The 144,179-nt window shown below is 46.5% G+C and overlaps 2 protein-coding genes and 1 long non-coding RNA gene across 4 annotated transcripts; 2 read left to right on the top strand and 1 right to left on the bottom strand.

Moving 5' to 3' along the window:
• Window positions 1–5,585: 5,585 nt before the first annotated feature.
• On the bottom strand, window positions 5,586–41,757 carry LOC125118550 (uncharacterized). Of its 2 annotated transcripts, none has more exons than XR_007132848.1 (3): window positions 41,697–41,757; window positions 39,447–39,512; window positions 5,586–5,954 (listed from the first exon to the last, which is right to left on the bottom strand). It is a non-coding gene; the product is annotated as an uncharacterized LOC125118550 (long non-coding RNA). The 2 variants fall into 2 exon arrangements; XR_007132847.1 differs by lacking the exon at window positions 41,697–41,757 and adding an exon at window positions 41,285–41,348.
• On the top strand, window positions 41,124–78,333 carry SLC25A43 (solute carrier family 25 member 43). Its single transcript, XM_047765176.1, has 5 exons — window positions 41,124–41,470; window positions 49,732–49,973; window positions 53,633–53,805; window positions 76,645–76,779; window positions 77,669–78,333. Exons 1-5 carry the CDS (start codon window positions 41,196–41,198, stop codon window positions 77,867–77,869), a joined length of 1,026 nt encoding a protein of 341 aa, XP_047621132.1. The 5' UTR covers window positions 41,124–41,195; the 3' UTR covers window positions 77,870–78,333.
• Window positions 78,334–92,144: 13,811 nt separating this feature from the next.
• SLC25A5 (solute carrier family 25 member 5) lies at window positions 92,145–95,078 on the top strand. The gene is made up of 4 exons (XM_047765446.1): window positions 92,145–92,353; window positions 93,397–93,883; window positions 94,165–94,305; window positions 94,661–95,078. Exons 1-4 carry the CDS (start codon window positions 92,243–92,245, stop codon window positions 94,816–94,818), a joined length of 897 nt encoding a protein of 298 aa, XP_047621402.1. The 5' UTR covers window positions 92,145–92,242; the 3' UTR covers window positions 94,819–95,078.
• The last annotated feature ends 49,101 nt before the right edge of the window (window positions 95,079–144,179 follow it).

The raw sequence follows: 144,179 nt of genomic DNA on the forward strand, positions 1-144,179 counted from the left end.
CAATATTGAAAAAGAAAAGCCAAACTAAAGGAATCAGGCTTCCTGATTTCAGACTTTACTACAAAGCTACAGTCATCAAAACAGGATGGTACTGCTACAAAAACAGAAATATAGGTCAATGGAATAGGATAGAACGCCCAGAAATAAACCCAAGCACCTATGGCCAACTAATCTATGACAAAGGAGTCAAGAACATGCAGTGGAAGAAAGACAGTCTCTTCAATAAGTTGTGCTGGGAAAATTGGACAGCTACATATAAAAGAATGAAATTAGAACATTCTCTAGCACCATGCACAAAAATAAATTCAAAATTCATTAAAGACCTAAATGTAAGGTCAGATACTATAAAACTCCCAGAAGAAAACATAGGCAGAATGCTCTTTGACACAAATTGTGGCAATATTTTGTTTGATCCCCCTCCTAGAATAATGACAATATGAACAAAAATAAATCACTAGGATCTAATTAAACTCAAAAGCTTTTGCACAGCAAAGGAAACCATAAAAAAAAAAAGACAACTCACAGAATGGGAGAAAATCTTTGCAAACAATGCAACCAATAAGGGCTTAATCTCCAAAATATACAAACAACCAAAACAACTCAACAACCAAAAAATAAACAACCCAATCAAAAAATGGGCAAAAGACCTAAACAGACATTTCTCCAAAGAAGATATACAGATGGCCGACAAGCAATGAAAAGATGTTCAACATCACTAATTATTAGAGAAATACAAATCAAAACTACAATGCGGTACCACCTCACACTAGTCAGAATGGCTATCATTAATAAGTTTACAAATAACAAATGCTGGAGAGGGTGTGGAGAAAAGGGAACCCTCCTACTGTTGGTGGGAATGTAAATTGGTTCTTCCACTACGGAAAACATGGCAGTTCCTCAGAAAACTAAACATAGAACTACCATATGATCCAGCTCTCCCACTCCTGGGCATATATCCAGACAAAAATATAATTCAAAAAGATACATGTACCCCTATGTTCATCATAGCACTATTCACAATAGCCAATCATGGGAACAACCGAAGTGTCCATCTAGGAGTTCTCATCATGGCTCAGTGGAAATGAATCTGACTAGTAACCTTGAGGACGCAGGTTTGATCCCTGGCCTCGCTCAGTGGATTAAGGATCTGGCGTTGCCATAAGCTGTGTTATAGGTCACAGATGTGGTTCAGATCTGGCGTTGCTGTGGCTGTGGTGTAGGCCAGCAGCTGTAGCTCCGATTAAACCCCTAGCTGGGAACCTCCATGTGCTGCTGGTGCGGCCCTAAAAAAACAAAAGACAAAAAAAAAAATGCCCATTGACAGATGAATGGATTAAGATGATGTGGGAGTTCCTATCATGGCTTAGCGTGTTAAGGACCTGACATAGTGTCCATAAGGATGTGGGTTCGATACTTGGCCCTGCTCAGCGGGTTGAGGATCCAGTGTTGCTGCAAGCTGTGGTGTAGATCATAGAAGATGCTCAGATCTGGTATTGCTGTGGCTGTGGTGTAGGCCTCAGCCACAGCTCCAATTCAACCCCTAGCATGGGAACTTCCATGTGCCACAGGTATGGTGGTAAAAAGGAAAAAAAAAATAAAAAGATGTGGTACATGTATACAATGAAATACTACTCAGCCATAAGAAAGAAAGAATTAACGTCATTTGCAGCAACATGGATGGAGCTAGAGATTCCCATACTGAGTGAAGTAAATCAGAAAGAGAAAGACAAATACCATATGGCACCATATGATATCACTAATACGTGGAATCTAAAATATGGCACAAGCAAATCTAGCCACAAAACAGAAACAGACTCAGGGGCATAGAGAACAAACTTGTGGTTGCCAAGAGGGAGGGGAGGGAGTGGGAGGGAGTGGGATGGACTGGGAGTTTGGGGATAGCAAATGCAAACTATTGCATTTAGAATAGATAAGCAATGAGGGCCTACTGTACAGCACAGGGGACTATATTCAATGTTTTGGAGGTAGAACATGATGAAAGATAATATGAGAAAAATAATGTCTATGTGTGTATGCCTAGGTCACTTTGCCATACAGCAGAAACGCGCACAGCATTGCAAATCAACTATACTTCAATTAAAAAATTAAATTTTTGGGAGTTCCCGTCGTGGCGCAGTGGTTAACGAATCCGACTAGGAACCATGAGGTGGCGGGTTCGGTCACTGCCCTTGCTCAGTGGGTTAACGATCCGGCGTTGCCGTGAGCTGTGGTGTAGGTTGCAGACTCGGCTCGGATCCCGCGTCGCTGTGGCTCTGGCGTAGGCCGGTGGCTACAGCTCCGATTGGACCCCTAGCCTGGGAACCTCCATATGCCGCGGGAGCGGCCCAAAGAAATAGCAAAAAGACAAAAAAAAAATTAAATTTTTTAAAAAAGGAGACTGAGAAAGGGGAGGCTGAGGTCCCAGAAGCCAAGGGGAAAAACTGTTTCCAAATGAGAGGAATGATCAAATATTTCAAGTAATGTGCGGACTGAGAATTGATAGACCAAAGATTGAACCTTACCATTGTGGAGGTCAAAGTAGCAGAAAGTGCCAAGAGAGCTGGTTGGAGTAAGTCAGAGTATGGAAAGAGTAGAGCTAGAGACAGTGGTCATCCTTGGTGTTTATGAAGCAACTTTGCTCAGTAAAAGCTCTTTGTAATTGTTTCCTATTAGCACATACAGATACGTTTCTTTATTTTTAAAAGCTGTTTAGTGTAAGGATTACTATAATTTATTTTATCCAGTTCTCTTTGGAGGGATATTGAGGCTGGCAGCCTTGGTGATTATAAATAATGCCACATACATCCAGAGAAAACCATAATTCAAAGAGATACACGAACCCCAATGTTCATGGCCGCACTATTTACAATAGCCAAGACATGGAAACAACCTAAATGTCCATTAATGGGGGAATGGATAAAGAAGATAATGTACATATATACAATGGAATACTATTCAGCCACAAAAAAAGAATGAAATAATGCCATTTGCAGCAACATGGATGGACCCAGAGATTATCATACTGAGTGAAGTAACTCAAAGACAAATATCATATGATATCACTTATATGTGGAATCTAATAAAAATGATATAAAATACCTTATTTATAAAGCAGAAACAAGGAGTTCCTGCTGTGGGTTAGTGATCTGGCTTGTCTCTGTGTAGGTGCCAGTTAAATCCCCAGCCCAGCACAGTGGATTAAGGATCTGACATTGCTGCAGCTGTGGTGTAGGTAGCAGCTCTGGCTCGGATTCGATCCCTGGCCCAGGAACTTCCATATGCTGCTGGGGTGGCTGGGAGAAAAAAAAAAGAAACAAACACACATTTCAAAACTAATCTTATGATTATCATAGGGGAAACCATAGCAGGGGGAGGAATTAGGAGTTTGGGATTAACATATACCCACTACTATATATAAAATAGTTAATCAATAAGGACCTACTGTATAGCACAGAGAACTCTACTCAATGTTCTGTAATAACCATAGTAAGGAGGAAGAATCTGAAAAAGAATGGATATACGTATAACTGAATCACTTTGCTGTACTCCTGAAACTAACACAATACTATAAATCAACTAAACTCCAATATAAAATAAAAATCATTTAAAAATAAATTTAGGAGCTTCCGTCGTGGCTCCGTTTCCAAATGAGAGGAATGATCACCTATTTCAGCTAATGTGAGAACTGAGAATTGATACACCTAAGATTGAACCTTACCTTCCCGATCATTCCTCTCGTGGAAACAAATCTGACTAGTATCCATGAGGACGCAGGTTCGATCCCTGGCCTCACTCATTGGATCAAGGATCCGGCGTTGTCGTGAGCTGTGGTGTAGGTCGCAGACACAGCTCGGATCTGGCGCTGCTGTGGCTGTGGTGTAGGCCGGCAGCTACAACTCCAACTGGACCCCTACCCTGGGAACCTCCATACGCTGCAGGTGCGGCCCTAAAAAGACAAAATAAATAAATTTTAAAAATAAATAAATGATGCCACAATGAATATCTGAATTCTGAAACTGCTAAATAAAGAGTACAGTCATCTGTTGGTATCCATGAGGGATTGGTTCCAGGACTCTTTCAGATACCAATCCAGAGATGCTCAAATCCCTTAAATAAAATCGTGTCGTATTTATTTACATGTAACCTGCACACATCCTCTCACATACTTTAAATCATCTCTAGATTATCTACTACACCTAACACAATGTAAATGCTATGCAAATAGTTGCCAGAGCACAGCGAATTCAAGTTTAGCTTTTCAGAATTTTCTGGAGTTTTTTTCCAAGTATTTTCCACCTGCAGTTGGTTGAATCTGCAGATGCCGACCCCGAGGATATAGAGGGTTGACTGTATGAACATTTTCAGTTTTTTTTTTGTCTCTTTCTTTTACTTTTTTTTCCTTTTTTCTTTCTTTTTTTTTTTTTTTTTTTTGTTGTTGTTGCTATTTCTTGGGCCGCTCCCTTGGCATATGGAGGTTCCCAGGCTAGGGGTCGAATCGGAGCTGCAGCCACCGGCCTACGCCAGAGCCACAGCAATGCGGGATCCGAGCCGCGTTTGCAACCTACACCACAGCTCACGGCAACGCCGGATCGTTAACCCACTGAGCAAGGGCAGGGACCGAACCCGCCACCTCATGGTTCCTAGTCGGATTCGTTAACCACTGTGCCACGACGGGAACTCCAACATTTTCAGTTTTAACACATACCCTCAATTGACTTTCTCATTAGTAATACAGGAAAACTACTCTTTCCCCACACGTTTAAAGCACTGGATGCTAATAATCTTTTACTCTTCGCCACCCTGATAGGTTTTTAAAACAGCAATGTTATTTTAATTTGCATGTCTTTGATCACCAGTAAAGCAGAACAGCTTTTCATGTTTTTTTTTTCCATTAGTATTCCTTTTTTTGTATTACAACTGGAGCCTTTACTGATTTTTCTTTTTATTCTAATCAATTTGAGCATGTCTTCTTTTTATTCTAATCAATTTGTCGGAAACCTATCATATATGTTGCAAATATTTCCTCCCCCAATTTTGTTTGACTTGCAACTTTATTTATGGTGTTTTTATAGGTTTGGTTTTGTGATGTGTCCTAAGCTTTCATTGTTTTCATTTAGCGGTTTCTGCCTTCAATGTCACATCTGATTGTTTTTTAATAAGAGCCGCAGAAATAGATTTTAAGATTATTAACCCAAAGCTTAGAGAGAACACGTTCTCTTTTCATAGCTAATCAGACATCTGTAATGGGGACAAAATTGCCCCTCCCCACCCCCTACTTTAATCAAGATGTTTCTCTTTATATTATTGGCAAAAACTACTGCCTAATTGAGACTTCTGTGTATTCAATAAATGCTTCTGTGTACTTGGCCTCACAAAACCCAGAGGCTAATGGGACCATGTGCTTTCTCTAACAAAGACGAGAACAAACACAAGTAAGATGACCTATTATGGGCTTTTTCAGCCCTTTTGTAAAACACATATAACATTTTCAGCATGCAAATTGCATAAAATGGTAGCAATTCCATTTTCTAGGTTTGAGTGCATTTCAGTCCACTCCATACATAAAGCAGACTCGAAATAAAGTATTTCAATTACAAAATATTTTTTAATCGTGGGATTTTTTTCTGAGCTCTTTGGGTAAGAGGTTTTGCCTTGCTTGGATTAGAAACCACAACCGGTCCATTAAATCAAGAGGCTTCCACAGTATTTGAATACTGCAAGCTGAACTTTTAAACCTACAAGCTGAAAAAGAATTTCAGTATAAACTGGAGTGTTACAGTAATTTTCTTAATGATTAACAAGTCAACTCAAAAAATTACTGTCAACTGTCCACAGAAGAAAGAGTCCTCAATTTTGTTTCTTTCCCAAAGTGGTGCAGGTGTTTCCGAGGTAAATTTTGAATTCGCTAAGTGTCCAAAATAAGGAAAGCCAAATAAAGCATCCAGACTCAATTACTGCAAAAAAAAAAAAAAAAAGTTTTCAATATCTTTCAGATCACAAGAAACTGTGAAGTTGTTAAAATATAGAATGCAGAAATAGATACTTCAAGCCTTCCTGATAGGGAAGCAAAACTAGGAAAAAGAATATTCTCTATTTAAATTTTTGTCCTCATACTTACTATCCGAGATGGCCAGTTATGAGATTATCATATAAAATCAATAACCAGTTACAACTCACAATAGAAGAAATTATCTCATTCACAATAGTAGTAAAACCATAAAACACCTAGGACTACACAAGAAATGAGCAGGAGGACTTCTACAAAGAAAACTCCGTGGAACATAAACTAAGACTTCAATAAATGGAGACATATTTTATTCTTCTTCCTTTTTTTTTTTTGTCTTTTTGTGGCTGCACCCACGGCGTATGGAGGTTCCTAGGGGTCTAATCAGAGCTATAGCTGCCGGCCTACACCAGAGCAATGCCAGATCCTTAACCCACTGAGCGTGGCCAGGGATCAAGCCCGCAACCTCATGGTTCCTAGTCGGATTCATTTCCACTGTGCCATGATAGGAACTCCATATTTTATTCTTAAATAGGTAGAGTCAACATTATAACAATGTTAGGTCTCCATAAATTGATCTAGAAATCCAGCACACACCCAACCAAAATTTTAGAAAAGAATTTTCTGGAGGTAGAGATGGAGAAGTTGACAAAATCATCATAAAATACATTCAAATCTGGAAAATAAGGGTAACAAGTGGGGATTAATCCTACCAGATAGTGTGAAATGTATTATAAATCCACAGTGATTAAAAGAGTGTGATACAGGAACTGCCAGGAATTGTCAGTTTAATGGATCAGAAAGGGGTACAGAAAAGGACTTAAATATGTGGGAGAACATGGTTATCTTATATGATAGAGTGGGCATTCATTCATTCCACAAATATTTACTGAGCCACATCTGATGTAGCCATGCAACACTCAAAATTTCTTCCTTAAGCGGAGCTTAAATTCTCATGGAGGAAACGAGCAATAAATAAAATATGTAGTAAATCAGACCATGATCAGTGCTATGGAAAAAATCAAGCAGGAAAGAGAGATGGGAGTTGGAGAGACTGCAATTTTAAACAGAGCAGTTGTCTCTGAGAAGGTGATATTTCAGCAAAGACCAGAAAGTGAAGACATGAAGTGATACTCCCCATGGCAACATCTGGGGAAAGAGTAGATGGGATAAGGTGAGGTTTCTTACCCTGGGCACCACTGTCAGTTTGGGTCAAATCATTCTTTCTTGTAGGGGAGGCTGCCGTGTGCATCATAGGATGCTTGGCAGGATCCCTGGCCTCTACTCACTGGACGCCGGCAGCTACCCTCCTCCCACGTGTGACAATCAAAAATGTCTCTAAATGTTGCCAAATGTCATCTGGGGACCAAAATGGCCCAAACTGAGAACCTCTGGTTTGGAAGAACAGGGAGGGCCAATATCCTGAGTGGCTGAGGAGAGTGGTTGTCAGGTTAGAGAAACAACAAAGGAGCAGAGCCTCCTTGCCTGCCCACTCGCATCTCCCACAAGCGTCCTATCTTAATAAATCTATTTCTTGCCTTAGAAAGAAAGAAAGAAGAGAGAGAGAGAGAGAAACAAACAAACAAACAACAAAGGATCCATTGTGACTGGATTTGGGGTGAGCATGGACGAAGGGCTGGGAGGAGAACTAGTAGAATATGACATAATGTTTGGGGGGGGGGTCTGTGGCAGATCATATAGGACCTTGTAAGACACTGTGATGACTTTATCTTTGATGCAGAATGAGACGAAAAGCCATTGGAGGATTCTGAGCAGAGAAGTAGCTTGATGTCTTATATTTTCAAAGAACCCACTGCACCGCAGAGGGAACTCCCTGGAAGTTTTCTCTCTCTCTCTTTTCTTTTTAAGCTTTTACGGCCACACCCTCGGCGTATGGAAGTTCCCAGGCTAGGGGTGGAATGGAAGCTACAGCTGCCGGCCTATACCACAGCCACAGCAACACGAGATGCAAGCCACATCTGTGACCTATACCACAGCTCACGGCAATGCCGGATCCTTAACCCACGGAGCGAAGCCAGGGATCGAACCCTCGTCCTCAGGGATCCTAGTCGGGTCCTTAACCGCTGAGCCATGAAGGGAACTTTTGATTGCGCCTATCTTCTCAGTGAAATAGGAAGCAAATAGAGAAGATGAAAGAGGGGGTGCAGAGGTTTAAAAGAGGACAAAGTGTGTGTGCTGTGAAGCTAATTCCAGTAGGTCTAGAATTAGTCTGACCTATTTTACTAAAGTTCCTGCATGGTACTGACTGCTCACCAAGGCACAGAACATAATGATTCACAGTGTTGCTTCGCAACTATGGGCCTGGGGAGACAGCAAGATGGTTTGTAACAGCTGGTCCACATCATGAATTGATAACAGTGAGATTGATGATTTGCACCTAGTCTCAAGGTGGCACCTGCCCCTTCCTCCCAGGGCTCTGCTGTTGAGGCTGGAAGATGCCTCTATGACTGGTAAAACAAACAAACAAAACAAAAACCCTAACCAAGACTCCATTTGAGACCCTCGATTCTGAAGTGTTCCACGCACATGTCACTGGCTCCCAGTCCGAATGAGAACGTGTCCTGCCACCACCTTTATAGAAGAGGGCACGAGGGCTCCTTTTCCTGCAATAAACTGAACATTTGTAAGCACTGCCATTGGGTCTTGCGAATCTCCCTTGGCAACTGAACCCTGTTCACCTGCCGCTGTGAATGCGGTGTGAAATAGTGACCCAGGAGAGAGGAAGAGATGTTAGTGGGAATAAGGTACATTGTTCAAATAAGGCGCTGGGATAAGTGGCATAGTAGGCATGTCTGCCCAAATCAATTCCCAGTGGTTCCTCCTGGAGAGTGGCTACCTCTACCTTCTCCATTCCAATCCATAGTGTTTCAGGATGGAGTTCACATCAGCCATGTTTATATTAAGTGACCCCGATGCTGATTGGATCAAAGGTGAACCCTGGACCCAAGATGAACCAATCAGAGTCTCTTCCAATCTGAAGGGCTGGCATCTTGAAGGGAGGAGACCTAAAAACCTTAGTCATTGAGCTTTGGTATCGCTGGGCTCCACCATAGGACCAAGTAGCAGAGAAAGGCAATCCACAGAGAGGGATGAACAAAGCCAATGCTCAGAGAGCAGCAGAGAAGAGAGATGGAAAGAAACTAGGGCTCTTTTTATTTATTTTTTTTTTCAGGCCACAGATGAGGCATATGGAAGTTCCTGGGCTAGGGGTCCAATCAGAGCTATAGCTGCCGGCCTACACCACAGCCACAGCAATGCCAGATCCGAGCCTCATCTGCAACCCCCACTGAAGCTCGCAGCAATGCCAGATCCTTAACACACTGAGCGATGCCAGAGATTAAACCCTGGATCCTCATGGATACTGGTCGGGTTCCTTTCCACGGAGCCACGACAAGAACTCCAGAAACTAGTGCTCTTTGCATTCCCGACACCTTTCCCTTCCCAGATTCCAGCCCTTTTGGAAATTAAACTCCCCATCCCAGAACTAGGATTTCAGGGAAATACTCCATATTCTCACAGTAAATTCCCTTTTTTCCCATCTAGTTAAAGTTAATTTCTCACTAGAGGCTAGAGATCCTTAACTCATTAGTCATTTAGAAACATAAAGCTGGATCCCTATCTCACCTCCTACACAAAAATACATTCCAGTTGGAGTTAAGATTTCAATTTTAAAATAAAACAATTCAAGGAGTAAAATAAAATTTAAAAGAATATGGAGTTAAGATTTCAATTTTAAAATAAAAACATGAGGTTTTGGGTTCAATCCCTGGCCTTGCTCAGTGGGTTAAGGATCCGGCGTTGCCGTGAGCTGTGATGTAGGTCACAGACACGGCTCAGATCTGGCGTTGCTGTGGCTGTGGCACAGGCTGGCAGCTACAGCTCTGATTCGACCCCTAGCCTGGGAACCTCCATACGCCACGGGTGCGGCCCTAAAAAAGGACAAAAGACAAAATAAAATAAAATAAAACAATTCAAGGAGTAAAATAAAATTTAAGAGAATATCTTTACAATCTTGGAATCCCAAAACCAAAAAAGGAAAAAGATTTAAACATTTGGCTATGTACAATTTTGAAACACATAAATAGCTAAAACGCATCATCAAAAAAGTAAAGAGGCCTAAAATTGGAGAAAACATTTGCAACAAATGTGAAAAGCAAATTACTAATATTAGTAACACAAAAAGGACTGCTATAAATCAATAAGAGAAAACAAGGCAAAAGTAGACCAGTTGGTAAAGGACAAAAATTGGTAAAGCACAGGCATTTAGAAACATAAAGCTGGATCCCTATCCCTTGTGGCACAGCGGGTTAAGATCTGGCATTGTCACTGTAGTAGCTTGGGTTGCTGCTGTGGCTTGGGTTTAATCCCTGGCCCAGGAATTTCACCACTGTGGGCATGGCCAAAAAAGTAATTGGTAAAGCATAGAAGACCAATTGCAAATGGCCAACAAACATATGAAAAGTTGCTCAACCTGACCCTTAATTCAGAAATAGATGAAAACTATAGATCAGCAAATATTAAAAAGATTAATAACCCTAGTATCGACAAGGTTTTGAAAAAACACGCACCTTTTTTTACCATTGGTTAAAAGCTTTGGGGGTGTAGTTTGGCAACATCGATCAAAATTCTAAATGCACAAAACCTTTCTACACCCGAAATTCCCCTGCTAGGAATTTACCCTACAAAAATATTCACATAATTCATGTAACACTATTTATAAGGATGTTTACTATAAAATGGTTTATAATAGTAAAATTTGGATATACCCAAATACTTGTCACAGGGCACTGCACTTTTTAAAAAACACATGATATATCCACAGAGTGTAATGTGCTGCAGCAATTTTAAAAGATTGAGGCAGGAGTTCCTGCTGTGGTTCAGTGGAAATGACTAGTATCCTTGAGGATGAGGTGGGTTAGGGATCCGGCATTGCCACGAGCTGTGATGTAGGTCGCAGATGCGGCTCGGATCCTGCGTTGCCGTGGCTGTGGTGTAGGCCGGCGGCTACAGCTCCAATTCGACCCCTAGCCTGGGAACCTCCATATGCTGAGGGTGCAGCCCTAAAAATACATACATAAATAAATAATAATAAATAAAAATGAAGAAAAAATTTTAATTAAAGGCATACCATATTTTCAAAGAGGAAGACACAGCATCAAACTATGCCCATTATTTCTAAGTTAACTTATAGATTTAACATGATCCCAATAAAACTGTCTACTTTGGAGGCTTATCTAATGTTCATATGGAAAAATAAGCAAGGAAGAGCAACCAGAAAACTGATGAAAAGGAAGAATAATGGGGCAAGAGAGATTAGTCTTACTAGATATTAAAGCATATATAATGTGTATGAATAGCAAGGGTATTTATTACAGCAATGTTTGTATTAGACACCAACCATAGCCCACTGAAATACCTAACAACATAAGACTAATTAAATAAAATAGGATATGTCTATGTTACAGAGTACTAAGTAGCCATTAAAAATAATGAAGTAGGATGGATTTCCCTTGGGGTTCAGCAGGTAAGGATCTGGCATTGTCACTGCAGTGGCTCCAAACACTGCTGGGGTGCCGGTTCCATCCCTAGCCCAGGAACTTCTGCATGCCGCGGATGTGGCCAAAAAAAAAGGGGGGCGGATAATGAAGTAGATGTGGCCGATGTGGAAAGATGTGCATAATATAATGCTAAATCCAAAAAAATAAGCTGCAAAACAATAAACATAATGGAATCCCATTTATGGAATGGAGGAAAGTCATATGCTCATATGAACACACATACATTACATGTATATAAATGAGTCGAAGGTAAGTGAGAATTATGCTTACTGAAATGATAACAGCGCTCACCTCCAAGGAGAGGACTAGGATTCAGATGGCGGGAGGGAGACAGGGACTTTTGTTCTGTATACTTTTAGAATGTTTGAATCTTTTATGATGAGAATGTATTACCTGTGTAATTTTGTTTGTTTAGGGTTTGTTTTTGGTTTTTTGGTTTTTGGCCACGCCTGTGGCACGTGGAAGTTCCTGGGCCAGGGATCAAACCTACGCCATAGCAGTGACCCGGCCACTGCAGGGACAATGCTGAATCCTTAACCCATGTACCACAAGGGAACTCCACCTGTGAAATTTTTTTAAAAAGCAGCTTTGCTTTGCCTTAGGCATTATTTTGGGAAACTTGTGCTCAGATAATCGTCTTAAGGTCCTCTCTAGCATAATGATCTGCACAGCTCCCTCTGTTTAACATGTTGGCTTTCAGGGAACCCTGCATATTGCTTCTACTATCTGGTCAAACTCTTTCACCATTTCGAACTTCCTTAGTGCATAAGGATTAATGACTTTACTATAAGAGAAGTTACAGCCTGCTTTCTTGTGTAGCTTGTTTGTTTGTTTGTTTGTTTTGGTTTTTTTAGGGCCACACCCTTGGTTTAAGGAGGTTCCCGGGCTAGGGTCCAATCGAAGCTGTAACCACTGGCCTATGCCACAGCCACAGCAACACCAGATCTGAGCAGCCTGAGACCTACACCACAGCTCACGGCAATGCTGGATCCTTAACCCACTGAGCAAGGCCAGAGATCAAACCTGTGTCCTCATGGGTACTAGTCATATTGGTTTCTGTTGAGCCATGACGGGAACTCCCCCCTTGTGTAGCTTTTTCTTTCTTTTTTTTTCTAGGGCTGCTTCCCCTGGCATATGGAGGTTCCCAGGCTAGCGGTCTAATCAGAGCTGTGAGGTTGTGGGTTCAGTCCCTCCCCTTGCTCAGTGGGTTAACGATCTGGCGTTGCCATGAGCTGTGGTGTAGGTTGCAGACGTGGCTCGGATCCCGCGTTGCTGTGGCTCTGGCGTAGGCCAGTGGCTACAGCTCCGATTGGACCCCTAGCCTGGGAACCTCATATGCCATGGGAGCGGCCCAAAGAAATAGCAAAAGACAAAAAAAAAAAAAAAGAATGTCAAAAAGTGAGAGAGACCATGACAGAGAGGCACAAATTGTGGATCTAATGATGCCAAAAGCAAGCAACTTTGAAAAAAATTCCAACATGTTTCTTGTAAAACTTTTGCCTAAATCCTTTCTGGCGCTTGGAACCAACCATGGAATTGAATGTGCCCTTCCCTGTACTTTTTGAACTGCCAAAGTGGAAGCCCACCCATAGAACTCAGCATTTTCTTTCTCGATCACAAATGGATTCAGGGAGTAGAGTGGGGCAGGGTCTTGCCAGGGCAGCTTGGGGTGGGGTGGGGGGAACTTCAGAAACCACAGATTTGTGGCTAAATATCTGAATCCTCCCTTCCTGGGAGCCAGCGCCAGAGTGTGAGGCTTCTAGCAGCAGAGGCTGCCAGGAAACCTGAAGATCAGATCAAGTCGAAGTCCATGGGACAGAGCTGAGATCGAATCACCTGGATGACCTCGCAACAGGCCCAAATCCAAAGAGTCTATCTGAGCCAGGACTTTGGTGCTGAGTCTCCTCTCACTTCGCCAGCCCGATCTTTCTGAGCTGCAGAACTCCCTCCTCGTGTTCCCCTTTTTGTCCCCCCACATCCTTTGGACTCAATTCATGGGGTTGGCTCTCCCGCTAGAAACTTGGCTCTTCCCCACGCATGCCTGGCTCTCTGCCTCAGGCAGCCGAAAAGTCCTGAGACGACCCAGCCCCTGGGACCCTGCTACCAGAAGTCAAGGCTATGCCAGCACTCCCACCCCATTCACCATAGTCCCCTGGGAGGTGGAGGGGGGAACCAGGACCCAGATCGTGGGCATGACAATCTCACCAAAGGATCCCTGGCAAGGCTCTCTCTGAGCAGCTCTCTTGGCAATATTTGCAACACTTGGCAGGCGTATTTCTCGGTGTAAATTCCCACATTGGTATTCTGGATTAGCAATCAACTCCTGGTAAATTTAGGCAGGGGAATTCTGACCCTCAACCCGAACACTCCTGGGGATGCCAACAAGACAGAGTTCCTGAATCTTTGAATTTAAGAAACAGATTCTAGGCCCCTGGAAGCCCTGCTCATACAGTCAGCTGGTCTCTTTCTTTACCACCTCATCACGGCAATAGGCAGAGTCCAAGGGATGATTTTGAAATGGAGGACCCTCTCTGGGAAGGTGGGCTTAAGGAGACCTCCGGGAGGGTCCTCGGGTAAAGTCTAAAGGATGTGCAAGCATATGGTGGTGCGGAGGTCAGTGACCAGAAGGAAGGTGCAGAGCATCAAAGTAGTTAGGAACGTGAGGAGTTCGTCGTGGCGCAGTGGTTAACGAACCCGACTAGGAGCCGTGAGGTTGCGGTGTTCGATCCCTGGCCTTGATCAGTGGGTCAAGGATCCGGCATTGCTGTGAGCTGTGGTGACGGACGGTCGCAGACGCAGCTCGGATCCTGTGATGCTGTGGCTCTGGCGCAGGCCAGAGGCTACAGCTCCGATTGGACCCCTAGCCTAGGCACCTCCATATGCCGAGGGTGTGGCTGTCAGCCTGGCCACTTGCAAGCTGTGAGACTCTGGATAAGTTAATTAACCTCTCTGAGGCTCAGTTTCCTCATCTGTAAAGTGTGATCACCATAGCACTTACCACTATGTTATGAAAATTAAATGAAATGATACCACAGAAGACTTAACACAATGCCTAGCACATAGGAAGCACTCAGTAAATAGCACCTTTTTCTGGAGACGAGAGTATGGCTAAGGAGTTTCCAACAGGGTGCACAAGGGGAATGAGGGAGGCATGAGAGAGACTCAGATAAACTTTGCCTAATTCCCACTCTTTTCCTAGGGCCAACCTTGAATATTTCAGGTGCTTACCCAGAAACATATTTGCACACTTTGTACACTTGCCTGTCCCAAATCAGTAATCCGATTTCCAGTCCCAACTCTCTCCTTGTCTAGCTGTGTGACCTTGGGCAAGTCTCTTCATCTCTCTATGCCTCAGTTTCTCCAAATGTAAAACTAGGTGATTATTGTAGAAAAATGTTAAGATCATTCCTATTCTAACCTTCTGGTTCTATCTTACAGCCTTGTCTTTTTCTTTGGGAAAGTGTAATGAGTTGAATTTTTTCCTGCAAAAAGATAGGCTGAAGTCCTAACCCTTGGTACCTGTGTGACTTTGGGGGAAATACTTACAGATGTAATCAAGTTAAGATAAGGTCATTAGAGTGGGTCCTGATCCAATATGACTGATGTCCTTATAAGAAGAATAGAAGATATGCAGAAACACACATGAAGAGAGTTCCCATCGTGGCTCAGCAGACAACCCGACTAGTATCCATGAGGACGTGGGTTTGATCCCTGGCCTTGCTCAGTGGGTTAAGGATCCGGCACGGCCGTGAGCTGTGGTGTAGGTCGCAGAGACAGCTCATACCCTGAGTTGCTGTGGCTGTGGCGTAGGCCGGCAGCTGCATCTCCTATTCGACCCCTAGCCTGGGAACTTCCGTATGCCGCAAGTGCAGCCCTAAAAAGACACACACACACCAAAAAAAAAAAAAAAGAAAGAAAGAAAAGAAACATCTGGCTTTGGGAAAATAAGTCAACAGGCACATAAAATAAGTGATATATTGCATTTTTACACTCCTAATTGTGCTTTTAGAGATATCTTTCTCTTTTTTTTTGCCTTTTTCTAGAGCTGCTCCCGCAGCATACAGAGGTTCCCAGGCTAGGGGTCTAATCAGAGCTGTAGCTGCCGGCCTACGCCAGAGCCACAGCAACGCGGGATCTGAGCCACATCTGCAAGCTACAGCTCATGACAACGCTGGATTCTTAACCCACTGAGCAAGGCCAGGGATTGAACCTGCGACCTTATGGTTCCTAGTCAGATTCGCTAACCACTGAGCCATGACGGGAACTCCAGAGACATCTTTCTTAAGCATCAAAGTTAACATGCAGATCAATGTGATCTGAAAATACTTTTAAAAAATCATCAACTTGATATCACTTTTAAACTCTATCTATACTGTGAAGTAACATTTCTACCCTGAAATTTTCAGACTGAGAAAATAACCTTTAACAAGTTCTTTAGGCTTATTTTTCTGACTTCTTGGGCATTTGATAGCAGTTTCAAGCAGTGTAAAGTATTTTATAGCAGCCTGCAAATTTTGACTTCCTAGTTTTTAATCACAAAAGAAAATTTCTAATCGACTTTAATGAACTTTGTATAAGTACAGTAGTACATTTATAAAATCACACTGTTTGCTTTCTCTTGGCCGCACCTGAGACATATGGAAACTCCTCAGCCAGGTATCAAACCGGCACCACAGCAGCAAGCAAGAAAGTCACTGCAGTGACAACACCAGATCCTTAACCCAGGACGACGACGGATCCTTAACCAGCTGAGCCACAAGGGAACTCCTAAAAATCACACTGTTGACTTTAAAAAATGTACAACCTGAAAGTTGAGAGTTAAGTTTTATTTGGGGCAAAATTAGGACTTAGGCCCAGGAGACAGCATCTCAGGTAGCCCTGAGAAACCGCTCTGAGGAGGTGAGGGCGGGCGGGGTGTGGGGGGGTAGGATATATAGGAGTTTTTGCAACAAAGGCCAGGGAGCAGGAACACAAGAGGCCTGAGCTCACTGAAATCATTCCTTTGATTTGCACCTCCGCTATCAGGGCCAGTATCCTGAGTTCTCACAGACTGCAAACTCACCCTTGGAAGTGACCGCATTCACAGATGACATTCTTTGTTTCACCCTTAACCACAGCCTGGGCAGCAGTATTTCAGAGCTGAAGAGGAAAGGGAGGATATCAGGATATGATAAAGGTGAGGGGGAAGTGCAGCCATGCACACATTTGACAAGTTTGTTGCCGGTCTCCTAAAGGTCATTACCAGTCACAAGGAGCAGACCTCACCAGGAAGGAAGGATTTTAGTGGTTTTCTAGATATGAGGAGATGCAAGAATTGGGCACAGAAAATCTTTTCCTAAAAATATCTGACTATCGGAGTTCCTGTCATGGCTCAGTGGTTAACGAATCTGACTAGGAACCATGAGGTTGCAGGTTTGATCCCTGGCCTTGCTCAGTGGGTCAAGGATCCGGTGTTGCCATGAGCTGTGGTGTGGGTTGCAGACGCGGCTTGGATCCCGTGCTGCTGTGGCTCCGGCGTAGGCTGGTGGCTGCTGCTCCGACTGGACCCCTAGCCTGGGAATCTCCATATGCCACGGGAGTGGCCCTAGAAAAGGCAAAAAGACAAAAAAAAAAAAAATCTGACTATCTCAAGACCTGTTCTTCCAGTTTTCCCAGAGCACAGAGGGCCTCACTCCTGGTCTCCACCCTGAGCTCTGCTCAAGGGGGCTGCAGGTCTGCAGCTGCAGTGGCTCATGACAGAGGCTGATGGCAAGTGCCAAACACCAGCTCACAATACCGTTTCTTGAATTTAGGTTGCTGAGTTGAAAGTAGAGCTACCAATTGTTAAATACAGTATTTTTAATCGGGTGCCTGGAAGGTGGTCTTAGTCCATATGCTATTTTTTTCTGAAGTAGTACTAAAAGCTCCTAGGCACACAAGCCTTTCTATGTCCCCCATGTCTCGTTTTTAGGGAATAAGCTTCAGCCTCCACGACCTTCCCTGAGTACTAAAAGCAGCCAAAAATTATAAACTCAAGGAAACCATAGAGTTCAGAGAGCATTAATTTTAAACATTTCCAACAAGATGGGGTTTTGTTTGCTTTTTTAGGGGTTGCACCAGTGGCATACGGAGGTTCCCAGGCTAGGGGTCCAATGGGAGCTGCTGCTGCCGGCCTACACCACAGCCACAGCAATGCCAGATCCGAGCCGCATCTGCAACCTACACCACAGCTCACGGCAACGCCGGATCCTTAACCCACTGAGCGGGGCCAGGGATCGAACCTGAGTCCCCATGGATGCTAGTCAGATTCATTAACCACTGAGCCACGATGGGAACTCCAAGATGGGGTTTTGTTTTTGTTGCTGTTGTGTTTTTGTTGTTTTGGCCACAGCCACGGCATGTGGAAGTTCCTCAGCCAGGGATCAAACCCACACCACAGCAGCAGCCCAACCCAAGCCACTGCAGTGACAGCACCAGATCCTTAACCCACCAGGCCACCAGGGAATTCTGAACAAAATGTTTTAATACATGCTTTTCTTTCATTAAAAAAAAGAAAGAAAGAAAGGTGCTCCTACAGTGACGCAGTGAGTTAAGGATCCGGTGTTGCCACAGCTATGGCATAGGTCAAAGGTGCAACTCAGATTCGATCCCTGGCCCGGGAACTTCCATATGCCATGGGTGCGCTGGGGTGGGGGGAGAAAGAAAGAAAGGAACACACAGGGAGAATACAGCCACGCGGTGACAAAGGCAGAGATTGGAGCAATGCATCTGTAAACCAAGAACACCAACTGAAACTGAGCAGGGCCCCGTGGGGCTCCTGGGCACACAAGCCTTTCTATGTTCCCCATTTCTTGTTTTTAGGGAATAAACTTCAGTCTCCACGACCCTCCCTGAGTTCCAAAGGTAGGCTCAAACAGTTGCTAATCAGGGAAGGGAGAGGATGCAGAGACCAGAGAGGGGCAGTGGAGATACAATAGTGCAGCTTTGGAGCAGGGTCCTGGTCCCTCCTCAAGGAATAGAGATAACCGTATCTTCAAATTCTTCTACAGAACTAAAACCCCCAACAAATTCAAGATGTTAATGAAGCATTTTTTATTCTGGAGAGAAGATCACCAGACCACTGAACACCAGCTTTGAAAACCCTGCAAGCTTGCCTCTACCCCGATCCTTATCTGCAGCCCTATTTTTCACTCCCCAAACTGTAAAACCTCCTCTCAATCTCTCCTAAGCAGTGGGGTGCACAGTCTTTAAGGCATTAGCCTGCTGTGACCCTCCTTTGCCTGGCAAAGCAATAAAGCTATTTTTTTCTCCTTCACCCAAAACTCTGTCTCCGCGTTTCTCTTTGGCACCAGTGAGCAGAGGCCGAGTTCCCGCAACACAACCAGCTGCTGATTGCCAGCAAAAGACAGAAGCTAGAAGAGAAAGAAGGAAGGATCCTTCCTGGAAGGTTCCAGAAGGAGCGTGGCCTCGCTGATGCCTTGATTTCAGACTTCTACCCTCCAGAACTGTAAAAGAATACATTTCCATGGCTTTAAGCTGCTCAGTTTATGGTACTTTGCCGCGGCAGCCCGAGGAAACTAACCCAGAAAGGTTTTCCCAAAGCATGACTATCTTGTGCTCTCAAACTATTGTTGAAGGGCCCTGCCCGCTTTCCTATCTCTATTTCTAATTCCAGAAAGCTTAAGCACAGCATTCTAAATTCCTGATTTAGTAATTTCATTAAACGATAAAAATTAATGCAGGATATACCAGATATTCAGAAAACATAAATCACTAGAAGATTGTTACAGCAACATCCATACTAATTACCATATCTTAAGAAAAGCCATGCATCTTTATCAACTAATTAGAATCACACAACCAGAAGAATAAAGAATGCTTCTTTGGGGACATAAAATAAATAAATAAATACAATATTTTCATTAAATCCTTGGCAATGTTCCTTTGAAACTAGTTGGGTGTTAGAAATTGATGTATAAATGAAATGCTGTTATAGTTCAGAGTTGATATTTAGAAGAGACAGACCATTAGAGAAAATTGTTTTTTATAATGTATCTTTTGTTTGAGAAAAGCTATGATGCTTATGATGCCATGAGAAGAAAATAAGCTGTAACACGTTTCAAATCTTGAAGAATGTTTTTAGAGAGTCACTTTCATATTCTTATGAGATCCGAAAAATTATCAAAAGTTCAGAGGGCTGGACTGAAAAACACACCAATTCTTAGATCAGAGATTGCCAAGTATAACTCACTGGCCAAAATTCATCCCACCACTGGTTTTTTGCATAGCCCATGAGCTAAAAATGGTTTTTATATATTTAAATGGCAGAAAAAAATCAAAAGAAAAATATTTCATGACATATGAAAATTATATGAAATTCAAGTTTTAGTGCTCATAAATAAAGATGTATTGGAACACAGCCTCCCTTGCTCATTCATCTGCACACGGTCAATGGCTACTTGTCATTTTCTATTGTTGTGTAAGAAAGTCTCCCAAACTTAGTGGCTTAAAACAACACCAGGTGATGACCTCACAGTTTCTATAGGTCAGAAGTCTCCACAGGACTCCGTTGGTTCTCTGCTCAGGGTCTCCCCAGGCTGAAATGAAGCTATCAACTAGGGCAGCAGCCTCATCCAAGCCTCAAAGTCATCTGTCAAGCTCACGTGGTTGCTGGCAGATTTCAGTTCCTTAGAGCTGTAAGATTGAAGCCTCCTTTCTCTTACTGGCCATCAGCCCAGGACTGCTCTCAGTTCCTAGAGGTCACCCACCTTCCTTGCCACATGGCCCTCCCATCTTCAAAAGCAGCAAGAGAGGAGTTCCCTTCGTGGCTCAGTGGTAATGAACCCGACTAGTATCCATAAGGACATGGGTTTGATCCCCACTTTGCTCAGTGGTATCCATGAGGATGTGGCTCAGATCCTGTGTTGCTGTTGGCCTCCAGCTCCAATTTGACCCCTAGCCGTGGAACTTCCACATGCTGTGGGTGCTGCCCTAAAAAGACAAAACAAAAACAAAAACGAAGGCAGCAAGAGAGACTCTAGTGAGTCTCTCCTTTTACTGGGAAGAGCTCCATCTCTTTTCAAGCCTCATCCGATTAGGTTAAGCCTACTTAGGACAGTCTTAAGGGCAATTGATTTGGGACCTTAATTACCTTTCTTTCTTTCTTTCTTTCTTTCCTTCCTTCCTTCCTTCTTTCTTCTTTTTATGGCCACACCTGGGGCATATGGAAGTTCCCAGGCTGGGGGTCGAATCAGAACTGTGGCTGCTGACCTATGCCACAGCCAAGGCAACACCAGGTCCAAACCACCTCTTTGACCTACGCTGCAGCTCACGGCAATGCTGGATCCTTAACCCACTGATCGAGGCCAGGATTGAACATGCATCCTCACAGACACTATGTTGGGGTCTTAACCCGCTGAGCCACAACAGGAACTCCTTTAATTACATCTCCAAAAATCCCTTCACAGTAGCACCTGGATTAGTGTTTAACTGAATGACTGGAATAAAGCATGTGTACTTCGGGGGCCAGGAAGCTCGAGGACCATCTTAGAATTCTGCCCACCGCACTGCTTTCCAGCTACCAGGGCAAACTTAAGTAGGTGCTGCAGAGACCATGTGGCCCACAAAGCTGAAAATACCTACTAGCTAGCCCCTTACATAAAAAGCTGGCTGACTCCCATCCCAAATTAAGCTGAGATTCAAGTTCAAGAACTGTATGATCCCTGTTCAGCAAATAGCTCTCAAGCTGGGATAGTATAAACAGAAAGAGGCCATGTGGGTGGGGAAATAGTAGCATTACCAAGCTGGTTAAGCATTTAACTCACACATACCCCCCAAAACAGATGATAGCGAATTAATGGCAATTTCATCTAATAAATCATTTCGAGCACACGCTAAGGGAAAAATAAAATTGTCATGATATTATCACTACCCACTCATCTTTGTTAAATGTTAATATTTGCTTCTTTTTCAAGTAGTTGGAGAATAGACTTGTGGTTGCCAAGGGGGAGGGGGGAGGGAGTGGGATGGACAGGGAGTTTGGGGTTAGCAGAGGCAAACTGTTACATTTAGCATGGATAAGCAATGAGGTCCTACTGTACAGCACAGGGAACTATAGCCAATTTCCTGGTATAGACCATGAAGGAAAATAATACTTTTTTAAAAAAAGAATGTAAAGCAACAAAACACAGACAGTCAAAGCCCCCTGTTGTACCCTCTTTTAATCCCATGCCACTCTCTCCCACTTTAGAGAAAACCACTATCCATCGCTCCATAGACAATATATGGCACTAGCTTACCATGTTTTGAAACTTAACATAAATGGAATTATATAACATGTATTCTGCAATTTGCTTCTTTTGCTCTGGGTGTTTATAACATTCATCCACAATGATGTGTATAGTTATACAGTCATTCCTTGGTATCCACAGGGGACTGGTTCCAGGACCCCCTCCTCCATAGACACCAAAATCCATCAAGCCCCTTACATAAAATGGTGTAGTATTGTAACCTACGCCCATCCTCCCATATACTTCAAATCATACAGGTATATAATACCTAATGCAATGTAAATCTGTGTAAATAACTATAAATACGATGTAAGGGCTAAGCAAATGGTCGCTAATGTGTACCAAATTCAAGTTTTGCTTTCTGGAACTTTCTGAAATCTTGTTTGGAATATTTTCAACCTGAGGTTGGTTGAATCCACGGATGCAGAACCCATGGTTATGGAGGACCGGTTGTAATTTGTTAATTTTTACTGCTGTATAGTATCCCATTTTATGAATGTACTATGGTTTGTCTATTCTACTGGTGATTTACATTTGGTTTATATCCAGTTGTTTGCTATTAAAGCAATGCTGCTATAAACATTCTCATAGTCACTTGACTCAAATATGGAAAAGCATCTCTGGTGAATTTACCTAGAACTTCTGGGTCTTATGGTAAATACATGTTTATCTTTATTAGATATTTCCAAATTCTTCTCCAGAACAGTTGTGCCAATTTATACTCCAACTAACAGTGAAGAGAGTTCCTCTCTCCTTAAGTCCTTCCTGACAATCGGCATTTTCAGACTTAATTTTTGCCAATCTCTTGAATGTGAAATTATTGTTTAACTTTTTATTTTCCTGATTGCAAGTTATATGAAACATCTTTCCATATTTTTATTGGCCCTTCAGGTGTGCTCTTCGGTGAATTGCCTATTTATAGCTCTTAACAATTTTCCTACTGAGCCATTTGTTCAAAGTTCTTGAGCTGATCTGTAGTTCTTTATATGGCCTGAATACTAATCCTTTATCATTTATATTCATTTATTATCCACTCAAAAAGTACATGTTAGTATATTCCATGTACTAAACATTGTTTGAGGCTGAGACGTATGACAGTAAGCAAAAAAAAAAAAAAAAAATCTCCTGTTCTCAAGGAATGGAGAGATGGCTGATAAATAAGTGAGCAAATAGATAAAGAATGCCAGGTAGCAATAAGTGCTATGAAGAGAAAACAGGAAGAAGATGAAGTGACAGAGGTGTTATTTTCAACAGGGAGTCAGGCCTCTCTGAGGAGGTAACTTTTGAACAGAGGCATTAATGAATTGGAGAGAGTGAAACATATATTTGGATGAAGATTGTTTCAGGCAGAAGGTCAGGTGCCAAGGGTCTGTGGTAGCAGCCTGTTGCAAATATCTTTTCCTAGTCTGTGGCTTGCTTTTTTTTAAATGTTGTTCATGATTTATTTCTTTATAAACAAATTTTTAAATTTTAATGTAGGAAAATTTATCAAGCTTTTACTTAAGCTTATCTATTTGCACTTTAAGAAATTCTTCTCTACCACAAGGTCATAAATGCATTTGCCTGGGAGTTCTCTCGTGGGGCAGCGGGTTAAGGATCCAGCGTTGTCACTGCTGTGGCACAGGTTCGAGCCGAGCCTTGAACTTCCACATGCTACGGGCGAGGGCAAAAGAGAAAGAGAGAGAGCAAGATTTGCCTGTGTTATCTTCCAAGAGTTTTCAAGTACTTATCCCATTTAGGTCATAAAACCACTTTGCATTTGTTTTTGTATACAATGTGCAGTCAGGATATAATTAAACTTTTTTTCCACATGGATAACCAATGGTTCCAGCAATATCTGTTAAATAATTCCTCGTTTCCACACTGTCATGTGTCAAGTTTCCATTTATGTGTGGGTCTGTATCTGGGCTCTCTCTAGTGTTCCACTGATCTATTTCTTTCTCTCTGCACCATCTTAATTACTATAGCTTATACGAAGCATTAACATCTGGTGGGTATATTGTGCTGCTTAATGCTGCTTTTGCCATTCTTGTTCCTATTTACAATTTTAATTAGAATTTAATTAAATCTCTAAATGAATGTAGGGAGACTTGACACCACTACTTACTAAGTTTTCCTATACATGAACATTTTTTTGTCCCTCCATTAACTTAGGTTTTTTTTTTCTTAAGGTCATTCAATAAGGGTTTCTACTTTCCTGCATATAGATCTTTCATATATTTTATTAGATTTCTTTCCGAGTGTCTTTTAGTTTTTGTTAGTTCTGTAAGCTCTAATCGCTGCACTATTGATTTTTTTATATTGCTCTTATATCCTTAAATCTTGCTAACCATTCTTATTTATTTCAATAGTTTGTATATTCTCTTGTGTTTTCTATGTAGACAATCAGGTCACCTTGTTAATAATATTTGTTTCATCTTTGATACTTTTTATTTTCTTTTTCTTGCTATACAGGCTGGGACCCACAGAACAAGGTTAACTAGAAATGCTAGTTTTACTCCTTTATTATATCATTGTGATTTAATAGATTTTTCTTATCTTAAAACATTCATACCACCAAGATAAATGCAACTTGGCCACAATGTATTTTTAGTATATTGTTTCTGATTGCTAATACTTTATCTTGGATTTTTTGCATGTATACTCATAAATGAAGTTAGCCTGTAAATTTTCCTCTCATAATAGCCTTTCCTGGTATGGCACTGAGGTTATGCTAGCCTTATAAAATGAGTCGGAGGGGATTTACTGCAACAGTTTATATAGCATAGAGATGATCCGCTCCTTGAATGTTTGTTGGAACTCACCCATACAACCAACAATCTATGGGTGTGTGGTGAGTTGTTGTGTATTGTCCTTGTTGGCTGTTTGGATGATTGGTTGATTGGTAGATTTTAAGGACAGTTTCAATGCTATTAATAATTATGATGGAAAAAATTAAAATCATTTTAAAAAATCGTGTCTGCTCAGTTTTCCCACTTCTTCCTGAGTCAATTATGACAAATTGTAGTTTTATATGAAATTATCCATTTCATTTAAGTTTTCAAATATATTGGCATAAGACATTCATAAAGATCTCTTGTTAGTTTCAATATCCTACCTACTATATCAGTTGCTTTACACATTTTTCATTTGTATTATTTGTGCCTTCTCTCCTTTTGTCCAGAGAGCTGTCTGATTTATTCATCTAGCTAGAGTAGTGTGTTTTATTCATCTTTTTCAAACAACCAGGTGCTCATTTATTTTCTGATTTGTAAATGCATTTGTGGGATAGATTTACAAAGGCTAAGTCACATTTAATTCTCTAATCAATAACATTTACTAGAATAAAATTACATGAGAAGAAACAAGAACTTTAACAAGAATAATTATCTATAATGGTTAAGAATATGAGGTCAAGCATATCCTGGCATATTTGGCAAGTATATTTGTCATCTTCATATTCATATAAAAAACTAGTGTTCTATTTTGTTGTTCCTCTTTATTTGGCTTGGTGTTCTATTTCATTTCTTTTTTTCTTTCTTTCTTTTTGTCTTTTTAGGGCTGCACCTGCGTCATATGTAAGTTCCTGGGCTAGGGGTTGAATCAGAGCTGCAGCTGCCAGCCTATGTCATAGCCACAGCAACTTGGGATCCAAGCTGCACCTGCAACCTACACCACATCTACGACCTACACCACAGTTCACCGAAACACTGGATCCTTAACCCACTGAACGAGGCCACGGATCGAACCTGCGTCCTCATGGATACTAGCCGGGTTCATTACCACTGAGCCTCGATGGGAACTCCTTCATTAATTCCCGCTCTTACCTTTTTGAAATTCTTTCCTTCTACTTTCTTGTTGTTTCATTTCTAACTTCTTAAGTTACTTTTTAGCCTTTCACCTTTTCTAATATGAGAACTTTTTCCATTGTCATCCAATTCTAAATATTTTCTAGTTTCCAGTACAATTTCTTCTTTGACCCATGTGATACGTGATTATAAATACCCAAGTATGTGTGGCTTTAAAATTATCCTCTTGGAGTTCCAGTTGTGGCTCAGTGGTTAACAAATCCCACTAGGAACCATGAGGTTGCGGGTTCGATCCCTGGCCTCGCTCAGTGGGTTAAGGATCCGGAGTTGCCGTGAGCTGTGGTGTAGGTTGCAGACGCGGCTCATATCCCACGTTGCTGTGACTGTGGTGTAGGCCAGCAGCTACAGCTCCGATTTGACCCCTAGCCTGGGAACCTCCATATGCTGAGGGTGCGGCCCTAGAAAAGACAAAAAGACAAAATAAAATAAAATAAAATAATACAATTTGTCTAAGCTCCTGTTGTGGCTCAGCAGGTTAAGAACCCAACATAGTATCCATGAGGATGTGGGTTCAATTCCCGGCTTTGCTCAGAAGGTTAAGAATCCGGCGTTTCCACAAGCTGCTGCACAGGTTGCAGATGTGGCTCAGATCCTGCATTGCTGTGGCTGTGGCGTAGGCTGGCAGCTGCAGCTCCGATTCAACCCCTAGCCTGGGAACTTCCATATGCTGCGGGTTTGGCCCTAAAAAGCAAGTAAATAAATAAACAAGGGGAAATTTGGACACAGAAACAGAGGGAAAATGCCATAAAGGATGAAGGCAGGGATTGGAGTGATGCACCTCTAAGCCAAGGAATGCCAAAGACTGCCTGCAAACCACCAGAAGCTAAGAAAGAGGCATGGAAAACATCCTCTCTCACAGCCTTCAGGAGAAACCCACCCTGCTAATACCTTGATCTCAGACTAGCCCCTAGGACTCTAAGACAGTAAATGTCTGCATCCAGTCTGTGGTACTTTATTATTGCTGCTGTGTTAGTGACATAAATATTAATATTACTAATGTAGTTCGGAAGCACTAACCATGTCCACCATGTACCGGAATGGATGTCCTGGGGACACTTCTTTATTTCCCTAATCCACAATTTTTTTAATGATTTTATTCAGTGATAGAAGACAGTCAATTGCTAGGAATATTTTTTTCTTTTCTCTTTCTTTCTTCCTTTTTTTATTTTTATTTTTTTTTATTTTTGCTTTTTAGGGCTGAACCCACAGCATATGGAAGTTCCCAGGCCAGGGGTTGAATGAGAAGTACAGCTGCTGGTCTACGCCACAGCCACAGCAACACAGGATCCAAGCTGCATCTACAACCTACACCACAGCTCACGGCAACACCAGATCCTTAACCCACTGAGCAAGGCCAGAGGTCGAACCCATGTCCTCATGAATGCTAGCCAGGTTCGTTACCACTGAGCCATGACGGAAACTCCCAGAGTATGATATTATTTGAAGGCAGACTTAGATTAGTTAAAAATGTATATTATAAATGTATATGTGTGTATAACTGAATCATTTTGCTGTACAGAAGAAATTGACACAACATTGTAAATCAACTATACTTCAATTTAAAAATTTTGTAATGTATATTATAAACTTTAGGGCCGCTTTGCAAATGAATCCACTGACAAGGGATTAATCTCCAAAATTTATAAACACCTCCTGCCGATCCATACCCAAAAAACAAACCACCCCATCAAAAAACGGGCAGAAGATCTAAACAGACAGTTCTCCAAAGAAGACATGCAGATGGACAAAAAACACAGGAAAAGATGTTCACCGTCACTCATTATTAGAGACATGCAAATCGAAACCCCTCTGAGGTACCACCTTCCACCGGCCAGAATGGCCGTCACCCAAAAGTCTACAAACAAGAAGTGCTGGAGAGGGGGTGGAGAAAAAGGAACCCTAGTACACTCTTGGTGGGTTTGTAAATTGGTGCAACCACTGTGATTCCTCAGGAAACTAAAAACAGAATTACCATTTGATCCAGCAATCCCACTCCTGGGCATCTATCCAGAGAAAACCAACGACTCACAAAGACACATGTACTCCAATGTTCATTGCAGCACTCTTTGCAATAGCCAAGACATGGAAACAACCTAAATGTCCATTGACAGAGGAGTGGATCCAGAAGATGTGGTACATATACACAATGGAATATGACTCAGCCATTAAAAGGAACGAAATACTGGCATTTTTAGCAACATGGATGGACCTAGAAATTATCAATGCTAAGTAAAGTCAGCCATACAATGAGACGCCAACATCAAAAGCTTTCACTGGCATGTGGAATCTAAAAAAGGACAGACTGACCTTCTTTGCAGAACAGATGCTGACTCACAGACATTGAAAAACTTATGGTCTCCAGAGGAGACAGTTTGGGGGGTGGGGGGATGTGCTTGGGCTGTGGGATGGAAATCCTGTGAAATTAGATTGTTATGATCACTAAAAAAATTTTTTTTAAAAAGTAAATAAACTTTAGGGTCAAAATAACCGTTACTATACTAAGAGAGGGAAAGAAAGGTAAAGAAATACACCCAAAAAAGAAAAAAAATTGATATACTAAGATAAAATAAAATGGAATCAAATTTTTAAAACTCAGTTAAAACCATAGAAGTCAGAAGTTCCCTGGTGGCTCAGCAGGTTAAGAATCCAGCACTGTCACTGCTGTGGCTTGGGTTCGATCCCTGACCCAGGAATTTCCACATGCCACGAGAGAAAGAAAGAAAGAAAGAAAGAAAGAAAGAAAGAAAGAAAGAAAGAAAGAAAGAAAGAAAGAAAGAGAAAGAAAGAGAAAGAAAGAAACAATAGAAGTCAGAAAAAGAGGGTGAGGAGGAAACAGAAAAAAAATGCAACAGTTACAGAGTTCCTGCTGTGGCATAGTGGGTTAAGAATCTGACTGCAGCAATCAGGTCCCTGCAGTGGTGCGGGTTCAATCCCCAGCCTGGTGTAGCAGGTTAAAGGGCCTGGCATTGCTGCAGCTGTGGCGTCAGTCACACCTGGAGTTCAGATTCAATCCCTGTCCCAAGAACTTCTATATCTTGTGAGTGCAGCCATTAAAAGAAAAAAAAAAGCATTTACAAAGATGGTAGATATCACTCTATCATCAATAATCACTTTAAATTTGAATGGTCTGTGTGCACCAATTAAAAGAGAAATTGTTAAAGTAGACTAAAAAAAAAGACCCAACTATATGTTGCCTATAAGAAATCCACTTTAAATATAAAGATGCAGGTAGATTAAAAATGAAAACAATAGGGAGCTCCCATCATGGCTCTGGGGTAACAAACCTGACTAGTACCCATGAAGATGTGGGTTCAATCCCTGGACTTGCTCAGTGGGTTAAGGATCTGGTGTTGCCATGAACAGTGGTGTAGGTCACAGACACGGCTCCAATTCCGCTTTGCTGTGGCTGTGGCATAGACTGGCGGCTGCATCTCCGATTTGACCCCTAGCCTGGCAACTTGCATATGCCACGGGTGCGGCCCTGAAAAGCAAAATAAATAAATAAATAAAAAGAATAGACACAAATATACCAATAGTATAGTAAGAAAACACTCACCAGAAGAAAGCATTTCTACCACACAAAATAGACTTCAGAACAAGGAATACCATCAAGAATAAAGAGAAGCATTACATAATGACAAAGTGGTCAATTTTCAAGAAGACGTAACAATCTCAAATGTACGTATATGCACCTAATAGAGCAGCAAAATAAGTGAGGCTAAAACTAAAAGAAGAAATAGATACACTCACTATCAGAGTAGGAGACTTCAACATCTTTTGTTAGTAGTAATTGACAGATCAAGCAGGCAGAAAATCAATATGAATAGAGAATGGATATTGGAGAAGGAAAAAGATGAGAATCAGTGGAAGCCCTGAGCCCCACTGCAGCAAAGTGTAGTTTTCACTAACCTCCTCTTCTATATTTCCCCTCAGAAAGAGAGGCTCATAGGAACATGCACAAGTTTAGAGAAGTGAATCCATGTAACACAAAGGGAAGACTGGGCAGGCATGGAGGTGCATGGCTTGGATCACCCTTCAATAAAGAATTTCCCTGCTGTATAGCACAGGAACCTATATCCAATCCCTTGTGATGGAACACGATGTGAGAAAAAGAATGTATACATGTGTATAACTGGGTCACTTTGCTGTACAGCAGAAATTGACAGAACATTGTAAATCAACTATCATTTTAAAAAAAAAAAGACTTTGCCATACATCTGTAAGGAGTGCAATTAGCTGACAGTCTCCAGCTGCAGCACCTTCCAAGATCAGCGGCAGCATTCTTGACAAGACCATGCTTTCCCTTGGAAGATTATAGCCAATAAGCAAGCATAGTAGCAATACTAGGACCTGGCCATGTATACCTAACTTTTTTTTTTTCTCTTTTTGCCATTTCTTGGGCTGCTCCCGCAGCATATGGAGGTTCCCAGGCTAGGGGTCGAATCGGAGCTGTAGCCGCTGGCCTACACCACAGCCACGGCAACGTGGGATTCGAGCCGGGTCTGCAACCTACACCACAGCTCACGGCAATGCCGGATCCTTAACCCACTGGGCAAGGCCAGGGATCGAACCCGCAACCTCATGGTTTCCAGTCGGATTCGTTAACCACTGAGCCACGACGGGAACTCCATGTATGCCTAACTTTGGATTCTTGTAACAGGCAATCTTTCCTCCAGAACTCTCCACTGGGTTGACCAAAACTTTGTCACATCTGTCTTGCAGCCTAAGGCATCTCTGCCCAATTCCCCTTCCTCCCCTCATCCTTTCACAGGAGTCAGATCTGCATTATGATCTAAAGGTTTCCCTGTCCTTTTATCTTTCAGAGGCATCATCCCCAATCAACATCTTGCATTCCTAACTCCATATTAGCATCTGCTTCCTGTAGGACCCAAATTAGCACAATTAGCCACTCACCACTGCCATCCACTTTGAGAAATTTTGCAAAAGACACTTAATCAACCATTTCAAGAGTCTCTTCATTATGATCAAAATGTTATCACAGTAAGTTCCTTGGTTGAATTCACAACTAGGTGGTTCAGACAATGAAAAACATTTAATACCCCAAACTCACAATTTCCATTAAAGCATAAGTGTTACAGCTATAGTTTTTGCAATCATTGCATTCAGTTTCTCTTGCATGGTACCACACTGATGAAGCTTGTCATAAAAGCATAAATTTGGGTTGTTCAAAGTCAATCTTTGCCATACTTATGATCATTCAAATCAAAGTTTTTTTCCCCCAGAAAGACACAGATTCTTCTTGAAACTCAAATAGTCAAGTGATGACTTTTCTTTATGAAAATCAGTGACTTTCTTGAGCAAAAGTAGTTATTTATAGTCATTGCCCATCTCTTCATAAAGCTGAGAAAAAAATCCTTAACATAACTAACAAGCATTAAGTGCTTCTCTTGAATCTCCATGTGTAGCTCAGGTGGTGAGGGCTTTCCTGTGTATAACAGTGTGGAGATGTGCCACAGGGTAGATTAGACTCTGCTGTGGTAACAAACCCTGAAATTTCACTGACTTAACACAAAGGTTTATTTCTCATTCACACAAAGTCCTATGAGATGGTTTCTCTGTGAACAACTTTCCTAGATACGTTTCCTTTAAGTAGTGAACTCAGGGATCCAGGTTCCTTGCATCGTGTGCTCTGCCATCTCAAGTCCTTTGCTTCCAGCTGCTCCAACAGCAGAGAGTTTGAGCATAAAAAATTATGAGGGTTATTCTATGGGCCAGGCCTGGAAGTGGCAGTTATCAGTCCCATTCGCATTCCATCGGCCAGAACGAAACCACACTTGGCTAAAAGGAAAGCCAAGGGGAATACAGAGGAGCACATGGATGCTGGTGTACAATTTCTGCCATAATAGACCTTGCTTTTGATACAACAGCTTGAATACCTGAAACAAGCCCTCAAGTTGGATTTACTACAGTTTTAACATCCTTCATGCTTTTTTTTTTTTTTTTTGTCATTTTAGGGCCGCTCCCACGGCATATGGAGGTTCCCAGGCTAGGAGTCCAATCAGAGCTTCAGCTGCCGGCCTACACCACAGCCATAGCAACGCCAGATCCGAGCCGAGTCTGCAACCTACATCACAGCTCACAGCAATGCCAGATCCTTAACCCACTGAACAAGACCAGGATTGAACTTTCCAACCTCATGGATACTAGTCGGGTTTGCTGACCAGTGAGCCATGATGGGAACTCCCCTTCATATTTTTTAGATTAATTTTTATTTTAGATTGATGTATAGTTAATTTACAATGTTGTGTTAGTTTCAGGTGTACAGCAAAGTGATTGAGATATACATATAACCATTCTTTTTCAGATTCTTTTCCATACAGGTTATTACAAGATATTGAGTAGAGTTCGGTGTGCTATTCAGTAGGTCCTTGTTGATTACCTGTTTTATATATAGTAATAACACCCTTCATACTTTATCCTTACACATCACTTCTAATCTAAATTAGTCTCATGATGGCCTTCTCTAGCTCTCTTAATTGCATTTACTCAGGTCCAAAATTTAGAAGTTATCCTTGTTTCCTCTACATGAAAACTAGAAAAAAAAGAGAGCCAAAGAGCCCAAAGCAAGGGTGATTCCAAAGCAGCTTCCATGAATATTAAGGTCTTATAGGAAGGCACAGTTCAACAATAAAGATGGGTTGATAGCATTTACCCACAAAGAATATCCCAATATTTCCCAAATTTCTCATTGTAATAAGCCCATTAAGATTCCTCTAAAGGGAAGAGAGTGCCCTGAATATCCCATGTAGACAGGTCTGCTTAGCATATTTCTCATAGTTAATTAAGAAAGAGATGTCCTGGAGTTCCCACTGTGGCACAGTGAATTAACAATCTGACTGCAGTGGCTTGGTTGCTGAGGAAGCATGGGTTCAATCTCTGGTCCAGCACAGTGGGCTAAAGGATCCAGTGCTGCAACAGCTGTGGTATAGGTTGCAGCTGTGGCTTGGATTCAACCCCTGGCCCAGGAACTTCCATATGTCATGGGGAAGGCCATAAAAAATAATAAATAAAAATAAATAAATAGAGAAGAGGCTCAACGACTGAGTCTGGAGCACTCACAATATTTAAGGGTGGTGGAGTCACCAAAGGAGACTGAGAAGGAGTGACCAGTATTTGTCAAGGGTCAGTCCCCTGAATCAGCTCACCACAGGATACACTAATGACGTTGATTTTCTGGATCAACAAAGCTAAGGAATAGATAGCAGGGACCCCCACCAACGTACTTCTGTCTTCTGAAATCCAGCTGATTAGTCAGTATTTCCCTTTGACATCTTTGAAATGCAACAAACTTTATGCAAATTACATGCAAAATAGCCGTGAGCTGCGGTGTAGGTCACAGTTGTGACTCAGATCCTGCGTTGCTGTGGCTGTGGTGTAGGCCGGTGGCTACAGCTCCAATTAGACCCCTAGCCTGGGAACCTCCGTGTGCTGCAGGTGTGGCCCTAGAAAAGACAAAAAAAAAAATGTTCATAGCAGCTTTATTCATAATAGCCAAAAACTAGAATCAGGCCAAATGTTTGCCAAGGGATGAATGGATAACCAAATTGTGGGACATCCACACAATGCAAAAAGAGTCAGCAATAAAAGAGAAGAGACTATTGATGAACTCAACATGGGTGAATTTCAAAGGCATCATAATGAGTGAAAAAAGCCCATCTTAAAAGGTTACATGCTATATGTTTTCATGTATATGACATTCTCAAAAGGCAAAATTATAAGAACAGAAGACAGATCAATGGTTGCCAGAGCTGGGGGTAGGGGAGTCCTTAACTACAGGGGAACAGCACATGAGAATTCTGGAGACTGATAGAGCAGTTCTGTATCCTGATTATAGCGTTGTCACACAGATCTATACATGCCTGTGCTAAAACATAACTAATTCTGTACCAAAACAAAGTAATTTTACTATACATAAATTGTGAAAAGTATGGAGTTCCCATCATGGCTCAACGGAAACGAATCTGACTATTATTCATGAGGCCCAGAAGAGGGGATTAAGATGGCCGAATAGAAGGACTAGAGCTCAACTTCTCTCATAAAAACCACAAAATTACAACCAAGTGCTGAGCAACCTTCAGCCAAATAGACTGGAAATTTACAAAAAGATATCCTACTCCAGAAGACAAAGAGGAGGTCACATCGAGAGGTAGGAGGGGCAATTACATGATATAAGCAACCCCATACCTCCTGGGTGGGAAGCCCCCACAGGCTGAAAAGTAACTATCACAGAGACTCACCTACAGGAGTGAGAGTTCTGAGCCCAATGTCAAATCCCCACACCTAGGGATCTGGCACTGGGAGAAAGAGCCCCCCTGCCCCTGGAGCATCTGGCATTGAAGGCCAGTGGGGTTTGTGCACAGGAGCTCCACGGGACTGGGGGAAATGGAGACCCCATTCTTGAAAGGCACACACAGACTTTCAAGTGCACTGGGTCACAGGGCAAAGCAAAGCCTCCATAGGAATCTGGGTCGGACCTGACTGCAGTTCTTGGAGGACCTCCTGGGAAAACAGAGGGTGACTGTGGCTTGTTGTGGGGGAAAGGCACTGGAGGCAAAGCTCTTGGGAATATTCATCAGCATGTTTCTCTGGAGGTGGCCGGGTTTTTGGGAAAATCTAGCCCCACCCATCACGCTGAGAAGCTCCAGGCCAAACAATTATCCAGGTGGGATCACAGCCCCACCCATCTGTAAACAGGCTGCCTAAAGACCCCCAAGGCACACAGCTGCTTCTAATCTCACCCAGAGACAAAGCCCCACCCACCAGGGATGGGGGATAGGAATCAGCCCCACCTACAAGTGGGCAGGCACCAGTACCTCCCTTCAGGAAGCCTACAGCAAGTCCCTGTACCATCTTCAGCTGCAAGGGGGGCAGACACCAGAAGTAAGAGAGGCTACAACTCTATTCTCTGCAAAAAGGTCACCGTACCAAAAACCTATAAAAATGAAAAGCCAGAGAACTATAACTCAGATAAGGGAGAAAGGAAAAAACCACAGAAAAACAGCTAAGTGATCAGATTCTCAGCCTCCAGGAAAAAGACTTTAGACTGTTGATGCTGAAGATGATGCAAGACATTGGAAATAAACTGGAGGCAAAGACGGATAATTTATAGCAAACACTAAGCGAAGAAATACATGATATAAAACTTAAGCAAGAAGAGATGCAAAATACAATAACTGAAATAAAAAGTTCATTAGAAGCAACCAACAGCAGAATACAGGAGGCAGAAGAATGAATAAGCAAGGTGGAGGACAGACAAGTGGAAATCACGGATGCGGAACAGAAAAGAGAAAAAAGATTGAAAACAAATGAAGAAAGTCTCAGAGAACTCTGGGACAACATTAAATGCACCAACATCCGTATTATAGGGGTGCTGGAAGGAAGAGAGAGAGAGAAAGGGACAGAAAAAAATATTCAAAGAGGTAACAGCCAAAAACTTCCCTAACATGGGAAAGGAACCATTCACTCAAACCCAGGAAGTGCAACAAGTACCATATAAAATAAACCCAAGGAAGAACACCCCAAGACACATATTAATGAAACTGAACCAAAATTAAAGACAAAGAAAATATTGAAAGCAGCTAGGGAAAAGAAACAGATAACATACAAGGGAACCCCAATAAGGTTATTGGCAGATCTTTCAGCAGAAACTCTGCAGGCCAGAAGGGAGTGGCATGATATACTTAATGTGATGAAAGGAAAAAAACTTCCAACCAAGATTACTTCACGCAGCAAGGCTCTCATTCAGATTTGAAGGAGAAATCAAAAGCTTTATAGATAAGAAAAAGCTAAGAGAATTCAGCAACACGAAACCAGCTTTACAACAAATACTAAAGGAACTCCTCTAGGCAGAAAAGAAACGGCCGCAACCAGAAACAAAAATACCACAAATGACAAGGCTCACCAGTAAAGGCTTATATATAGTGAAGATATGAAATCATCCATACACAATTATGCTACTAAAATCAGAAATCATGAGAAGAGGAGGGTATGAATGCAGGACACTGGGGATGCACTTCAATTAAGAGATCAACAACTTAAAACAATCATATATATATAGAGAGAGAGAGAGAGAGAGACTCCTAGAGTATTCATGAGGCAAAAGGTTCAATCCCTGGCCTCGCTCAGTGGGTTGAGGATTCCGCGTTGCCGTGAGCTGTGGTGTAGGTCACAGACTCAGCTCGGATCTGGCTGTTGCTGTGGCCGTGGTGTAAGCCAGCAGCTGCAGCTCCGATTCGACCTCTAGTCTGGGAACCTCCATATGCCACAGGTACGGCCCTAAAAGAAAAAAAGTTGCGGAAAGTGTAGAGGTGGAGCTGGTGATTAAAGAGGAATGAGTATAGTCCTAGGTCTTCAAATAGATGTTAGGGATGTATCATTCCATCAGATGGACCATCTCTTAGTGTTATAAAATACCAGCAGCAGAGCCAGGACTCCAAGGTGGCGTCAACTGTACCACTGAAGGACAAGAGACTCCTGGATACCAAATTAGGGGAGCTGCCAAACTGGATACTGATGTGAGATTTCACCCCTAAAGGCATTGCTGGAGCATTTCAAAGAGGTCAGAGCATTATGGGCATGTGTATATGAAAGCAAGTGTCTGGGTAAAAATGAAATGAAATGAAATTAGACGAAATGAAATGAAATAAGGCAAAATAAAGTAAAATAAAATAAAATACCAGCGGCAAAGAAACTAAAAGTACTGTGTGACTACCATGAAGAACCACTGAAATTTGGGTTACCATGGCCTGGTAATGAGAGCAAATTCAATTCCATTATGTGAAATATATATCCCCAACATAGCTCCTGATACAAAGTATTCAATAAACATTCGTGGGATGAATAAATGAGTGAGTGAATGAATGAATGAAAAGGCTCACACATTTTGATATGAAACCTTCCTGCATCAACATCGTCACAAATTTCGAAGAAGAATGGAAAAGACAGTCAAGCATCGCTTAGAGTTAAACACAGTGTGCCAAGGGAGAAAACTGCAAAAGCTGTGGAAGCCACACTTCATGGTGTTATATTTGACTGCAAAGGTTAGAGCGACTGAAGTCATTGTTGACACACTTGCCAAAACTGCTGCTAAAGACATGGTGAAAATAATGACTGGGGACAAAGCGTCTCTGTCAAATATCACGGTTCACTTTAGAACTACAGATGTGGCTGGAAATTTAAAATGGCAAACATCCAATTTCTGACAAGGCTGATACTATTCACTGGGAATTAATAAAGCCACCCGTCTTGTGAATCTAGTTAATCTTCTGCTATTTATCACAGATGAGATCTAAATAAACAATTTTGGTATGTTTTGCTAATTTTTTCCAGCTGGTAGAACTGGAGATGTCCTCCACTCCTTCCTTCTTATCTTTCTTCCTTCATCTAAAATAATGATTACTGAGCACTAACTACGTGCCAGCCAGTGTTCCAGGCACAGCTGTGAACAAGAGACAAGATCCCTTCCCTCGCGGATCTTACGTTCTGGTAGCTAGAAACAGATGATAAACCAAAAAAAGAAAAAGAGCAGATAGGGATAAATGCTATACAGAGAACTGTCTATGGTAGAGTGGATGGGAGCTGTGTAGACTGAATAATCAGGTGAGCCCGACAACGGGAGATCATATTTAAGCGGAGCTCGGAGGGATAAGAAGGAACCAGCTATGCAAATACCTAAGGAAAGAACTTTGCAAGTGGAGGAAGCAGCTAGAGCAGTGGTTCTCAAAAGGAATGGCACAGCCTCCTAGAGAGTCTTTTGGAAGCTGGAGGGAGGGGTGCCACCGTGTTTGGGGTACTCAACTGGCATTTAATGGGCAGGGCAGGGATGCTGCTGCAGATCTGTCCCTGGCCCGGACTGTCCTGCATCCTCCATGGCATTCAAAGATCCCACCAGGCATCGGTGTAGGTAGAAAAGCTGTTTCTAATTATCAGAGTTGAAAACTTAACTCTGCTTAAGTCATGAAGACAAAACATTTTTCTCACAGTGTTTATGTTCTTGGAATTTCCCAAGAATGCAATTACCATGTAAGTAGAAAACAGATGGTATTTTTTCATTCAGGACTTCACCAAGAGTGGTTCCACATTTCAAAACCAACATCTCCCGGAAGGCGAGGCAAATGTCACCGAAGACACTACACCTAATGGGAATGCTTCAGGGACATTGATAATGGAGCGGAGATTTTTTTTTTTTTTTTTTTTTTTTTGGCCACAGTCAGGGCATGTGGAAGGTCCGGGTCAGGGGATTAAACCTGCACTGCAATTGATCAAACCGCCACAGCTGAGGCACCACTGGACTCCTTAACCCGCTGCACCACAAGGAGACTTCTGAGGAGAGAGCTTTTTTTTTTTTTTTAATTGATAATACATACCCTTGGTAAGGGGAAATTGCAAACAGTACAAAAGGGCGCATAGTCAAAAGTCAATCTCCCTTCCACCTCTGTTCCCACCTCTACCAGCTTTCTTCCCTAGAGATAATCTGATTATCAGGGTTTTAAAAATATCCTTCCAGGAGTTCCTGTCATAGCTCAGTGGTTAGTGAACCCGACTGGCATCCATGGGGATGCAGGTTCAATCCCAGACCTCGCTCAGTAGGTTAAGGATCCGGTGTTGCCATGATCTGTGGTGTAGGTTGCAGACACGGCTTGGATCCTGCATTGCTGTGGTTGTGACACAGGCTGGTAGCTGTAGCTCCAATTCGGCCACTAGCCTGGGAACCTCCATATGCTGCAGGTGTGGCCCTAAAAAGACAAAAAAATAAAATAAAATAAAAATATCCGTCCAGAGGGATTATCTCTTTTTTGCTTAGAAGGAAAGAAAGCAGGGAGGGAAGAGGAAAATCCCGATAAATAAATATTTGTCTGGGTTTGAAAAAAAAAATATGAGGAAAGATGCACACACACACCCAGCTCTTAACAGTGGTTGCGCTAACGTTACCTCAGAGCATGCGCAGAAAGACTTTTAACTTTAATACACTTCCGTACTGTTTTCCTTGGTACAACAAGTATATTCCACTTCTGAAATTTATAAAATTCCATACGGTTAAATAATAAAATGAAAAATCGAAGAGCAGAGATCAATATTGGCATAAAATAGCAAGATAATTTAGACTCTGAGAAGCATCAGCAAGTTAAACTAAGGTAATGTACTGAGAGATGATTTCACTCAGTGAGAAGAGAAACAAAAAATGAGAATTGGAGAATGAAAAACTGTTAGCATCTCCCAAGGCCTGACTAGGGCAGGAGGCTGCCTATTGGCTTGAATCTGCCAGCCACCCTTTCTCCTCTTGTTACCATATCACTTCCAATATTATTTTACTTACTGCCTACTTTTTTAAGTTATACATTTATTTTTAACACAGCACCCTAGTTTCACATCATGCGCTTTTTCCAAAGGTGGAGATCCTTGCTATGCCCTTCATAGACTTTTCAACAAGTGTGAAAAAGAGGCAGTGAAGTTAGCTTGAGTCTACAAGTCACAATCCAAATAGAGGGCACCCTCAGAGACCGATTTACGTTTAAGATCAATCTACATAATACTCCCAATGCTTAGCAGATGAACTAGACTCTGGCTGAGTAAAATATGAACACACCTTGTCATGTTAGCACATTACCACAAAAAGGCAGAAGGCAGCCAATAAAGACTTTGCTGTTACTCATTTTACTGTTCGACGTCCCTGTTGTGAGAAAGTATACATTTTTACGTTTGAGGTTAAAATAGATCATCAACTCACGATGTCTCCGGGCCCCCAGCTGTGAAGACTAAAATGGCTCTTCTTGCCTGTGGCTCACTGAACACCCTGTTTGTGAAGACAAAAAAGAACAGCAGTGCTAAAGAAAGGGGTATATCTGTTCCCAAGGTGGATGCAGTTGAAACTCTCACACAAACTGCCTTAAAACCAAACCAAACCCAAACAACCCCCTGGAGTTAGTCTCTATACAACGTGGTTATTACATCAACTGTTCCGTTCCCAGGGCAGAGCTCCCTGAAGGAGCTTTAGGATCTAGTCCTGTTGTCCAAGACGGTTTTAGGACAGAACTGGTACCTGAAGGTTGCTTTTCCGTAGTCCCCAAATTCCAATTCAATCCCCCCTTAAAGTCCGGTGTTCTCTGATCTTCAGAATCATAAACCTGCTCTCTCCAACTTCCCACAGCCGTGAAATGAGCTCACAGCAAGATGGGAGAATTCACAAAACAAGAAAAACGAGCATCCCCAGTGTTGAGAGCAGAGCAAGGCTTCTGTAACTGGAAGTCCTCTCAATCTAGACCCCGCAATGCCTTTTAGAAAAGGTTCCTTTATCATCCCGTATGTTAGTAAACACAGAAAATAATGACATACAAACCTAACAGCAACTGTGTATCTGGGATGTCTGATACTAACAGACTGTTGGAGCGCCTTTTCATCATTATTATTGCTATGGCTCTTTTAAAAGAGAAAAGAGGGAGAAATGTGGAATTTTTTTAACTCATCAAAATCCTTCTTGGACTCTGACCAAATCACTCCTAGCCCTTCTTTGCCTCTGTTGTCCTGTTGACTAACAGAACCCCTGAAAATGTCCCCGCTCAAGTTACACTCTGCTGTCACAGAGGAGGACTTGCAGTGTCACTATTAGTAGATGTTGGCCTAGATTTGAATCCTGACTGCCTCTAGCAGCTGTGTGATCTAGAGCAAGTCCATCTCCCTGTCTTGGTTTCCTCTTCTGAAAAATATCTAACCATAGCCAACACATCTATAGTGCTTACCTGAATCACTGTTCATTTAATCCTCACCACAACCCTGACAGGAAGAAGTTATACACAAGCAACTAAGGCACAGAGAGGTTGAGTAACTTCCCCAAGGTCATACAGCTGGTAAACTGCAGAGCCAAGATTCTAACGCAAGTTCAAGTCCAGGTTCTAACCACCACACTGCCTCTCCAGTTGAGAGCAATAAATGAGGACACACCTACTAAGGGCTGTTTTGAGGATTAAGCGAGATAATATATGAAAAGCCTAATACATGTCGTGTCTTATATCACGTGTATGTTATAGGCTTTTTTCCCTTCTGCACTGGGAAATCTGTAAGGCTTTTTCTTGGAGCAGAAAAAAAGAGGTTGGAGGGAAGAGAGCAGAGGCGAGGGGAGGAAGAGGGCGAAGTGGAACGTGGACAGGGAGAAAGGGGGCAAACAAGGCAAGGGGTGGGGGCGCTGAATATTCTAGACCCACGAAATCGAGAGGGCTGGGCCTGGAGAGAATGCGAAGACTCTCTCTCAGCTGTAAACAGAAACCTGCCCGAGAGCAGACCTTAAACCGGTGCGGCCTCAGCCTCGGGCCAGCTCGGCCCAGGCGGGGACCTGCTTCCCGTCCGAGCTGCGGGTCCGCCCCACGCCGGGCGGGGCCTGGCCCGCCCCTTGCGCCTGGAGCCCGGGAGCCCGGGAGCCCGGGAGCCCCAGGCCCGAGCCACGCGATCGGCCGCCGCCCGGGGCTCGGGCCGGGGACGCGCGATGGCGACCTGGCGGCGGGACGGCCGGCTGACCGGCAGCCAACGGCTGCTGTGCGCGGGGCTGGCGGGGGCGCTGAGCCTCAGCCTCACCGCGCCGCTGGAGCTCGCCACCGTGCTGGCCCAGGTCGGCGTCGTGCGCGGCCGCGCCCGGGGGCCGTGGGCCGCGGGGCTGCGCGTGTGGCGGGCCGAGGGCCCCCGCGCGCTCTGGAAGGGGAACGCGGTGGCCTGCCTGCGCCTCTTCCCCTGCAGCGCCGTGCAGCTGGCCGCCTACCGCAAGTAAGAGCCCGGCTGGGGGGGGGCGGGGGCGGGGCCCGGGCCCGGGAGGCCGCCGCCGCGGGGGTGGCGCGGGGGTTCCGCCGCCGGGGTCTCGCGGCCTTGCGCCACCCGGGCGCGGGGATCGGGGCTGGCGGTGCGCCGCAACCGGGTTCCGGGTCGCGTGGGAGCCCCTCCGGCCAGAAGGCGACCTCTCTGGCCCCCAAAGCGCAGTCCCCAAGTCGTTCACCTTCTCTTGCGGTTCCTGCCCCGCCAGGAGCGGTTTGGTGAGGGCGCAGCTCTGGCCCAGAGAGGCCGACTGGGTGGGAGGGGCGAGGAGATGGAAAGGGGCCCATGGAGATTGGGGGGGAAGGAGTGAGGAGATCTCCGGATGGTTAGCTCCTAATCCATCCCACAGTCCACCCATTTGGACATGTTGCCTTGGCTGGCTCAGGAGAGTGACCCTTCTGAAGGTGCGTGTATGGAATTCTGTCTGTGTGACCAAAGCCCCCAGAAGAACGTGCTTAGTATAAGGGGCAGAGAGCCCAATCCATGGCGACAAAAAAAGCCACGGAGTCCTGCCCTCCTCCCAAGAAGCTTGCCTTTAGGGTCCAACAGAGGCTGCAGCTTCCCCTCCCCAAACTGCAGACAGCCCATCCCTCGCTGCCCGCTGGCCTCCTTCTTTGGACTTTTAACACCTTCTCCCGCAACAGCTGCCTCTTAGGAAAACATCTAAAGACGCAACACAACTGGATGAGTTTGTGTTTTTGTTGTTGTTTTGGTTTTTTCCTTTTTTAGGGCTACCCTCGCGGCATATGTAAGTTCCCAGGCTAGGGCTCCTGGAACTGGAGCTACGGGACTACACCACAGCCACAGCAATGTGGGATCCGAGCCACGGCCGACCTACACCGCCACTCCAGGCAACGCCGGATCCTTGACCCACTGAGCAAGGCCAGGGATGGAACCCACGTCCTTATGGACACCAGTGGGGTTCGTCACCCCTGAGCCACGACAGGAACTCCCTGGATGAGTCTTAAAGCTTCCTCAGACCTCAGAGATATTTGCATTTTTAACTGGAAACAAAGCCTTAAAGAATGAGGTGGTAGTGATGGACTTTCAGGTTGAGATGTTTCTGTGTTCCTCATCCGGTGGGCACCGTGCCAACCCCAAAGACTGGCCTGAGCTCAGAATTAGAGAAACAGCCCACCGTCTTGACCAGGTGCATCGGCCTGGGAAGCTAAGCGTCAAAGGCTTTTGCCTTTGGCTCTGGGAGGCCAGAGCTGGATATCTCACCTGGCAGCTGACCAGCCCGATGGAATCTTCCTTATCTCTGAGTCCTCCAGGCCTGCCTTCACCTCTGCCTGGGAATAGAGTTGTCTGCTCTTCTTGGGGAAGGGAGGGTACTGAGATCCTGAGGCATTTCTATCAAGGCTCACGTTCCTGCTCAGCCCCCTTGCCCTCAGCAACATCTGGCCGGCAGTCTGTAAACAGTTCTCTGAGTTTTAACGACTTAATTTTCCCCCACTTCACTCTATTCTCCACCGAGTAGGTTGGAAATCTTTCTTTGGAATGTGTGCCAAGGGGAGGGAGGCAGGACTTCAAAGGCTGGTTCAAGTACTGTGGCTTTGCTGCTAACCATCTAGAATATATACAGTCATCCCTCGGTATGGGGGGCAGGGGGTGGGGAGACTTGGTTCCAGGACACGGTCCCTCCCCCCACCAACACCGGAATCCCCAAATGTTCATGTCTGTCAGATCAAATGCAGTAGGTATTTGCATATAACCTGCGAACATCCTCCTGTATACTTTAAATCAGCTCTGGATTCCTTACATATAGTACCTAGTTACAATGTAAATATTATGCAAAGAATTGTAAATGTAATGTAAATATTATGTAAATCATGGTTGACTGCAGCAAATTCAAGTTTTGCTTTTTGGAACTTTCTCGAATTTTTTTCCTGAGTATTTTCAATCCACGGTTGTGGAACCCACAGATGTGGAGGGCTGACTGCATATCACTGGATTTTTCACAGCTTTATTATCATCGACATATAAAAACTGTACATGTTTGGGAGTTCCCTGGTGGTCTAGTGGTTAAGACTCGGCACTCTCACCACTGTGGCCCAGGTTCAGTCCCGGGTCTGGGAACTGAGATGTCACACCAAGCCGCTGCACGCTGCAGCCAAAAAGAAAATGGTACATGTTTAAGGTGTACAACCTAAAATGTGTTGATATATGTATACACGTGAAATGATCACCCAAATCAAGCTAATTAACATATCACCTCTACTTAGTTACCATTGTGTGTGTGTGTGTGTGTGTGCATCGTTGGATTTTTACAACTCCTGTCCACAGTGCAGGAAGTATTATGCCCATTTTACGGATGCAGAGTTGGCCTCTGATTGGCCACATCACACATCAGGGACAGAGCGGACACCCACCTGGCCTTCTGACCCCAGTTCCCATGCCCTTTCTCTCTGTATTCATTAAATGTCCACTGTGTGCATGATGCTGGGGACAAGGCAAGGGGCATGGTCCCTGTGCCCCAGAGCTTACAGAGCAATAGAATACGACTGGTGTGTCTGTAGCATGCGATTGTCAAGGATAAAGTGCTGTAGAAATTCATGCTTCTCCGGAGGAGGGAGGAGGAGGTTCTTGAAGATGTCACAGGGGAGAAAAATCATCCGATTGGTCTTGGGTGAATGAGTAGGAGTTTGCTGGCAAAGATGGGGAGAAAAATATGGCAGGCAATGCCACGAGCAAAGGCACAGAGGTGGGAAGGCATGCAGCGTGACTGGAGCATAAGGTGTGGCTCTGGCTGTAAATGGGAGCTACAGCCAGAATAGCAGCTCGGAATGTGATCTTGGAGGGCCAGGTGAAGGATTTTAGACTTCACTTAGCATGCAAGGGTAGCTGCGGGGGGTGGAGGGGATATTTGATGGGGGGAGTGCCATGATTGAAGCGACTCAACAGGAATTATTGTCACCTGATAGCAGGGGAGGATGACTAGGGAGGAGGAAGACTGGGGTGACAGGACCAGTTAGGAACCTGTTGCACTAGTCCATGTGGCAGCTCAGGGCACCTGAAATAGGCTGGTGATGGGGGAATGGAGAAGAGGAGATGCGTGGGAGAGGAAGAACAGATAGTTACCCAGGCTAGGTTTGCTAATAATTTTTTCCTGCAAGATTAGTTTCTTTCTGGAAACTAAAAGGGAAATATTTCAGTGATAGGTGGCAAAGTGGTTGATGAATGAATGAATGATGGTGCCACCCTTCCTGCATAAAGACAATATCTTTGGCCCATTATTACACCTATTATCCTCTACTCTCCTGACCATGAATATGCAAAGCGGTTGAGAGGGTAGTGGTACAGCCTGTGATTATGAATTTTGAACAAAGCATAAACATCCGGAATGTTCGAAAATGGAATGGTTCGGCGATTTGTCCACAAACACAATTAATGGCAGAGCTGGAGCTTGAAACCAGATCTTCTGGCTCCTCAATGCAGGGCTCTGCCCACCATTGTGATGCCAAAGTGTCTCCTTACTTGGAATTAAAATTAAAAGAATCTACTCGGTAGAGTCTATTAGGAGCTAGGTCCTTGTAATAAATAAATAAAACCTAACACAATGGATGGCTTTCAAATACATCAAATAAGTAGACCCAACTTTATGCCATAACTGTTTGTCTAGCTGTATAAACATCAGTTTGGGTCCCCAAAATTCTGAAATTGTTCATAACTAACACCATTTCCTTATTGTGAAATCAATTCATGAGCTTGTGTTGGCTGCTAACCTGTGTTAGGTTGAAGTGTTGGCAGTTCTGACTATATATATTCAGGACGTGTGTAATATCTGGGTGCCTGAAAGGAAGTAGTTATTGCTGTTCACCAGCTTATCTAGTCTCACTGGAAAAAGCTTCTGTGCAGTGTGTGGGAGTGGGAGGAAGAGCGGAAAGGGGAACCTGCTGCCCCAGCCAATCAGACAAGCGCTTAAGATGTGGGGACCAGGATGACATCATCAATGGCCTATCAGGGTTGCCTGCCTTGACTCTGATTCTAAGAGGAAGGATATGTAGTCTTTGTCTCTTTATCAGATAGGAAGAATCTGAGAGGAAAGGATTTTCTTTGGTTCTTTTTTAAAAATTTTGTATGTTTGATAGTAAGACCCTACTTTATAGAACAAACTGATAGAAGACAGGGTTCCTCTTCCTAGTTTGTCAAGTCATTCAGCAAACCAAGGGCCTAATTCCCCTCCTATTGTGCCTATCAGTCATCTCTTTGGCAGGGCTGCTGAACTCTGATGCTTTAGGCTGAATGCTAGCGCAGTTGTTTTTTTTATTTTTTAAGGATATCACTGTATTTATTCTCATACAGGCGTTTTTTTCCCTATGGCTTCAAGACTTTCCTCTTAAAAATAGGATAAAAAAAGATTCTCAAAGCTTAGAACTGGATCACTTGGCCCTTTCTCTTCTTATCTCCTCCAAGTTCAAAATGCTTGCATTTCTTTTTTTTTTTTTTTTTTTTGTCTTTTCTAGGGCCACTCCTGTGGCATATGGAAGTTCCCAGGCTAGGGGTCTAATCAGAGCCGTAGCCACCGGGCCTGCACCAGAGCCACAGCAACGCAGGATCCGAGCCGGATCTGCGACCTACACCACAGCTCGTGGCAACACCGGATCCTTAACCCACTGAGCAAAGCCAGGGATCGAACCTGCAACCTCATGATTCCTAGTCAGGTTCATTAACCATTGCGCCACGACGGGAACTCCAAAATGCTTGCATTTCTTAATGGCCAACATCCTCTTGGATCTGCAGTTGAGTTCAACACATTCAAGCCTCGGCACAATCTTCTTTGCGGTTTTGGCCTTCTGGAAAATTGGCTTTGTTTGCCCGACAGAGCCACTCTGCTTCCGCTCATAGCGCCTCTTTCCCTGGGCATACAGGGAATCCTTGCCCTTCTTATACTGGGTCACTCTGCGAGGCTGATGCTTTCCACACTTCTTACAGAAAGTCCTTTGGGTTTTAGGTACGTTGACCATCTTTGCAACAGGGGTGTCTTCACGATGAAAACGGGAAAATCGGTGTCCACATTCTCAGTCTCTGCTCTGCTTGCGCCTCAGTGGAAAGGCAGAATGCCAGCACGGTTTAGATGTTCAGTGACTGGGTGATGAATGCATTAGAGCCCTGGAAATGGCGAGCGGGGTGGGGAATAAGGGTGAGGCGATGAGAAGGAATGGTGTTTCTTTGGGCACTCAAACTCCTCCTTCTTCTAGACTGTTCCAGCTTGCTGCAGACCGCCCCTCCAGCCAAGCGTTGCCACTTCCTCTGTCTCCCCTCCAGCTGCTAAGGCTCCCCTCCAACCTGGCTGGTCCGGGGAGAGAGGAGGGAAGACTAGGAGGTGTGCAGGCAGTAAAACTGAGGCCCACGGCCCCCTGGTGAATGCCAGATTAGCTTTCTGCCTCTTTACAAGGTAGCTATTTCGTGCCAATGACTGTCCCCGTTGGTGCAGTTAAGGTACGTTGACAAAATGAAATCCAGACTTGTCTACAGCTGGAAGGAGACTTTTTTTTTTTATGGTAGCACTTGCAGCATGTGGAAATTCCCAGGCTAGGGGTTGAATGAGAGCTGCAGCTGCTGGTCTACACCACAGCCACGGCAATGCGGGATCCAAGCCACATCTGCAAGCTACACCACAGCTCACCACACCACCAGGTCCTTAGCCCACTGAGCAGGGGCAGGGATCGAACCCGTGTCCTCGTGGATACTAGTCAGGTTCATTTCTGCTGAGCCACAACAGGAACTCCAGAAGGAGACATTTTTAATCAATGAGTGTTTACTTGGGAGCAAAGGAGCCATCCTAGAACCCCTTAGGTGATAGCACCTGAACACCCTCTTGTCTTATTTATCAGGCACGGGGCCCTAGCCTGCTCTCCAAACTGAAAAAGCAGGCAATGCACCTCTTACTGGAGCCCTGAAAGCCAGAGAACCAGAGATGCTCTCATTTTTGAAAAGATGTAACACTTTTATTTCAGCCTGGCTCTCTTCACTTTCCTTTTATTCAAATCCTTACTATCCCTCTCCCTCTCTGCCTATCCCACTCTCTAACAGGATATATTATTTTTTTCCCGGTTTCCAAGCCCCTATTTATTTTATCCTCATCAGCATGAATGAATAAAATTCCCTTGCTTCCTGGCCAGGGAATGAGCACCGCATAAAAAGTCCCCTTCTAACAATTTCTGCCGAGGCAGACTGTAACAGAGCTGCTTTCCAGTTTGCATTTGGAAAAGTCTGCCCAAAGCCATTTTTCACTAAATTATAAAGCTGCAGAGAAACACAAAAGAATAATCTAGCACACACTCATATACCCACCCTGCAGAACTGACAGTATGAAATATAATTGGTATAAAAAATACTTCTATGAGTTCCCATTGTGGCTCAGCGAAAACGAATCTGACTAGTATCCGTGAGGATGCAGGTTTGATCCCTGGCCTCACTCAGTGGGTTAAGGGATCCAGCATTGCTGAGAGCTGTGGTGTAGGTCGCAGAAGCGGCTCAGATCCCAAGTTGTGGTGGCTGTGGTGTAGGCCGGCAGCTGCAGCTCCAATTTGACCCCTAGCCTGGGAACCTCCATGTGCCACGGATGCAGCCCTAAAAAGACCAAAACAAAAAATTAAAAAAATAGAAAATATTTTGAGTGTCTTTTTTTAATACAAGAAATAAAATATAGAGCTGAAGTCCTCTTCATTCTCATTCCCAGTCCCATGCACCCTCCACCTTCCTGAAGTCTATTTTATCCCCTTTATTTTTTGTCTTTTTTGAGGGCCACATCCGCAGCATATAGTGTCCCAGGCTAGGGGTCTAATCAGAGCTGTAGCTGCCAGCCTACACCACAGCCACAGCAACGCCAGATCCGAGCTGAGTCTGTGACCTACACCACAGCTCATGGCAATGCCGGATCCTTAAACCACTGAGCGAGGCCAGGGATCCAACCCCCGTAGATCCTAGTCGGAGTCGTTTCCACTGCAGCACACTGGGAACTCCCGTGGGTGTGTTTCTTGATTTCAATGTAGTCAGCCCTCTGTATCTTCCCGTTCTGCATACATGGATTCATCCAATCACAGACTGAAAATATTTGGGGGGAAGAATCCAGAAAGTTCCAAAAAGCAAAACTTGAATTTGCCATGCTCTAGCACTATTGACCTAGCATTTACACTGTATTAAGTATTATAAATAATCTAAAGATGAGTTAAAGTATATGGGAGAGCAAACAGTACACCATTTTATATGAGGGACATGAGCTTCTGCAGAGTTTGGTCTCCATTGGGGGGGTGGTCCTGAAACCCGTGGATATAGAGGGACAAGTGCACATGGTTCTCTTAACTGTAGGTCACTCCACAACTTGCTCTTTGCACACAAACTTTATGCTTTTATGATTTTTCCATGTAAATACGTAGTTCTAAGCTCATTCATTTTAACTGTAGTATCCATTGTATGGACTCTTCTACGATTTATGCATTCCCAGATCATTGGACATTTAGATTGTTCGACTTCACTTACAAACAGCACTGTATGTGTCTTCACATGTACGCTTGCAAGAGTTTCTCTAGAATCTGCACCTAGAAATGGAATTGCTGGGATGAAAGTAGGCATTCTTTCATTTTACTAGATCCTGCAAAGTGACCTACCAATTTACACTTCTACCAGCAGCGGGTGAGCGTTGCTCTTTCCACCCTTTCTCACCATCACGTGAGATTACCAGGCTTGTTCATCTTTCCCAGTCTGCTGAGTGAGAAATGGGATCTTGTTATTGTTTTTATTCGTTATTTCCCTGACAGTTGGTGGGGTGATGCATCTTCTCTTAGAATTATTGAAGCAATACGTTTTAAAAACGTAATTACCGGGGATGCTCGACATCATCATTTTGAGCAATTTCATTCGAGTTTCAACAGAATCAAAGGCGCGCGTTCTGGTTCGGTATTTAGCAAGTTCATTAACACCCCACGGGCAAGCCGGAGTTGACAGTTATGCGGATAAAAGGGGAAAATGTTTAAGATGAAGTGGGAAGGACTTGGGTAGAGAGACGTAAGAGCATTGGGTATCCCTTCCTTATAGCTGACTAGACTTCTGTAAACACAGTAGGACTGATGAATCCTAATACCTTAGTATGGCAATTCTCGCTTTGTAAGGCACTTCCAAATGCTGGAAAGTGTTGCGGTAAGTACTGTAGAGCACTCTAGCGTAATCCATAGCTGATTCCCTTGGGCTTTTCTCCCAATTTTCTCTGCCAGGTTTGTCGTGCTGTTCACGGATGACCTGGGCCATATTTCCCAGTGGCGCTCGGTCATGGCTGGGAGTCTCGCAGGCATGGTTTCCACCGTTGTGACGTATCCTACAGACCTCATCAAAACCCGGTTAATTGTGCAGAACATGCTGGAACCATCTTACAGGGGGATCTTCCATGCTTTTTCTACTATTTATCAACAGGAAGGGCTCCTGGCCTTTTACCGAGGGGTTTCCCTTACTGTTTTAGGTAAGATGGAACTTCTCATCTTGTTCAAGAAAAGGCTGTGTTCCTTAATATATATATATATATATATACAAGTGACTTGTATAACTTGTTTCATTTGTTGGTAACCACTTAAATCCATTTTACTGAGTTCAAGGGATATATATATGAATGTTTATCTTTGTAACCAGTTAAATCCATTGAACCAAGTTCAAGGTCGTATGGAGTCCACCATATAGCCTCGATTAGCTTCATTCTTTTGTGTGTGGTTTTTTTTTTTTTGGTTTGTTTGTTTTTCGTTTTTGGCCTCGGATGCGGTATGCTGAAGTTCCCAGGGCCAGGGCTCAAACCCTGCACCACAGCAGTTACAACACTGGATCCTTAACCACTAGGCCACCAGGGAACTCCTGGATTAGCTTCATTCTATTCCATAGCCACACACCCCAGTCCAGACTCTGGCCTGTTACATCCCAGGGAGGGAGTAGGACAGAGTGGAGGTGGCTCAGCTTAAATGACTAGGAAGACAGTCCCACACACCCCATCTGACTGCAGGAAGGCACCTCTGTGTGAGTCTGTACACATAGGAGCATGGCCAGGGGAGCAACTGTCACTTCTGTAGTCTTTGGAACCTTTGCCAGGGCGCCACATGCACAGGTCACAGGGATCCCCACTTGCCAATCCAGTAGCCTTTTGCCTTTTATCTGACTTTTGTTGCAGATTTGATGAGATTGATCACCCTTTATTCTGGAAACTTGGCTTCCAGGACCCCAGTGTCTCCTAGATGTCCTTCCCACCTTTCTGCAGCTCTTTCTTATATCTGGCTCATCTGACAGCCCCCTACCTGTCGCTATTCCCCCGGCTCCTTCCTTGGCTTTCTTCTCACCCTCCAGGCCCTCCCTGGTGGCCTCATCTAAGCCAGTGGCTTGAACAAGCATCGTTATACTAATGACTCCCAATCTCATCTCTAGAATAACAAAGACTAACATCTGATGTGTTTGGTGTGTGCCAGGCACTGTGCTAAATGCTTTGCATACAGTTCCTCATTTAAGCCTCATTCTAGAGATGAAATAGATGCTTAGGGAAGCTAAGTCACTTACCCAGGGTCACACAGATTGAAAGTGAAAGAACCCAGCAATATAACCCCAGAGCCCTCTCTCTTAACCACTGTGCCAATGCCCAATGGCTGTACAAATGCCTGCTGTTGGAGCCCCTCACCGGATGCCCTTGGCGCATCAAAGTCAAAACTAAACCTGATGTCCTGTATGTTAGGTCGCACACCTGCTCCCCGCCTGTGGTTCCTAATGAATGAGACCGCCTTTCTTTCACCTAGTGGCCCAAACCAGAAGAAACCTAGAATCACTTCAACTTCAGTTCCTCCTCTCACTCCAGGCACATGTCAGCCACCAAGTACTGTTGATTTCACCTCTTTTAACTCTCAAGTCGCCAACCCCCTCCATCCCTGTCGTCTCTGCTCCGGGTCACACTCTGTCATCATCTTTCCTGCAGACACTTACCAGAGGCCCCTACCTGGTCCCAGTCTTGGGTCTCTTCCGTCCCAGTCCACCCTGCGCCCTGCTGCCAGGGTGTGGTGATCTTTCTGAGTGCAAGTTGATCACTTCGCCAACCTCTTTCCACTCACTGCCCTCCTTAAAAACCTTCACTCGTATGAGCTACAGGGAAAAGCCCAGACTCCTGGTGGCGTACTAGCTCGTCAGACCGGCCCGACCCTCCTACCTCCTGCCACACCTCTACCGGCACTCCTTCATTATCATCCAGAAATACGTGCACCTTTCAGAAATGCCTTTTTTTTTTTTTTCGGTCTTTTTGCCTTTTCTAGGGCAGCTCCCGCGGCATATGGAGATTCCCAGGTTAGGGGTCGAATTGGAGCTGTAGCCGCCGGCCGCCACCACAGCTCACCGCAACGCTGGATACTTAATCCACTGAGCAAGGCCAGGGATGGATCACGCAACCTCATGGTTCCTAGTCGGATTCGTTAACCACTGAGCCACGACGGGAACTCCAGAAATAACCACTTTCTTTGTACATGCCGTTCCCTCTGCTTGCTCTCTCAATGTCTGAAGAACTCCTACTCATTCCTCAAGACCCAGTTGAAGAGTTCTGTCTTCTGTAAAATCCTCAGGCAAAATTAATCCCTCTGATCTGTGTGTGCCTAAAGCACTCTGTCTAGCCCCCCTATTATGGAACAGATCAGCTGTCTGTCTCTCCCACTAGACAGTGAGCATCTCCAGGAATTAGCCTACCTAACACTCCTCTATATATTCCTGGAACCTGGCATAGGGGGTATTAAATAAATATTACAATTTTCGAAAGATGAGCAACCGCACTAGTGTCAGCCCCTCCTTTAAATCTCATTTTGAGGGAGAAATTTAGTCCCTGTGGAAACTTAAGATTGCTCCCGATGTTTCTGGAAGTTTCAAAGTGCCAACTACCATCGTTTCCTAGAAAGGTGAGGCTGTCACACAGTGCAGCGTGCCAGCTGAGCCCTGATATGGCCACTTCATTCCTGGAGGCAAGGTCAAGTGACTTCCCTCAGCACAACTATCTCACTTTTTAGTTATCACAGAATGTTTCCTTCTCAGCTAGAGATCAGTTCCTCCCAGTCTCCAAAATTTAAGTGCTGCCCGCTAACTTTCTTTTTTTAATGGGAACAATTTTTTCTCTGATCCTATTTTCTTAAACTTCAAACACCCAAAAAAGTTACTGGAAATACACGTATTCTCGGCATACAACAGATCCTTCAATTAACGTTTTGCTGTATCACCCAGCTATCCATCCCTCTAGCCATTCATTCGTCATATGTTTTTCGATGATGTCCATGCAAGTTGCAAACATCCATACACCTCCCCCCTCAACCCTTCAACATGCATATCATTAACTAGAGTTCATTAGTTGTTTACGGTTCTTTTAAAAGTAAAATTCCCACAGAGCACACAAACCTTGAGGGAATCATTTGCTGCATTTTGATCACAGACACAATCGCTGTCAAAATATAACATGTTATGATAAGCAATGAGGTCCTGCTGTATAGCACAAGTGGCTATATCTAGTTACTTGTGATGGAGCATAATGTGAAAAAAGAATATTGACAGAACATTGTAAATCAACCGTAATAAAAAAATCTTAAAAAAATAGCATGTGGATAAGTGAAGTCAGTCAGACAGTGAGGCACCAACATCGAATGCTATCACTGACATGTGGAATCTAAAAAAGGACACAATGAACTTCTTTGCAGAACAGATGCTGACTCACAGACATTGAAAAAGTTATGGTTTCCAAAGGAGACAGGCTGGGGGTTAAGGATCCAGCACTGCCGTGAGCTGTGGTGTAGGTCACAGACGTAGTTCGGAACCCGCCTTGCTGTGGCTGTGGTGTAGGCTGGCCGCCGTAGCTCTGATTCGACGCCTAGCCCAGGAATTTCCGTATGGCGCAGGTGCAGTCCTAAAAAGACAATAAATAAATAAATAATTAGAATAACAAAATTATATTTTAAAAAAATAGCATGTTATCATCACCCAAGAAAGGTCCTGCTGCTTCGGTTGGAGCTGACCTTTAACAAAGCCAGAGCTGATCTGTTCACTTCCCCGGGGTTCCCCACGGGCATGTATGTTCTCGAGCCGGCGTTTCCAAAACATCACAGCCTTCCCCTGGCCTTTGTCTTTCAGGTGCTCTGCCTTTCTCTGTTGGCTCGCTTCTAGTTTACATGAACCTGGAGAAAATCTGGAACGGACCCAGAGATCGGTTTTCTCTCCTCCAAAACTTTGCCAACATCTGCCTGGCGGCTGCGGTCACCCAGACTCTCTCCTTTCCCTTCGACACGGTGAAGAGAAAGATGCAGGTGAGGGACTGTGTTGGGGGCGGCAGTTTGCGGGTCTGGGGCGGGGCTGCCTCCAAGTGTTTGTGGGTGGGTAACAACATGGGGCCTGAGCAATGCCAGGTTTCTGGGGCGCTCAGGACCGCTCACACAAAACCTGCAAACCCCGCTCCCTGGCATTTCTGCGGCTCACTCTGCTTTCTTGGGTCTTTTATGAAGCCTCCAGAGGAGGCCCTCTTTTCTGCCACCGCCTGTTACATCAAAACAGCCCCCGACCTCTCCCTGCGGCCTCGCCAGCCAGGGCAGGGCCCTCTTGGCCTCCATAGCTTCTTCTCATCTCAGTCAAATTGGAAAGAACCAAAGTAAGCGGAGAACGGTCCATAACAAGGGGCCAGAAGTCCCCGAGTCCCCCTGCTGAGGAAGTCACTGCATTTGAAACAGGTTGGTGCCTTAGAGGGACTGACCCTGCTTTTTCCTAATTGTTACCTACGAAAACTCACGGTTTCTCTACAGACCATAGAGTCAAAAGCTTGATAGCTGAGGTCTCAAAGGAAGGAACTGGTTTAGCCTAGAATCAACCAATTTTGATCAAAGAAAAATCAGAGTGGGAGTTACCGTTGTGGCTCAGCGGTAATGAACCCAACTAGTATCCATGAGGATGCAGGTTTAATCCCTGGCCTCGCTCAGTTGGTTAAGGATTCGGCGTTGCCGTGAGCTGTGGTGTAGGTTGCAGACACAGCTCAGAGCCTGAGTTGCTGTGTCTGTGGTGTAGGCCGGCAGCTGTAGCTGCGATTCGACCCCTAGCCTGGGGACTTCCACGTGCCACGGGTGCGGCCCTAAAAGGCAAAAAAAAACTTTTTTTAATTAAAAAAAAATAAAAATAAAAATTGTCACATTACGGTATTTGTAGTGTAGATGTAAGTTTAGAGCCTGCTTAGTGCTTGCGTATTTATAAGTAAGCGATTTTATGTTACATTATGTGTGTTTTACCACAATAAGAAAAGGAGTGCAAAGATTACAGAAAATTTCAGAAATATAGAAAAGTATGAAAAAAGAAACCAATAATTACCTCATAGGCCCAACACCTATGCACTATAACAATCAATAGTTTTACTTCTATATACGTCCATATATGTGCGTATATGTGCGTGGGCACAAATATATATAATATGTGTATAAGGAAAATTATTTTTTCATGAAATTGCATTCCTACTGTATGTAAAAAATAGTATCCTATTTTCACCTACTATAAAACCGATATTGTCTCAGGCTATCAAATATTGAGAACATCTTTTCTAATTATCACATTATATTGCACCATATGGATGTGCCATGATTTTAAAAAAAAACAACAGATTTATCTTCTCAAAGTTCTGGAGGCCAGAAGTTTAATATCAAGGTGCTGGCAGGGCTATGCCTCTTTCGAAGGCTCGAGGGGAAGAGTCTTCTTTGTCTCTTCCAGCTTCTGGAAGCCCTAAGCCTTCCTTGGTTAGTGGCAGTATAATTTCCATCTCTGCCTCCATCGTGCCATGAATAGCAATTTCTCTTTTTTTTTATATTTAGGTTGTTTCTAATTCTTTGGTGTGATAACACCGCAGTGAAAACCCTTCTATTTTTCACATCTGTGATGACACCCTTTAGCTGTATTCCTAGAAATACAGGTCACAAGACAAAAATAATGCTAAGGCTGTTAATGAGGTTTGCACCCCAGAAAGGTCGTAAGTTTACACCTGCACCGGCAGCCAGTGAGGGTGGTTCGCCTCCTTGATTCCCATCAACAGTAATTATGCTCACTTTCTAAATCGTTGTAAACCTAATAGCTGACAAATGTTCTCATACTGGTTTTTTGGTTTTTTGGCCACGCCTGTGGCACGTGGAAGTTCCTGGGCCAGAGACTCAACCTGCGCCACAGCAGCAACCTGCTGCAGTAGGAATGCTGGATCCTTAACCTGCTGAGCCACAGGGGGGTGCCCATGGTTTTCATTTCAATTTCATTGATTATAAGCAGACTGCATATTTTTCATCTATCACTTTGTCCTTTGTATTTCTTTGTAAATTTTCTATCTGTGTCCATTGTGTATTTTTCTAGGCTATTCTTTTTTTTTTTTTTTTTACTAATTAGTAAGAAGTCTGTATATGTTAAAGATCCTCTGTCATAGACTACATGCGTTTTTCCCAATTCAGCATCGGCTTCTCATGCTGTTTCTGTTGTACATATTTTTAACTTTTTATGCAATTATATATATATGTATATATATTACTATCTTTTGGTTTCTACCTTCGCTCTGCTGTGTAAAAGGCCTACTCCATCCCACAATCATATGACTATACACTTATATGCTTCTCTAAATATTTTTGTAATAATTTTTACACTTCACACTTTAATATATTTAGAATTTGGAGTTCCTGTTGTGGCTCAGCAGGTTAAGGACTTGACATAGTGTCCGTGAAGATGCAGGTTCAATCCCTGGCCTCACTCAGTGGGTTAAGGATCTGGCATTGCCTCAAGCTGCAGCACAGGTTGCAGATGTGGCTCGGATCTTGCATTGCTGCAGCTGTGGTATAAGCCTGCAGCTACAGCTCCAATTCAACCCCTAGCCTGGGAACTTCCATAATCCTCAGGTTTGACTGTAAAGGGAAAAAAAATTAGAATTTACTTGGGGTGTGACATGAGCTAATCATCTGACTTTAAAAAAATAGATTACCAATTGTTTAAGCACCATTTTTGGAATAATCTCTTTCCCCACTACTTTGTACTGCGATTTTCACCACATCCTGGATGTTTCTGTGTTCTAGGGTCTATCTCAGGGCTGTGTATTCTGAGCTGTAAATTTGTCAGCCTGTCCTCATGCTGGTGACACACCATTCCAATTCCTATAGCTTTATAAAACCTTTTAATGTCTGGCAAGGCATCTACCCCCTCATGCTTCATTCTTCTTTTCAAACATTTCCTTTATTGTTCACAGTCATTTGTTCTTCCTGATGAACTTTAGAATTACCTTGTGATGATGACTGGAATTCTGTTAAACCTAAATCCTGGGAATAATTTACGTAAAATATTCTTTTATTCAGGAATCCAGTCTACCTCTCCTTTAGTTTCAGTCTTCTTTCTGTACATTGAACCATATGAAATTGCCAACAATCCTACCTTTTTGACATACCCAAAGGGTAACCTCATATGGTCAACTTTTAGAAAACTTGATTTCTTCATATGGTAATTATGCTCTTCCTAAAACAGATAACTTCTTAAAGTAAAAATTCAGGGTGAGGTGGAGTGGAAAGGAGATATGATATACTACAAGCTTTTTATTCAGTTTTAAAATCCCAGCCCTGGAGTTCCCATCTTGGTGCAGTGGAAACGAATTCCACCAGGAACCATGAGGTTGCAGGTTTGATCCCTGGCCTCACTCAGTGGGTTAAGGATCTGGCGTTGCTGTGAGCTGGGGTGTAGGTTGAAGACGCAGCTTGGATCCCATGTTGTTGTGGCTGTGGTGTAGGCTGGCAGCTGTAACTCCAATTGGACCCCTAGCCTGGGAACCTCCATATGCCGTGGGTGTGGCCCTAAAAAAAAAAAAAAAAGAAAGAAAGAAAGAAAAAAGAAAATCCCAGCCCTAAGGATTTCTCTTCCTATCAGGAGTGAGAATGGGCTTTTAGCTGGCCATCAGAAGATGGATGAAACAAAGGCTGCTTATATCATTGGCTTCCATGCTTGCAGGATCACTTTCTGAACTAGCAGAGTCAGAGGCATCTCCCCAGCACTTCCTGCCACCTCTTATAATTTAGTGCTCCTTATGCAGAGTTCAAGGTTTGGTGAGCTCACTTCTTCCCCATAGCAAGCCTACCCAAACCCAGGGGCTTGAGCCTGGGGCAGGGTAGTCAGTGAGAAAGGGGAAGATACCGCCGCTGGTTCCATAGGTGTAATGGAGACAGGGGAAGATACTGGGACCAACTCCAGTGTGGGGATTTTTTCCCCACACCAAGCAAGTCTCCCATGCCAGCTGGGTATCTTACGATTCAACTCACTTCTGACTCTGTCTACCCAGAGGCAGCGTCAGATCCCACAGGTGAAGGGCTCAGCCCCGCAAGACTGCCTCCACTTGAGATGCCAATCTCAGGTCCAAGTTGTCACCTACACTTCTGAAATATAAATTAGAGGTTCTCCCCACCCCATCCTTGGATTTGACGAATTTGCTCCCAGAACCCAGGGAACCAGTTCGCTCACTAGATTACTGGCAACCAAAAGTCACTGCCTTGACGTAAACTCGGGTGTGGTTGAAAGGGGTTTGTTATGAATATCAAGACACCTTTATTGCTCTCATCACTTAGGAGAGTTCGAGGAGCCCTGGGCCAGAAATGGGGATGAAGACCAAGTATTTATTTCTTATTCTAAATCACAATATCACAAAGGGTTTCAGATGAAATTCAGTGCCATCTAATGTGGAGGTGGGGGTTTCAGTCTCCTCTGTTAACTTTTAGCTTTCCTTTCTCCATCTGAGAGCTAGAACAATGACAGCTGCTGGGGGAAATCTAGCCACCACTACATTCTATTCTAGAATATATACTTAGCATAGCAATCTACTATACACCAGAAATGGATATTTGGGGGGCAAATTTAATAATCTTTTCCCTTGTACGGAAACCTTTTGCATAATGCCTATACAGAGCTTCAACAAGAAGCTTAAAAAATAAGTGCAAAGTCACAATGGTTGTAAAAAAAAAAAAAACAGAGACAATTGCATGGTTTTCATAAAATAAGATCAGCATCCAGTTATGAATGACAATATCAATGCCATCCGAAGATACAGAAAGTGAGTTCTTAGGGTGACTGCCAAAGTGTCATTTTACAGTCATTAATAAATAATAATACCTTGTCTGCTCTACTTAAAAAAAATTAACCCCCCAAGACAGACTGACTGCTCATGCACTGCTTTCCCTGGCCATTAGATGTCGCTGCAGTAACGGAGCGTATATGAGCCCCACCTGAGGGTATGGGAGCCTTGCAGTTTGCGATCACTGTCCAGTACAACCTCCTAATCCCTGCTCAAAATACATCTTCAGTTTGGAGAATGAGGAGCCTAGAAACAGCAGGCTAACCCCCAATTCCATTGTGGTGGTTGTTTGTTTCTGCAAAGCACTCGATCCAACAGCTCCAAGAGAGAGCGAGCTTTAATAACAGTCTCCCTCCATGGGAGCAGGCAAGGTTTGCCAGCAGAATTTATACGGAGAGAGCTTTGCAGGGCAGCCGGGCTGCTCTGACCTGGGTAACATTTGCTTCGCATTGGCTTTCCTTCTTCCACTGCCCATCAGGAAGCAAATCACTTGCAGGTGTCGGATGGACAACCAGCTGGACAGGCCCCACACTGACTGGCCACTTTGAATGTCTCATTTTCCTATTATGCTCTATCCAGACACACACATACACACACAATCTGTCCGTTTAATGCCACATCAGGTTGGAACGCTCTTGAACACTAACGACAATAATTCGAAGTCTTGTTTAACCAGCTGAGCCTTTCCTTCACCGTGCTTACACTCATTTTATTCCTTTTTCTTTTTCTTACCCTGGCTCCTGGCTGGCATGCTAGAGACTGGAGAGGTAAATAAATTATGCATGTGCATGTTTTCATGGGATGGTTTCTGGTGAGAAGGGGGTGGATCAGCCCTGTGCAGAAATGGGATCAGGTCCCCCCGCCACCTAGTAACATGTTCGTGGCCACCAGGACCACCCTGCCCCAATCCCCATGGCCACACTTCCGCCCATTTCAGCTCAAGCTCTTCCTGGTCCACTCAGCCTTTTCCCCTTTGTCTCTCCCACACCTGACCCAGAGCTTGGGACCAAAGAGGCTGGCAGCATTTACTGTATTGAGAGAACAAGCAGAAAGCTAAAATATCGATGGAGAGCAATTCGTCTGATTAATCTGTGGACCCTTCATGAGGACCTGGTGTCCTGAGCACATGGTTCTCTGGATAGTTCATGTGGTTCGAAGGGAGATACACTGCCCGGAAAACCTAGGGGGCAGCGGAGAAGCTGGAGCTTTGGAAGCTCAAGGGTCTTCTGAGAGGATCAGGAGGGAGGCAGCAGGCACAAGCTTGGTTCCCGCACAACTCTGCCTGAGCCCCCCTCCCTGTGGCCCATATCAGGTCTCCGTTTCATCAAACATAAAACCAAGTGTTAGCCTACTGCATTCTACCCTGGGGACTTTGACCCCATCAGGGCTCACAAAGCAAGTGGGATTAGGCCAGGTCAGCATTTGAACTGAAAAGCACATAAGACGAAGGACAAAGGTAGGATCCAAGTGGCGCAGCTGACTGAGCAGAACCCGCACGGTGCCTGAGTACAAAGAGGCCCCGGCTGTTCAAACAGATGCTGAACCTGCCCGAGATGCGGAACTGGGCCTGTAGCTTCAGCCATTCCCCTCAGGGCGCCCCTCCCCTCTCCTGGTTCCTCCTGCTCAAATCCACACCCTCAGCCCTGAGCCGCACCTCCCGAACCCTGATCCCACACTTCTCACTGCTTTCCGGACACTGCCATTGGCTGGTTACCTGTCCAGCGTCCCCTCTAACTTAGTATCTGTCAAACTGACTTCTTCCCAAAGTGCTCCATTTCAGTGCTGCCATTCCCCCAGGGACCCAGGCTGCAGATCCAGAAGCTGTCTTTGAGTCTTCCTCGCCCCCCTCTCCCAGTCAACCTGGAACCCAGCTGGGTCTTCTTCATTCCTAACACTCCCACGTTGGTCTTTCTTTTTGCCTTTGTCCCTGCCCTAATCTAGCTCATTCCTAGGTGACTGCAGTAATCCTCTAATTGGTCTCAGGATTAATTCTAAAAATGATCACAAGTACCAGGCACTGTGCCAAGTGCTTGATGCTCCTTATCTCATTTAATCCTGGCATCCGCCCTGCCAGGTGGGTACTCTTATCGGGCCCATTTTACAGAGAAGAAAAGCGAGGCACTGAGAGGTTCAGCAGCCTGCCCAGGTCCACCCCGTCAGCAACTGAGTGACTTGACATGTAGCTTATCACCAGGGTCAATACTCATTTTTGTCCCCGCCAACCCAGCCCATTGGCTTCTGCCAGACGATTTTCTTACCATCTGCCTGTGTTGTGTCCTTTATGGCCCTGAGAGAATAAAGGCCGAGCCCCTTGGCCTGGCAGGCTGCCCTTACCAACTCTGCCACCCTCGTTGCACAGAGCCCCCTATATTAGGAGTTGCAAAATCAGATGCCGGCAAGAACTTGGAAGTAATGAGAAAAAGAAAAAGTAGGGAGACCCAGTAGCACAACACTCATCTTCTAAAGAATAAGCTGTGGGAGTTCCTGTTGTGGCTCAGTGGTTTACGAAGCCGACTAGGAACCATGAGGTTGCAGGTTCGATCCCTGGCCTCGCTCAGTGGGTTAAGGATCCGGCATTGCCGCGAGCTGTGGTGTAGGTCGCAGACGTGGCTCAGATCCTGAGTTGCTGTGGCTGTGGTGTAGGTCGGCAGCTGCTGCAGCTCCAATTCGACCCCTAGCCTGGGAACCTCCATATGCCACGGGTGCGGCCCTAGAAAAGGCAAAAAGACAAAGAAAAAAGAATAAGCTGTGGAATGCATTCTGAGCCAACTGCACTGTGCTTACAAAATGTGGTTAGCATCTAAATATGAACTGCAGCGTGGAATAAAGTGGGCCAGGGGAGGCTGCAGCAAGTTCCTCTTCTCAAAGGATAGATGCCATTTAGAAACGTGGGGCCACTTTCAAGGGAACCTGAATTCTAGATTTGTATGTAAAATCCCTCAATTCTTCAACGTTGGCACATAAACATTGTTAGGTCCTACCTGGGCTAAACAAAGCATGCCTTTTTCTGACCTCTGCTCTGTTCCAGCCTCCAGTTCAATCAAAACGATCTGCACCCCCGTCCCCCATCCCCCTAAAGAATAAGTGTATTTCACATTCCTGTCACCTCTGCCCGCAGCATCTGCCGCCCTCTCAGCAGAGATCTGCCTGATTGTGGCTGTCACTTCTGACGTACAACTGCGCGTATCTGTTGCCATTGTTTGATAAAGGAGTTGGCTTTTCGGCCCCCCAAAGAGCTCACCTATCATGATGGATAAGGCAGGTGCTTCGCCTCTGTAGATCCACACATGGGGGTGTTCCGGACCACTCGGGAGGGGGTTCAGGGGTGGGAGAACCGACATTAACTCACAGTGTGCTCTGTCACTCTCACGCCCACCCCAGCCCCAAAGGCATATTTTGTTCCAAGGGCTTTGTGGGTGAAGAACCCCGTCTAAATGATGCTGTGAGCCTGTCCCGGCACTCTGGCCCAGCTGCTTTATTTCCCACAGCATTTCTCCACGTGCCCCCCACTTCTGCCATCTCCACACCACCGCTGTGCATCTCCACCCCGTCAGAGCCCCTCCTGAGGTCTTCTCCCACCTCCTTGAGGAAAAGGAGTGACCCCGTTCTGAACACCCAGGGCTCATTTCTGCTCCTGCTCCCATGCCCATGTCACATGCTTCTCTGTGTGGTACCTCCTAGACTTTGAGCTCTTTGCCTTTGGGACGTGTGTCTTACACATCTGTGTGTCCCCATAGCACGTAGCCTCCTGTAGCAGGCACTTGATACTTGTTCAAAAATGAATGAAGTTCAGGGCCGGCCTCTGAGATCTCACCGCCCTCTGGGTACAGAACTGAACCTTAGCTGCCACTGGGTGAACCCCAAGTCGGTGTGCTCGTCCCTACCCTCTGTTGAAGGTAAGAGCAGCCTGCCCCTCCCTGGCCTGCTGACCTAGAGAAACCTCTGCTTGTCCCCTGTAGAAAACTGCCTGCAATCCTTGCTCTGATAATGCGCTATCTCCCACCTCCTACCTTAGCACTCAGGCTCTGTGTATCTCAGCTCCCACCGTTAGCATTTCAAGATCAGTAAATATGCTAAAAGGACAGGGTAAAAAAAGAGCCTCGAAGCCCTTTTGATGTACCCCCTGCTTCATGGCAACCTCCTGCCGCTCTGTACAGTGCCTGCAAGTGCTTGGCAAATCGGCAACATAGAATTTGTACCCGTTAGTTTGTTGATTGCAGTAAAATGTGATCTAAACGGACGGATCTAAATCTGTGCCCTCCTTTGCTGGGGAGGCTTTTCTCAGGGGTAAGGATGGGGACAAAATACCTCTGGAGGAGGGAACAAAAGGAATAAGAAATTGTAATGCTGTCATAAGGACCACGGATTGGTCACTTAGTGTGGACAAGGCAGTTTATTGTCCCATCCCCTCCTCTTGATCGACCCTATGAAATAAATACCGTTAATATTCCTAGTTTCTAGGTGAGGAAACGAAGCACTGAGAGACTGAGTAACTGGCCCAACGGCTTAGCCGGGGGGCGCGGGGGGGGGGGATTGAGCCCAGGTCTCTCCAGCAGGCCCACGCTTCATCCACCTAGACCACAGGGGCTTGTTCCTAGGTGCCAGGTAAGTGGTGGACAGTTTCCTCCAGTTCCCTCCCGGGGTGTGGGAGCAGAGGATGAGGGACAGGAAAACCAAACCTGGAGACTTGTGAGCTCTCGGCCTCAGCTGAAAAAACCAGCAGCGCGCACGCTCGGAAACAGACACAAAGCTGGCTTTGGCCAGGGAGTGGTTAACTCAAGTTGGAGGAAACAAACAAAAAAAATTCTTTGGGAAACCAGGCTGTCGACAGAGGCGGGGGGCCTCTGGCTTTGGTTACTGGCAGCCTGACAAGGGAAGGCTTGAGGCCAGCAGATTGGAATGAGGAGCAGAGAACATTCAGCAGCCACGGACCTTGGGCCGGCCGCACACAGGCCCCGCCGCCGGGACGGACTGGGAAGAAAGCCCCCCTGGCCCGCTGAGCCCCTGGCAGAGCAGGTGCAGAGCCCGGGGAGAGGAAAGTAAATTGTTCCCATCACACTTGCTAGGAAGCACTAACCGAGTGTCAGGGTTTCTGCCGAGTTCAAGGTTTCTCGGTTGACATCGCATCTATTCTCAGTAGGAACAGAGCCATCTCCCCAGCACAGCCAACTCGCCGGTCCTGAAGTACAGGCCCTGCTGAGTTCTGAGCTCTCGGGGTCATAAGAGAGGATGGACTGTTTAAGTTTGTTGCATTTTCAACTCCTTGCCATCATCTCACTTTGGGGGCTGGCCCCTTTGGGGACCAACGTCTACGTAAGTCAGTAGCACTACCTTGGCATTCTGAAAAAAAAAAAAAAAAAAAGGATGTTTTTCAGACCCAGGTGGATGTCTGGACATCCCTCAGGCCAGCTGGCTGTGCTGGAGCATCGCTGTTAAGGTGGAAGGAAAGGAAAGGTCTCCCCTTTGTTTTTTCCAAAGGTGTAGAGCGCCCTAAATACTTTAGGGATGGCACTTGTTGATCATGGAAACAAGACTGTCCCCTGGAGGGCGGGCAAGGAGAGAGTATAGGGAGGGGCCTTCCTAATTCCACTGCTTGCAAAATCACTGCCCTTTCCTCCTGACCTGAGCTGGCTCACTCCCTCCAAGAGATAAAGTCTGGGGATCAAAATGGTCACCAGACCTCTTTGAGCTCCAGCTAAACAAAAACAGCAGTGATGACAGGACCGCCCCCTCCCTGACATCCAGAGCATTGGGTGGGGGGCGGGTGGAGAGGTAGGGGAAGGGGAAAGAAAAGTCCTGCTGTCAGCCAGGACAGACCTGCAGCCCTCTGCGGCTGCTGCTGTCTGAAGGACGTGAATACTGGCGTTTGCCCATCCCTCCGCTGGCCTCAAGCCGGCTTTACAAATGTAGCACCAGTTTTCACCTTTTTCCCACGTAGCTGGTGTTCATTTGGTTTTGACAGCTGTGTGCCTCTTAAAGCTTTCCCGCACAGCCTAATTCAGTGGTCCAGAGTGTGGACTTTGGGTGCCAGCCTGGGCCTTTATTCTTGCATGAACTTGGGTAAGCCATGTCGCCTCTCTGAGCTTCATCTTCCTCATCTGTGAAACCCAGGGAGAAGCCTAGTGCCTGGCTTGTATTTCCATGGAGAAAAGACCTAATTGGGTTAATGCAGATCCAGAGCTGGGCATGTGATAAATATTCAATAAAACTGAAGTGCTATTTTTATTGTTCTTGGAGCACCTCTTCAAAATCTATGCATGGCCTTGAGGCCTGATTAGAACTGTAACATCTGGTCCGGGTGTTCCTGTGTTTCCTATGCTGGCGATAAACACACAAAGGAGCCAGCAGCCCCAAACCTCAGAAGATCCTCCCTGTCTATAGATAATGGTGAGCAGGGATGGCAGGAGAGTTGACCATTCATTTGTTGGGTTACTTTAACAAGCATTTGCCTAGAGGCCACCATGTGCGGTCCTGAAAATGTCTGTGTATTCCTCTGCCTTCTGAAAACTGGCATCTTCCAAGTCTTTCCCCCTCACCCTTCCTACCCAGTCTCACTCCTCATCAAAGTGACACTAACAGTTGGCTCTGCACCGCTGCTGCTCTGCATGCCCTCCCACGGCCTCCTTCCTGCTCACTTGCATGCATCTCAATTGCTTGCTGAGTCTGGCCTGGCTCTGCTTTGGGGCTCCCCGCCCCCACCCCGGCTCAGCGTACAGGAACTGTTTCCCTTCTCTCTTCCCTAGCAGGATACCAACCTGCCGCATTTATTTGCTTCCCCCATGTCATCGCAGGCTTTCTGAGCAGCTAGTTGATCGAGGCCAGGGTGGGAGGTGGCTTGTAGGCCATGTGGGGTGGGCGGGGGACAGTTGCCTAGAGCCACTCTTGTGGATGTCCCCACCGCAAGGCCAGTTTGCTTCTTAGCTGTATGAGGACAGCTCTTGGGGCCCTGGCTCTGCCAAGGGAAACGGGCCATGTGGCTCACGGGACATAAAGATCCTTTTTCTTCAGTACCATTGGCTGTTTGTTTATTCATTTGACCATTTGGGATTTGCCAAAAGACAGAAGCCTCCATCCACGCATGTACGTCCTGATGCCTCTCGGTCTTCGGGTTATGTCCTCTATGGCTACAGAAGGTCAAAGTTGTTTCCAAGTAACAAGTGAAAGTTTCTGAGCTCTTGTTTGCTCCAACTAGCAGATTCTTTTTCTTTTGTATCTCCTTTTAAATGTTCTTTTTATTTGGTAAAAAAAAAAAATTAGGACTTTGGTTTTTTAGAGCAGTTTCCAGTTCAAAGACTTCCCTTATACCCCCCCGCCCCCACACTTGCACAGCCTCCCCCATTATCAGTTTCCCCCACCAGAGTGGCGCCTTGGTTACAACCATGAACCTCCAATGACGCATCATAACCACCCAAAGCCTGTAGTTTACCTTAGGGCTCACCCTCAGTGTTGTATATTCTATGGGTTTGGACAAATGTATAATGATGTATAGCCATCATTATAGTAGACAGACTATTTTCACTGCCCTCAAAATCCTTCGTGCTCTGCCTATTCATCCTTTCCCCCAAGCCCCTGGAAACTACTGCTCTTTTTCCTTTCTCCGTAGTTTTACCTTTGCCAGAACGTCAAATAGTTGGAATCACACAGTATGTAGCGCTTGCAAATTGGCTTCTTTCACTTAATAACATACATTTAACTTTCTTTTTTGTCTTTTCGTGGCTCGATAGCTCATTTCTTTGTCATGCGTCATAATATTTCTGTATCTGGATCCCACAGTTTATCCATCCACATGCTGAAGGATGCTGCTTCTAAGCTTTGGCAGAGATGAAGACAGCTGTTTTAATCATCTGTGTGCAGGTTTTTGCGTGGACCTAAGTTTTCACCTCCCTTGGGTAAATACTAAAATCTCATCTAATCAGCGCAACTGTGAGCTCCCATGCTAAGAGTATATTAATTCTGTAAGAAACCACCAAACTGTCTTCCAAAGTAACTCTACCAGTTTGCACTCTGACTAGCAGTGAATGTTCCAGCTGCTCCACATCCTCACCAGCATTTGTGGTTATCAGTGTTCTGGGTTTTGGCATTCTGATTGGTGTATAGCAGTATCTCGTTGCTGTTTTAATTCCCATGTCCCTGCTAACATGATGTGGAGCATCTTTTCATATGTCTATTTGCCACTGGTATAGCTTTGGTGAGGTGTCTGTTAAGGACTTTGGCCCGTGTTTTAACTGGGTTTGTTTACTTATTGTTGAGTTTTAAGGGTTCTTTGTATATTTTGGATAATAGTTCTTTACCAGGTATGTCGTTTGCCAATTTTTCTCCTAGTCTGTGGCTTGTCTTCTCATTTTCTTGATTAATGCTCTTTCAAAATGAATATTCTACCTTTTGCATAAGAAACATATGCATATGATACAACGTCCAAAAGGTACAAAGAGTGTCTGCTGAAAAGAAAGCCTTCTCAACCTCTGTCCCTTGGCCTCCCAGTTCTCTGCAGAGAAAATATTACCAGTTTCCTACCTGAATCTTTCCAAAGGTGGTCTATGCAAAGATACACATAAACATGAACATTTATGTTCTTTTTGTTTTTACATAATCAGCAGCATGCTATATATACTCATCTACACTGTTTCTTCACCTAAAAATGAATCTTGGAGATGGTACCTTATCAGTTCAGATGGAGCTGCCATGTTTTTTTTTTTGTCTTTTTGTCTTTTTTTAGGGCCACACCTGCGGCATATGAAGGTTCCCCCGCTAGGGTCCAGTCGGAGATGTAGCCACTGGCCTATGCCAGAGCCACAGCAACGCAGGATCCGAGCCACGTCTGCGACCTACACCACAGCTCACGGCAATGCCGGATCCTTAACCCACTGAGCGAGGCCAGGGATTGAACCGGCAACCTCATGGTTCCTAGTCGGATTCGTGTCCGCTGCGCCACGAAGGGAACCCCTGCCACGTATTTTTTTAATGATGCCATATTGTTCCATAGAATGACGTACGTACTATTTCTTAAACTATCCCCCTATTGATAGACACTTAGATAATTTCCAATTTGCTGCCATTGCTAACAATGATGCAATAAAAATCCTTGTAACTCACACATCATTTCCCACCCGGGCAAATATATCTGTAGGACAGATTCCTAGAAGTAGGATTGCTTTGGTCAAGCATGTATGAGTTTTACATCTTCCTAAATATTGTTTATTTTAGTACTCATGGAAAGAATGAACAACCTAAAAGACTGCCTCTGTTGGAAAGCCTCTTGTGGAGTTGATCACAGAAACAATCAAGCACTTTGCTTTGAAGTATCTTTCCCTTCCATCTACTGCAAGTTCATTCCGTCTTTCTTTCTATATGTATTAAGCACATATAGATTGCCAGGCATATCGGGAGATTAGGGGGATAAAAACACAAACAAGACAGGGTCGCTGCCCTCATGGTATTTACAGTCTGGGAGGTGGGGGGGAGGGGCAGGGAGCATAGACACGAAAGAAATAATTATACACTAGATCACTACAAACTGTGCCCCGTACCGTGAAGGAGAAGTACGGGGTGACCTACGTGTTTCCTAGGCTCCTGACGTACGCTGGCGATCTGGGAAGACGTCCCTGGAGAAGTGATACTTATTCTGATCGGTAAGAGAGACTTAGCGAGGCAGGGGACGGGCAGCTTTGAAGTCCTGGAGGCAGGAAGGACTATGGAGTAGGAGCTGCAGCATGGATCAGAGCAACGAGAAAGGGCCTTCAAGGTCAGTTCCTTCCAGCCTCCTTCCCTGACATGTGGGCCAACTAAGGTTCGGAGAACTCAAGGACTCAGTCAAGGTTATGCAGATAGTGGCAGAGCCAGGACTACCTGGCTCCTCTCATTTTTTCTCTGAGGATGTCTGCTGCAGCACGCAGCACGCCCACCCTGGCAGCCACAGGTCTGAGCTAGACAGTGACAGCTGAGAGAGTCACCTGGGTTTGTGTGGAGGGAGGATTTGAGTTCAGGGCCTTAGGGCTGGTAACCTGACATGCTTCATTTCTCTTTACTAGTAAGATACAGTTTGGGTAAATGGCAGTTCTGGTCTAGGGGCTTGGTTTAGTCTTCGGCATACTTGTCTCTTCTTCAAGTTTAAATACTAAATAATAATGATAGCAGTGGTGGTTACTACATGTCAGATGCTATTCTGAGCACTTTACACATATTTCACTCAATTTTGACAACACCCCTATAAAGCAGGTGTTTATTATTATCCCATTGTACAGAAGAGGAAATTGAGGCTCAGGAAGGTCAAGGCATTTGCTCAAAGTCCAGAACTAGTGAGCTGGCAAAGTGAGGTCTCAGTCTAAGCAGCCTGGCCTCAGGGCCCGTGTGCTTCCCCAAGCACCCTGGGTGTCAACGGCACACTGGTGGGCTCGGGTCTGAGCCCTGAGCTGCCTTGTGCTGTGGAGGGCCTCCACCAGTGGTTCTCAACCCGTCTGCCTATCAGACCCACTTGGGGAGCTCACCAACAATGCTGACGTCCAGACCTCAACCTCGGTCACTTAAATTGCAATCTCTAGGGGTGGATCCCAATCACTGATGGTTTTGGAAAGCTTCTCTGGTTCATCTAATATGCAACTAACGGTTGAGAAGCACTGCCTTACCATTCCTCTTCCTTTGGGGGTATCTTAGTTCGAGCTGCCTTGACAAACACAATAGACTGGGTGGCTTAAACAACAAGCACTTATTTCTCATGGTTCTGGAAGCTAGGAAGTGAATTTAAGATCATGGCGTTGAGGAGGTCCCATTGTGGCTGAGTGGAAATGAATCTGACTAAGATCCATGAGGATGCAAGTTCAATCCCTGGCCTCGCCCAGTGGGTCCAGGATCTGTTGCCATGAGCTGTGGTATAGGTTGCAGACATGGCTTGGATCTGGCATCGCTGTGGCTGTGGTGTAGGCCAGTGGCTACAGCTCCTATTAGACCCCTAGCCTGGGAATCTCCATATGCTGCAGGTACAGCCCTAAAAAAAAAAAAAAAAAAAAAAAGTGTTGACGGGTTTGGTGTCTTCCTGGTTTGCAGATGGGCATTCTCTCACTGTGTTTCCCCTCAGTGGAGTAAGAGACAGGATCTCTGTTGGGTTTCTCCTTGTAAGGGCACAGACCCCATTCATGAGGGCGCCACCCAGTCACCTCCCAGAGGCCCCACCTTCAATACCATCACATGAGAGTTAGGGCTTCAACGTATGAACTTTGGGGGCACACAGATCCTCAGTCCTGGCAGCAACTGGCGATACAGGTTTGCCTCTGTGATCTGAGGATGCCTTTAGTGTGACACTTGCAGAGGCACTTACTCTTAGCACACCCAGAACTCCAGTCTTAGCATGAAGAATTCATTTGGTGTGTAGGCTGCGACACTCACATTCAACGATGATGTGTGGTAACGTTTGGCCAGGACTGAGGTCGTATTCTCAGTTGTGGGCATCAGGAAATGGTGTGACTTAATGGGGCAGACCTTGAATCTGAGTCCAACAGACCCAGATTCAGGTGACGCTTTTTCTCAGGTGGCCTATGATTTAGGAGGTTTGTCCCTTCATGGGCTCCCTTTTGCCCTCTATAAGATAGGGCTAAAAAAAGGTGCGCAGGGGCGGCACAGGGAGTTCCCTTGTGGTACAGCTGGCTAAGGATCCGGTAGTCACTGTTGTGGCTCAGGTTGCTGCCGTGGTGTGAATTCAATCCCTGGCCTGGGAACTTCCACCTACCGAAGGAGCAGCCAAAAACAAAACAAAACAAAAACAAATAAAATAGGGCTAATAAAATAATACTACCTATTTCACGAGGCTTCTGTGAGGGTTAAATGAGCTGGTACATTCAAGGGCTCAGGGTAGTTCCTGACACCTAACACTCTATAAATATGAGCCATTTTCATACTTCATGATGATTCATGTGGCTTATTTGAGCTTGGTCATCGTTAGAGTTGTATTTGGGAAAAGCTACGGTGACATTCACATGGCGGGGCATTTTTTTTTTTTTTTTTTTTGCATTTAATGAGTGCCTGACATGTGCAATGAAGGGCCCTGAAGAGCTACGACAGTGAAGAAGGCCTAGTGCCTGCTCCCATACACTTGCTGGCGGCCAGCCCAGATACTGCATCCACATAACTCATACCAGATAGTCTGGACCACAGCAGAAGTCTAACCAGTGACTAAGGGAGAACAGAAAAGGAAGAGGAGTTCGCAGGCCAGGGATTGAACCCACACTGCAGCTGAGGCCTGCACCACAGCTGCAGCAACGCCAAATCCTTAACCTGCTGCACCACAAGGATGTCTTGCAAGGGGTAGAGATGAAAAAAGATTGGCTATATATTGGTAATTGTTGAAGCTGGGTGATGGAGCTAACAGAGGTAGGTTTTAAGAAAAGGAGGGAGAGACACAGGGAAGAGGGAGCAAGGAAACAAGCAGTTCTAATTGCAGAAGCAAGAAGTTTCAAGAGGGAGTTCCCTGGTGGTCTAGTGGTTAGGACTCAGTACTTTCACCACTGCGGCCCAGGTTCAATCCCTGGTCTGGGAACTAAGATCCACATTAAGCTGCTACACACTGTGGCCAAAAAAAAAAAGTTTCAAGATAAGGTGCCATCTGACCTGACCTAGTCCTGGGTGACTAGGATTTTGCCCAACAGAAAAAGGATACATAGTGTTCAGAAGACAATAATAAGGAATCATAAGTGTGGCTTGATGTAGGGTTCCTGGGATCGGGGTAGGTATTAGTCCAAGTCCTCCAGAGAAACAGAGCCCAGAGATATTGATTTTAAGGACTTGGCTCACAGGATTGTGGGGACTGGCACGTCTGAAATCTGCAGGGTAGGCCAGGCTGGAGATGTTGCAGTTCAAGTCCAAAGGCAGACTGCTGGAAGAATTCCCTCTTTCTTGGGGCACCTCAGTCTTTTTTCTCTTAAGGCCCTTCAACTAATTGGATGGAGCCCACCCACCTTATGAAGGGTGGGTAACTTGCTTTACTCAAAGTCCGGTGATTTTTGTTTGTTTCTTTGTTTGTTTTTGCTTTTTAGGGCTACACCCGTGGCATTTGGAGGTTCCCAGGGGTTGAATCAGAGCTGCAGCTGCCAGCCTACACCACCACAGCCACAGCCACAGCCACACGGGATCCAAGCCGCATCTGCAACCTACACCACAGCTCACAGCAACGCCAGATACTTAACCCACTGATCGAGGCCAGGGATCGAAACTGCGACCTCATGGATGCTAGTCAGATTCGTTAACCACTGAGCCACGACGGGAACTCCCAGAGTCTATCGATTTAAATGTCAACCTCATCTGCAAAATACCTTGACAGTAACATCCAGACAGTATTTAACCAACTATCTGGTACCATGGCCTAGCCAAGTTAACACATGAAACTAACCACCACAAGTGATAGTGAAAAATGATCCTGGGAAGATAGGTGGGGGCCAAAAGGCAGAGGGTTTTGAATTCTGTTAAGTTTTCTTTGGAACACTTTCCTTCTGGAAGTTTTTCTTTGGAAAATCGGGGGTTGGTGATGGTTTCTAAGTAAAGCAATGACAGCATCTGATAAGTTTTGAATGTTACCTGGCTGCCATTGGGAGGGTGTGGGCAGTGGATAGGCGAGGGGGTAGTAAGGAAACACTGGCCCTCACTCAAGAGAGAGATGGTGAGGAGTTCCCACTGTGGCTCAATGGGTTAAGAACCCGACTAGTATCCATGAGGATACGGGTTCGATCCCTAGCCTCGCTCAGTGGATTAAGGATCTGGCATTGCCACAAGCTGTGGCATAGGTTGCAGATGTGGCTCAGATCTGGAGTTGCTGTGGCTGTGGTGCAGGCCAGCAGCTGTAGCTTCAATTGGACCCCTAGCCTGGGAACCTCCATATGCCACGGCTGTGGCCTTAAAAACGACCAAAAAAGAGAGACAGTGAGAGGTGCTGGCAGTGGAGCCAAAAAGTATCTGAAGCACAGAATGTAATGCAGGAAGGAGTAAGAGGTCAGACGGAGGAGTGGGCAGAGGCCAGGTCTTGGAGGGCCTGCTAAGGCAGGTGAGAGAGTCTGGACTTCATTCGGAGGGCAACAGGAAGGCCCTGAAGAGCCGAAGTCCAGGAATAACCTGATCATATCACTCTGGCCGCTATGTGGAGAATACGGCAGGTAGACACGCATGGGGCCATTGGAAGGAAGGTGAACGATGCTGGCGGCTTGGACTAAGATGATGATAGTGGGAAGAGAGAGAAGTGGAGAGATTTGGCGCACGTTTGGAGCTCTGGAGCTAGCGGGTGGTAGATGGGATAGAAGGTGAGAGATGAAGAGAGCTTAAGGCGGACTCGGGTTTTCTGGCCTGAGCCAATAGGTCAATGGCAGTGCCATCGACTGACAGGAGGCCAGCTGGAGACGGTCAGGGTTGGGGTGGAGCTCCAAGTGGGACATATAAAGTTCAAGGTGTTTATTCGACTTTCAAGCGGAGATGTCAAGTAGCTAGTTGGTTCCATGATCCTATGACTCAGAGGAGGGACAGGAGCAGAGAAGAGAAAGGCAAGAGCAACTGAGGTGCAGCACATGAGCAAGAGCATGACACAAGATGAAACAGAAAATATGTGCGAGGGCGGATCACGCAGGGCCCGTAGCCTTCAAGTAGTGGGTCCGGCCACTCCTGCTGGCTCAGGAGAGTTGACTCTTAAATCGCAGCAAATCTGGGAGCTGGTGGACCTCACAGTTGACAGCTTACAATCTGCCACAGTGGGAGTATTTATACCACTGAAATCAGCAAATGCTACAACTCAGGGCTTCCCCCACCCACAGGACCAGCTGTTAAATACATTTACCACTACATTCTCACTATGGCTTACAGACAACAGGAAGAAATGTATATTTTGGAGTTCCCGTCATGGCTCAGTGGAAACGAATCTGGCTAGCATCCATGAGTATGCGGGTTCAATCTCTGACTTCACTCAGTGGGTTAAGGATCCGGCGTTGCCGTGAGCTGTGGTGTAGGTCGCAGACACAGCTCAGATCTGGTGTGGCTGTGGCTGTGGTGTAGGCCGGCAGCTGTAGCTCCAATTGGACCCTTAGCCTGGGAACCTCCATATGCCACAGGTGTGGCCCTAAAAAAGCATGCATAAATAAATAAAACCATTTAAATATTTTTAGCAGGTAAGTTAGAAGATCTGATTTTTTTTTTTTAATCACTGGCCACTCTAGAGAGAGAAGGCAGGGAGTGTCAAACTTTTTATGTCCCAAGGAAACTATTGAGGAAGCTGCTGCGGTGGTCCACATGAGCACTGACGGTGGCTTGGCGGTGAAGTTGGAGTCAAGGAAAGGCATTTGAAGGTTGTTAAGGTCCTAAGATTGACTATAGATGGTCCCTGCTTTATCACAAGTTGATTATAATGGACCTGTCATACAACTCATGTCACTCGGTTAGTGTCTTTTGTTTTAGTTGGGGCAGGGGACCCAGGAGGCAGAATCGTTGGGGGCTTTCTGCAGTTTTACTGGAACCCAGCAGAAGATAAATCAATAATATGATGGCAGAGCAGAATAACACAGTTAACTTCCTGCATGAACACAGTCTCCGCTTTTCAATATTTCGGTCTTACTGTAGCATGAAGAACTTCAAGTCTTGTGATTAGGCAGATTCTTCCTCAGGGAAGGGAGGCTTAACATCAGTTTGATAGCAGTTCTTTTGTTTTGTTTTGTTTTGTTTCTTGTTTCTTGTTTTTTGTCTTTTGTTGTTGTTGTTGTTGTTGCTATTTCTTGGGCCGCTCCCGCGGCATATGGAGGTTCCCAGGCTAGGGGTCCAATCGGAGCTGCAGCCACTGGCCTACGCCAGAGCCACAGCAACGCGGGATCCGAGCCGCGTCTGCAACCTACACCACAGCTCACGGCAATGCCGGATCATTAACCCACTGAGCGAGGGCAGGGACCGAACCCGCAACCTCATGGTTCCTAGTCGGATTCGTTAACCACTGCGCCACGACGGGAACTCCCTGATAGCAGTTCTTTATCCATGCGGCAAGAAGGAAAGGAGGCTGAGCTGGAACAGTGCTAAGGTCAATGCTTTAAAGTAAGACATCCACCAAGGACCACTGACCATTTTGGTTCCTCTAACTCCAGGCTGGAGAATCAAGCTGGTCCATTTCATGTTCTGTTTCTCACACTCTGGTCGCTGCTTGGTTGTTACTATACCTCAAAGGGAAGCCCTGTTCCCAAAGTTCACCCTTCACCTTGATGGAGGACGAAAATCCCTTCCCCGCAGAGCTGAAATGCTAGTTGGAGATAGGAGCGGACAAATAAGGAAAATAAATAATTATACCAACTATTAAAAGTCAGGGAATGCTCTGAAGAGAAGAAAGGCAGGAGTTCCCGTCGTGGCGCGGTGGTTAACGAATCCGACTAGGAACCGTGAGGTTACAAGTTCGATCCCTGGCCTTGCTCAGTGGGTTCAGGATCCAGCGTGAGCTGTGGTGTAGGCCACAGGCGCGGCTCAGATCCCAGGTTGCTGTGGCTGAGGAGTAGGCCGGTGGCTACAGCTCCAATTAGACCCCTAGCCTGGGAACCTCCATATGCTGCGGGTGCGGCCCTAGAAAAAGACAAAAAAAAAGAAAGAAAGAAAGAAAAGGAAAAGATACAGGCCTGACCAGAATCAGTTAATCGGATTGATGGAGGCAGATGCCAGACTGCAGTGGGAAGGTGGGAAGAGAGGAAGTGGAGTCAGCCAGAATACACAGCTATTTCAAGAAGGACAAAGGAATTTCCATGTGGTCAGCTACTGATGATGGTATACTGAAAAGTTATTTCAACTGATCATAAAAATGTTCATCTAGGGGAATTCCTGTCGTGGCTCAGCGGAAACGAATCCGACTGAGGACGAATCCATGAGGACACAGGTTCGACCCCTGGCCTCGTTCAGTCAGTGGGTTACAGATCCAGCATTGCTGTGGCTGTGGTGTAGGCTGGCAGCTGTAGCTCCAATTTGACCTCTAGTCTGGGAACCTCCATATGCTGCAGGTGCAGCCCTAAAAACACAAACGAACGAACAAAAGAAAGAGGAAGAAAGAAAAGTGTTTTTCTAAGGGACAAAAAAAGTTACTTTCAGAGATGGGGCATTTTGGCAGTTGTCAGGATGGTACCCGCGTGGTGATGAAGTCTGTGGGGGGCCGAAGGTGTGTAAAGGTGAGGATCACTGAAGCTGAGGCCCAGAAACTAGGTAGGGGATGGCTCGTGACTACAGATGCCGAAGCTCCCTATGATGGTGCTGAGTGTGGAAGGGGGGGAGCTACCAGATGTCACAGGCCTCAGTGAATGTGGAAAAGTGCCCAGGAGGCCAGCAGCTGAGAGCAGCGACAGGGAGTGTGGTTCAGTGGCATGAGCCCCTTGGCATGAGAGTGGCAGAGTCAGAGTCTGGGAAGAGGAGGAGGGAAGAACGCCCTTCCCTCTGCTCCCCGCCCTGTGTCATCTGTGATGGGGGGAAGGAACAGCCCCCACTTGAGAACTTTGCAGGGGAGGGGTCGGTTAAGACAAGCAAACAGAAGGCATTTACAAAAAGCTTAAGTGCCTAGGAGGTGTCTGCCACGGCCAGAGGGCATAGGTTGAGAGGCAACGTTAACTGTGAAGCTGAGTCTGTCCCAAATGGCTGCTTCCTTCCAAGAAAAAAATCACCAAGAGTTTTCGCAGTGGTGCGACAGGATTGGCGGTGTCTTGAGAGCACTGGGATGTAGGTTCGATCCCCAGCCCAGCACAGTGGGTTAAGGATCCAGTGTTGCCACAGCTGCAGCTTAGGGGGCAGCTGCAGCTCAAATCTGATCCCTGGCCCAGGAACTCCATATGGCACGGGGAGGCCAAAAAAGAAAAAAATCACCTCAAATATGTGAACATGGTGCTTGTTAATATTCATTCTCAGCCCGCGGAGCAAGTAGAGCCCCAAGGCAGCCATACTTTGTCATTGTCTTGGCCGGGACATTGCATCCAGACCCCAGACTTGAGACCTTGGCTGCTTGGCTAGAAGCTTTATTTCCTGGTGACTAAATCGCCTCACTCCATCTTCTCTTTCCCGCCAGGCTCAGAGCCCCTACCTTCCCCACGGGGGAGGAGTAGATGTCCACTTCTCAGGAGCAGTGGACTGCTTCCGGCAGATCGTGAAAACCCAGGGAGTGCTGGGGCTCTGGAATGGACTGGCAGCCAACTTACTGAAGGTGAGAGAAGGGTCTCCTGCTTGCCTGCTTCTTCCAATTCCACCTTGCTCTGTGCCTTCGCCGCGCCCCCTACAGTTTGCATGGAACCACCTCCTCCAGCCTGTGAATGCAGGCTGGCTGCTGGTCGTGAAGGTGGGGGGAGGGGGAACCCTGTGCAGTGTGGGGACATCTGATACCCCCTCCCTGGGAGCTGAGCATGTAAAGTGTAGAGGTTCCCAATATGGGAATTCATGGACTCCTAAACGGAACCCTAACCCCCTCTCCCAAAATTATATGCAAAACTGTGTCTGCACAGGCGTATGTGCATCTCTCTGAAGAAAATATCCATAACTTTCATCATTTTCCTAAAGAACTCCATGACCAAAGAGGGAAAAAAGGTTAAGAACTCTGGACTAACCTTGCACCAGCCGACACATAAATGATTCCACTCAGATAGTGTTGGGAGTTCCTTTTGTAGGACAGTGGAAGAGAATCCAACTAGTATCCATGAGGACTCAGGTTCGACCCCTGGCCTTGCTCAGTGGGTTAAAGATCCAGCATTGCTGTGAGCTGTGGTGTGGGTCCCATAGGAGGCTCGGATTCCACGTTGCGGTGGCTGTAGTGTATGCCAGCAGCTACAGCTCCCATTTGACCCCTTGCCTGGGAACCTCCATATGCTGTGTGGATGCGGCCCTAAAAAGCAAAAAAAAAAAAAACGAAAAAAAAACGAAAAAAAAAAACCCAAGCATATGTTGACAGGCAGCGTCAGACTGTCTACGTGCATTTTAACCCAGACCCAGGCTTCCCCAAGGTGTGCCCGTCAACAGCTTTGCCATTCCTCCTCCCCAACCCTCCCTGGGCCAGCTTTCTTTTAAGATTTTAACATGATTTTCATTTTCCTTCTAAACAGATAGTTCCCTATTTTGGAGTGATGTTTGGCACCTTTGAGTTCTGCAAGAGAATCTGTCTTTACCAAAACGGTTACATCATGTCTCCTCTGAGCTATAAATTGACCCCAGGGGTGGATCAGAGTTTGAAGCCCCAGGAATTACGGGAATTGAAGAAGTTCTTCAAAACTGGACAATTAAAGTCTAAAAAACCAACTCTTTAAAATCGAGTGGAACTAGAGGTGCGCTGTCGGCAGACGTGTTGCAGAGATAGGTGGAGCCTAAGAACTGTGCATGCATGGAGCGACGAGAGGGTGCTTCTGTCTGTTGCTTTTGGAGATAGAAGATTGAGCCGTACCTGAGCTCCAAACTGATGGCCCCAAGAACACCTGCACCCCCTGAGGGCTTCCCAACATGACTGTCTCAGGATGGCATCCCACCAGATTTCATAACGAAACCTAGCACTAAGGAAGTGTGCAATTTACACTCTGGATGTAGATAGGCCATTAACTCCACACCAAAGAAAGGGCATCGCCGTGACTCCTCAGAGCAACATGTAGTTGAAGTGGCCGAGCAGATACCATGTTATGAGCCCTGCCACAGACTCACAGCTTGCGCTAACCCGTGTCAGCCTAGTCTCACCCACGTTCACTCCAGCCTTCCCATTCAGTCCTTCTGGAACTCGTAATCTTTGTTGTCTTTTTCTGAGTGCACACACCATGGGGTAAATGCTGCCTTCTCAGAAACGAAATGAAAACATTTAACATTTAAAAATTACCACTGTCGGAGTTCCCATCATGGCACAGCGGAAACAAATCCGACTTGGAACCATGAGGTTGCAGGTTCTACCCCTGGCCTCGCTCAGTGGGTTAAGGATCAGTGTTGCCATGAGCTGTGGTGTAGGTCGCAGACGCAGCTCAGATCCTGTGTTGCTGTGGCTGTGGTGTAGGCCAGCGGCTACAGCTCCGATTCAACCCTTAGCCTGGGAACCTCCATATGCTGCGGGTGCGGCCCTAAAAAGCTAAATAAATAAATCAGTAAATAAAAGTTACCACTGTCATAGTAGAACCACCCTTCTTTATTTAAATTGGAAGCATCCTAGGCTTAGAATTTTGTGTTTCTGGAAGGTAGTTTATACCATGGCTGTTTCGTTATGCCCAAAAAACCTTCTGCCAGTTGAAGTTATGTGTAGCTCAAGTGGCCTGAATTCTCTGCCCTTTTAACTTGCTTTGCAAGCCTACCCTGAAAATAAATTATTTAGTCAACTTATTCTCACAACATGTCCCAGTTGCCTAGAAAGGATCACACAGAACATCTGACACACACACACACACACACACACACACACACGCGCGCGCGTGAAATGCAACTAAACAAAAAACGCTTCTAATCATCTCTGCTAGATTTTTTTAAATCAAATTTTGCATTTATTCCATATTGAGGATTCTATGTCAAGTTTATATAACTGTACCTCCTGAATAGTAACTATGTGTTAAAATATGTCTAATATTAAGTTGTTAATTTATGCACACATACACACACAGTATGTTGAAAGTATTTTTCCTTAAGAAATTTTCCAAAGAAAAATGATGTGTTGATCATTTATTACTTTTTTTTTTGTTTTTTGTCTTTTTAGGGCCACACCCATGGCATGTGGAAGTTCCCAGGCTAGGGGTTGAACTGGAGCCGCAGCCACCAGCCAACGCCACTGCCACAGCAACACGGGATCCGAGCCACATCTGCAACCTATACCACAGCCCATGGCAATGCCGGATCCTCAACCTACTGAGTGAGGCCAGGGATAGAACCCGTGTCCTCACAGATGCTAGTCGGGTTTGTTAACCACTGAGCCACGATGGGAACTCCCTGATCATTTATTACTAATTTGAGTTAGAAAACTATGGCTAAAGATGTACTGGCTAAAATCTTTAAACTCTCAGAAACCTGTCCTGTTTGCATATATGAAAACAACTCATCTTTCCAACTGCTGGGGCAAACTGTATTTTATGGGGAATAGCAGTTAATACACACATGAATATCTCATCTATAATCCAATCTCTTAGAATTTAGAAGGTAGCAAATTCTTAATCCAGAGTGAAAAGTTCATGTTTGTTACTCTTTATTTTCCTTAAGGTAAACAACTTTTTTTTTCCTCTTTTTAGGGCCACACCCATGGCATATGGAGGTTCCCAGGCTAGAGGTCCAATTGGAGCTGCAGCCGCCAGCCTACACCACAGCCACAGCAACAAGGGATCTAAGCCGAGTCTGCGACCTACACCACAGCTCACGTCAACGCCGGATCCTTAACCCACTGATCGAGGCCAGGGATGGAACCCACATCCTCATGGATGCTAGTCGGGTTTGTTAACTGCTGAGCCACGATGGGAACTACTTCCTTAAGGTAAACAGCTTAAAAAAAAAATCTGAAAGCTGTAAAAAATTATTTTACAACTCTAGTTCTGTTCCTAAAATGAACTTCCAGCTCTTTGCATTTTCTCAGAAGTACAAAGGGAGTGTTCCACTTTTCTGCTTTATGGCTGACAGCGGGCACCACCAGCCTAGACTGGGTACTTTAGGACGATTATAAAGAAGTGTGATGTAATATTGACCTAGGAGTAACTTAGAATCTTAAGGAACAAAACATACCTACATACATGGCATGACTGTAATTACATAGCAAATACAAGCAAGGGCATGATAATGCAGCAGCAACAAGATTGCCGGGGGGGGGGGGGGGGGGGGGGGCTCGTGTACACTGACTGAATCAGCGATTAAGGGCGTAATCGCAGGGGAGGGGGGTTACTAGTGAGCAGGGAATTTGGGAGGCACAAGGAGTCTTGAAGGAAGTTGCGAAGGAAGTGAGAGGATAATAGTGAAGAATAGGCTGGAGGGAGGGAAGGGGGAAGGTTGAAGGCTGGGTGTCCCGTGGTGTCACAGGTGGAAGGAAGCAAGAGGAATGGCGAATAGAGTGAGAGGACTGCTCCGCGCATTTATTCAACAACTGCTCGCACACCACGCTCAGTGGTACACAAGGCAGATGAGTCCTTATCCGCATTCCAATGAGGGTGGCAGTCACTACAAAAACTAACCACGTTAGGAGTTCCCGTCGTGGCTCAACGGTTAACGAACCCGACTAGGATCCATGAGGTTGCGGGTTCGATCCCTGGCCTCGCTCAGTGGGTTAAGGATCCAGCGTTGCCGTGAGCTGTGGTGTAGGTCGCAGAAGCGGCTCGGATCCCGCGTTGCTGTGGCTGAGGCATAGGCTGGTGGTTACAGCTCTGATTTGACCCCTAGCCTGGGAACCTCCATATGCCATGTGTGTGGCCCTAAAAAGAAAAAAAAAACTATTTAATCGTAATGTTATAAGGGGAATAAATAGGGTGCTTCATTAGAGAATTAATGGAGGTGAGGGAAATATTTTAAATCAGGGAACCAGGGAAAGCCACTATGAGAGATGATATTTGAAATGAGACCTGAAAAATGAGAACAAACCAACCACAGGAAGAACTAGGGAGAATAGCATCCCTGACAGGGGGTCCAGAAGATGCAAAAGTGGTCCTCGTGGTGAGAAAGGCTTGGGGAACAGCAAAGAGGTGAGCGAGAGCCAGAGTGTGGTGACAATGTGGTGAGTGACATGAGGTTGGAGAGAAGGTCAGATCATATGTGGCCACTTGGGCCACAGTAGGAAGTTAGATTTTATTCTATTATTTTAATGCAGTGGAGAATCATTGAAGGTTTTTATGCAGAGAAACCATATAATCTGATTTTCTTTTTTCTTTCTTTCTTTCTTTTTTTTTTTTTTTTTTAGTCTTTTTATGCCATGCACCTGTGGCTTAGGGAGGTTCCCAGGCTAGGAGTCAAATCGGAGCTGCAGCTGCCGGCCTACACTCCAGCTACAACAATGCCGGATCCATGACCCACTGAACAAGGCCAGAGATCAAACCTGAGTCCTCATGGATACCAGTCAGATTCATTTCCACTGAGCCAAGACAGGAACTCCCTGATTTTCATTTTTAAAATACCCCTCCAGCTGCCATGTGCATAACAAATTGGAGAGAAGCAAGGCTGTGAGTGGGAAGAGACTCTTCCAGGAGTTTCCCACTGGCCTAGTAGTTAAGGATCCAGCATTGTCACTGCTCTGGCGTGAGCGCTATCCTTGGCCCAGAAAATTCTGCATGCTGGGTGTGTAGCCAAAAAAATCAAAAATAAATAAATAAATTTTTTCTAAAAAGAGACTATTGGAGTTCCCATCGTGGCGCAGTGGTTGACGAATCCAACTAGGAACCATGGGGTTGTGGGTTTGATCCCTGGCCTTGCTCAGTGGGTTGAGGATCTGGTGTTGCCGTGAGCTGTGGTGTGGGTTGCAGACGTGGCTCAGATCCCGTGTTGCTGTGGCTCTGGCATAGGCCAGTGGCTACAGCTCCAATTCGACCCCTGGCCTGGGAACCTCCACGTGCCACAGGAAGTAGCCCTAGAAAAGGCAAAAAGATAAAATAAAAATAAATTAATTAAATAAATAAAAAATAAAAATAAAAAAGAGACTATTACAAAGTCCAGGTAAGAAGTGATGGCTTGGACTAGAATGGTGGCAATAAGGATGGAGAGGAAAGAATGGGTTCAAGATAATTTTGGAGTTGGACTCAGCAGGATGTAGGGAGCAAAAGAAGAAATCGAGAAGGGCACCTAGGTGTTTCACTTTTGAATTGATTAACAGGATAAATACTGTTGTCATTGGCTAAGGTGGGGAAGACTGGTGAGGGTCAGAATTTTGGTGGGGAAGGAGTTAAGTGTTCTCTTTTGGACGTGTCAAAGTTGAAATACTTGTGAGATATCCAAGTAGAGAAGCCAAGTAGACAGGTGGCTGGAGCATAGGCTCTTCATGTCTGTCTGAAATAGTTGTGGTAGACAGAATAATGACCCCCGACAAGGGGGTCCACACCCTAATCCCTAAGAACCTGTGACTATTTACCTTACATGGCAAAAGGGACTTAGCAGATGTGATTAAGGTTAAGGACATAGAGATGGAAAAATTACCATGGCTTATTTGGGTGGGCCCAGATAAAGTGGAAGAGGAAGGTGGAAGAGAGACTCAGGTTACAATAAGAGGCAGAAGAAATGGGACATGGGAAGGACTTGGCTAACTGTGAAGACAAAGTTGCCCAGGAGCCAAGAAATGGGGGTAGCCTTTAGAAGGTAAGAATAACTCTCAGCTGACTACCAGCAAGGAAATGGGAACTTCAGTCCTACAACCACAAGGAACTGAATTCAGCCAACAACCTGAATGAGCCAAGAAACAGGTCTTCCCCTATAGCCTTGAGAAAGGGAGGCAGTCCTGCCAAACACCTTGATTTTAGTCCAGTGAGACTCCTGTCAGACTCCTGACCTCCATAACTATAAGATAATAAGTGTGTGTTGCTTAAAAGCCACTGCATTTGCAGTAATTTGTTATAGCAGCAATAGAAATTAATATACCAGAACACCATTAATAATGTCGGGTTAATAAGCATAAACCAGGACTGTCCTGGCCAAACAGGACAAATCTGGAGTTCAGGAGGGAGTGATGGCTGGAGGTAGAAATTTGGGTGTAGTCAGAAGATAGATGGCACTTAAAGCCAAGAGACTGAGACAGACCACCAAAAGAGTGGATGGGAAGAAACTCCTAGGGGAGGAGGAAGCAAGAAGAAACAACACTGGGGAGATGTTGGCTAAAGAAGGGCCTCAAGCTGTGGAGTAACTAGAACTCTTGTACCCTGCTGTTGGGGGTATTAAACGGTAAAATCATTTTGGAAAACAGTCTGTCAATTCCTCAACTGGTTCAACACAGAGTTACCATATGACCCAGCAATTCCACTCCTAGGCATCTACCCCAGAGAAATGAAAATGTATGTCCACACAAAAGTTTGTACAGGAATGTTCACAGCAGTGTCATTCATAATAGGCAAAAAGTGGAAATGACCCAAATGTCTATCAATTGAGGAATGGCTAAACAAAATGGGATATAGCCAGGCAATGGAGCTACTTCACAATAAGGAATTGACTTACACAAAAAGCACGGAATAATCTGAGGATAGATAGATACAGCTATAAATACAGATGTCAAGTGAGAGAAGCCAGTTGTACACCTTAAACATGTAATTGTACGTATGTACATTGTATGTAATTATACCTCAATAAGACTGTTATTTTGTTCTGTTTTAAGCAGTTATCCCAGGGTCGGATCCATCAAACACTTTCTAAGCCTGCCAAAAGGGCCAGAAACAACATCCTTGCAGGTGGTGGTGTGTGTGGGGGGGGATCCGATTCAAATGCTAAACTGAGGAGTTTAGGATTGGCCCACTAAGCAAAAGGGATACACTGGTGCCTTGAGCAAAACAAGCAATGTGAAGAAAACTGGAAGTGAGCAAGATTGTTCCAGAAGCTGAAATAGAAATGAGACTACAGACAGGAAGATTGGCCAACAAACGAGGAACACTGTTTTCTCCTCAGTAATTACACCATAAACACAACGTGATGTTACAGGCTTCCACACTGCAAATGCGAGCCCCGTCTAAGAAATGAGAGTGCTTTTTCTGGGGTATCTCTTAGAGACCCAAATTTCCTGAAACGGTCTCTGATTTGGTTACTGGATTATAGGTAGGGTCCTTACCTGGAAGGGAGACCTGGCTTACCACCCTACTTAAGCAGAGGTGGAGTGATTTGTTCATTAAAACTCAGAGTTAGTCAACCTGAGTATTTTTCTTAGTGTTAATAAAATCTAACGGAATTCCCTAGAGGCTAAGGATCTGGCATTGTCACTGTTGTGGCTCGAGTCGCTGCTGTCGCATGGGTTGGATCCCTGGCCCAGGAACTTCTGCAGGCCATGGGCATAGCCAAAAAAAAAAAAAAAAATTCTTTTGTCTTTTAGCGCTGCATCAGCGACATATGGAGGTTCCTAGGCTAGGGGTTGAATCAGAGATGCAGCTGCTGGCCCACGCCACAGCCACAGCAATGCCAGATCTGAGCCACATCTGTGACCTACGCCACAGCTCATGGCAACACCAGATCCTTAACTGATTGAGCGAGGTCAGGGATTGAATCTGCATCCTCATGGATGCTAGTCAGATTGCTTCCGCTGAGCCATGATGGGAACTCCTGAAAAAAAATTTTTATTTATTTATTTATGTCTTTTTGCCTTTTCTAGGGCCACTCCCGTGGCATATGGAGGTTCCCAGGCTTAGGGGTCCAATCGGAGCCATAGCCGCCGGCCTACGTCAGAGCCACAGCAACGCGGGATCCGAGCCGCATCTGCAACCTACACCACAGCTCACGGCAACGCCGGATCCTTAACCCACTGAGCAAGGCCAGGGATCGAACCTACAACCTCATGGTTCCTAGTCAGATTCGTTAACCACTGTGCCACGACGGGAACTCCAAAAAATTTTTTAAATATAAAATAAAATAAAAACTAACATGTATTGAATGCTTACTATATTCTACACTGTTTATGCATACATTATCTCACTTAACTGTCCCTCTAGTCCTTCCAGGTATAGGTACCATTGTCATTACCATTTGACACCTGGAAACATGGAAGTTTAGAGAAGCTGAGCCACCCAAAGCCTGACTGCAAGTGGCAGAGCCAGTATCTGACCTCTAGCAGTTTGGCTCTAGAGCCCACCCTCTTGACCACTAGGCCAAATTACCTCTCTGTTCTAATTTTGTCCCAGATTCCCAAACTCAGATGCTCAATCCATCCAATCTTATACATACAAAAGAATAGAGCCATCGATTCTTAGGATTGGCAGGGTGCAGAAAACTCTTTCCAACCAACATGGCAATCTCATCTACAGTGTCCCTAACAAGTGGTCATTTCACCCCAACTCTTTTTTTTTGTCTTTTGTCTTTTTTTGTCATTGTTGTTGTTGTTGTTGCTATCTCTTGGGCCGCTCCCGCGGCATATGGAGGTTCCCAGGCTAGGGGTCCAATCGGAGCTGTAGCCACCGGCCTACGCCAGAGCCACAGCAACTCGGGATCCGAGCCGTGTCTGCAACCTACACCACAGCTCACGGCAACGCCGGATCCTTAACCCACTGAGCAAGGGCAGGGACCGAACCCGCAACCTCATGGTTCCCAGTCGGATTCGTTAACCACTGCGCCACGACGGGAACTCCCTCACCCCAACTCTTAACATTTCCAGGGACAAGCATTTCCCCACATCATGGGGTTTTTTTGTTTGTTTGTTTTTGTGGGGTTTTTTTCTTTTCTTTTTTTTTTTTTTGGTCTTTTTGCCATTTCTTGGGCTGCTTCCACAGCATATGGAGGTTCCCAGGCTAGGGGCTGAATTGGAGCTGTAGCCACTGGCCTACACCAGAGCCACAGCAACGCGGGATCCGAGCCGCTTCTGCGACCTATACCACAGCTCACGGCAACGCCGGATCCTTAACCCACTGAGCAAGGCCAGGGATGGAACCCGTAACCTCATGGTTCCTAGTTGGATTCGTTAACCACTGAGCCACGACAGGAACTCATTTCCCCACATCATGAAGCAGCCCATTCTGCTTTTGAGTAGCTCATATTTTAGAAAGTTATTTCTGGTTCAGCTGAAGTCCACCTTCCTGACACTTCTGCCAGCTGATGTTGATTCCATTATAGAATGTCCGATTCTCGCCGGCATGACAGTGCTTCAATTATGAACACAGTTATGATGTGTTCTCCCCCTCACCCAAAGCTCCTTCCCAGTAAAATATCTCTCATTCATTCATCCATTTCTCATGTGCCATGATTTACAGGCACTTCGCTTTCCTGACTGCCTTCTTTGAATACGTTCTAGTTTGTTAATGTCCTCTTAAACAAGGCATCCAGAAATGAGCACAAAATTTTATGGGCCAGCCTAGGCCCAATTGGAACTGCAAGTCCCCTGATCAGTTCATGACCATTGTCTTGACCCAATTCAAGACTCATTAGCATTTTCTGGCCTTGCCAACTCACAGTCAACTAAGACGCTCAGTTCTTTCTCACACATGCTCTAGCTCCTTATTCTTAAATGCCCTGCACTAAATAGAGCATTAGAAACCATGGAGTGCCTGTTGTGGCTCAGCAGTAATGAACCCGACTAGCATCCATGAGGATATGGGTTCAATCCCTGGCCCTGCTCAGTGGGTTAAGGATCCAGCGTTGTCGTGAGCTGCACAGCTCGGATCCTGTGTTGCTGTGGCTGTAGCTACAGCTCCAATTGGACCCCTAGCCTGGGAACTTCCATATGCCATGGGTGTGGCCCTAAAAAGACAAAAAGCAAAAAAAAAAAGAAACCTTTATTGTGGTCCTTCCCATTTTATAAGCCTGGGTTTATTCTGGACTTTAGCCCTTCTGACTCAGATCCTAGAAACTTGTGATCCTTTTTGGTCTTTGTCCTTGGAAGTTTAAACCTCACTCTGTCCTCTATTACATGTACTTTAAAAATCTGAGCTCATCAGAGAATAATCTGGTAGGACAGCTTAATTTATTAGATATATCTTTCTTTTTAACTTCTCACTGGAATTTTTCTAAATTACACAGGTTTAAATTTTATCTTTGGAATCTCTTGCCCTCTTGAGCTATCTTACTCCTTTGGAGTTTGGCCAAGAGATCATAAGATCGTATTTATCTTTTCTCTGATTCTTTTGAAGTCTCACACACACACACACACACACACACACACACACACACACACACACACAAACGCGCGCGTGCGCACCACAGGTTAGTTAACCTGACTATGCCCAGCATTCTTTTGTTTAACAGATCCAGACTAGTCAGTCCTGGTCAGATTCCCCAAGATTCTTGTCACTTTCATTTTGTTAACCAGATCTTCCTTATTTATCATCAGGATTAAGCCTAGTTTAGCAATTTACCTCATTTGCTTCTTCAGTCTTCTGAGAACTATAATTATCAGCATGAGAGTCCAGAATTTCTCCAATATGTTGCTATCAGAATAATGAAATGCAGCAGATATTCAGATAGTTTTTTTTTTTTTTTGGCTCTTTAGGGCCGCACTTGCGGCATATGGAGGTTCCCAGGCGAGGGGTCGAATCGGAGCTACAGCTGCCAGCCTACCCCACAGCCACAGCAACGCAGGATCCGAGCTGCGTCTGCAACCTACACTACAACTCACGGCAATGCTGGATCCTTAACCCACTGAGTGAGGCCAGGGATCGAACCCACAACCTCATGGTTCCTGGTCAGATTCGTTTCCCCTCCGCCATGACGAGAACTCCAATATTCAGATAGATTTTGTCCCTGATCACCATTTCTCGAGATGTGATGGTTTTATGAAGTCCTATTCATAGCTTTTATCTGGCTGGGCAGTCTCCTGACTGCTTCCACAATGACACTTTCATTTCTCCCTTTCATTTTCACAGAGTGCTTTTCACCCTCCCACCACTGCATTACTGGTTATACCTTTTTGATGTATGACTACTCTGCTCTCCTACATACTATTTCTCTGAGCCAGATTTTACCTTTCCTTTTCCTGATGCCAGTCTACCAAGTTTGAACAATACCTATAAAATTGTGTTTCCTTGCTTGTATTAACATTTTACATTCACTTTATTACCCATACTCTGGGTGTGTTAGTCCATAGATAATTGAGGCTTTCAGTATCATTTCTGACCCTCCTCCTTGTTTTTTCTGGGAGTTACTAGGCACTGCCTTAGCTTTAGTTTCTTTTTCTTTCTTTTTTTTTTTTGCCTTTTGTCTTTTTAGGGCTGCACCCGAGGCATATGGAGATTCCCAGGCTAGGGGTCTAATCGGAGCTGTAGCCGCTGGCCTACACCACAGCCACAGCCATGCCAGATCTGAGCCGCATCTGCGACCTACATACACCACAGCTCATGGCAACACTAGATCCTTAACCCACTGAGCCAGGCCAGGGATAGAAACTGCATCCTCATGGTTTTTAGTTGGATTTGTTACCTCTGAGCCACATGGGAACTCCAAATTTTTTTAATTTTCAGACATAAAAACGTTGCCCCCAGGAGTTCCCTTGTGGCACACTGGGTTAAAGAACTGGGACTGTGGAGTCCCATTGTGGCACAGTGGAAACGAATCCAACTAGCATCCATGAGGACACAGGTTCAATCCCTGGTCTTGCTCAGTGGGTTAAGGATCCAGCGTTGCTGTGAGCTGTGGTGTAGGTCGAAGACTCAGGCGAGGCAGCTCAGATCTGGCATTGCTATGGCTGTGGCGTAGGCCGGCAGCTGTAGCTCCAATTCAACCCCTAGCCTGGGAACCTCCATATGCCACGGGTACGGCTCTAATAAGCAAAACAAAACAAACAAACAAAAAGAACTGAGATTGTCACTGCAGTGGCTTGGGCTACTGCTGTGCCACGGGTTTGATCCCTGGCCCAGGAACTTTTACATGCTGTGGGTGTGGCCAAAAAAATGCCCCCCCCCAAACCAGTATAAAGAATAAAAAATTTTTAAAAAGCTTCCCACTATCCTTCTCTTGGCTTCTCCACATGTTAACATCTTACATAACCACTGTAACTAAGAATTGTATTGGTAGAATATTATTAAATAATCTACAGATATGTATCCAAATTTCACCAATAGTACCACCAAAGTCCTTTTTCTGGTCCAAGATCCAATCGAGGATCACACATTGCATTAATCTGTCATTCTCCTTAGTCTCCTTTAATCTGTAACAGTTCCTCAGTCTTTCTTTGTCTTTCATGACCTTGATACTTTCGAGAACATCCGACTCCCTGAAGTATACCTGATCACAGGCAACCAGAAGTGCTCCAGCTCACAGTTGATCTAGTGAACTACCAAGTCATGGCATGAAGTTGCTTTTATTTATTTATTTTATTTTATTTTTATTTTTGCCTTTTCTAGGGCCACTTCCCGTGGCATATGGAGGTTCCCAGGCTAGGGGTTGAAACGGAGCTGTAGCCGAAGGCCTATGCCACAGCCACAGCAATGCAGGATCTGAGCCGCATCTGCAACCTACACCACAGCCCACGGCAACACCGGATCCTTAACCCACTGATCGAGGCCAGGGATTGAACCCACAACCTCATGGTTCCTAGTCGGATTCATTAACCACTGTGCCACGACGGGAACTCCATGAAGTTGCTTTTAAGTGACACATCTTGTATTTCGTCTTCAGTAAAACAACACTTAAGCACCCAAAGATGGAAAAGGGACAAATTCTATGTAATTATTTGATCATCTTTTTGCAGAGAAAGATAAATCTGACAGAACAGTAGATGTGGAGGTACCTGAAACAGGAAAAGAGCCTTGGAATAGACTTTGGTGGGGGCACCATGTTCAAAGGGAAGAGCAGATGTAGCCACTGAAAGACAGAAAAAGGTACTTAAGTGATGGTGAGGTGAATCAGAGTAATTGATAACTGAATAAAAAGGCATTCATCAGAATGTCAAGAGGTCAAAGTAGAAAGGTTTGAATTGTATTTGGAAATGCATTCTAAAAACCAGCTCCCTCTAAATAAAATGCTCCGTGGATTTTGTTGTTGTTGTTGTTCTAGCTGTTAATTCTGTCACCAGTAGAGGTAGAGACTTATCACTTTCAGAGACCACACTCATCACTGAAACCACGCAGCAAGACCACATCGGTATCCAGCCGCATTACTGTTATAATCAGCTAATGAGAACAGAGTGGCCTCTCAGGAACACAGGTCAAAGAGGACCCCCCCCCCCCCCGGGATCAACAAAGCTGGCGTCAAAATTGCACTTCCTTGAACACTTGCTGTGTGCTCCTCACTTCGGATTACTGGGGTTCTTGGGAAGATTAATGAATGGCAAAGTAAACTTGGAGGAAGGACCTGACATTCCTGGAGGAATTCTGGAATTGGGCCCTTTAACAGGCAGGTCTGGAAAAGGTGGGAGAGGGCAAGAAAGGAAAGTGAGAGGTATGCCACCTATGTATGCTGTTAGCTGCAGTTGCAGTTTTCAACAGTTATCCTTCTGCTTATAAACACGGCTGTGTGTATGACTTGATGACACTCTCAGCTCCTGTTCTGAATCTGAGGGAGTGCACTCAGCTAACAAGTGGGTTTGTAAGGACATGTATGGCAAGTGCTTACCCAGTGCAGGGAGCAAGGGGCTCAGTAAACACTTTTCTTTTTTGGCTGTGCCCCTAACACGTGGAAGTCCCTGGGCCAGGCATGGAACCCAAGCCACAACAGCTACCTGAGCCACTGCAGTGACAATGCTTGATCCCTAACCCACTGTGCCACAAGAGAACTCCAGTAAGCACTTTTCCGTGGACACAATGGCTATCAATCTAATTTATGGATTCCTCTAAATTTTTCTGGAGTTCAGTAATCTACTCAATCCCAAAGACCAATCTAGTTCACACAGCCTCTCAACCTTCCTGGTATAACCTCTATCTTTGGCTTCTGGCTAAAATAATTTCCCCACCCCCAGCCCAGTCCTCTGATCGCTCCTCTGCCAATTCTTCTCAGGATCTTTGGTAAACTGCATTTGCAAACCAGGGTCTGAGGCATGCTCACAGTGTCCCAGCTCTGCTGTGCCCCTATTTCCTTTAGTTTCACTCACCAAGCTCCAGGGCAGTGCCAGGAGAGGAGAGTGAGGCACTTGACTTGGCGCCAAATGTAAGCAGATGCCAAACAACTCTGTAACCAAGATAAATAATTTTTTTCCCTTTCAGTGGCACCTGAGGCAGGTGCAAGTTCCCATGCCAGAAACGGAACCTGTGCCTCAGTTATAGCCCATGCCACATCTGCAGCAACACAGGATCCTTACCTCACTGCACCACACGGAAACTTCCGTGATAAATGATTTTTTAACACACCATTTTTTCATTTTTATTTGGCTGCACCTGCCAGCCTACAAAAATTCCCCGGCCAGGGATGGAATCCACAGCATCACAGTGACCTGAGCCACAACACTGACAACGTCGGGTCCTCAACCTACTAGGCCACAGGGGAACTCCCAATACACTATTTTCAAATATCAAAAGTAATGCAAAAAATCTATGATGAACAATGTTTTGAAATTTAGAATAAAGACAGGCTCCCATCTTGCACTTGCGAGGCCCTGCCTCACTTGACTCGCCCTCCTCTCTGCCCTGGAACTCCAAGTAAACTTTATTTACAAAAACAGGAGACTAGCCAGCGAAGAGTCGTAGTTTGTCTACGTGTTATTATTTTTTTTTTCCTTTAGTATTGCATTATATTTATCTTGACTACCAAGTTTAGGGAGGGGATGTTGCTTGTTTGTCCCTTGAAGTCCCCTTAAAATACCGAGCCTCACCCTTGTCTAGGCCCACCCGGACCTCCACCTCCCTCCGGGCCCGGGACCTGGTACTCCCTGGGGCCGGCCCTTCTTCGGGCCCGGTCAGGTGCTGCGGGCGAGCCCGGGCGGCGCGAAGGACCGCCCCTGCCCGGCTCTACCGCTCCTCCCTCCGCGCGCTGAGCCACTCAGCGGCCCCGCCGCCCCGCGCGCAGGGCCTCGGCGTCCGCCCCCGACGCCTACCGCCCGGGCGCCGGCTCCCCGTATATAAATCGGCCATTTGCTTCGCTCCGCCCCGCAGCCTCGGAGTCCAAGCCGGTTCCTTACCGTCCCCGCAGTCGCCTGCCTCCTCTTTCCTTCCAACATGACAGATGCTGCCGTGTCCTTCGCCAAGGACTTCCTGGCAGGTGGGGTGGCCGCGGCCATCTCCAAGACCGCCGTAGCGCCCATCGAGCGGGTCAAGCTGCTGCTGCAGGTACCTCCGGGACCGGAGAGTCCGACCAGGAAGTGGGGGGAGGGGGTCGCGCGGGAACTGGTGCTCCAGGGGCTGGCGGGAGCGAACCCTCCGGACCTGTTCAGGGAAGTGACAGCGTGAGGGCAGGGCTGGCCGCAGGGTCGGGCCAAAAGATAAACTTGGGGGAGGTGCTTTAGTGACCAGAAGTTCAGGATCTAGGAGGGGGTCGGGGGCGGAGGATGGGGGGAGGGAGACCCGGGCCTGGGCATCCCGGAGGCAGTGAACTCGGATAGGGCAGCCCGGGAGTGGCTGGCTCCCAGGCCTTGGGGTCAAGGGCGAAGCCTGAAAGCCGGCGCCGGAAAGAGGGATACTTGCCCTTACCGAAGACCTCAAGGTCGCGGCAAGGAGATAATAGTCCGAGGGAGGCCACGCGGCCGGTGAAGCGGCCTCGCAGCCCAGCAGCCGCGCTCGGACCTGGCCGGGCCGGAAGCCGGCGCAGGGAAGCGCGTGTCCCTCCTGCGTCCTCCCCCGCGCAGCCGCCGGCGCGTCCCCGCGGCCTGGCGTCCTGCGCGGCGCGCTCTCCTGCTTGGGCTCTAGAGGGCGCGCCCGCACGGGCGTAGAGCTGGTGACCCACGGGTCACCTGCGGGAAACCGGGGAGGGCGGAGGGGGCAGAGCAGGAGGGAAGCCGCTCCGGGAACCTGAGGCGTAGGCCACGGTCACCAAGGTGACCGCGCCCGACGTGGGATTCGCCCTAATGCCTCTGAACCTGGGTCTGAGGAAATGACCTTTCTCCCAGGTCAAAAGGTCACAGATCTGCTTGAGGGTGCCCCTTCCCCACCCAAAGGAGTAGAAGCTTAATGCCTCTAAGGGTGCAGATCACCTCTTCCACCTGTGACAGCATCAGAGGTTTAGGAGGGTCCAGCTTGTGTGACATAGAAGACTAGATTTGGGGAGGGGGGCGGACCAGTTAACAATTAAGGGTGTCCATTGAGATGATACATTCTCTTTCCATTCCCCTTCTCCGTGATTATAACTTCCCGTTGGCCTCCTTCTCATCTGTCAGGTGCAGCATGCCAGCAAGCAAATCACTGCAGATAAGCAATACAAGGGCATCATAGACTGCGTGGTTCGTATCCCCAAGGAACAGGGAGTCCTGTCCTTCTGGCGTGGTAACCTGGCCAATGTCATCAGATACTTCCCCACGCAGGCTCTCAACTTTGCGTTCAAAGATAAATACAAGCAGATCTTCCTGGGAGGTGTGGACAAGAGGACCCAGTTTTGGCGCTACTTTGCAGGGAATCTGGCCTCAGGTGGTGCTGCTGGGGCCACATCCTTGTGTTTTGTGTACCCTCTCGACTTTGCCCGTACTCGTCTAGCCGCTGATGTGGGCAAAGCTGGAGCTGAAAGGGAATTCAGAGGCCTCGGCGACTGCCTGGTTAAGATCTACAAATCTGACGGGATTAGGGGCCTGTACCAAGGCTTTAACGTGTCTGTGCAGGGTATTATCATCTACCGAGCTGCCTACTTCGGTATCTATGACACCGCAAAGGGTAAGTTTGCCGCGGGCTTTGAAACCGTCTTCTCCTGAGATGGTTGAAAAGATCATTGTGCATCCTGATTTTCCGGAAGCCATAAGGGGGGTGTGTGTGTGTGTGTAAGTAAGTAACTGCTGAAGGAAGCCAAGGCCAGAAGTTGTGTGTGTGTAAGTAACTGCTGAAGGAAGCCAAGGTCACCCAGGGCAGTCCCTGTGTAAGATGAGATGGTAGGGGATGTGGAGAACCAGCCAGGAAGACTCTGCTTTCTGGTCAAAGTGTCTCTTTCCTATTCTCAGGAATGCTTCCAGATCCCAAGAATACTCATATCTTCATCAGCTGGATGATCGCGCAGTCCGTCACCGCAGTTGCTGGGTTGACTTCCTATCCGTTTGACACTGTACGTCGACGCATGATGATGCAGTCAGGACGCAAAGGAAGTAAGTTCCACTTGAGCAGAATATAAAGCTGGAGGCGTGGGCATAACCTAGCGATGCCTGACTTGGAAAGATGCAGTCTGTTGAGATCACGGATGGCACTGATGAGTGTGTCTACTCCACAGTTGCCTTGGAGCGGGCCCCTTGGATGCCTATGATGAGGGTGCTTGATGGTCCACGTAGCCCTTTTCTCTAGTCACCATATAAAGATTTCAGTATTGCCCCCACTAATGTCCAAGTGCTGGATTTTTAAAAACTGACATTAGCTCTTAGAGGTAGGGCTCTAGCTTGGTCTAGTTAAACGTAAGGACTTGTCATCAGCCTCGGATCACCAATGCCTTGTCTTTGTCCTTTGCAGCTGATATCATGTACACAGGCACGCTTGACTGCTGGAGGAAGATTGCTCGTGACGAAGGAGCCAAAGCCTTTTTCAAGGGCGCCTGGTCCAATGTCCTCAGAGGCATGGGTGGTGCTTTTGTGCTTGTCTTGTATGATGAAATCAAGAAGTTCACATAAGTTATTTCCTAGTTTTTCTCCCTCAGTGAACAGGCATGTTGTATTATATAACATATCTTGAGCATTCCTGGCAGACTGTTGGCTGGCTATTTATCAATGGCAACTATGTACTGGTTGAAAATGGGAAGCAATAATACTCACGTGACCAGTTTTCTCTTAAAGCCATTTCCATGATAATGATGGGACCCAATTATATTTTTTATTTCAGTCACTCCTGATAAATGACAAATTTGAAGAAATAAAAAATATCTGAGATATAATTTTGTTTGTGGTTTATTTCCATATAAAATATATTTTATAATTTAATAAACGCTACAGAAGCTTTTGAGATGAAGAGCTTTCTTCTGGAGCCAATCTTTAGCCATCTGCTTAGCAAAGAATAGCTTGGTTTTGTGACTCCTCAATATTCGGATACATTAGCAAAAAGAAATTCAGGCCCAGAGCATCCAAAAACCATTGGCCCATTGCCTGTGGGCAGTCATAGCTGATGCACTGTCTCCAAAAAGTGCTACATGCCCACCTTTCCTACCTTGTTAGTAATCAAATACAAGCTGAAGACTTCTCATGGTGCAGCAGTTTAAGGATCTCGTATTGTCACTGCGGTGGCTTGGGTCACTACTATGGCACAGGTTCCTTCCCTGGCCCAGGAACTTCTACATGCCACAGGTACAGCCAAAAAGAAAAAAATACAAACTGAATTGTTCACTTTAAAACAGTGGTTCTAGGGAGTTCCCTGGTGGTCTAGTGGTTAGGATTCAGTGCTTTCACCACTGTGGGCCTGGGTTCAGTCCCTGGTTTGGAAACGGATCCCACACTACATACTGCAGCCAAAAATGAAGTGGTGGTTCTATGAATTTCATCTCATTTAAATAAGAGAATTGTGAAATATTCTTAACCAATTTTTATCTACTTGCCTTCCTTCATCCATCTTCACCTGTCTCAAGTCAATTTAATCTCATTCAAAACAGGATTAGAGCTGGCACAGTTATGCAGTGCTGAGATGGCACTGCTGTTAAAGATTATGGAGGGAGCATCTTACAGCCTCAAAACTCGTTTTACAAAGAGCAAATGGAGCATCCGCATTTTGCCTAACATGCTAAGAGTAAGCCCAGTCAATGGAGGACATTTGTTTCTTTTGAATAAACCCTTATTTGGGATCCACATGAGAATGTGTTTGCAGTTTCTGTAGCTCTTGATAAGGCCTCAGAAATCCAGTGGATTTTGCCTGTAACCTGAGATTTGTATGAAGAATAAAGCAACGTGGCTGTCAAGCCACAACATTGCAAGTAGAAAATGACAGGCGAGGGAATCTGCTTACACAGGTAAAACTCATTCCTGAGGAATATCACGGATGCTGGTGTGTTTTAAGTGTTGCTCCCAGCCAGCGTCTGCATAGCAGTCATTAATGCCCAGGGGATCCTAGAGTTTTTTGTTATTGGCCCCTTGGCCAAGCACCTGTAGCTTAGTTGCTGAGAATTCTTCACACACACACACACACACACACACACACACAAAGTTACTTAACCAAAACTCTACTGGTATCAGAGAAGCCTGGATTCTGCCCCTAAGTTACTTAGTTTCTCTAAGCCTCGTTTTCCTCTTCTGTAAAATGAAGATAATCATAATGCCTGCCTCCTAGGGTTGTTGCAAGGATTAAAGAATTTATGTAGAACTCCTGTTGTGGCTCAGCGCTTAACCAACCCAATAGTATCCATGAGGATTCGGGTTTGATCCCTGGCCTCAGTGGGTTAAGGATCTGGCATTGCTGTGAGTTGTGGTGTAGGTCCCACACTCAGCTCAGATTCCACACTGCTGTGGCTGTGGCATAGGCCAGCAGCTGCAGCTCTGATTCGACCCATAGCCCGGAAACTTCCATATGCCATGGGTGAGACCCTAAAAAGCAAAAAAAAAAAAAGCAAATCATCTATCATAAAACATACATAATAAACACTTTATAAATGGTAACTAGAATAATTATTAAGACACGTAAGATTTCAGGGGCTCCAGATATCTTTGGGTTTTGGGGGGTTTTTTTAGGGCTGCACCTACGGCATATGGAAGTTCCCAGACTAGGGAACTTCCAATTGGAGCTGCAGCTGCCAGCCTATGCCACAGCCACAGCAACGCGAGATCTGAGCTGCGTTGGCAGGTGACCTATGCTGCAGCTTGTGGCAACACCGGATCCTTAACCCACTGAGCCACAACGGCAACTCCCAGAAATCTTAGTACCTGGATTTGAATCCTGACTCCGCTGCTTGCTCAGCTGTACGGTGTTGGGCGAGTCACTTAATCCCAGGTCTCAGTTTCCTCGTCTGTAAAATGGGGATATTTTATGTGCTAGCCCTATTTCCTAGGGATGTTGGGAGTGAGAATTGAGTAACATAAAGCATGAAGAGCAATCATCGTGGCGCCTGGCATCTAGTAAGCACCCTAATGTGAATTTTTTCATAATTAAGCATCCATTTCGTTGAAGGAAGATCTGCTCAAGCAGAGAACTACTCAAAAATGAATTCAAACCCACTTTTCTTTCTCTGCAACAGCCTAGACATACTATTTTGTGGAGCATTTATATAAAATAAACTTCAGCTTCGGTCTTTTGCAGAGAATTTGATCCTGAAAGGGGATAAGAGGCTCTCCACTGAGGGCTGCAAAGCACAGTACAAGAGAGCCCAAGCCCCCTTTATAGTTATTACAATAGCTGTGGACTCACTGCGCTGGCAGCTATTAAAATAAACCTAGGACCGAGCATTAATGATCAGAAAGCAAGTGGTGCCTCTGACAATTGGGTGGCTGACATAGATGAGGGTTTTTTTTTTCCCTCCCTCTCTTCTTTCTATTCTTGTTGTTCAATGATTTTTGAAATTTAATTTAAAGACAAAGTGGTTTTAATCTCTCCAAGCTGTGCAGGATAGTGCTATAGAATTCATTATGTCCATTATGCTCATGTGAACATTGATGGTACACAATCTTAGTAACCCCCTAATTTATGCCGTTGTTTTGTTACTATTCAATGCCTAATAGAATCCGTGAAGCCTGATTCCAGGTGAGAGAGCCGGAATACAGGTCAGCTCACACACAGCCGCGCTCCCCATTCCAGGGGCCACTCGGCTCAGTCACTGGAGGCAGTGTGCTCCCGGTGCTCCGACCGCTGGAGAAAGAAACCAGGGGTGTCTCCCCACAGGGGCAGTTGTCGTGGATGGTAAGTCATTTAAGCCATTATTTTCGTATTAAAAGAGATGTGGATATGTTAGAGAGTCTATTGCACAGTTTGAATGCGTTTTAAAGCTGCAAAGAGAGTTCTTATGTACCGGGGACCGTTTTCTGGCACTGCCCTCAGACCCAGGGCGGGGGCGGGGGGCACCTTTCAGCCTCCTCTGCCATTATGGATACTTCGGTCGACAACAATTGTAAAGTACTGCTATAGCGGATAATAGATTTTCAAGCGTCAGGGTTCCTGGGGTAAATTTCTTTTCTCCTGTGAAGTTTGTGAGCATAATATTTCTAATTTGTCTTTGAGGTTTTCAACCCAGTTAATACCTATCCATAGTAATCAAAGTTGAACAGTAAAGATATAAACTGAAAAGCAAACATCTCCTGGTCCTCCTTCCCTCATCCCAGATCCCCCTCTTCAAAAATAACCATTAGGAACAGTTTCTTGTCTAGCCACACGCTCCCCTGCCCCGCCAATGTGATGCATAGGGTTGTAAGAGCAGCTGATTTATTTTTTATCTGATTCATATTCTGACTGCTTGGATTCAAAATGGCATGTTTGTTTTAGAGCGGTGTCCGACTCTGGGGTACCAGGACTCACGGATGCTGTCAGAGGCAGGAGGATGGGGAAGGGGCAGCTTCTGGACTCTGAGCAAGGATTTCTAAGTGTGACCCTTTATTAAAACCTTAAAAAGAAGCCAGGTCTTTTCCTGTGCAGTTTTAGCTTTGGTCACCCAATGACCTGGGGGCAAGTCCCCTCTCACATCGGAGCCTTAGTTTCTCCTCCAAAGTCCCTTCCAGTTTAGAGGTTCTCTGACTCCATCATTTTTACATAAAGCGGAATCTATGAAAGGACCAGGATTAGGCGGTTTAATCTTTCCTGAGAACATTTTAAAATATCTAACACAGTCGTAAGTGAATAGTCTCTGACTCAGAACAGTCATTTGCAGACTGTGTGGGTGGGTTGGTGTTGGCAAGTAAAATTACAAATGTAAAGATTTACATTAATTTCGGGACCAAGAAGCTGAGCAACAAAATTGCAGCGTGGAGTTTGGGTCAAAGGTAATCTGATTTACCTCAAAATAATTAACATCTGTCTTTTCAAAGCTTCGTCTTATTATGCGTAATGTGCACTTCGGTATGCAGGCGGAGATTTATTTGAACAACAAATATTGGATGCCACAATTTCTGGACACACACACAAAATGCCTTGTGTTCCACTCAAAATGTTTGGAGGAGCTTTCCCATCATTTCAGCCATTATTTGCTTTAAGTGCAGGTGAACAAGTTCAGATGCACGGTGCTCTCCTTAGCCAAAGGCTTAAAAGAGCCTTTGGTATCCCAGCAACAAATATAAACAATGTTCAAGTGACAGATTGGGTAGTACTTTCACTGTACCCTCTTTGGAGACACAACTGAGTTAAATGAAAAGAGTATTAATCCCTGGCTTTTCCATGACTGTCCCTCGAAGAGGAGTCTCATTTTGATGGTCCATCAAATGAAAAACGGATTGCATTTCCCTGGGCAACTTTCATAACCCAGGGAGGAAATTTAGCACTGTCGAGATTTACATATGTCGAGATTGCTCTATCTAATCACCTGACACGTTTCCGCCGTCTTTAATGTTCTCACTCCCACAACGGGGATGGTTGTGGCCGTAAAGACATAACCGGGGCAAAGTCGGTTGGCTGGCTGTTGACAGGTTGGATGGCTATTGACAGATCAACTTCCGAGGGCCTCGTGTTTGGGAGTGCAAAGGGAAACTCTTCTGGCTAAACGAGCCTCCAGTGCCCTGCGGGGCAGGGAGCAGAGCCATCTCAACGCAGAGAGAGAGGTACCGTGAACCTTACGGTGCCTCAGCCTCGGAGCCAGCCTGTGCCATAGCAACATATTCATTTGATCATCCAGTTTTGCAAAATTTTTGGAAGGAAGATACCTTTGGGTTTTTTTAAACAGGGCACCCAAATTACATACTCATATAAACTGTTATCCCCACAAAACCTGCATCGCCTCCTGCTGGTGGAGCTGGACTAGAAGGAATGTGGAGGCAGCCCTGTCCATCAGGGCAGAGGAGTGACCCAGTCCCGGACTCCCCTCGGCTCCCCATCTTCCTGCTCGGGAATGGCTCAGGAGACCTTTTGGAGCCAAACTCTCTCACTTGATGACTATCCAACTGTTGCTTAACTGCTTTGCGCCTCTGTTTCCCCATCTGGTAGGTACAACAATACCTACCTCGAAAGACTAGTGCGGAGATTCCAGGGGTGAATGTGGGCAAAGCGCTTAGAACAATGCAGGACCCACAGTACACAATTTTGCTATTTATTATAACTGTTATGGTTTGATTGGAATGCTTTAAATGATTTTCACTTCATCCATGGGAGACTGATGTAATGGATTGATCCCTGACCTACAGATCTCTAAAACAGTCTCAAGAAAGGGCCACATGTCCTAGAGAAAATGAATCTCCACCCCCCCCCCCCACAAAGCAAAGGTTGTAAAGAAAGAAAAGGACAGTTGGGGAAGGGACTGCAGAGGAACATGTGGTGATAGTAATAATTCTGAACTCTAAGAGCACTTACTTTACCACACTCATTATCCAAGGGAACAAAGGCCAAAAAATGAATCCATTCGGCCTCGCACCCCACACCAAGACCCCACTGCCTGCTGGCCTGCCCAGGGGCACTGGGTGATTGCTGGGGTTCCCTTTGCTCTTGTAGTATTTCAAGGAATTCATGAGATCTGCTTACCCAAGTTTGTGACTTGACTCCCTAGGGAAAGAAGCTGCTGGGGAGAGGTGATGCACTGAGGCCTTTGGAAGCAAAAGATCTCCTTTCACTTTTGCAATTACAGTCAGGTCTCTGGAGCCCCTTAGTAAAAATTGAGTCTCGTAATGGGCTCAGCCTAGCAATGAAGGTCAGGGGGTAAAAGTGCCTGGACTTCTGGGTAAAAGCATGCTGTTTGCCAATTAGGGTAGAAACATGGGAGTTTGGTCATCAGCTCCGTGCTTGCCTGTCTGAATGTCTTGAATCATATCACACCTCATCATTGGTTAGTGCCTCAGCTTGTCCACTAGAAAAATTGGAAATCAACTTTTCCTGTTTGGGTTACAATATCATTTCTTTTTCTTTTTTTTCCTTTTTTTTTTTTTGTGTGTGTGTGTGTGTGTGTCTTTTTAGGGCTGCACCCACGACATATGCAGGTTCCCAGACTAAGGGTCTAATCAGAGCTACAGCTGCTGGCCTACACCACAGCTCACGGCAGCGCCGGATCCTCAACCCACTGATTGAGGCCAGGGATCAAACCCGAAACCTCATGTTCCTAGTCGGATTTGTTTCCCCTACACCACAACGGGAACTCCCAATATCATTTCTTAAATCTGCCAAGGGCTGTGGCCTTCTTCAGAATTTCTACAGCAATACAGACTGGATTTAAGTTAAGCCTGCTTCTACTGATTAAATGATGGATACAACCAAGTACCAGGGATTTCTCTAAAACTACAGAATCAGGATCATAGCTAATTATTTTGACCTCCTATGTGCCAGATGTTGTGCTAAGCAGGATTAACTCTCCAGATCCTCTCAACAGCCCTGAGAGGTAGGTATGACTATCAGCTCCATTTCACAGCTGATGAAACTGAGGTTTAGAGAGGTGAGGTAACATACTCGAAGCTGTCTGACTTGACAGAAGGTTTCAAAGAGAATTTCAAGGAAATTCTGTTCAATTCTTTCTTTTGAGTCATGAAACATTAAAATATGAAAGCCAGCTAGTTTCAATACCCACAGACAAAATCCTCTTGGCAAATATTAAATAGAAATTATAATAACTGAAGCACTGTTTACAGAGTTCATTTTTATTGTTTATTTTTTTCCTTTCATTTTTGGCTGCCCCGTGGCATATAGAGTTCCTGGGCCAGGGATCCGATCTGCCACAGTTGTGACTTATGCCGCAGTCGTGGCAACACTGGATCCTTTAACCCGCTGTACAGGGCCAGAGATTGAACCTACGTCCTGGCGCAGCAGAGCTGCTGCCGATCTGCCAATCCCATTGTGCCACAGCGGGATCTCCCCAGAGTTCATTTTTAGAGTATGCGTTATTTACTATTCTGGCCAGTTTAAGGATTATTGTTCGAGAATAATTACTTGAGGAGTTCCCATCGTGGCTCAGTGGAAAGGATACTGACTAGTATCCTTGAGGGCACAGGTTCAATCCCCGGCCACGCTCAGTGAGTTAAGGATCCGGCGTTGCCATGAGCTGTGCTGTAGGTCACAGACGCGGCTTGGATCTGGCATTGCTGTGGCTGTGGTGTAGGCCGGCAGCTGTAGCTCCAATTGGACCCCTAGCCTGGGAACCTCCATATGCCAGGAGTGCAGCCCTAAAAAGCAAAAAAAATAATAAAATTTAAAAAAAATTACTGCTGGAGTTCCTATTGCAGCTCAGTGGGTTAAGAATCCGACTAGTATCTTAATTAGTTGGATTCTTAAGGATCTGGCATTGCCGCAAGCTGCTGCGTAGGTCGCAGATGCCGCTTGGATCCTGAGTTGCTGCGGCTGTGGCATAGTTGAGCTGCAGCTCCAATTCGACCCCTAGCCCAGGGACTTCCATACGCAGCCCTAAAAAGAAAACACACACACACACACACACACACACACACACACGACATCTCGGGTTAGTGATTTTAGAGCTTTTCTTTGTATGGGAAGATGTAAGAATCTGGGCTCATTGAAATCATTCTTTAGATATGCATCTTAACTATCAAGGGCCAGTATCCTGTTTTTCTCCATCCTGAATTCCCCTCAGGGTGCACCATCTGTGGGCGGCTGCAGTGGCTGATGGCTTGATGGCAGGCAACCTTCATTGTTTACTGGAATGGCAGGCAGTTTTGTCCGCAGCTTCTCTCTCCCACCCACTCAGCCTCTCTCCCGCCTGTCCTTCCCTGCCTCTCCACCAGGGCACAGTCCTTTAAGACCCATTAAGGAGTTCCCGCTGTGGCACAGTGGGTTGGGAATCCAACTTCAGCTGCTCGGGTCGCTGTGGGGGCAGAGGTTCAGATCCCAGTTCAGCGCAGTGAGATAAAGGATCTGGCATTGCTGCCACTTGTGGCATAGCTCACAGCTGTGGCTTGAATTTGCTTCCCAACCCGGGAACTTCTAAATGCTGTGGGTGCAGCCAGGGGGCAAAAAAAAAAAAAAAAAAAGACCCAGTTAGGATCACACCTCTGGGAGCCTTACCAGACTTCACTAGCCAATGGCTTGCTGCCCTTTCCTTTGAACCGTAACCTATTTACGTTGGCTCCATGAGTTTGTTCAATTCATGGTTGTAGCCCCGTGCCTAGAACAGTGCCTGGCACATAGTAGGTATTCAAGAAATAACTAAGTGTATGGTGACGAAAGTATTTACTTGTCTGTCTCCATTAGGGGCTATGTCTTATTCCTCTTTACATTCCTAACTGAGCAGAGAACTTAACACGTAGCAGATGTGTGATAAATGCCCGTTGGGAGGGAGAGATGAATGAGAGGATCAGGGAATGAACATGTGGACTTTGTTCCTTTGGTTATCGATCTGCAAGCGTGAATTTTGACTGGATCCAGCCCTTATTTCCTGGGAACGATTCTGCAGCCATAAATTGCACTGGGCCATCTATTGTTTGCCCAGCCCCTGGGCTTAGAGAGAGAATGTGGATACAGCAGAGGTTTGGAAATCACCTGATTCCCGTACGTCTGCTTTATCGTCCATGCTCGAGAACTAGAGAGCCAGAACCTTGGGAACCCCCCCTCCCCAAATCTGTGTGAAAAAATTGGTATGACTCCCTAGCAAGTCCTCCTGGCATCGTGTGAGCATATGCTGCCCATTTGATCATGAACCCCAAACACGGATTCCCCCCACATGCTAAGTACCTGATGGGTATCTGGTTGTGATGGTGACAATGCTGAACACTGACTGTCACACAAGATGACTCAGGCCACTCCAAGGGGAGAGGAACAGGCATGTTACTGGGGCACCTGAGGACGCCGCCATCAGAGCTGTACCGACTGCACACCCACGTGACTTATTAGGGCTGATTAGACCAGACATACTCCTGTGCCCGGGCCCGATGTTCCCAGCTTCTAAGACGGTCCCAGCCACTGAAAGCTGATGAGGACCCCAGAGTGAATGCGACCCTCTTTGATCTGCTCTGAAGGCAAGTGGGTTTGCTCTGTCCCTTGAAGGTAGGTGGGAAGCCCCTGGGGTACGCAGGGGCTTGGTCTCTTACTGCTCACCCATTGTTATGACTTGAGCTTTTTATTGTGAGCTCAAGAAATCTTCTAATTGTGTATGGATTCTTCTTTAATCCTTTCAGCTGTTTTATGATGCAATTGCTATGTTTACCATTTTGCAGAAGAGGATAACTGAGGCAAGGCTTATACCGAACCTGCAGCTGAAAACCCTGAAAGCAGAGCCACCCCCCCCCCGCCCCCCAATAAGAAAGGGCCAGGAAACAGCGCAGGATGGTGTGGTCCCCAGAAAATGACTAGGGAGGCCTGAGGAAGGAGAGGGGAACCACTGGCCTGTTTGGGGACAGACCCAACGTCAGCAGCGTCAGGAGAGGCCTTGATGCAGTTGGCTGGAGGATGGCTCTGCCCCTTTCCAGCTGTGAGGCTAGGCGGTGGACAAGGTACTAAGCTCTCAGTGCCTCAGTGTAGCTAACTGTAAAATGGGGTCGAGAACAGCGCTGCAGTGCAGATTGAATGAGAGTACTTGCGAGGCACATGGAACAGAGCTGGGAATGGAATATGTGTTTAAGAGTTAAAGGACCGCGGGGCTCTCTCTGGAGACTGACAGGTTCATCCCTTTAGATGCTGGGGAGGGGGGGGGTTCAAGGGAAACGTTGTAGGGGGCGCTCTCGACGTGTCGGTTACAATAGTCTTTGCTGTGGATGGGGGCTGGGGGAGCAGTAGTAGAGGGAGATGCCCTCTCTCGCCACGGTGCAACTGAAGACAGCGAACTAGGAGAGAGGAGGGCTGGGCACTCCCCGAGGGGAAACCGCGGCTGCTGTGTGCCTGATGGCGACTGAAAGCCGCTGGAAGTGAAAGGCCTGATGAGAGATACAGACTGGGGAACCCGCCGCGCCCAGGCCACCTCCGCGGCCAATGGCGAACTCGACTCGCCAGACTCAGCCGCCTCCTCGCAGCTGCCTGCAGAGGGCGCCTTGCTTCTCTGCTCTGCCGGCGCCGCTGCCCGGCGGCTAGAGTGGGGCGCCCTCCACGCCGGCTGCCCTCCAGCCAACTCGGGCCAACCCACCTCCGCCAAGAAGACAGCTCTGACCATTGCGGCCACACGCATCCTCCCCTGATCCCCTAAAGCATCATCTGCGCTTGCATAATTTAGAACTCGGATACATGTGGGCTGGTTCGCTAAGTGTGCCGGATGTATTGGGAAGTCTTGGTTCTACAACAATACCATAGCTTGTATTTCTTCCCCCATCACTCGCGGCCCCTGGCACACTGGTGGTAACATAGCGACTTGCCTCTACGAAATCCCGCTGTAATGACTCCCCAGGGAGACTGGGGGGGGGGGGTGTCTCTGATGTCACAGAGCCCAGAGGTGGCAAAAAGGGCGCCTAGCAGGATGCCTGCGTGGCGTCCGTTGCCACCTGAGCCTGAATTCATTAACAGGGCAGGACCCCATAGCTCGCCCTGGGAGGCAGTGCCTTGGTGCAGAGGAAAATCATTTGCGAGGCCACCGATATGCAAACGTTTGCTGTAGCCCTGTGCTGGGACCTTGGACACAGGTGTAAACAAGGTCCTTAACTTCATGGGAGGTAGTGTGGAAAAGTGGAAATGAGATTTAGAGTCAGAAAATTCCTGCACGCTAGCTATGTGACGTTGGGCACATCGTGTCACGTCTCTGAGCCCCAGTGTTTTCATTGGTATCTCTACGGGGGTCTAGAGGGGGATGGGGTAGGGGCGGTCAACAAATACTGTAGCCAAACCTACCGTGTTTCCACTTTCATGCGGAGAATATATCTGTTTATTAAGTAATTTATATTACATTTTAAGTCAAAAAAATAAAATAGAAGTGGTAGCGTTTTGTGACAATCAAATGATAAAATATTTAAGAAAGCTTTTTTGTTAAGAGGCCCCACAAAGGCTCTTCACTCTTTTCACTGCTAAAAATACATAGTAGGCACTGGTAAATGCTTCTGGAGGAGGATGAAAATGTTTCCCAGGTGATGACGTGAATACTCAAGTTGACAAGATCCACATGTTGACTGAAAAAAAACCCCACAACCTATAAATTAAGAATTATGCTTTATTTGGTCGACAAGGGCTTAAGCCCAGGACACAGCATCTCAGATGGCTCAGAGGACTGCTCTGAAAGGGTAAGGGAGGAACGAGGAAATATAGGAGTTTTCGCAATAAAGACCAGTTAGTCAGAACATCAAAAGATGACTGTTAATTAAAGAAAAGCAGGAGCCCCCCTCATGGCTCAGCGGAAATGAATCGGACTAGGAACCATGAGGTCACGGGTTCAATCCCTGGTCTCGCTCAGTGGGTTAAGGATCCCGCATTGCTGTGAGCTGTGGCGTAGGTCACAGACAGGGCTCGAATCTGGCACTGCTGTGGCTCTGGTATAGGCCGGTGGCTACAGCTCCGATTAGACCTCTAGCCTGGGAACCTCCATATGCCGCGGGTGCGGCCCTAAAAAGACAAAAGACTAAATAAATAAATAAAAGAGAGAAAGACAGAAAGAAAGACAAAAAGAAGGAAAGAAAGAAAGGCAGGCCTTGGATGTGGCAAAAAAAAAAAAAAAGAGGCGGGAAAGAAGAGAAAAAGAAGAGAAAGAGACACAGGGAAGACCATCTAGACAAAGGATGGCTTGAGTTAAAAAAAAGCTTTATTGCTTTGCCAGGCAAAGGAGGGTCACAGCAGGCTAATGCCTTAAAGACTGTGCCCCACTTAGGAGAGATCGAGAGGTGGTTTTATAGTTTGGGGAGTGAAAAATAGGGCTGCCAGGTAAGGATGGGGTAGAGGCGAGCTTGCAGGGTTTTCAAAGCCAGTGTTCAGCGGTCTGGTGATCTTTCTGAAATAAAGAACGCTTCATTAACATCTTGAATTTGTTGGGGGTTTTAGTTCTGCAGGAGAATTCAAAGATACTGTTATCTCTATTCCTTGAGGAGGGACCAGGACCCTGCTCCAAAGCTGCACTATTGTCTCTCGACTGCCCCTCCTGGTCTCTGCATCCCCTCCCTTCCCTGATTAGCAACTGCTTGAACCTGCCCTTTGGAACTCAGGGTCATGGAGGCTGCAGTTTATACCCTAAAAACAAGAACTGGGGGCCACAGAAAGGCTTGGGTGCGCTGGTGCCCACAAGGCCCTGCTTGGTTTCAGCAGGCTCTCAATAACTATTGGTGGAGGGAAGGAGGGAGGGAGGGAGGGAGAGGAGGAAGGACAGGAGGAGGGGAGGGAGGAGAGAAAGGGAGGGAAGGAGATGAATGAATTTGGCCAAGTTGAAGCCAAAGCTCCCCACAAATCACAAGAGTCAGGACAAGCAGATAGACGGAGACCCGAGGGACACAGAGCTGTCTGACATTTCTGAGACGCATTTTCCCTTCAGATAATAATACCCACCTCACAGCATTGTCCCGACGAGTCAAAGACAGAAAAGGTATGAAATGCCCGCGGCAGCCCTCAGAGAAGGCTGGTTGCCATTGGGATCACAGCCCGGCAGCTGGAGCAGGTTTCGAGGAGTGCTTTGTACACAGTAGGCCATCGGGTCAGTAGTTTGGCTGAGAGGAAGGTTGGGGACTGTGAACTTTCTTCCCTTCAGGCAGCAGGGAGCCTCACTTGCAAAGTGGGGTGCCAACTGATTGGTGAAGTCGTGGTGTGAGGCATGGGCTGCAGCGCAGGTGCAGCGGCAGCCACAACTGTGAGGGGTTAGAACAGGCTCAGGCGATGGCACTGGAGATGGAAGGAAAGGGATCATGGCCAAGGGAGAAGCAAGGGGGCTTGTTATTTTTGAAAGGAGACTGCTGGGAGATGGCTGCCAACTCAACGGGAGACAAGTATGAGGTGGGAAAGATGCAAAGACCTGCCAGGTGGGTTTTACTGCAAAGAGATAGGAGCCTGTGCTCTCTGGAGCCCCAGTCACAGAGTAGAAGAACCCGGAGGACAAGGGCTTCTGCTGTCCCTAGCCAATGAAAGTCATGGTGACCAGTTCCCAGACTCTTCAAGATTTCCAGGCAGGAGTTCCCATTGTGACTCAGCGGTAACAAACCTGACTAGTCAGTATCTGTGGGGACGCGGGTTCGATGAAGGATCCGGCACTGCTGTGAGCGGTGATGTAGGTGGCAGATGCAGCTTGGATCCCCCATTGATGTGGCTATGACATAAGCCAGCAGCTGTAGCTCCTATTGGACCCCTAGCCTGGGAACCTCCATATGCTGCTGGTGCAGCCCTAAAAAAGACAAAAAAGAAAAAGAAAAAAGATTTCCAGCAATGGTATTTTTCCAGGAATTTTAGAGATTGCATCTATTTTCCTCTCTTCTCCCAAAATGTCAGGAAAGCACAGTCCACAAGGGGGCAGATGATATCCGGCAAAGTCTGATTTCCATGGAAATTCAGTGATATTAAAAGGCAATCTACCAGCATAGGTGGCCCAGCAGTCCAAAGGAGCATGAACAGGACGTTGGTGTCATTCATTTCCTTTGCTTCATTAGCGGGAGCTGCGCCGCCAGAGGTGTGCGAGTGTGATGTGGCTGGGAGGTGAGCAGCAGGAAGCCACAGAGCCCCTGCCTGACTACAGGGCACGTTGGTTATTGCTCACACTTGGCACTGCCTCTTGCTTCTAGCTCCTGGCCACCTCGCTGTCTGCATCTCCTTAGCAGGGCCGGAGAGAAGCAGAGTCTGATGCCCAGCCAGCCTGATGGTAAGAGCAGAGCTTCTGCAAACTGAGATCAGTTGGGCAACTGCCCACTTCAAGCAGAGCTCAGGACTGGGTGTCAGGAGGTGAAAGTCCAGAAGAAAGACAAGACTCCTTTAACGAACTGAATCTAATGGAAGAGAACATGTAACCCCATATTAGTTCAGAGAATGTCTCTGAGATCAGAGAGGCTTGGGTTCAGATTCCAGCTCTACCATTTTGTAACTCTAGGTCCTAGGGCAAGTCACTTAACCTCCCGGAGCCTCAGTTTCCTCATCTGGAAAATGGGGAAACTAATAACAGCTCCCACTGCCCAGTGGGTGGGGTTTCAAGGATATGCTTCGTAAATGAGAGTGTGCCTAACAAGCAGCACTGAATGAATGGTAGCTGGAGTCCTTGTTATTGTTAGTAGTAACGATAAAGTAACAAAGCAATGGGCTACACATTAAATATAGGAAAAACTTGGAAGACACAGCGGCAGGCAAGTAGGAGGTGGGTTTTACCCTGAATTGTTGAAGGCCAAGAGGCAGGAGTTGTGAGAGCGGAGTGGGGAGGGCATTCCAGGCAGAAGGAAAGAGCCAATGGCCAGCTGGGTCTGCACTGGCAAGGACAGAAGCTGAATCAGGGCCATGCAGCAGGAGCTGCCAGCCAGACATGGGAGGCAGCTTAGTCCTCACCTTAGAATGAAGAAGCCAGTCAAGGGATGTGAAGGAAAGCACATCTCAGGTGATTATTGCTGGACAAGTGTCTTGGTTGCCAGCCTCAGCATTTTATTTTATTTTATTTTATTTTATTTTATTTATTATGGCTGCACACGAGGCATATGAAAGTTCCTAAGCTAGGGGTCGAATCAGAGCTACAGCTGCCAGCCTACACCACAGCCACGGCAATGCCAGATCCTTAACTCACTGAGCAAGGCCAGGGATCGAACCCACATCCTCAAGGATACTAGTTGTGTTTATTATCGCTGAGCCACAATGGGAACTCCCAAGCCTCAGCAATTTGGAAGAGGAAGGCAAATCTGTAGGAGCAGGTGTATTAGGGTTCTCCAGAGAAACAGAATGTGAGTGTGTGTGAGAGAGACAGAGAGAGATAAGAATTGGCTCAGTGATTTTGGAGGCCAACAAGTCCCAAGGCCTGCCATCTGCAAGCTGGTGGTGTAACTCAGTTTGAGTCTGAAGGCCTGAGAGCCAGGTGGCCAATGGCATAGGCCCAGGTCCAAGTCTAAAAGCCCAATGTCCGAGAGCAGTAGAAGATGGATGTCCAGCTCAAGCAAAAAGAGCAAACTTACCCCTTTTCTGCCTTTTTGTTCTATTTGGGCCCTCAGTGCATTGGTTTGGATAATGCCACCTACATTGGGGAGGGTGACCTCCTTTTTTTATTTTTTATTTTTTAGAGTCGCACGTGCAGCATATGGAAGTTCCCAGGCTAAGTGTCCAATCAGAGCTGCAGCTGCCGACCTGCACCACAGCCACAGCAACACCAGATCCTTAAACCCACTGTGCAAGGCCAGGGATCGAACCTGCATCCTCATGGATACTAGTCAGATTCGTTACCACTGAGCTACATCGGGCACTTTGAGGGTGATCTTCTTTACTTGGTATCCCAATTCCAGCGCTCATCTCTTCCGGAGACACCCTGACCAATGCACCCAGAAACAAGGTTTTACCAGCTCTCCAGGGCACCCCTTGGCCTAGTCAACACAAAATTAACCATGACAGCAAGCCAAGGATGAGGGGGCCCAGGGATCTGTCTCTAAAGGGGCAACCCCCATGGGACTAAACCAAGAATATGGAATAAGGGAGTCAGAAAGTTTCCTTAGAGTTCCCTGGTGGCTCATCGGGTTAAGGATCCAGCATTGTCGCTGCAGTGGCACAGGTTTGATTCCTGATCCCTAACCTGGGAACTTCTGTGTGCGCCCCCCGTCGAAAAAAAGAAAGTTTCTCTGTTCTAGACACTGAAGCCATGTCTACAATTCCAAGGTGAGGATCCAATGGGACCTAGAAGTCGGCTTCTACCCACAAAACCTTCAGCTTATCAGCTACAAAATGCCCTCCCCACCCACTCCAGGGGCAGTGAACTGGAAAGAGGTTCTTGGCATTTTGAATCCCGGGACCTGGGCTAAGGCTTTCATTTCCATAATGATTTTATAAGATCTTTTTCAGGGCTTGACTCAGGGCCAGCAGAGCTGGGCTCATTTTCTGTCTGCCCAAGTGGTAGGCACCACACAGCCCTTGGTTACTTAGGCCCTGGGTGCGTGGGGGGGGTTGGGGGGGAAAGCCTGGGACTAAATTGTCCCAAACAAGAGGTAATGGAAAAGCCTTTTATATTTAGCTTGAGGATATCATAAGTGATTTTTTGGCAGCGTATTTCCTTTCCTAAATAGGGTTGGATTAGGCTAATATTAAAATTAACTTTATGAGAGGCGGTACAGCTAAGTACTTCTAAAGGCCTTTATAGTGCAAGTGGTTATGGGCTCGTAACCACACAGTCTGGTCATCACCACTTACTAGCTGTTTGTCTCTCTGAGGCTTGAGTTTCTTTATCAGTCACATGAAAAGAGCCAGAGTCCCTTCTTCCTTGGGTGTCGTGAGGACGGTACGAAATGTAATGCATGTAAAGCCCTGAGCCTGCGCCTGGGCCACAGAAGCATTCCTTAAAGCTGGTGCTCATCATTGCATATTTCCCCCAACAGACCCGCTGGGCTTGGGAGAAAGGAAGCCTGCAGGGGGCAGGGGAGGGGGGGGGATTTGAGAGAAAGACCAGGATTGAAAACTAACATACAATCCAGAAAAAAAAAAAATCCACATCAGAAAATGGACTGTGTCTATTTGTTATCCTGAAAAGCCCGGGAACCTTCTTTCTCAGCCTTTGTTCTCAGCCTGTGGAGGGAAACATTTCTCTGGGCCAGGGGGCGGGCCCAGCAGGGGACAGTTGTGTATTTACCCACGCAGTCGTCTTTGTGAAGTGGGGACGAGGGGGCCAAAGCCTGGGGAAGGACAAACTCCCTCTGCTTTGGTCAGGCCTCCACCTTCTTGTCAGGTTAGCAGTTTCCTCCTGTGACACGTTTGGAAAAAAAGACTAGAAAAGACATAGGTCTTTTTTTGTAGCTAGGACCTGGTGAAAAGACCTCTTAGAAATAACTGTCATGGCTAAAGCCTGGCCTGTGTCCCAAGTCAAGACAGATTGGTCAAATTCAGTCTTTATGCCCTGGTCCTTCCATTGTCCCAAACCCAAAGCTCTTCAAACAGGCCCTCGTGAACTCTTATCCTGCTGTTGTCCATGTACACACCTTCGTATTTGCCTCTCCCTCTCTGGTCATTTCTTTTTTGTGGAGGTAGTATACAGGTCACATGGGCCTCTGATGTGACATTATTCCCAAGGCATCAGGGACTTGCAGTGGCAACATGGCCGCCCTCCCACAGCCGGTCCCTTCCCACCCCCAGGTCATGTTTGTTCCTGTGTTCTGCCGGTCCCCCCACCCACCCACCCAGCAAAGTGCCAGACACACAGGCCTGCTCAAGAGTGTATTAGTTGCACGTTTGTTCGCCCCAAAGTTTGTGGGCCTCCTCCCAGGCCTGGGTATCTGTACCATCTCGTTGATATTTCCACAGGCTCATCAACAGGTTACCTATTTGGGCTCACAGCTCTGGCCTCACAGCTCTGGCCGTGTTTTCTCGGGGCTGAGATTTACAAAGAGGCCACTGGGGCCACGCTTACTATAAACACCTCGTTATCTTTAACATTAAAGCTCGGAAACACCATCCTGATGCATTCCTTTTCTTCCCTGCTTTGTTTGGTGTCAAGCCAAAGCTTAGCTCTGGCTGCTCCTTGGTGGTGCTTGTTGCCTAAGGCTAGGGTTAAAGAGGTTGTGATGCCCTGCTCATCTTTGGGGAGTCTCTAAGCACATTCAGCTCAGGATTTTGGCTCAGGAAATAAAATGCAGTCTGAACTACTGTGGTATTGCTCAGCTGCTGCCAGAGCTGGCTTTTCCAGAAGCATCCAAGCATCCAGACACTGCCCTCATTTGAATTCTTTCTCTCTTCTCATGTGACTAGGGGACAGGATGGACTCGACTTGTTTTTTAGTGTTGTTTTTTTTTTTTTTTTTTGTCCATGCCCATGGCCTGCAGAAATTCTCTGGGCCAGGGATTGAACCTCAGCCACAGCAGTGACTCCAGCTACAGCAGTGACAATGCCAGATCCTTAACCACTAGGCCACCAGGGAACTCCAGGTTGGACTCCAATTGATTTGTATGAAAGCACCTAAGGAAGAAAGGCAAGTGGGGAGGAGAAGGACCACTCCTTGTCCTGCTCTGTTCTCACAAGGTTTGCAGACCCAGGGAAGCAGCAAGGCAGAAGAGTACAGAGAAGAGTCTGAGGTCACACTACCTGGGCTGGAGTCCTGACTCTGCCACCTACCAGCTGTGTCACCTTACGCAACTTATTTAAGCTCTCTGTGCCTCCATTTCTTCAACTGGGAAATGAGGATGGTAACTGTACCTACTTTATTTTTTTGTTGTTGGGGTTTTTTTTTTGTCTTTTTGCCTCTTCTAGGGCTGCACCTGCGGCATATGGAGGTTCCCAGGCTAAGGATCGAATCAGAGCTGAAGCTGCCGGCCTACACCACAGCCACAGCAATGCCAGATCGGAGCCACGTCTGCAACCTACACCATAGCTCACTGCAATGCTGGATCCTTAACCCACTGAGCAAGGCCAGGGATCGAACCCACAACCTCATGGTTCCTAGTCGGATTTGTTAGCCACTGAGCCACGACGGGAACTCCTAACTGTACCTACTTTAAAGAATCATTCTGAGAATTTAATGAGTTAGACTGTACAACATTTAAACACTTCCTGGCATATGGTAAATGGTATATATGTGCTTTTGAAATAAAAACGAAACTTTCAGGAGTTCTCTTGCAGCCAACCGGGTTACGATCTGGCATTTTTGCTGCAGCGGCTCAGTTCGCTGCTGTGGCACAGGTTCGATCCCTTGCTTGGGAAATTCCACATGCTGTGGGCATGGCAATAAATAAATAAATAAAACTTCATGTTAGTGGTTCCTGTGTTAGGTCCATTTCCCTGGATTTAGCCATTCCTTGTACGTTCCAAGGCTTTCACTTACCGATATGGGGCTCCTTGGTGCAATTTTTTTTCCTATTGGGAAAAAGCTGAATACTGTCTTACACAGGGAGCACAACCTAAAGAATGGCCTGGATCCAGGTTAAAAGACCAGTATAAAGGCAGGGTTGCGTCACTACACTGAATTTTGCCTGGGGCTGCTCTAGGGCCCCCACTGTGCCTCTAGAGGGCAGAGCAGAGACCTCGCGAGAGCTTCCCCAGCCAGGGCCTTCTGGGCAGAGTTACTCTGGCTGCTGAGCTGGGCACAGAACTCAGCCTCCCCAAAGATGTGAGTGTTGGGAGTTCCTGTCATGGCTCAGCGGTTAACGAACCCAACTAGGATCTGTGAGGATGCGGGTTCCCCGGCATCGCTCAGCAGGTTAAGGATCCAGCATTGCCTTGAGCTGTGGTGTAGGTCACAGATGCAGCTCGGATCTGGTGTTGCTGTGGCTGTGGTGTAGTCTGGTGGCTACAGCTCTGATTAGACCCTTAGCCTGGGAGCCTCCGTATGCCGAAGGTGCAGCCCTAAAAAGACAAAAAAAAAAAAAATGTGCGTGCTGTTATGGCAACAGAGCAAGATGACAGCCTGGATCCAGGTCCAGACTGTCATCAGAGGTCATTCTGCCAGACTGGCAAGCTGTGCTGCAGACAGCAGAGGTGCCCCGTGCTCTTCAAAGGGCAGAGTGGTCAGCCCAGCTCCTCCTAGGCCTTCTTGCCAGGTGTCTCCTGCTTCTGCATCAACCCGACACAGAGTGACATACCTTCCAAGTGACCTAGCACCAGAAAGATGTCCAGAGTCAGCTCGCCGAGGGTATAGAGTCCAGCCAGGGGGTCCTCGGAAGGTTCCAGGGGAGGAGCCAGGGCCCGTTATCTGGGAAGGCTTCAGGCCTCAGGATGGTTCCTGGACAGTCCTTGGTCACTCTCGGAGGCACGCTCAGGTATTGGCATCACTCAGTGACAGGAACCCTAATGACCCTGAGCACCTACACCTGCATTCCCTGTGCCCCGTGATCAGGCGGGGCTGGGCCTAGCTGTGCCAGAACAACACGGGGACAAAGGGCACACCACCTGGTTCTCAGGTGTTGCCCACATGGAGCTTAGTGCAATTCTGTGGAAAGGGAATAAAAGCATTTCCTTAACAACCAGTATACACAGATGGACTCATTCAGCAAAGGTTCATTGAGTGCCTATTATGAACAAGGCCCTGTGCCAAAGACTGCGGGGAGGGGAAGAGGATGCAGAGAGGATTTTTTTTTTTTTGACCTTTTTAGGGCGGCACCCTCAGCATATGGAAGTTCCCAGGCTAGGGACTGAATCAGAGCTGCAGCTGCCAGCCTACACCACAGCCGCAACAATGCAGGATCTGAGCCGTATCTGTAATCTACACCTCCGCACACAGCAACGCCAGATCCTTTACCCACTGAGTGAGGCCAGGGATCAAACCCGAGTCCTCATGGATACTAGTCAGGTTCATTACTGCTGAGCTACAAGGGGAACTCCCAGAAACGAATTAAATGTGGTCCCTGCCCTTAAAGACCTTGTCCTGAGAAGCCAGCCATATATGTAACTATCCGTGAGATCCAGCTATTTAACTGATATGATATTTGCTGAATACATATTCTGGGCCTGGCACAGCAGAGAAGAAAGCGAAAGTCCTACCTGTGAGGAGCTTATATCCCAGTGAGGGAGGCAGAGAAGTAAGAAGACTGTTATGTGATAAGGATGCTGATGGGGTCAGCAGACAGACTTTGGAAGCAAAGAGCAGGAATGCCTAAGCGACACTTGGGGAATCTGGGAAAGCTTCCGACAGCAAGTTCCAATCAACCAAGACCTGGGAACTATGTCTAGTTACTTATGATGGAGCATGATAATGTGAGAAAAAAGAATGTATACATGTATGTTTAACTGGGTCACCATGCTGTACAGTAGAAAAAAATTGTATTGGGGAAATAACAAAAAATAAAGTAAAATAAAATAAATAAAAAGTTTGAAAGCTGAAAAAAACCCAAACAAACCAAGACCCACTGCTGCCACTTGGCATGGATACAGTGTGGATGGCGCCCCCTGGAGTTGTGCACTGCCAATTGCAGCAGCCCAGGCTGAAGGATAAATAGGAATTAGCCAAGAGTACTTTGCAGGTGTGGTGCACCAAAAGTGGCTCAAAAGGGCTAAGTTTGGAGTGGTAAATTTTTTTTTGTCTTTTTGCTATTTCTTGGGCTGCTCCCACGGCATATGGAGGTTCCCAGGCTAGGGGTTGAATCGGAGCTGTAGCCACCGGCCTACACCAGAGCCACAGCAACGCGGGATCCGAGCCGCGTCTGCAACCTACACCACAGCTCACAGCGACGCCGGATCGTTAACCCACTGAGCAAAGGCAGGGACCGAACCCGCAACCTCATGGTTCCTAGTCGGATTCGTTAACCACTGCACCACGACGGGAACTCCTGGAGTGGTAAATTTTAAAACGAAATATTTATCCTGTTTCCTTTATAATTTGGGTTATCTCTCCACACACACACATTTTATATATACAGTTGACCCTGGTAAATGTGAATGGAGGAAGTTTGGGTGTTGGAAATTTTTCATTTTGTGGCTATCACTGTAAAGATTAGATCGGACAAGAATCATCATGGAGGAGTTCCCTGGTGACCTAGTGGTTAAGGATCTGGTGTTTTCACTGCTGTGGCACAGGTTCCATCCCTGGCACCAGGAACTTCTGCATGCCCAGGGTGTCCCCCCCCCCCCAAAAAAAAGAATCATCAATGGATGCTAAATCTAGTGGAGTTTTTGTTCTTGTTTTTGCCGCACCTGCTGCATATGGAAGTTCCCGGGGACAGGGATTGAACCCGTGCCGCCTCAGAGACAATGCTGGATCCCTAACCCACTGCATCACAGCAGGAACTCCTCTAGTGGAGATTTTATTGAGAAGCAGGATATTTGCATGGTCTTAAAGTGTATCCCCACAGACCGCTTACATGAAGGGAGAACTCTTGTTTTGTTTTGTCTTTTTAGGGCCACACCCATGGCATATGGAGGTTTCTAGGCTAGGGGTCAAATCAGAGCTAAAGCTGCTGGCCTAGGCCAGAAGCCACAGTGACGCCAGATCCGAGCCGAAGTCTGCTCATGGCAACACTGGATCGTTAACCCACTGAGCGAGGCCAGGGATCGAACCTGCAACCTCATGGTTCCTAGTCAGATTCGTTTCCGCTGCGCTACGATGGAAACTCCAAAGGGAGAACTTTAAAAGTAGCTCTAGAGTAGAGAAATTGGGCATCATCTTGAACTGGTGATCAGAATGAACATCACCAGTGAGAGACATACATCGAGCGCCTCCAGATGAGGCACCGTATTACCTACGCAGTGTGTCAGAAGAGACCCATATCCCCAATCTAATCATGAGGAAACGCAGGCAAACAACAGGAAGAGCATTCTGTTAAAAGCGATAGCAGGAGAGGAAATTATATGTTTCAGAAATCACCAGTTAATAGAAGACCTCCCCCCCGCCCCCGCAAACACTATGGAATGTTCCAGTTTAGTGAAAGCTAAATAGAAGGAGCAACTAGATTCAATACCTGACCCTAGGAGTTCCCGTAGCGGCTCAGCCATGATGGGAATTCCCTGAAATTACTTCCGAATAAAAAGCAGGTGTCTGACACAAAGGATCGAGAGGTGGAGGAATGGTGAGAAATGAAAGCAGGTGTTCCCGTCGTGGTGCAGCGGAAACGAATCCGACTAGGAACCATGAGGTTGCAGGTTCGATCCCGGGCCTTTCTCAGTGGGTTAAGGATCTGGCATTGCCGTGAGCTGTGGTGTAGGTTGCAGACGTGGCTCTGATCTGCTGGTGGTTACGGCTCCGATTCGACCCCTAGCCTGGCAACCTCCAAAAAAAAAAAAAAAAAAAGCAAAAAGAAAAGAAAGCAGTAGCCAGATCTCTCCCCCCACCCCTGCCACCCACCCCCGACTTCACTGAGATAAAATTGACATATAGTTTTTATTTTTTGTCTTTTTGCCTTTTCTAGAGCCACTCCTGTGGCATATGGAGGTTCCCAGGCTAGGGGTCGAATCGGAGCCGTAACCACCGGCCTACGCCAGAGCCACAGCAATGCCAGATCTGAGCCATGTCTGCGACCTACACCACAGCTCAGGGCAATGCTGGCTCTTTAACCCTCTGAGCAAGGCCAGGGATTGAACCTGCAACCTCATGGTTCCTAGTCGGATTCGTTAACCACTGAGCCACAACGGGAACTCCAAAATTGACATATAATATTGTGTAAGTTTAAGGTATACAAAGGGGTGGTTTGACACACTTCTACATTGTAAAGTGTTAGCTACTGCTTCCGTCACGTCGCATAATCACCATTTCTTCTTTGTGCTGGAAACATTTAAGATCTACTCTCTTAGCAACTTTCAAGTACATAGCACAGTGTTATTAGCCATAGTCACCATGATCCATAGTCACATTAGATCCTCAGAACTGACTCATGCCTGGAAGTTCGAATGCTTTGACCAACATCTCCCCATTTGGCAGCAGCCAAATCTTGAAGAGACCTGAACATCACGGTTGGAATCTGGACTTTAGCCTGAGGACGATGAGATGCACACAACAGATACTTCATTTATTTATTTATTCGTTCCTTATGGCCGCACCTGCGGCCTATGGAAGTGCCCAGGTGAGGGGTTAAATCAGAGCTGCAGCTGCCAGCCTACGCCACAGCCACGCGGGATCCTTTAACCCACTGAGCAAGGCCAGGGATTGACCCTGCATGCTATGGATCCTAGTCAGGTTCCTAACCCGCTGAGCCACAATGGGAACTCCCCAGATAACGTTTTTGAAAAAGACCTTGCACCACAGTGTTGACTCACGTTTTGTTTTCTAATTTGTAGCTTTCAGTAGTTTACAGACTTGGAATCATTGTCACATGCGGTGTGTAACGAGGCTGGGAAGGATGGTAAATTGTGTTTTCTCAGCAGAGTACAGGGAAAGGGCTCAGCCTTGGAGGAGATGCGAGATGGAGAAAAGACTGGCACGTTGCAGGCTGAGCAGAGGGAGGCATGGGGTAATTTTCTGAGCACCTGTTATGTTTGGGGGACACTTCACACTAGAGGTACAAAGATGACGAGAGCGGTAGCCCCTTCCCGAGGAGTCCGGTAGTGTCACCTTGCTGGAAGATTGGCAGGGTGGTGTCCTGGGTTTGTCAGAGCAGCCACGAGAGGGCTTGGGCTCCAGCCTGGCCTTGCAGGACTTTGGAGGGGTTGGCAGGGCTGTGGCTGCAGGGGACTGTCTCTCCAGCTGGCTGGGAGGATGGGGGTGGGGAAGGGAGACGTGTTCTGGAAAGAACTACCACGAAAGTAAGGCGAAAAGCCTCCTTCAGACTCTGAGCCTCAGGCCCCATCCACCCAGAGCAGAAACCTCCTCAGGTCAGAGGTCTCAGGAGAAAGACCCGGAGCTGCTTCTCCTGCCTCATCTTCCATTTCCTCTCCCTGCTTTCGCCCTCCCTTCTGGAAGGAAGCCCCTGCACACTCCCAGGGCAATCTCTGCTGGCTACCCCCCCCCACCCCACTGCCCACCCAGAGGCCCTGGAAGGGACACACAGTCCCTAGTGACCACAGGAGCTGGCCGCCTGGGTCCTCTCTGTCCCCAGGGCGGCCCCTTTCTCAGGGCCGTCTTCTCTCTGGGCGGTCCCTGCAGGACCCAAGCCACTCCTTTTCTGGAAGCCACTGCCTCAAAGCGTGGGACTCCCCTCTGGCCCTTGCACATGCGCATTACCCTTCTCTGGGCCTCTCCCTCCCCCCACTTCCTCAAAGCTGTCCAAACTTCCTATTCCCCTCATGTTCCTTCCTTTCTGTCCAGGAAAATCCGAGGTCAGTCGGATAAAACCTGACCTGCTGGGTTGTGTTCCAGAGTGAGGTAGATGTTAAGCCAGCGCATGTCCCCAGACTTTACTGAAATAGGGGGACATTCAGGGACCTGAGACTTGGAGAGGAAGACCTGTTTGGTCAGGCAGGGCCTTCTTCCTGCAGCCTCGGGCACATCCCTGGGGACGGGTTTATGGACAAGGTGGAGGAACGAAGGGGTGGGGATGATGGGGGCTCTGGAGGCAGGAACGCACATCAAGAGGCTGTGTCTGCACATCTGGAAGACGGTGGCCTGACCTCAAGTCTTGCCAGGCCGGGCAGGGCCAGGCTGATGAGGCAAAAGGTACAGGACAGACAGGCCTGACTTGGGGCCCTGACATATGGAGATGTGGGATGATAGCGCGCCCACGTCTCCCGCTCGGCCACGTAGACGAGTGGTGTCGCCATGTATTGAGAAAGGGCTCAGACTGTGGGTCTGAGGGGGAAGGAGCGAATGATAGTGTGGCAGGGACTATCAAAATGTCAGCCGAGTGGGGCTGCCCATGAGGCCCTTGAATGGAGAGGGCGGTGTGTGTCTGAAGCACAGGAGCAGAATCTGGCCTAGAAACAGAAAGTTGTTTTTTGTTTTTTTTCCTTTTTGGCCACCCGTCGGCACGTGGAGTTTCCAAGCCCGGGATCAGATCCAAGCCACAGTTGCAACCTACGCCGCAGCTGCGGCAATGCTGGATCCTTAACCCACAGGGCTGGGACGGGGATCAAACCTGTGTCCTAGTGCTCCCAAGATGCCACTGATCCTGTTGCACCACAGCAGGAACTTGTGGAAACAGAAAGGTGTTGTTTTTTTTTTCTTTTTTAGGGCTGCATCTCCAGCGTGTGGAAATTCCCAAGATAGGGGTCCAATCGGAGCTGAAGCTGCCGGCCTCCACCACAGCCACAGCAATGTGGGATCCCAGCCATGTATGTGACCTACACCACAGCTCACGGCAATGCCGGATCCTTAACCCATTGAGCAAGGCCAGGGATTGAACCTGCATCCTCATGGATACTAGTCAGGTCTGTTAGCCCTGAGCCACAACAGAAACTCCCTAGAAAGTTTTAATATTTTCACACACACACACGGATACCAGAGCTTCCAACCCACGACACTCTCAAAGTCATTGAGCCCAGGGCAAGCCGACAGAAGATGGCACGGAGAGGTCCTTAACAGTCATTGTCCCTGGCAGCTGAGCACTGAAACTCCAGAGTCCTGCCTCTCTGCAGACTACACAGCAGGCCTCCCCTCTTTTAAAAACCGCTAGGAGTTCCCATCATGGCTCAGCGGTTAACGAATCTGACTAGGAACCATGAGGTTGCAGGTTTGATCCCTGCCCTTGCTCAGTGGGTTAAGGATCTGGCGCTGCCGTGAGCTGTGGTGTAGGTTGCAGACGCGGCTTGGATCCCTTGTCGCTGTGGCTCTGGCGTAGGCCGGCGGCTACATCTCGGATTGGACCCCTAGCCTGGGAACTTCCATATGCCACGGGAGCAGCCCTAGAAATGGCAAAAAGACTAAAAAAAATAAAAATAAAAACTGCTATTGTCGGAGGGCACTGCTGGAGGATGTGTGAGAATGCTGGGGTGGGCGTGGGGCAGGGCTTGGGCGCTCGGCAAGGGGTGGGACACTTGTAAATCTGAGTTTGATCCCCCCCCTTCCAGGCTGTGCTGAGCCCCCAGTGTCTGGGCCTCACCCTGGTCAACTCCTCTCCCTGGTACTACGGGGAGGGCAGCACTGCCCTCTCAGCTGCACAGGATGTTCAAAGGCTGATGCCAAGAGCAAATCGCTCCCAGTCAGCACTTCCCCTGGCCTGGGTAGGCCTGACCCCCTCCCATCCCCACCCCTGGGGAGAGCAGCTGGGGGGGGTTGTGTGGCAGAGGTGACTTCTCCCCTTCTTTGGAAGAAAAACAATTGGTGTCTGAGCTTCCTAGTTAGAGAACATCTGAGCTAGTAAAAACTTGTGGGTGCATGGGGGTGGGGACTGGGGCATTCCCCCCCCCCCACTTCACTCCAAGGGTGAGGAATAATAAAGGACAGTCCTGGTACAAGATGACAAGATGAGAGCTCCCACAAAGGACTCCACACAGGAAGAAATCTTGACCGGCAGCCAGGCTCATACTGACTGATTCATTCAGTTACTGAGGGCTGGTCTCTGTGCTGAGGGCTGGTGGGGTGGGGCTGCTGACTGTGCCCTTGGGGAGCCGCCAGCCTAGGTGCAAACACAGAACCCTCACTCATGCAATGACATCAGAGCAGAATATCCCAACTCGGTGCCAACTGGAGGCAGTCGTGCCTGCTACGTTGCCCAGGGTGAACCAGGGAGCAGCGACCAGTGCATGGGCCCCGAAAGGAGACACGGAGTGTTCATGGCCTGCGGGCAGAGGGTGGTTCCGAGGGCTGGGGCGGGCTTTCCGGAGAGAGGCTCATATTCCAAAGCAGAGGAGCCAGTCAGCAAGAGGCCCAACCCCACACCCAAAGTCCCCCTGTCACCCCTTCCTTCTGCTGTAAAGGAAACAGCTCTGAGTGTTGACCCCAAGGGAGAGCCCCGGGTCACCCTCAGGAGTCGCTTCCAGGACTCTGGCTGACATCCTAGAGGCCGGAGAGAAAGGTTGCCCCCCGCCCCCACAGTCCACAGTCTTCAGGGTCCCCAGCCTTTCTGGAAAGCCTTCAACAGCAAATTACAGCCCAGCCAGGAGCAGGGCCAAGGACACAGAAGCTGGGCCATGGTTCCCCTGCCCTCGTTCCCGCATCCTTCCTCTTCCCCTGAGGCTTGAGCGCTTGCCAGATAGCCCTTCCTGCCAGAGTCCCTGGCGCTCTTCCATGCCTTTTCCAGGCAGAAAGAGGTCACCCACCCATGAAAAAGCCACAGTTGTCAATCCTGTCCCCAGGGCCCTCGTTCAGGGTGGCAGCTAGGGTTAGCTCTAGAATCCAGGAGCTCCCAATCCAGAGCTGTAGGCTGGGGGTGACTGACTTAATGGCAGAGGAGAGTGGGAGTAGGAATGAGGGTTGTTCAGGACCTGAAAGTACAGTCAGGCCTGGGGGATGCTGGAGCCGCCGCCTTCTGGTCCGTGAGAGGCAAATGATGCCTTTTCAGAATGTGGACTGCTGGCTAAACACAGCTATTATTGAGAGACATATATACTTATAATGGAATAAATTCTATTAAAAACTAAGGTAGGGGAGTTCCCGTCATGGCTCAGTGGTTAACGAATCCGACTAGGAACCATGAGGTTGCGGGTTCGGTCCCTGGCCTTGCTCGGTGGGTTAAGGATCTGGCGTTGCTGTGAGCTGTGGTGTAGGTTGCAGAAGCGGCTCGGATCCCTTGTCGCTGTGGCTCTGGTGTAGGCCAGTGGCTACAGCTCCGATTCGACCCCTAGCCTGGGAACCTCCATATGCTGCAGAAGCAGCCCTAGAAAAGGCAAAAGCCAAAAAAAAAAAAAAAAAAAGACAACTAAGGTAGGAGTTCCCATTGTGGCTCAGCAGTAACGAACCCGACTAGTATCCATGAGGATGAAGGTTTGATCCCTGGCCCCACTCAGTGGGTTAAGGATCCGGCATTGCTGTGAGCTCCAGCATTGCCTGGAACTATGGTGTAGGTCGCAGATGCAGCTCGGACCCCTGAGTTGCTGTGGCTGTGGTGTAGGCCAGCAGCTGTAGCTCCGATTCAACCCCTAGCCTGGGAACTTCCATATGCCACGGGTGCGGCCCTAAAAAAAAAAAAAAAAGAAAAAAGAAAAACTAAAGTAACAAATTCCTCCAAACTCATCACTTCCTAATCATTTTAGTATATTACTGTTATCTGTGCCTTTGAGGTTATTTATCATCACATCTGTGTGGTCGAAATCCAGTATAACGATGTGCAGTCTCACCTCTTCACAACACCACAGTGAAGTTGGCAGCTAGAAATCAGGCAAGGTGGGAGTATTTACAACTCAGAAATCAGTAAATGCTATGAATCAGGGTTTGAGTTATTATTTTGCTGATTATCTAAACCTAAGAAAGCGAGGGGAAAAAAAGGTTCTAATGCAAATTAAACTCAACTGTCAGCCACATCTGTAACTGTTACCTTATGAACATCACCAAAAAACCAGGAGCTAGTGTTTGAAAGCCATTATCCTATTCAGCAAATAAGTCATTCACATTATTGACAAATTAATGAAGTTCTGACACGTCGTTGTTCTTTCACACATAAATGAAAATACCAACCAACTTTCATGTCAAAACTACATTTGTTGGTCTCTTGCAACTACAGGATGGTTACAGATACGAGAGTCTGGCAAAAATCAGTGAAAGAATTCTGTGCAAATCAGTTGGCTACTGATTAATAATGTTAATGTTATTAATATCAACAATATAATTCATTTTTAGATTGTATCATTTATTGTTTGTTTGGTTTTTATCTTTTTAGGGCCATACCCATGGCATATGGAGGTTCCCAGGCTAGGGATCCAATCAGAGCTGTGTCGCTGGCCTACACCACAGCTCACAGCAATGCTGGATCCTTAACCCACTGAGCAAGGCCAGGGATCAAACCCATGTCCTCATGGATGCTAGTCGTGTTCATTAGCCACTGAGCCACAATGGGAGCTCCTGTATCATTTATTATGTGTAATCTGTGTTCTATACATCCTTTATATCAGTAAAATTTATAATTAACACACACACACACACACACACACACACACACACACACACACACCTCATTCCACCCCCAGAGAGCAGGTTGTTAAACATTTACCAACATACCACTGGTTCGGCCCAAGGTTCAGAATTACTTTGGCACCAGAAACACAAGGTTCAAAGGTCCAAGAGGTACTCTAACCGTGACAAAAACCCGGTAGAGGACAGACACATGACTAAAAACATCTATGTATTTTTTTAAAAAATGCAATAAAATACCCTTTTAAAAAAATCTTGGAGTTCCCACTGTGGTGCAGTGGAAACAAATCTGACTAGTATCCCTGAGGATGTGGGGTCCATCCCTGGCCTCGCTCAGTGGGTCAGCGATCTGTTCGATATCCCCCACCCCCAGCCTGGGAACTTCCATATGCCACAGGTGAGGCCCTAAAAAAAAAGCAAAAAAAAAAAAAGCCCCCAAAAGCAAAAAACCTCACTAGGCTTTAAACTCCATGAAAGTAGAGACTTTGCCTCTTTCACTCACTGTGGTCTCTTTGGAGCTGGGTCAGTGCCTGGCACATAGGAGGTGGCTCAGTCAGTTCTTGAAAACAAAGGAATGGTTCTTCTATGCCAACTAACTTTGACTTAGCTTTTTCCTTGAGCTGTCACCCAGAGATGGCCCCAACTGGAGACCCAGGCCTGCCCTGCTTCGCCTGGATGTTCCCCTCTCCACTGGTTCCTTGCTTCACCCAGAGTCCGGCTCAGAGAGGACTCCGGCTCCAGCGTGTCAGGTCGGTGCCTGATAGGAAGGCTCAGGGCTTTACTTCCCGGATGCTGATCCTCCAGAAGTTGGCCTTGGCCAGCTTGATGCCTTCACCTGACAAATGGACAGAATGAGAAGAAACTGAGGGATGGGTTGGGGAAAACAGAGGCCATGCCATGAGGGAAGTTCAGAAAATTACAACCCAAATGGCAAACCACTTAGCGTGGGAAGAAAAGTACAGGCCTGTCTCCCAACCAGAAGCCTATGGAGATTTCCAGGTCTACCTGCCACTTAGTAGCCCTGAGACCTTCGACGGGTCACTTCACCTCTGATCGTGAGCTGGCTTATGTAAAAAATGACCTACAGGGGCTACTCTAGATGGTCACCTGGGTCTCCTCCAGCCTCACTGTGTTGGGGGCTACTGCTGACACACTCCCCTGGGACCGAGAGGGCGGCGGAAGGCTGATAGATCAGAAAAAGGGCATCATGCATAGCCTGGGCGAGGTCTGGTTTTAAGCAAAGCAATTCTTTTTAGGAGAAAGTAAACGTGTAGAAAACACCCCAATAGGTGAGGCAGGCTGAAGAGAAATACATCAGCTTCTGAAAGGCTTGGATACATTCATGGCTGACAGTTTACTGAAGGACGCAAGGACGCGATGTTTGGGTCTTTACATCCCATGATGTCCTCATCTGACTTAGAGGAATGCGGGCTTCACCCACAGGGTGGCCTTTTGTTACCCTCGTGTTCTCATGTCCTTCAAACACCCTGGTTCCCATCCTCGCTGCTGCACATGTGTGCCCACACCTTCTGCCCACATCCTGAAACCACTGGCCCAAGACAGGCAAGGTGATCTGAAAACGAAGCCCTGCCGCTTCCAGAGCGCAGGCAGGAGGCCTCCTCCCAGCCCGGCCCCCCTGCTACCTCCAGTCCCCAACTGCAATGTGGGCTCGACTCCTGACAGTTAGCCCTTGGCCTCTTGCTCTGCCTGTACTTTATGATGCTCATAATAACCCTGTGGAAACGGGAGTTCCTGTCGTGGTGCAGGAAAAATGAATCTGACTAGTATCCATGAGGACTCAGCTTCGATCCCTGGCCTCGCTCAGTGGGTTAAGGATCCGGCGTTGCCATGAGCTGTGGTGTAGGTGGCAGACGAGGCTTGGATCTGGTGTTGCTGTGGCTCTGGTGTAGGCCGGCGGCTACAGCTCCAATTCGACCCCTAGCCTGGGAACCTCCATATGCTGTGGGTGTGGCACTAAAAAAGCAAAAAATAAAAATAAAATAAAAATAACCCTGTGGAAATGATCAGCTTGGCCTTTTTCAATCCTGCCTCCACACTGCAGTGATGAGTGGAGGCTTCCCTAATAGTGTTTTCTCCTGCTATGCTTCTGTTCAGAGTGCCTCCAACTGCCTGCTACCTTGACCAAATTCATGGCCTGACCTTCAGAGGGAAGTTATCATTAATTCGGCCCTAACAATGTGCCAGGCATTGCACCCAAGTGTCGTATCCCCTGACCCTCATAGCAAGTCTAGGACAGGACCTCCGCTATTTGTCAAATGAATGAATGAATGAATAACTCACCAGAACAACCCTGCAAAGCAGGTATTATTATTTCCCATGCTACCAATTATGAGACCGAGGCTTAGGGAAGTTAAACAACTTGCCCAAGGTCATGATTTTTTTAATCAAGATTTTTTAATGACTTTTATTTTTTCCATCGTAACTGGTTTACATGCAGTGTTCTGTCAATTTTCTACTGTACACAAAGGTGACCCAGTTTTACACACACACACATACATTCCTTTTTCTCACATTATCAGGCTCTACCATAAGTGACTAGATATAGTTCCCAGTGCTGTATAGCAGGATCTCATTGCTTATCCATTCCAAAGGCAATAGTTTGTGTCTGCTAACCCCAAACTCTCAGTCCATCCCACTCCCTCCCCCTCCCCCTTGGCAACCACAAGTCTCTTCTCCAAGTCCATGAGTTTCTTTTTGGTGGAAAGGTTCATTTGTGGTGTATATTAGATTCCAGATAGAAATGGTATCACATGGTATTTGTCTTTCTCTTTCTGACTTACTTCACTTAGTATGAGAGTCTCTAGTTGCATCCATGTTGCTGCAAATGGCATTGTTTTGTTCTTTTTTACGGCTGACTAGTATTCCGTTGTATATATGTACCACATCTTCTTCATCCATTCATCTGTCGATGGACATTTAGGTTGTTTCCACATCTTGGCTATTGTGAATAGTGTTGCAATGAACATGTGGGTGCATGTGTCTTTTTCAAGGAAAGTTTTGTCTGTATATATACCCAAGGGTGGGATTGCTGGGTGTTAAGATTTTTTTAAATCATAGTTGATTTACAATGTTCCTTCAATTTCTGTTGTGTGGCATTGGTCATGATTAATAAGAGGACGGGTCAGAATTCAAACCCAGTCTGTCTGATTCTAAATCCTGGAGATGCTTTATATGTGACTCTTCAAGTCTCCCCCACCCTCAAACTCCCTCACCCAGGAAACTTCTGGCCTAGCAGACACCAAATATCACATTTGTGATATTTTTGGTCCCAGTTATTCCTGTGGAGATGGCTGCAGCCTTCATGACAGACGGCACATAATGTCACCTGGCCCACCAACAGGCACTACCCACCACCAATGGCTCATCACATCCTGAGGGTGAGCCATATGATAAGGCCGCTGCCCCTGGGAACTTCACAGCCTTCCTGGGATAGGCACACCCTTGGCCCAGCACAACCTCTGATAGGGAGAAGGCACACCCCGGAAGTCCCATGGTAGAAGTCTTTCCTTTTAGGGAATAGAAGCCTTTCCTTTTAGGGAGCTGCTCTCGTGGAGGACGATGGCTCCACCTGCCACTGGATGGCAGGGCACCTCCAGGTCCCCCCTCTGCTCTTATGGAACCTACTGACCTCTGGTGGGCAAAGTGTAAATGCACAGCTGCTGGGCAGCCTTAGAGGGCTTGGCCCTCAGCCAAGCTGTGCTCCCCCATCTTCCTGTTTGGGGGAAGCCATCTACCCCTTCCAGGTAGATCTGTCTATTCCAGTGCTAGAGCAGGTAGGCGTGCCTCATTGTGCCTCAGTTTCTTCATCTGTAAAACAGGGATAACTTGATCCCCATGCTGTACAGCGGGGAAAAAATAAATTAATTAAAAAAAAGAAAGAAAACAAAGATGCCCGCCCTACTTAAACCTGGAGAAAAAGCTTTAACTGGAGGAGGCGTTCCCATCATGGGATGCAGCTTGCATCTGGTGTTGCTGTGGCTGTGGTATAGACTGGCAGCTGCAGCTCTGATTTGACCCCTAGCCTGGGAACTTCCATATGCTGCGGGTGCAGCCCGAAAGAGACCCAAATAAATAAATAAATAAATAAAAGCTGTAACTGGGGGGAAGTGGTTGGATAAATTCCAGATGGCCCCAGGGGGGCACTCCTGACATTTTCGGTCCCTGACCAGAATGATTACAGTTTAACAGTGTGACGCAACCTTTTTCGTGTCACAGCCCACACAGAGCACATTTGTCTGGCACACAGGGATAAAAAGGAAGAGCTGCTCCGGGCTCGGCCCCGCTCCCCCAGAGCTTGAGGCATGGACGTCGCAGCATGCCTGGAATCCTGGGGCGGCAAGCGCTGCTCTGTGTCAACGCAGTCGCAGAAGCAGTGGGGAGCCTGGTCAGGATTCTCTTTCCCCTCTTTCTGGAAGAGTCAGCCAGCAAAGGGTTTGGTGGGGGGCCTTGCTTCTCAGAGACCCACAGGGACCACAGACACAGGTGGGATTGGCTACTGAGCAGCGGGCAAGGGCCGAATGGGCCTGCCTTGTGCTCCTTCCTTGGCGCAGACAGACGAAGAGATCACGGCCACCCCGCGGGCCTCTGGACCAAAGCAGCCTGCATCTAGGGATAATCTGGGTCCGTCAGAGACCAAAGACGGGGTGTTCAGTCAGAGCAAAATGTGGGACGGGGCATCTGCCATCTGTCTCCCCAGAAGCTTCTTTTCTCCTCCTGCCACCCCCTCCCGCCTCGTTGATGCGTTCATCCCCAAAGCCCTTCATGAGGGGCACCCAACTGCCAAATCCCACGCCGTGCACTGGGACGGCAGGCTGGAACTGCTGGCTTCCAGGCACTTAGTCTGGTAGAAAGACAGACATGGCAAGAGGGGCGCGGAATAAGATGTGAGAAGTCCAGTGGGTGCGAAGAGGAGGGAAGGCGAGAGGGTCTAAGACATCTTGGGGCGTCAGGAAAGCTGGCAAGGACCCTTGAAGGATAAATGGGGAGTGAGGAGGGAAGAGTAAAAGCAGCTTTCCAGACAGAAGGACATGTACAAAGGAGGCCGGGAGATGAGCGGGGGAGGCATGGTCCAAGCTCTTCAAGGGGTCCAGTGCTGTTAGAATATGAAGTGCTTGGGAGTTCCCGTCGTTGTGCAGTGGTTAACGAATCTGACTAGGAACCACGAGGTTGCAGGTTCGATTCCTGGCCTCGCTCAGTGGGTTGAGGATCTGGCGTTGCCGTGAGCTGAGGTGTAGGTGGCAGACGCAGCGCGGATCCCACGTTGCTGTGGCTGTGGTGTAGGTTCCCCTAGCCTGGGAACCTCCATATGCTGTGGGTGCAGCCGTAGAAAAGACAAAAAGACAAAAAGACAAAAAAAAAAAAACCAAAAAACAAAAACAATGAAGTGCTGGGTGGGAGTGGGGCGGAGGCTGAGGGTGCCGGGGTAGGCTGCAGCCAGATCAGAGATGCCAATTAAAGGAGCTTTTACCTTCGTTCCGAAGGCCATGGGGGCCGCTGGGACATTTAGCAGCGGAGCGTCATGCTCATGATCCGAATCACCGTTAAGCAATGCTGCTCTGGTGGCAGAGGGAAGGGCCGGGTGTCCAGGCAGCGAGACTGCTGACGAGGCCGCTGTTGTCATTTGGGTTATATGGGCTCAGAGCCTGAACTAGGATGATATCAGGGATGGTATAAGGGAGAGATTCAAGAGCCCTTAAACAAGCGGAATCAACAGAACGTGGCTAGAGTTTCCATCGGGGCTCAGCAGTAATGAATCTGACTACTATCCATGAGGACGCAGGTTTGATCCCTGGCCCCGCTCCGTGGGTTGAGGATCCAGCGTTGCCGTGAGCTGTGGTGTAGGTCACAGACGTGGCTCGGATCCCATGTTGCTGTGGCCTATGCCAGCGGCTCCAGCTCCAATTCAACCCCTAGCCCAGGAACTTCCAAATGCCGTGGGTGTAGCCCTAAGAAGAAAAAAAAAGAAAAAGAAAAAAGAGAAAAGAAACAGAAAGGAAGCTAGTGTGCCTGGGTGATAAGGGAGAGAGGTCGTGCCAAAGGAATGGCCAGGTTTCTGGCTTGAATCACTGGGTATGTGCCATTCACTGAGCTCGGGGCCTCAGGGAAGGCCCAGGCTGGGGCAGGGGAGGGAGACGAATGCCACTGTGGATACGCTGGGTTTGAGGTACTCGTGGGACATGGAGGTGGGGATGTCTGGCAGCCTATTGGCTACAAAGGTGCTGTCACTCAGCAGATGAGGTCTGGGCTGGAGATATGAATTTGGACGTCTTCAGCATGTAAGCAGTAGCTGAAGTTGTGGTCACGAGTGAGATGATGAATGGGATGATAAATAAGAGGGCTCAGGATGGGACTCTTGCGCTCACAGGCATTTAAGAAATGTAAAGAGGCGTTCCCTTGCGGCTCATGAGGTTAAGGAACCAGTATTGTCATTGCTGTGGCTCTGGCTACAGCTGTGGCACAGGTTCGATCCCTGGCCCAGGAACTTCCACATGTGGTGGGCACAGCCAAAAAAAAAAAAATGTAAAGAAAGTGCGGGGGGGAGCCACGTGTCCAGCAATGAAGGGAGGAGAGAATGGCCCACAGAGCCAGATGCACCAGAGAAGGCAAATAGGATAGAGTGGAGGAGTTCCCGCTGTGGTGCAGTGAGTTAATGAGCCGGCTTGTCTCTTGGGAGGCCCTGGTTCGATCCCCAGTGGGTTAAGGATCTGGTGTTGCTGCTGCTGTGGCATAGGTCTCAGCTGCAGCTCAGATTGGATGTCTGGCCTGGGAACTTCCATGTGCCTTGGCTGGGACCGAAAAAAAGAGAGAGAGAGAGAGAGAGAAGATAGAGTGGAAATATGGGCTGGGTCCAGAAGCTTGGAGTGTGAAGGGGAAGAAACAACAGAAGCTAGACCTCCTGTGGCAAAGGAGGGTTTTGTTGAGGGTGTTTGTTCAAATGTCCACACTGAGGGGAAAGATGGAGGGAGAGGGAGAGGCTGACGCTAGAGGAGAGAGGGTGTAGGTGACAGAGGCGAGGGGACTGGACCTGAGCACACGGGGGAGGCGGGTCTCGGCCGTGGGCAGGAGGAGGGAGTTGGGGGTAGGGGCGCTGCTGGTTGGGGCTGCTGAGAAGCCTGGAGATCAGCGTGCACAGGAGGATGCTGAGGGCGTACTTTTGGGATCACCACCTGCGGTACTGGAGGAGGAAGACTTTGGGTTGCAATGCAGCTTTGACGAAGGCCTCACCCAGGCCCACGGGAAGCTCTGGAGCCAGGAGTTGGGACCGAGGGCTGGGCCCTTATGCCCCGCATCAGCCATTCATGGGACACAGGCTGCCCTGGGAGTGGGCGCGCCTTTGGGCAAAGCAGCTCTCTTCAGCCCAGGCAGTCCCCAAAGGGGTCTGACAGCTGAGGGCCGCTGGCTGCAGGCACCGATCAGGGAAGCACATACAGTGCCCGCTACAGAGAGGAAGGGGACGCCATTGCATTTGAGTTGGATCTGTGAGTGGGATTCATGGAGAGGCCGAAGTTCACACTGTTGTCCTGAATTTTGCTCTGTGAAAATGCAAACAGGCCCTTCTGCTCAAAAGAGGGGTGGGCGGGGGTCCGGTGCTGAAGGCAAGTGGAATGGAGGTGGGATGGCTGCTTCCGGACCCTGAAGAGGAGGCTGCCCAGGGACATAGGGTAGAATTGCCAGGTGGTGGTGGAGTCTTAGTTGAAAGTAGAGGGAGCTCTTGGAGTTCCCTTCCTGGCTCAGTGGAAACCAATCTGACTAGTATCCATGAGGACGAAGGTTCGATCCTTGGCCTCACTCAGTGGGTTAAGGATCCGGCATTGCCATGAGCTGTGGATCACACGATACTGTGACTGTGGTGTGGGCCAGCAGCTACAGCTCCAATTTGACCCCTAGCCTGGGAACCTCCATATGCTGTGGGTGCAGCCCTAAAAAGACCAAAAAAAAAAAAAAAAGAAGAAGAAGAAGAAAAAAGAAAGCAGAGGGAGTTCCCATTGTGGCGCAGTGGAAACGAATCTGACTAGTATCCGTGAGGACACAGGTCCTATCCCTGGCCTCGCTCAGTGGGTTAAGGATCCTGTGTTGCCATGAGCTGTGGCGTAGGTTGCAGACAAGGCTTGGATCCCAAGTTGCTGTGGCTGTGGTGTAGGCTGGCGGCTACAGCTCCAATTGGACCCCTAGCCTGGGAACCTCCATATGCTGCAGGTGCAGCCCTAAAAAAAAAAAAAAAAAAAAAAGGAAAGTAGAGAAGGAATCATTTTGGCAGGTTCAATAGCATTCAGATTTCAAGGTCTCTCATCCTCAGCTATGTGTCTTCCTTCCCTCGGATTTACTTTGTACCAAGAAACGTCTATATTACTTAGGAACATTTTATGCAACTATATTCCTAAATTCACAAATTCTTTACCTAAACTATTTCCTAAACAAGACCTAAATTCAAGGACTTCAGTATATAAGTCTTATTTTTGTTACAATAGTTCCTTCTGCTAATGACAAAAATCTGGCAAGTGGCAATAATCTGGCTAATGGCAAATAAAACGATGTGGGCCTTAAACATTATAAACCAACCATAAAATTATTTCAGCATTGACAATAAAGAAAACAAACCCTGGGAGTTCCTGTCGTGGCTCAGCAGTTAACGAACCTGACTGGCATCCATGAGGACATAGGTTCGATCCCTAGCTCCACTTAGTGGGTTAAAGATGCGTTGCCGTGAGCTGTGGTGTAGGTCGCAGATGGGCTCGGATCCCGTGTTGTTGTGGCCCTGGTGTAGGCTGGCAGCTACCGCTCCAATTGGACCTCTGGCCAATTGCCTCAGGTGTGGCCCTAAAAAGAGAGAGAGACAAAAAAAAAAAAGAAAGAAAAAGAAAAGAAACCCTAATCTATGAGCAGATGAATGAAAATGGCAGGCATCAGGATGAAACCTAATTAGTATGCAAATCCAAAATATAGGACATTTCAAAAGAAAATTAATTATGAAGCAACAAAGGAAAAACTGTGGCTGTAATGATGAAATGTAGAACAGGTGCCTCGTTGGCTACCGGAGTGGAAAAAATAAAAAAACAATTACACTTTCCAATTAAATGGGCTTTTAAAATCCACACAGGAATGATATGGATAGTCATTCAAAAACAATGCTTTGCTGCTCAGAAAAGAGAGGGTACCCGCAGCAGGGGGAGTGGGTAGGATGAGAATTCACTCGGCTTCGAGTGCGGGCTACTCAGCTAACCATGCCTCACTCAGGAAACCAGCTTGTCATCCATGAGTACTTGTGAGTGAGTAGCAACAATTTTTATAACTGGCAGTAGCAATATGGTTCCTAGGGAATAAATGACCCCCAATTTAAGAACGAAGTCAACATTTGTGACAGGGCCTCACCCTGCTTCCCTGCACAGATTTGCCACTGAGCATACATCCTTGGCCCAAGCTATTAGTGACTCTAATTGTAGAAATTTTAGGACACAGAGAATGGCAGACGAATAGGGGAGCATTGCTTTGCTGCACCCTAAAATCATTCTAGATACAAGGGGAGTCGGTCCTGCTTCCAGCTGTACTTTTTTGCCTGTTTTGGCGACATCTGCAGCATGCAGAAGTTCCTGGGCCAGGAATGGAACCCACACCACAGCAGTGACCGAAGCCACAGCAGTGATGCCAGATCCTTATCCACTAGGCCACCAGGGAACTCATTTCAGCTGTACTTGGGGAGAGAGATGGGGCTGCCCACAGCCTCCAGGGGTGGTTCACTCCCGCAAATATCATCCTACAGCTCCTTCCAGCAGCCTGCTGGACATCGGCACAGGTCCCAGGAGCTCCAACTACTGTTCCCCATCCTTCAGCCTCTAGTCTCAGGTGCACATGCGCAGGTGCAGAGTACATACCTGTGCAGAGTACGACGAGAATGCCTGCTTCATCATGCTCCGGACAGTCTACTGAGGGATTTGCCCTCATGACCTCATTTTTTTCCTATGAAGAACCCTATAAAGTACATACAGGCAGACCTTGTTTTATTCTGCTTCACTTCATTGCACTTTGCAGACACTGCTTTTTAGAAATCGAAGGTCTGTGGCCACCCTTAATGAAGCAAGTCTATCCGTGCCATTTTTCCAACAGTACTTGTTCACTTCGTGTCTCTGTGTCATGTTTTGGTAACTCATAATATTCCAAAATTTTTCATTATTATTATATTTGTGATGGTGATCTCTGATCAGTGATCTTTGATGTCACCATTGTAAAAAGATTATGACTCACTAGAAGTTCAGGTGATAGGATTTCTTAGCAATAAAGTCTTTACATTAAGGTATGTACCATTGTTTTATTATTTATTTAGAGCCGCACACACAGCACATGGAAGTTCCCAGGTTAGGGGTTACATTGGAGCTGCAGCCACAGGCCTAAACCACAGCCACAGCAACTCGGGGTCCAAGCCGTGTCTGCAACCTACACCACAGCTCAGGGCAACACCGGATCCTTAACCCACTGAGCGAGGCCAGGGGTCAAACCTGCATCCTCACGGATACTATTCGGGTTTGTTTCCGCTGAGCCATGATGGGAACTCCCTGTACATTTTTTTTAAGAAGTAATGCTACTGCACACTTAGTAGGCTGTAAACGTAACTGTTACATGCACTGGGAAACCAACTAATTCATGTGACTTGCTTTATTGCAATATTTGCTTTCTCATGGTGGTGGATTTAAACCTACAATATCCTGAGGTGTGTCTATACAGCTATTATCCCCACTTTATAGATGAGGCGGTTGAGGCACAGAGAGCTAAAGTGACTTGCCAAAGTCACAGGCAGTGAGAGCCAGCACCTAAACATAGGCAATGATGGCAAGGTTGTGCCCTTCCCAGAATGCTATGATGCCTCCCGTGTCTTGAGGACTAGACCAGTGATTTCTATTTGTTCTCTCCTCACGGTCCCCCCTGAAAATCTAGTGAAACCAATGCAGAAAGTACACCTGTTACTTTCAAAGAGTTCAAGAGCCCTCTAAAGGTCAACCTGAATCCTGTGGAGCCTGGGGTAAGAACCTCTGCTATAGGCTAGTCTTCTCCCAGGAAGCAGCTTGGCCTAGACCCCCATTTGGCTCGCAGACCCCCAGCCTCCTCTGGAGAGGGTGTGTGTGCGGCTCTGGGGACACTCTCACAGCTGAAGGTCAGAACAATCTGACTCTGTGACCCGACACTTGTGACCTCACATTTTCCCGTATCATGCCCAGTGTCATCTCCTGCTGCACCACAGTGAGGCGTCTGATGGGCAAGCCCAGCCCTGGCCCAGAGGTGATAAAAAAGTGCTGAGTTTTTTTTTTTTTTTTTTTTTAGGTACTGCTTTTTAAAATTTTAAAAAATTTTTTTTCAAAGATTTTTTCACAAAGCGATCAGGGCACCGTGTTCTAAATGTAAAAACAGCGGGAGGGAAATCAAGCTCCCCGCACAGCAGATGAAAACCAGGGATGCCAAGGGTGCTGTAAGCACTGCTACAGGTCAGAACTGGGGATTGAGTCAGGAAAGGACACGAGGGGACACAGACGGAAACCTGCTCTGAGGGCATCCAGGCTGGGTGCAGCGGTTTGGCCTGCACTATCCAAGATTCAGTCAGTTGCCACTACCCCAGAGCTCAGAGCTCTCAGCAAAGAGGTGTGGGATTCACGTTTGAGCCCAGGACAGGTGGCGGCCACTACGGCCACAGTTCATTCTTTTGAGCAACAGCTAGTATCTGGTATACATCTATTTTACCAAGCATTTACTGTAGGCCAGGCACCGTTCTGAGCACTTTACAAATAGTAACTCACTTCGGGAGTTCCCACTGTGGCTTAGTGGGTTAAGAACCTGACTAGTATCCATGAGGACATAGAGTTGATCCCTGGCCTGGCTCAGTGGGTTAGGGAGCTGGTGCTGCTGTGAGCTGTGGTGCAGGTCACAGACGTGGCTCAAATCCCGAGTTGCTGTGGCTGTGGTGCAGGCCTCAGCTGCAGCTCCAATTTGACTCCTAGCCTGGGAACTTCCATAGGCCACAGGTGCTGCCCTAAAAAAAAAAAAATACACACACACACACCATTCTTGTACCATCATGATGAGAGGGATACTGCTATTGCCTCCATTTTCCAGAAAGCCTGAAGCACAAGTGACATTAAATGACTTGGCTGAAGCTATACAGCTAGTTACTGGTGGAGCTGGGACTCAAACTCAGTCTGGCCCGCAGCACCCATGCTTTGCGGCAATCGTGGTCCAGGGACTGGGCCATGGAGCGGTGAGCAGCGCAGGGTTGGTCCCTGCCTCCAAGGTGCTTCCCCTCTAGAATGGCCCCAGGGCGGTGGACAGGCAATTCCAGCACATGGGGATAAGTTCAACCGTCTGGGTGGGGATGCTGGAACTGTGCTCCAGAGCAGCCCCCCTCCCTGGGGAGGGCTGGGCTCCAGGGCAGCAGCCAACAGGTTGCTCCCTCCGGCCCAGGTTCAAAGGAGCCAAACAGGAGGGGAACCATTTCTGGTTGTGAGGCGTCCTTCAGCTCCTATTCTGAAGGTTGGAAACCAAACCACTGTGAGTGAGGCTGCCATCAGGAGTTTCAGGAGCACAGGAACCAAGCAAGGGTTCTCCCTCCTGTCTGGGGTATTACAGCAGGGGCTCCCTACAGACCTGTTCCCTTGTCCCTCTTTTCCTGCAGAGAGAACGGGCTCCCTGAGGAGCAAGGCCAAGGTCTGCATCTTTCTCCATCATACCCTCAGGGCCCGGCACAAGCTGGGACCTAGTCAGCACTCAGGAAATGTCTATCTCATTCATTCATTCAACCAGTATTTACTGAGCATCTCCTATGTCACCAGGAACTACTAGGCTCTGGGATATAACAGTGGTCCCCTCCCCCAAAATCCCTGTTCTCACTGTGGGGGTGCCAGACAGTAAACAAAATGAGCAACAAAAATATATAGGGGAGTTCCCATTGTGGCACAGTGGTAACAAACCTGACTAGTATCCATGAGGATGCGGGGTTGATCCCTGGCCTCGCTCCGTGGGTTAAGGATCCGGTGCTGCCATGAGCTGTGGTGTAGGTCGCAGATGTGGCTCAGATACAGTGTTGCTGTGGCTGTGGTGTAGGCCAGCGGCTGTGGCTCTGATTCGACCCCTAGCCTGGGAACTTTCATATGCTGCAGGTGCGGCCCTAAAAAGAAAAAAAAAAAAATAGCTAGCTAGCTAGCTATGGTCTCAGGGAATATGAAAGCAAGGAAGATAGGATGTATGGGGAGGTAGTGAAATTGTGAGACAGAATGGGCAACGAAGACCTCTCTGAGAAAAGACCTGAAGCAGGGAAGGGAATGGGCCAAGCAGATACCTGAGGGAAAGGTGCTCCAGGCAGGGGCATAACAAATGCAAAGGGCCCAGGGCGGGAATAGGCCTGCAGGGTTGGAGGGCCAGGGAGCACCATGGCTGGAGGGGAGTGGGCTGAGGGGGATTGTAGCAGGAGTTAACAGGAATTGAGATCAGAATGAATGAACAAGTAGTGCAGACTGTGTCTGGTGCCCAGGAGCGGAGGGACCAAACCAGCTGCCCAGCAGCGTGGCAGCCCTCCAAGTCCTGCTGGGACTCACAGGGCGGGGTGGGGGGGGTGGTCCCCCAGGCGTGCCTATTAATAACTCACTCTGTCTCCAGCTCCATTCCAAAGGCATCACTGGGTTCTCAGCTCTGGCTTCCCCACTCCACCCCCAGGCCCTTGAAGCCTGGGAGGACAGACCGGGGCTTCCTTGAAACTTCTCCTCCTCCTCCTCAGTCTGGGATTAGAGCTGAGCAGGTAGGAGCAAGCTAAGATTAAGAATTGCTGTACAGCAGACACTGTCACAATATTGTAAATCAACTTTTTAAACAACTATAAAATTGGCCTTTAGCATTTATGCAGTCCATTCTTCTACCGCCAGAAAACACTCCCCTCACTGGTCCTTGAAGATGCTATGATAGGGGAGTTCCCACTGCGGCTCGGTGGGTTAAGAACCCAACTAGTCTCCATGACAGCTCAGGTACAATCCCTGGCTTCGCTCAGTGGGTTAAGGATCTGGTGTTGCCACAAGCTGCACTGCAGGTCGCAGATGCAGTTCGGATCTGGTGTGGCTGTGGCTGTGGCTGTGGCGCAGGCCGGAAGCGGCAGCTTTGCTTTGACCCCTAGCCTGGGAACTTCCATATGCCGTGGGTGTGACCCTAAAGAGTAAAAAATAAAAACTGCTGTGATGGAGGGCATGATGGGATGTGGCCATCTATTCCCTCTGGTCCCTCCGAGAGAAAAAACACTTTGAGTTAGGGTCTTAGCCAGCACACTGTCCTTCAAAGTCCCACGTTCCCACCTCCCTCCTTCACTCTGGCTCCACCTTCGGAGGCGAAAAGAACAAGTGGCCTTGCTTTCCTTTTGGGTTCTCTATGTATCCGAGTCTTGTGGCCTGCACTGTCCCCAAAGAGTCGAAGGTCAAACCCTCTATTATCTAAAAGATGATATGTACTTTAGATATTTTGGATGTGAGCTGCATACTTTTTCTGTATTAACAGATCTCTTTACCTGCTCTGTGGCTTGCCTTTTCACTCTCTTAATCACAGAAACTTTTTTTTTTCTTTCTATGGCCCAGGTCCTAGCCCAGGAACTTCCATTTGCCGCTACAGCTCTGATTCAACCCCTAGCCTGGGAACCTCCATATGCTGTAGGTGTGGCTGTAAAAAAAAGACAAAAAATAAAATAAAATAAAAATAATAAAAGGTCTATCATATCCCAAAGATAAGGAAAATATCTTGATATATTACTTTCTAGTAGTTTTGTATTTTGCTTTGCACATTTAGATTTATGATTTACCTGGAATTGATTTTTGTGGATGATATGAGGTAGTGGTCAAATTTTCTTTTTGCCATATGGATAGACAGTTGTCCCAGCAAAGTTTTTTTTTTTTTTTTTAGATCCTTTCCTTACTGAAGAGCAGTGGCACGTTTGTTTATCTGTTATATCTGTGTGGGATGTGTCCAGATGTTTCTGGATTCTCTATTCTGTTTCATTAAACTATTTGCCTACCACTGGTCCAATATCACAGTTTTAATTACTTTTACTATATAATAAGATACCTAGTAGAACAAGTCTTTCCACCCAGTTCTTCAAGAAGGCTTTGGCTATTCTTGGACCTTTCTATTTCCATATAATTTAAATTAGCTTGTCAAGTCTCCCCTACTTACATACACATATACAACTTCTGGATTTTTTTTTTTTTTTTGCCTTTTTCAGGCCACACCCATGGTATATGTAAGTTCCCAGGCTAAGGGTAGAATCAGAGCTGCAGCTGCCGGCCTACACCACAGCCACAGCAACATGGGATCCAAGCCACATCTGCAACCTACACCACAGCTCACGGCAATGCCGGATCCCCGACCCACTGAGCAAGACTAGGGATCGAAACTGCATCCTCACAGATACTAGTCAGTTTCGTTACCGCTGAGCCACGATGGGAACCAATTGTTGGGATGTTTGAATGGGGTCTCACCGAATCTATAAATCAGTTTGCAGAGAACTGACACCTTAAAGATACTGCATTTTCCAACTCACAAACACAGTATATCACTCCACTTATTTAAGTTTTAATTTTTCTCAATAATCTTTTATAGTGTTTTGGTTTTTTTTGTCTTTTTGTCTTTTCTAGGGCCGCACCCGCGGCATATGGAGGTTCCCAGGCTAGGGGTCGAATCGGAGCTGTAGCCACTGGCCTACACCAGAGCCACGGCAACAAGGGATCTGAGCCGCGTCTGCGACCTACACCACAGCTCATGGCAACGCTGGATCCTTAACCCACTGAGCGAGGCCAGGGATCGAACTCGCAACCTCATGGTTCCTAGTCGGATTCCTTAACCACTGAGCCACAACGGGAACTCCCTACAGTGTTTTACATAAAGGCCTTGTACATGTTTTTCAAGACTTATCCCTAAGCATTTGTTATGTTATTGTGATGACTTTATATTTTTTAAGTATCCAACTTTTTGTTTGATTATATACAGAAATATAACTGATTTTTGACATTGACCCCATGTTCACCAACCTTTCTAAATTCATTTATCAATGCAAATGTTTATCTTTCAATTCTTTGAGACATTCTATGTACACAGTCATGCTTTCTACAAATGATGCCTGTTGTTCCTTCCTTTCCAAATCTTTAAACCTTTTGTTCCTTTTCTATTTTTTTTTTTTTTTGGCCACACCCAAGGCATGTGGAAATTCCTGGGCCAGGGATCAAACCTGCAGCACAGCAGTGATCCAAGCCGCTGCAGTGACAACACCAGATCCTTAACCCCAAGCATAAGAGAACTCGTTTCTTTTTCTTATTGTAATGGCTAGGATTTCCAACATGATGGTAATACAGGGAAGCCTTATTTCATTTCCAATTTTTGCTCTTTTTTTTTTTTTTTTTTGGTTGTGTCCAAGTTCCCATGGCCAGGGATTGAACCTGTACCACAGTAGTGACAATGCTGGATCCTTAACTGCTAGGCCACTAGGGAACTCAGAGGCAAACTTTTAAGTATGATACTAGGTGTAGGATTTTTTGTAGATACTTTTTATCATAATTAAGAAATTTCTGGAGTTCTCCTGTGGTGCAGAGGGGTTAAGGATCCAGTGTTGTCAATGCACTGGATTGGCTGGGGTTGCTGCTGTGGCACAGGTCTGATCTGTAGCCTAGCCTGGGTATTTCCATATGCTGCAGGTGCAGCCCTGAAAAGTAAAATAAATGAATAAATAGGGATATAATTTAGCCTTAAAAAGAAAAGAAATTCTATCATATGGAACAACATAGATGAACCTTGAAGACATTATTCTATGTGAAAAACGCCAGTCACAAAAAGACATATACTGAGGGATTCCAATAATTTGAGGTATCTAAAGTGGTAAAATCCATAGAAACAAAGTAGAATGGTGGTTACAAGGGGTTGGGGTGGGGGGCAGGAAGGGAGAGGTGCTGTTTAATGGGTGAATAGTTTTAGATTTATATGATGAAAAAGTTCCAGAAATCTGTTTCACAGCAGTGTGAATATATTTCACACTACTGAACTGTGCATTTAAAAATGGTTAAGACGGTAAATTTTATATTATGTGGTTTTTTGTTGTTTTGTTTTGTTTTTTACAGCTGCACCTGTGGCCTATGTAAGTTCTTGGATCAGACTGCATCCAAGCTGCAGCTGCCACCTACACTACAGATGTGGCAATGATCGATCCTTTTTTTTTTTTTGGCCAGATCCTTAACCCACTGAGTGTGGCCAGGGATTGAACCCACAACCTCATAGTTCCTACTCGGATTCGTTTCCACTGTGCCACGACAGGAATTCCAACAATGGATCCTTTAACCCAATTTGCCAGATCGGGGATTGAACCTGTGCCTCCGCAGTGACCAATGCCGCTGCAGTCAGATTCTAACTCACTTTGCCACAGCAAGAACTCCCTGTTATGTGTTTTTTACCATGATTTTTTTAAAAGAAGAAAAATATGGGAGTTCCCATCGTGGCTCAGTGGAAACGAATCTGCCTGGCATCCATGAGGAAAAAGCTTCGTCCCTGACCTCACTCAGTGGGTTAAGGACCCGGCGTTGCCATGAGCCATGGTGTAGGTTGCAGACGCAGCTCAGATCCCAAGTTGCTGCGTCTGTGGTATAAGCCAGCAGCTACAGCTCCAATTCAACCCCTAGCCTGGGAACCTCTATATGCCTGGGGTGTAGCCCTAAAAAGACAAAAAAACAAAAAACTAAAATAAATAAATATAGGAAGAAAAATATGTTGAACATCATCTGTCATTAGGGAAATGCAAATTAAAAACATGAGATAGCACTGAAGAACTGTCACAGATCAGAGGAGACTAAAGTGTCATGACAGCTAAATGCAATGTGAGATCCTAGACTGGATCCTAGAACATAAAGAGGACATAGCGGAAAAACTGGTGAAATCCAAATGAAATCTGTTCTGTTATTGTACCAGTGTTAATTTCTCAGTTTTGACAAATGTACTAGGGTTTTAATTTATCAATTAAAATTTCTATTTTTATACAGTTTTTAAAGGTTACTCTTCATTTAGCCAAAATATTGGCTCTATTCCCTGCATTGTACAATACATCCTTGAGCCTAACTAACACCCAATATGGTTTTCTACCTATGAGGCTGCTAGGGCTGCTATAACAAAATACTATGGACTGGGTGGCTTAAACAATAGGCATGTATTTCTCACAGTTCTAGAGATTGGGTAAGCCAAGATTAAGGTGCTGGCTGATTCTGTTCCTGATGAGAGCTCTTTTCATGACTTGCAGATGGCCACCTTCTTGCTATGTTCTCACATGGTAGAGAAAGAGGTGGAGAGAAGAGTTCCCACTGTGGCTCAGTGGGTTAAAGACCCAACATTATATCTGTGAGGATGCGGGTTCCATCCCTGGCCTCATTCAGTGGCTTAGGATTTGGTGCTGCTGCAAGCCATGGCATAGGTCACATATGTGGCTTGGATCCAGTGTTGCCACGGCTGTGGGGTAGGCCAGCAGCTGCAGCTCCGATTCAACCCCGGGCCTGGGAACTTCCATATGGTGCAGGTGCGGCCATTAAAAAAAAAAAAAAAAAGGAGGGGGGGAGGTGGAGAGAAAGAGACATACAGACAGAGACAGAGAAAAGAGAGAGTGTGAGCTCTCTGGTCTCTTCTTGTAGGGGCACTAATCCCATCATGAGGTCCGTGTCCCAATTCCCTCCCCGCCACCACCACCTCATCTAACTCCCATTACCGCCCCAAGGCCCATCTCCACATTCCATCACATTAGGGGTTAGGTAGGGCTTTGACATATGAATTTGGAGGTGGATGCAATTCAGCCCGTAGCATTATAGAAGATGTTCATGTTAGGGAAACTGTAGTAAAGAGTACACAGGAACTCTATGCTATTTTTGGAACTTGTCTATAAATCTAAAATTATCCAAAGATTTTTTTTTTAAAGTTAAAAAAATCAAGGTAAGAAGAGTTAAAGGGGCTCGTGAGAGGCATTCTGATCGTCCATCCCAGGATCAGGCTGGATCAAAAGGAAGAAAGCGGGTGGCAGAACTGCAGTACTGGGAGAAAACAGGAGGATCACGGTTCTACGAAATTTAAAAGCAGGTTGAGTTCACCATTAGCGATGCTTTTTGTTTTCCTGGAGGAATATAAAAGATTAAAAGCTCAAGTGTAACAGATTGTGCTTTGTTAAAAGTTGAGTGAAAAAGCAGTCAGATGAAGAAGCAGAGTAAAACATCAAAGAAATAAAAAAAGGGCGGATTTTCCCTTAAGAGAAGGAAGTGGTCTGCAGTGGTTAGGCTCCTAAAATGCTTCAAACAGCTACTTTTTAAAAAGCTTTTCAATTTCTCTTAAACAATAAAATGACACATCCAAATGTCACTAGTTATTGCAATGGCAACATTTTACCATTTTTATCACAGTTAAAAATTTGCAAAATCAAAAAAAAAAAATTGCAAAACCAAACAAAAAAACGACAGAGTAAGAATCTCCAAAATTTCAATATGGCTCTTTATGCTAACATTAAAACCCTGTATTTGCTGCTAAGAGGAATGGAGAAAA

The sequence above is a fragment of the Phacochoerus africanus genome, chromosome X, assembly GCF_016906955.1.
Source record: "Phacochoerus africanus isolate WHEZ1 chromosome X, ROS_Pafr_v1, whole genome shotgun sequence".
NCBI classification, from domain to species: domain Eukaryota; kingdom Metazoa; phylum Chordata; class Mammalia; order Artiodactyla; family Suidae; genus Phacochoerus; species Phacochoerus africanus.

Bases quoted from the DNA above. Each gene is read 5' to 3' on its own strand.
- SLC25A43 (XM_047765176.1), top strand. From the start codon at position 41,196: ATGGCGACCTGGCGGCGGGACGGCCGGCTGACCGGCAGCCAACGGCTG. The intron at 53,806-76,644 runs GTGAGGGACTGT...CTTTCCCGCCAG, and splicing joins CGGTGAAGAGAAAGATGCAG to GCTCAGAGCCCCTACCTTCC. The intron at 76,780-77,668 runs GTGAGAGAAGGG...CCTTCTAAACAG, and splicing joins TGGCAGCCAACTTACTGAAG to ATAGTTCCCTATTTTGGAGT.
- SLC25A5 (XM_047765446.1), top strand. From the start codon at position 92,243: ATGACAGATGCTGCCGTGTCCTTCGCCAAGGACTTCCTGGCAGGTGGG. The intron at 92,354-93,396 runs GTACCTCCGGGA...CTCATCTGTCAG, and splicing joins GGGTCAAGCTGCTGCTGCAG to GTGCAGCATGCCAGCAAGCA. The intron at 94,306-94,660 runs GTAAGTTCCACT...TGTCCTTTGCAG, and splicing joins GCAGTCAGGACGCAAAGGAA to CTGATATCATGTACACAGGC.